Here is a 144179-nt window from a genome sequence, read left to right as displayed (position 1 = left end):
TAAGGCATTCAAAAGAAATGAAAACCATCACCAATGTCTCCTTCAATTGACCTCCATTGTCCTTCTTTCTCCTCCAAATAGCTTGTTTTGTAGGTCTCACCTATGAGTGCAATAAGAAAGAAAGCAAGATTGCAAGATGATTTTGATAGCGCGAAGATAAAAGAAAATGTGGTTGAAAATGATGAATAAAGGAGTCCAATTTATAGAAAAATTGGGGATTGACTGGTGTTGGCATATGTGCAGAGTATGTTGACATGATGATATTGTGTTGTCATTGATGTCAATATGCTGAAGAGTGAATCGGTAATATGCTGAAGAGTGAACCGGTAATATGTTGTAGATGAACCGGTTTATTGAAGTTAAGCAACTAGCAAAGTGAACCGGTATAGGTGCAAAAGGTGAAGTGGTACGTTTGTCCAAGTGAACCGGTATATGGAATGTTTTCTATCAAGGTTTAATATGGTATGACTACTGATTAGTAGTCCCAGCCTCAAGGTTTTCGGTTGAAGTGTTTCGAGCCTGTGTAATTCAACCGATGGCATTGTGTGATGAGTTAGCATTGTAATGGAGATTAGATCGTGTTGCCACGTTAGCCTCATGCGCGTGAAGGATCTTGCATGAAGGGGATTGATCCTATCTACCTCAGGAATGTGTGAAGTCCCAGCAAACGGTGAAGAATGCGTGATGGGTTATCGCCTCCAAGAAGCGGTGAAGAACGAATGATGGAGAATGTCTTGAGATCTGTTCAAGACCGTTGTATTCAAATGCGAAGTGTTCAATGGTTAGGATTGAACCGACTGATTTGCTCAACCTAAATGTCTAGGATTTAGGGTTTATGCTACCGACCTATCTGTTTCCTATAAGATCGATCTTGTTTTTCATGTTGAAGTTGTTGGCAAATGTTGTGTGTGTATCTAAGTGCAGAGATACGTGATTCTTGCCAAACCAAATAAGAGAATTGATACCTGCAAAGTGTGTGTGCAGAAGGAAGGAACTAAAATGGATTTGCATTGGCATTGAGTGTTGTTACCAGATCATTGTAATACCTGTTTATCTCTAATCACTTCAACAGTTGGAAAATCCCTTAACCGAGTATTCTAGCCATCCCTTAACCAGGTGATCCCTAACAGGATCGGTTCCTAACAGAACCTGTTGTATCAGTCTTTAACCGGACTAGGCTCCTAACAAAGCGGACTTCTAAAGAGTTCAAAAATAGCTTGTGGGTATTCATCCCCACCGTGGTTTTTCCCAGTTGGGTTTCCACGTGAAAAACATGTGTGTCATATGTGATGTCCTTTTCATGTGATGTTTTGTTGTTTTTTTTCAAGCAGTGAATCATGTTGATCTAGCAAGTTATTATATTTTTTATGATAGATTACCTGTTCATGCACGATGATAATGTGGAAATGAGGGCGTAGGTTGTGTGGAAAGATAGGTGTTTCTGGTTTATAGCTTTCACAATCTCATTGTGCTCAACCGGTAGTAATCTGGTTCTGACCGGTGTTAGTGATTGGCAGTCAAGTTCACTGTTTGCAATCAAATCGGTTCAAGAAAAGTTTTTGTGCTTGTACTGATTCACCCCCCCCTCTCAGTACCAGTTTGGTACTCACTGTTCATCATTGAGTTATCAATTGGATGGCCAAAGATTGATTCGAGACTGAAAATAATCAACGGACAAGATTGAGTGCACGGTAGAGTTGTCATTCAAGGAAGGATGGTGATAGAAGAAAACAAATGGGAAGATATTATGAGAATAAATAATAAATTCTTTAATTATCTTCTCGTAAATACCAAATTAGCAAGTTAAAAATATCAGGAAGATTTTAATAATTAAAAATTATTAAATATCTTCATTTGAAAAGATAAATAGAAGAAATAAAAATAAATAAATTATCATCTCACAAAAAAGGCATATTTTTGAAGATGCATACCTCATTTTTTAATTTAAAAATTAAGATTAATGAGATATTGCCAAAAAGATTGATTTTTGAAAATCAAGGAAAGATATTAGTTTCCAAATTTGAAAATTAGGAGGATTTATCAAAAGATTTAATAATTAAAAATTATTAAATATCTCTGCATAAGAGGATAAAATGGAAGAATAAAAAATTAAGAAAAGAAGGAAATAAAGATGAATTAATAAATAAAATTTATTATCTTTATTTTGGAGGAAGATAAATATGATAAATTAATTAAAAATGATTTATTAATGTATTGCTCATATTTATGAATTAGTTAATTAAATAAAATGAATTTATTTAATTAATGGACAAAGGGGACAAATAAATAAATTAAACCTAAGAGGCACTATGCGCATGATAAGTTAAAAATAGGAGACACAGGTGTTGACCATTTTTTTTTTTTTTTTTTTTTTTTGTGTGTGTGTGTGTGTGTGTGTGTGTGTCTCTCTCTCTCTCTCTCTCTCTCTCTCTCTCTCTCTCTCTCTCTCTCTCTCTCTCTCTCTCTCTCTCTCTCTCTCTCTCTCTCTCTCTCTCTCTCTCTATATATATATATATATATATAGAGAGAGAGAGAGAGAGAGAGAGAATGTTTCTTGAAATATTTTCAATCGTCCTTTAACTTTCGACCATCATTCTAAAACTCTAGCTTGAGATGTTGGGTATTAAAAACATCATCTAAAGCTTGAGCATCCAAAACAACTCATAAAGGCAAAAGCTCAATGACCAAAGAAGAAAAAATATCATGCCTAATAGGAGGGATCCACCTTTGCCATTGAGAAGACGTAGAAGTTGGCCCACTAATGGTAAAGATGGCCAACCAATGTGATGTCCTACTAGTAGATGAGAGAATTATTGATGCCAACATTAAGAGTGAGATTGTGAGGTATATGAATGGCCACACTTTTGACCTTGATGGAAGGAGCTATTGTGAGGTGGCAAAGATGGAAGAATATAAGCCACTATACATGTGGCATTACCTCGATAATTGACAAGTATTTAAAGTTGATTTACCTCTAGAGACACCTTAGTAGCCTACACTAAGATCTATATAAGCACACAGGATATCACCAAATATTTCTTATAAATAGAGAAGTGTGTGTCAATTAAATTTTGAGCAAAAAAAGTAACATTTATGTCTTTCCCTATGTTAAATAGAAACTCCATTATGAAAGCATGCCAAGGATAATATTTAGATTTGTTAAATATCTAGTCCAGTACCCTAAAGGATTGAAAAAAATATATTAATCTGATGCCAAGCAACTTACATATAGGCAAAAAAATCATATGATCTTCAATAGGGATAAGGCAAATACTCAAAGAACAAAAAACCTTAAAAGGACTTTCCAAGCTCCATTTCCTTTTGTAGTGTCATAAATTGTAACCCTACATAATTTACACCACCTTTTGTGCTCCTACTTTAGTGTGCCATATATTGGCTCTCTCCTAGGTCCATTTTTTGCCTTTTAATCTCAAATCTGATGTTATTTGTCTACACAAAGAATTGAACCTATGTCTCTAGTTGTGCACCTTGATCTCCCATTGGTTTGCCTTATTTTTGTTGGACCATGGCACCTAGGGCATCTTAGTCCCAAGACCATGGCACTTGGGGCATCCTGGTCCTCCTTAAACATGACCTAATTTAAATGGGTTGGTGCACTTTCCCACCCCACTAATTTTGATTCTTGGTGTCTCAATTTGACCGTTGGAGGTCAGCCTCGTCGGTAAATTACCTCGGGAACCCTATATAAGAGAATTATTCCTATTCATTTTCATCTAACAATCTAAGACTCTTAAGAATTTCTACCACAATTTGTCATCAAGCATTCTCAAGCATTCAAGGCAACATTTCATCCCACTATATCCTTCAAGCATCATCGAGTAGTAAATCTACATCAATATTCATCCAAGCATGTGTATTTGATTAGGTCATTTATGTTCATTTTATATCAAGTCATGTTATTGCATCAACACTTGTGATCACGTGTAAATAGCATTGCATCATTATCTGTTATCAATTGCAGCAAATCTAAGGTATATCTTTTAGTTTCAAACCCAAGGTTTGACCTAAGACATATCCTTATCAACAACACCAATTTCCTTCTTTTTGTGTGTAGGCAATAGATCCAATAGCCATGAACAAAGATTTTGATAAAGGAGACGATGATGCTCAATTTTAACTTTTGTAGAGGCAAAAATCAGAGGACCTAGTCGCTAATTACCACACAGTCCTACACTTTCGAGCCAAACTTGTTGTCACGGGTGCTTCTCTATTTCTTCTATTTAGACTTAGTTATGTGTCTGTAACTTGCTGTTCTTGTTATTTTATGTCAATTCTCTATCGTTTACCCTATATCTAGCATTAAAATACAGTTAAATCAATTTCAACTAATTAAAGGAGAAAGAACTTGATTTGCATTTAATCCTTTTGCATTGCAACAATTGAGTTCTCCCTTCCTTTAATGTATTGTTTGGAAAGTTAGGTCATTTCCCAGTTTACAAGACTTAACCTATGAAAGCCTATTTTTCCATCCAATACATTTTGGTGAAACTGACACTTTTACATATATCTGATTTGGTATTTTCAGATTTAATTATTCATAATGTAATTTTCAGATCAATTCATGAAAATGTCTCCATCTTAGGCCCTCAATATATAGACTTATGGAGGCCAAAAATACCACTATAGAACCCACCATGGTAAAAATCCATACAATCTACCATTGAGATTCCCTCTTGCAAGCTAAAAAATAGCAACATTATTGCACTTACATCTTTTTGACAATTGTCATAAGATGCACTTACATGTCATAAACTGTCATAACATGAACAACCTAATACCAACATATTCTCTTACAATTTTAAGACACCAAGAATAATAGATGCTCTTACACCTACCATACACTAATAATAGATCTAGGAACCCCGTATTTACCTATGGTCAACCTCATGGCAAATGTGAGTAGTAACCACTTCCTATAAATAATTAACTATTGCCAGTAAATAAATAACTACTAGTATAGTAAAATATTTTTACCATCATTTGTGAAACTCCAATCCCTTATGAATAATTTACAAATATCATTTGAAGTAATTGATTACATAGGATTTTACAAGGTTGATGCCACCTCAATCCTAATATTTTCCATATATTTATTAGTCCTTCATACATATCCTCTCACTATTGGCCTTTCTTGTTGATTATGCCTCTCGTCTTATTTTATGCATCTCTTCTACCTCACTAGTGCTTGCCTTTACCATGGGGGCAATGTTGTGGGACAATCATGAGGGACACATTCCCCTTTACTCTCATTTTTTATTGTTTATGGTTACATTATTATGCCTTCTTATAACCAAATTTACCTATATTACATATGTCTCTCCTTTTTATTTAAACAATGCACTCATGAAGTTTGAATAAAATATAGTCATATGCCATTAAGTGGGATCATTCAATGTACCTTTTTTTTATATCCTTTTTAATCAAGTATTATACAAATAATTTTATTTATTTCACCATACTTTTTTTTTGTAGCTCACATACATATATGCTTAAGGGGGAAGCAAAATGCAAAGACAAAAAGTGCATACTTAAAACTTTTCCACCTTCTTTTAACAATAAGCATGACTTGAACACAAAATGAATCTTTTCGAGCACAAACCACCCCTAAAACATCTCACTTTAGTCAAAATGAGCTCTCACACTACAAACAACCAATACCACTCCTATTCACATATTTGTATAATCTAGGACACTACCAATGTGCATTATCATCTAGTTGGACACTACCACAAACAATAGTGTCTCATGAGTTCAAACTCATGTTTTCTTACTTAAACACTTGCCTTTCTCTGTAAACTTTAATCTTATTTCAAGCCTAACAATTATATTAAATCCAAGCATGCTTATTTTAAGTAGTTTACTAAAATTGGAAAGCAATCATTATCATTCATCATCACTCAAATAGACACATATTTTGCCTTTATTAGACTAATACTACTTAGGGAACCTCCCATGATGATTGCATATCCACCCACCTCCATTATCAACACTTTCATGTACTAACATCCTAGGGCCAAAAACCTACACCTTTTCCCATTTTTTTATGTTGAAACATACTTCTAGAGGCTTGATTAAAGTAAGCTCCTAAACATGTCATAAACACACACTTTTCCCCACTTTTTAGATTTAACAAACACTACAAGGGTTGAGTCAAGTGCTAATAGTTGTAATTTTCTATGGCAAGTAAAAATGACATTTTAACATAAACGAGACATCATTGCATCTATAAGATACTACCATGATTTTGCGAACACTTATGTGATTATACATACTCTTCTATTATTCTTCAAACAATTCCACGAACACATTTCTAGAACTCGTAACCTCTTCCTATAATCTTACTAACCTTATACTAACTCTATATCACTTGAATCAAACAAGTTTTTTTGAACTTGTCTTCTTTACATTTCAAATCCTTTTGGGACCTCAACCTTGCATGTTATTTACTTAATCAAATTTGAAATAAAGGGGTCAAAACTTTATTGAAAATCAGACACAATAATTACAAAGAGAACCAGGGCCCCAAGGCCCCAAAAATGAACCACAAGCCTAGCCCAAGATCAGCCAGTTTCATACCCATCCATGTCCTTGGCAAAAATCTTTTGCAAGTCCTGACAGTAATCCGAGGAGAGATGCTCCCAACCTTCAACTTTCCAATCACTACCATCTTCCGAGGCCCACTTAGCCAAACAATCTACTGCTCTATTCCACTCATGAGGAATGTGGGTGAAAGACACCTACTCCATTGACGAGCTAATATGAAGAATATGACGAACAATCTCTGCCAACTGCCAATGAATCCCACTCACCTTCTATTCTGTCAACAAGTTCACAAGAATTTATGAATCTGATTCATAGATAACCTTCCTTCAATCCAACTCCCAAGCATGCTCCAAGGCATAGCTAATTGCAAAACCCTCCATAAAATTATTAGAATGTCACCCTTTATGTACTGAAAAGAAGAAGACTGCCTCTCCCATACAATCCCTACCAACACCACCAACCCCACCAGGGCCTGGTTTACCCCTAGAGGAGCCATCGATATTAATCTTGATAAACTCATCTTGAGGAGGCATCCATCTTCCCACCCTTTGAACCTTCTCCATAGTACGTCTACCTCTCTTGACACAAGCTGAGGCAGGAGACAACTCCTGCAATCCCAACCTACTCACAATATCTGCCTCATCTCTATTCAGAGGAAAATGCACCTCACATTTAGCTTCCATCATCTCCCGAATCATAACAATGATTCTATTCCACACTTGCTGAACTACCAGTCTGACCTCATGAAAGATCCTCCTGTTCCTCTTGAGCTAAATCTGCCACAGTACGAAAATGGGCCCAATGTACCAGACAGTTTGGAGGAAGGAGGAGAAGATAGGAGGTTTGCCCAAATTGCTCCAAAACTCCACTAGAGAATCCATGTGAACACAAGAATGCTTCCACACCCCCCACCAATAGTGCCAAATAAGCATAGAGAAGGGGCATATGAAGAACAGGTGTGAGGATTCTTCCTCCCCATTACCACACAAGGCACAAATGGAAGGCCCCAAAAATCCCCGCTTGTGAATATTGTCCCAAGTTAGGCATATGTTCAAAGCCAAAGTCCAAGCGAAGCAGTTACACTTCGACCAAGAAAAATTATTCCACACCCATTTCCACCAAAGCACCTCTCTTCCCTCAAGTCTTTGGTTCAACAGTTCCCAGTATCCACTAGCCACAGTAAAGACGCCCTTAGGATTCAGAAACCAAGCAAGTCCATCCCTACCCTTGAGTGAACTACAGTGTCTATTCGCCAGAATGCCATGCAACTCAGTACACTCTTCCTCCATCCCAGAAACCGGCCACTCATTAGGAGCCTTCCACCACTCCAACTCCAGCCGCCCACACCTATACACAGCCTTGAAGTCACCCACCCTGCCTCCAAAAACCTCTAGCAAAGATTCCCAAGGTTGGGAAACTGGTCTAGGATGGGGGGGTAACCATCCCAAGAGTCGTTCCAAAATAGGACCTCTTCCCCCCTCCTACAAATCCAAAAGAGACCTTCCTTAATTAGAGAAGCCCCCTTCTTAAGAGTACTCCAAATCATTGAGCCTTTTCCCTCAAGCGGATATCTTGGAATTTCCTCCATCGGGATCCTGTGCATATATTTGTAGGCCAAAATCCTAGCCCAGCCACGATCCTGCTCAACACACCACCTCCAGTATAATTTAGCCGCTAGAGCCTCCCCAAATAAAATAGACTACCTTAAACCAAGCCCCCCGACTGCTTCGGGCTACACACCAAATCCCAATTAATGAGACTCCATTTGGAAGAGGAAAGATTACATGCCCATAAGAATTGCCTTGCCAGAGAGTCCAATACCTTCAAGAACCACTTAGGAGCCACTTGAAGCATACATTGATAAATTAGAACAGCCTAAACCACCAACTGAATCAGCTAAACTCTCCTAGCAAAGGATAACCATCTATTTGTTCAGTGATCAACCTTCGTGCAAAATTTATCCAAGATACCCTGCCAAGATTCCCTAGGAGGGTTACAAGGAGAAATAGGAATACCCAAATAAGTCAAGGGCAAAGAGCCAACTTGGAATCTCAAGATAAGAGCAATCCTCCTTTGAATAGTACCAGGAGTGTTGAACAAGAGGATATAAGATTTATCCTCATTGATCAGCTGGCCCGAAGCTGCAAGATAAACATCCAATCCTTTCTCAAATTAGTGGCCTCTATGATCCGAGCAAGTCCCATCAGGGCCATGTCATCAACAAACTGCAAATGAGACTGCGGCTGCAAGTCATTACCCCAACTCCATCCCTGAATAAAACCCAGACCCACATTATGCTTAATCAACCTCCCCAGACCCTCAGCCAGAAGAATGAATAGGTAAGGGGATAGGGGGTCCCCCTGGCGAAGACCCCTAGAAGCACCAAATAGCTCAGTATGATCTTCATTGATTAGCACTGAAAAAGAGGTAGACGTAACACAACTCATAACCCATTGGATCCATTCGTCTGCAAAGCCAAACGCCCTGAGAATCTTCTGGAGGAAGGACCAATGAACTCTGTCGTAAGCCTTAGCCATATCCAGTTTAATAAACATAGCTTTTTCCTTGGAGGTTACCATAGAGTGAATGGTCTCCGTAGCAATGACCACCCTGTCCAAGATTTGGTGCCCTTCCACAAACCTACTCTGCTCATCAGAGATAACATCCCCCAGAAAAATTTTCAACCTATCCGCTATCAGCTTAGAGATGATCTTGTAAATCATATTGCAGAGAGAGATAGGTTGGAATTGGCCTAACCGGTCAGCCCTATCACACTTGGGGATAAGTGCAATGAAAGTCACATTCAAAGCCTGAAGCATCTGCTTATTCCTTTGGTACTCTTGAACTATTTCCCATAAATCCAGTTTGATAATATCCCAGAAATATTGAAAGAATTCAATCGGGAACCCATTCATTCCAGGAGACTTACCCTTTCTCATATGAAAAACAATTCTCTCTAGTTCTTCCACCGAAATGGGACCCATAAGCTGCTCATTCATCTCCCTAGTAACTAGAGAAGGGATGCAATCGAGGACTTGATTCTCCTCCACCGATTCCCCCTGAGAATCCTCCTTGAAGAGGGACCGGAAATAATGTAAAGACTCCCTAGAGATCTCCTACAAGGATAAAAGCTGCTTACCTCTATCATTGACCAGAATAGGAATGGCATTTCCATGTCTTCTCGCTTTCACTAAGTTGAAGAAGGCAATGTTCTTATCCCCCTCTTGAAGCCAATCAATACGGGCTCTCTGTTTCCAATATATTTCCTCCCTAAGCTCCCATTCCTCTAAAGCCTTGACAACCCTGTCTTCCTCCCTAAGTAAGGCTTCAGACAAACCATGCTCTCTGATGTCATCGGTGATGTTATTCAACACTATCTGAGCAGCTTTCTTAGCTTGAAAAATATTCCCGAAACCCTGACGGTTCCACTGTTTAAGCTGAAACTTAACAAATTGCAACTACTTGGCAAAAGTGTACATAGTAGTGCCAAAGGCAGGCCTCCCTTTCCTCCACCACTCTGCTACAAGAGTTTGCAAAGCAGGACCCCGAAGCCACATAAGTTGGAATTTGAATGAAGGAGACCGAGCGACCCGAGCAAAAGAAGAAACCATCTTGATGGGCTAGTGGTTGGACCCTCTCCAGTCAAGAATCTCAGAGCTTGTGGACCACTCCCCACCAATCCAAAAACTAGAAACCAGAAAATGATCCAACCTTTCCGCAATCACATACTCCCCTATCCTCCTATTGTTCCAGGTGAATAGACCATTACCAGGCTTAATGTCAACAAGATGCAATGATGCTATATTATCTCAAAAAAGGAAAGATGAAGGTTCCAACCGCATAACACCCCCCTTATTCTCACTCAACTCAAGGATGGCATTGAAATCGCTCGCCATAATCCAAGGATGAAAAGGGACCAACCTTTGCATACAAGAAATATGGGACCATAAGTTCTACTTACCCTAAAGATCAATGGGGGCATAGATGTTAGTAAATAAGATATATTCCCCAGTCTCAATACTAGAGACAACCCCGGATAATGAAGATCTGGAGGCCACCCACAAGACAGGGCGAATCCTTAAAGGGTTCCAAAGATAGGCCACCTCTCCTGAGGAGCCCACAGCCCCAATATACTGACACTGGCATCTCCCCCATAGCTTTGGCACCAGATCCATCATACTTTCCACAGAAAGTTTTGTCTCATACAAAAATAGGATATCAGGAGAATGACTCCTTATCAACTCCCAAACAACTTTTTGTCTAGGGCCACTATTCAAGCCCCTCACATTCCATGATAAAACAATCATTTAGGGGGATTGGAAAAGTGAGAATCCAGAGTCTTTAGTGACCCTGACTCAACCAAATTTTCCCCCATCAATTTGATCTTCTCCAAATCCTTTTTTCTACCAGCCTTTGAACTCTTCTCCGTTGATCCTTTCTTAACGTCCTTCTGATGGAGACCCAAATGTAAGCCCATCTTGTTACTTTTGGCCCCAACAGATTCTAATTTTTGAGCTGAAGGAGAAACATCCCCCCAGCCAACTCCACTACAGCACTAGGAATGGTCCCCAACTGAGCCACAACTGGCATATCCATCTCCATTTGCTAGCTCCCAGCAATTTGTAGAGCCTGGGTTGAGTCCCAATTCACACTATCATTGACCAACCCTGATGCACCCTGATCCAAAGGAGTCAGCCCAAGGTTCACCTCCTACTAGGTGAGGTCGTCCATGACTTCAAACCTGTTAAAAGTATCCTCCTCTTGTCTCTCCTATAGGGGCCTCTTTTGTCCCCGATTCCTGTTCTTTGTCTTATTTGGGACAAAACCATCAGTACCCACAACTTCCCCAGTCATTGCGGCTTTTCTTTTGTCAACCCCATCTGTGTTACGAGTCGACTGTTGAGGTTGGCGCACTATCGATTTATACATAGGACACTTGCACTACAAATGACCATACTCATTACACAGATGACACTGAAATGGTAAAGGCTCATAATCTAGCTGCTGAACCTAGGAATAAGAACCTGCACACATATCTATAACATCTAGCAGAGGCTTACTAAGATCAATTTCAACACAGATACGGGTGAAGGTCATTACCCTTCTCCCCAGGGTTTGCGCTGAGGCTCCAATTGGCCTCCCAAGCACTGAAGTGAGCATCCGTAGCACATCCTCTCGACAACATTCCACCGGAAAACGCGATAAACAGACACACACTGGGACCCTATTCAGGAGTTCCTCCGAAGGGTTGAACCCTACATGCCAAGGTTTGATGAATAACCCCACCTGGTTGTAAAAATACGACCCTCCTTCAAAAACCCTACTTCGATCCTCCATGCAATTGAAGGTAACCATGAAGTAGTTGTTTGCCAGTAACATAATCTCCATTTCCCCTTCCGATGCCCAAGATCTCTGAGCCCAATTCTACAAAAACTGCAGAGAAACCCTCATCCCCAAAAACTTGAAGTATAACAAATGTTTTGAAAAGTAATCAAAATCTTCCGCTATCATCTTTAGAGGAATACTCAACCTTGGTCTCTTGCTGCACCTCTCCAGGCAGTCATTAATCTTCGAGATCTGAGAGCCCCCAACACTTCTAGCCCCAGACTCTAAGGCAAAAAGGTTATTATCAAAGGTCTTTACATTTTGGGGTGGAGGTTTCAAACCCACTACAACCCGAAAATCCATATCATGAGACACCTTCGAGGCCTCTCCACTAGATCTAGACTTCGCACCACTCGGAGAGCCCACCTCCCGAAAGGAAATGGGCAAGGATGCCACACCCCCTTGCAAGAACACACTCTCTCCCCACCGTGTAGATCAAAACCCCCACTGCCCTTCCTCGCGAACAGGCTGCGAATCCGCAGGAACCCCAAGCCCCTGCCTCCTGCAGCACCTCCCACCACCCACAACCACCGCACCACCTTCCACCCCCGCAAGAACACCCACACCCGCAAACCTACTTAATCAAATTTAAAAAGTAATGTTGCTATTATTTTTTAATATATTTCACATTATTTTTATTTTTATTTTTTTTAATTGGTAATAGTAAATTTTATTAATTTAAAGAAAGTTTAAAAAATAACTACCAAAAAGTATGAAACCATCTTCAAAAACTCCAAAACCATCCTCCAAACCACCCTGCAATACCAAACCACTAACCACTAACCAAACTAACCATGCAGACCCACCCTCCAAAAATACTTCGATCACTCAAAATTGGCTCATTACAGTAGCTGAAATGTACATAGAATAATCATTTTAAAATAGTTTTTCAAAAAGAGCTAAAATGACTAAACAAGGATTAACCCCACAAACCAAAAAATATAGAGAACACCATTGATCACAAAGACTTGGATACTACCCGAAGGAACTAGGGTTCGCTCACTTCCTCTTCCTCGTTCACGAACTTGCCACTTCCCTTGCTCCAGTTTCTTCCAGTGCTCTAGCCTCCTCGATGGCTCGCTACAACTCCACTTCAACCTCCATTAACTCTACAAAAAACTTTCAAAGCTTCCCACCCAATACAAGCCTCCCCATTGAATCTTGCCCTTGTTTGGTTATCCTGCCACCTCAAGAAAAGGATGTAATGCTCCTCTGCATAGCGATGGTAATTCAAAATCCCTTCACACAAATCAAATCCCTCGCCATGAACTGCCTATTCAAAAATTGACTCCATTCCCAAACAATACTCCTCCAGGACGATGGCGTGTATCACCTTCTTCACCGGCTCTACAGAATGCTCCAATTGCAGACCGCATTCCAAGATTAACGAGTACATATCCATGTTCATCCTGTAATGATGCTCCACCACCCCAATGTATTCACCCAACAATCTCTATATGAACTTTACCAACCTTTCATCTTGATATAGAAACATGTCATTCAATCTCCTCTCTAAAATCGGGCCGAGGAATGGAAAAAGTTGTTTCTTTGTCTTTAGCGTAAAATTCGCTTTTATCTTTGGCTGGCTTAGCTCTATGTTCATCTCCACCAACCTTAGACGAGACTTTTAATTACTCCAAATTGAATAAAAATGGAAACCACACAAGATCACTAAAATTATGATCATTTAATCGACATTAATATGATGTCCTTAGTCCATCGCCTTACAACCACAATGAGAGGGCTCACATGCTTCCCAAGGTGGTGAAAATGTCTGCAATGAAGACTCATACTTGCACAGGGAATTGAAAAATTCTAATGGATAACAACTCACTCCAACCATTAATGCAACTTTCCTGAAAAGTCATGATTCACACTTCCATACACACAACATGGTGTCCAATACTCTCAACATCACCTCAAAACATTAAAAGCAACTCCATTGGATGCCAACAAGGTAGTCCAATGTACCTCCTCATCTATATTTCCCCACCACCTGGTTGTAAAGGGGTCCAACTCACACACCACATTAGACAAATCATTCGCCACCCCATTGCCTGCCCTTCTAATGTGTGAAATTATAAATTCTTGGAAAGTTCATAATTTTGAATAAATGATTGAAATAAACTTACTGATATGCCAACTTGGGGAAGAGCCCTGAGAAATTGCATCAACAATAACTTTTGGTTCTTCTTCTAAGTGAACCTTTAGAACTTTTTAGTTGCTCACCAACTCTACCGCAAGCAAATTTGACCAAGCTTTCACTTCATTATTCGTTCCATCCTACAAGAGTTGCGCCCCTTTGAATAAGACTTTGTCATCCTCATCGTGAGCAACACAACCTGCACCTAAAATTATCAAGTTGCCTCTCAAGGATCCATCAAAGTTAACTTTGATCCACCCTTGCTCCAGTCTATCCCAAACACAATTTGAGCCCCCACCACCATTAAGATTAACCTTAGACTACCAATGAACAGACCAAAATTTCTACAAAGGTCAGTTGGCCTGGATTAGCTTATCCACCATATTAAAAGGATACTTGGAAAAATTCTGACAATTTATTGAAGCATCTTGTTGATGACCCTTTCTACTCTATCACATAGCTTCTCAGTTGGCTCTTCCCTTTCCTGAAAATTTCGTTTCTTTCTTTCTTTCCAAACATCCCACGCAACCACTTAGGGAGAAACGAACCAAATACAAGAGTACACTGATTTAATCTGTTCTTCAAACCAACTCTTAAAGAAGTCAATCACCTTAGTCGATAACAGTATTTCCCAGGAAATTTTATGCAATACAAACTTCTGGACACTTTGCGTCATTTTACAGTTCAACAACATATGATCTAAGGATTTGCTCTCTTCTTTACACATTACAGACTGAAATGGGCCATTAACACCTAGTCTACTAACTCTATCTCCAGTTAAAATCCTCTCTTTCATAACCAAACAAGTAAAAACCCCAACTTTTGGGAGACATTTTGGTTCCCAACATAGTCTAGCCGACCAATCCTCAATGGTCACTGCTTCCTCTACCAACTTATAGCATGGCTTAACCGAGTACATCCCTGAATTTGAACCACACCATCTTAAAACATCTTCCTTGGCTGAGAGATATGGTTTGTACTCCTTTAAAATACTTTCAAACAAAGCTAACTAATTAGCAGACAAAGGAAGTGTCCTAACATCCTTGAACCACCTCCATTCCTTCTTGAATTCTCCATATAATCACAGACCTTCAATCCCCAGTGTTGCTCTGCCACTTGTTTAATGGCCTCAACTTCAGCCCGCAAGGAAAGAGTTGACCTTCCATCCCAAGAGTCTTTCCAAAAATCCACTTTCTCCCCATTCCCCAATTGCCATGTCATATGATCTATGATCACTTTCCTACAAGAGACAAGGAAATTCCAAATGGTTGAGCCTTTAGGTGGATCATGAATAGAGAGAATTATCTTCCTGTGTTGAGAATGCAAATACTTATGGGCTAGAATTTGGACCCACTTTTGTTTAGGTTTCAAGTACATCTGCCAAATGAGTTTTGCTCACACTGCTTCATTCAAAAGACTCCAATCTCACAAACCCGCACCCCCAAACTCGTTGGGTTGACATAGTTTATCCTAGGCCACCAGTGGGATTTTATCTTGATAGCTTTTTCCTTTCCAAAATAATTTCCTCATTTTTTGATTTATGACTCTTACAACTCTCTCATGGATTTTCAAACACATCATAGAATAAATTGGAATGGAAAACAAAACCGACTTTAACATCAATAATCTGCCAGCCAACGAAAGCCATTTACTCTCCCATCCCTCCAGCTTGTTTACACAACAATCCACCAATGTATGCCACAAATATATTCTTTTTATACCCCCAAAAAGAGGGGTGCCTAATAATCTTCTTGGTAAACACCTTGCTTTAACCCCAAGGATCCTAACAACTTATCTTTGCCTCTCCAAAGGGGTGTTGAAGAAAAAGCTATCTGACTTGGTCCAATAACCTACTGACCTGAGGTTTCACAAAAAGAAGCAATGGCCTTCTTGATAGCTCGAGCTTCTCTAAGCGAGGCTTCCCCAAAAAGGATGGTATCATCAATAAATTGTTGATGCGTTGAAGGTGTCATGCTAGCTAAAATATTAATGCCCTTCCACTTTCCACTATTTCTCAAGTTGTGGATAAGTCTCCCTATGGCCTCAACTAGGATTATAAAGAGAAAGGGAGATAGAAGATCCCCTTGCTTAAGACCTCTTGAAGACTAAAAAAAACCTTTTGCACTACAATTAACTAAAACTAAAAACCAAGGCCCACCAATACAAGCATTCACCCAATTCAACCAAGGTTCTGCAAACCCAAAGCCTTTCAAAACGTAGAGCAAGAAAGACCGATCCACCATATCATAAGCTTTCCTAATATCCAACTTAATCAACATTTGGTGCACATTTGTTTTCCTCACCATATGGATGGCTTCATGAGCAATGATTATGCCTTCCACAATAGACCTGCCAGGTACAAAACTACTATGTTCTTCTGAGATGATACTCTACAAGATTGGTTTCATTTTGCTCATAATGACCTTAGTAATCACTTTATACAGAGTATTACATAAGGAAATAGGCCGAAAAACACTAAAAGTCTCAACCTTCTCAACTTTAGGTATCAAAGAAATGAAGGTGCAATTTAACTCCTTGGGCACACAAGCACTCTCTCTAGATTCCTCCACCACTAGCCATACCTCATGTCCAACAATCTCCCAAAAGTAATGAAAAAATAAAGCAGGAAACCAGTAAGAACCCAGAGCTTTGTCCCTAGGCATCGAAAACACAGCCTTCTTAACTTCCTCCGAGGTGATAGGCCTACACAGGGCCCAGTTTTGACTATCAGTGATAGTCTTGGGGATATTAGCTAGCAACAAATTCTGCTTCTAATCATTAAGCTCCACATTCTGCTTCAGTAAATCTTGAAAAAACTCCACCACCTTTTATTAATTGCTTTCGCACTATCCAAGTTTGTGTTATCCCTTCCTCTAATCGAGGTAACCTTATTCCAAGATCTTTGAACTTTAACTAAGTTATGGAAAAATTTTGTGTTGTGATCCCCTCCTTTTAACCAGCACTCCTAAGAATTCTACCTCCAAAACATCTCCTTTCTGGCTAAAATTTCACCATATTTACTTTTTAGGATCTTCTCCTTATTAAAAATGTCTCTTGTCATACCTTGATTCATAATGGTCTCATGGATTGCACTTAATTCTGATTCTAGAGTAGCTTTGTCAAAGAAAATATTTCCAAAATTATTCCTATTCCATTCCTTCAACTTCTCTTTTAAAAACTACAATTTGAAAAAAAAAAAGTGTGAGTTCCCACAGTTAATGCACCACTGTTTCACTAAATTTGGAAGGCCACTATCCTATAGCCACACCTTTTCTAACTTAAAAGGGCACTTGATAGGAGCACTGTCAAGCATCATGAGCAACTCAATTGGAAAATGATCGGAGGCAACAATTGGCTTAATGGCTACTTCGAACAATAATGGTTTGTTATCCCATTTACCTCCTAGGAAAAACCTGTCCAATTTCTCTGTTATGTGCCCTGAACCCCACCTCCTATTAGTCCAGTTAAAGGCACCACCACGGGTTTTAATCTCCCTCAAGCTATTAGTAGCAACACAATTATGGAATTCCACCTGTGAACTACTAAAGCCCACTCTCCCCCCTTTCTTATCTGCCATTTCCAAGGTTGCATTTAAAATCTCCACCCAAAATAACCAACTCATCCGCTAAATTTTGCAGTATCAAGGATAATTGTCGCCAAACTTCTACTTGGAGACGGGTCTTAGCAGGTCCATAAATAATTAAACCAATGAAGTCACAATTTAACCTAAAAGAGTGAGCCTTAAAAGTTGCCAAAATTGAGCATTCACGAATTCTTCCATATTTAAGGATGTTAGGTTCCAAAGAATACCAAGACTGCATTGAACCAGTTTCCTCTGAGAAAATCCCTCTCCACGACCTCCAATATCTCATCCAATTGTCTGCATCTTCCAAACTCAACTTTGTTTCTTGTAAACACACTAACTTTGGCTTCATTTGATCAAATCAATGCTTGATCAAATGCCTCTCATTAGGGGCATTGCATCCCCTGACATTCCAGCTTGTGATTTTCATTTTCCTTCAAGAAGGGATGCCCCCTTCCCTACTGATAACTTACATTGCCCCTTAGCACTACCTACCATTGCCAACCAGAATCTATTGGGTTTCTGCCCTCTTGATTTCTTTTCCCCCAAACAGGCTTTCAAGACCCATGAATCCGTTTGGTTAATAGTTCAAACCTCCGCTATGCAATCCTCATCCACCAAACCCCATTCATCCTCTTCTTCCTCCCAGGGCATACCATCAGAATCACTATTTGTATCTGATGTAATGAAAATGGGGATTAGTGGAAAACCAATATGAGATCATTTAAATAACATGCTCAACCATAAAGACAATGAACTAAAACCCTTTCAAAACATATCAAGAAAGATTAGTTAAACAAGAAGCTAGCTAGGAAATGAACAAAACAAAATGAACTTCCCCATGATGCTCCCTATGCCATGACTCTTCCTTGTCCCCCTCCTCTCCAAGATCCTACTGCTATTTGATGTATGCCCTTTGTTCAAGCACTTAGCATAAAAGGGATATCAAATGGAGGATGGGAGATAGTAGATTGTGTCAAGTGTTGAATGAGCATGCAAATTAAGTGTTAGAGATTAAATAGCAATTCCAACGAGTGGAAGAGCTAGAACCTAATACAATGGCTTCCTAAAAAACACTCAAATTCTAAGTAACAATGATAATGCATGGATAACTCCTATGTATGTGTGTATCTCCTCAGTAATGAAGGAGTGAGCTCTATTTATGGAGTAAATAGGCAAATGAAGGGTTGAGATTGAGTTCATTGAGGAAGGGTTGGGATTGCTTGAGGAAGTGGTGATCCTCAATCCATGTGCTCCCCTTCAAGTCAATCACATGTTGAAAAGTGTCAACAAGGGAAGGCTTGAGAGGAGAGGGAAAAAGCATTTATTGCTTGAGAAGACATGAGGGTTACCCCTAGGTGGTTTGGTTAGGGTTAGGTTAGTGGATAAAGCTTTTATCCAAAGGATAAACTCTTAGGCAAGGGTTAAAGGATAACCATGGTCAAAGAAATGAATGCTTGAAGAGACCCACATGAGTTAAAGGAATGGTTTTAAGTTAGAGACTATTGGCAAATGCACACTCCAATGAGAAATTGTAGGTGATTGAAGGTTTTTTCATTGATGGCAACCTTGCAATCATATGATACCGGCAAGATAGGATATCGGCACCAGCAACGACAAACTCTACATCGACAGCAAAAGGAGGAATACCGGCACCCTGGCCGACAGGAATTTTGTTTATAATGTATTTTGTAATTAATTGTAAAATCATTGTAAGCCGACATGGCAAGTTGTAAAATGACTCATATATGTATGAGATCATTGTAGAACATTTTGTAACAAGGAGATAGGCGAAATTATGCAGACCTAATTGTTAGTGTAGGTTTTTTTATTTTCCTTATGTTAGGGGGTACTTATTTTTCCTACACATATATTATTAAGCTTGCTTAGGTTATTAGGTGTGGTTAATATGAGGACACGTGGCGGAATACATTAGCTACATGTGTAACTCTCCACCTCACATGGGTAGTTGAGTTACACACCCTCTTTTGGCTTGTTGTGCCACCTCTCATAACCACTATTTTGTCATTTCCTAAGTGGGTGATGGGGTAGTTGGGTTTCTCACCCTCTTTTGGCCTTATGTGCCACCTCTTATAACTCCTTTTTTGTTTTCATGTAAGGAGGTTATGCCACATGTTTTGGCATTTACCAAGTAGGTAAAAACCTCCCACCTTTTATGGGGTAGTAGGTAAAACCTCCCACTTTTTATGGAGGTGGGAGTTAATGCACCTCTTGGTTGTATATGCTATTATTTTTCTATATAATAAGCAATATACTCTCACCTTCACAAGGAAAGTGATAGCTCGGTGAGAGTCTTCTCTAAATTCTCTTCTTTATCTCTATTTTTCTCTCATATCAGATTTATCTTCATTCAGCTATTTTGATCTTCGATCATCCGTTGCTTGGAGTTGCATGTGATCTATGACCGACATCATATCCTGGCTCAATTCTTGCTTCTCACAGAATTTAACACTAATATGTGAATTATAGGTTAAGGGTTTATGTATGTAGCAGAGATTAAACCGGTACTGGATCTGGCATAGCAGAGGCTAATCTAAAGCAGTACAAGACAATGGATTAATATAATCCATTTTTGTAAGTCGGTGTGACTTATTTTGTAATTGAGCAATGAGCTCTAGGCACTTGGCCTTTCTGCATGTGCAGGCCCCTATTGTAAGAGTAATATTCCCTTATTGGCCAATAAGCGAATATTGTGGGTCACAAATCCCACTGAGGTTTTTCCCACACCGGGTTTCCTCGTTAAAATATTATGTTATGGCGTGCTTCTCATTTGGTTGTTGTTATTCTTGTTTACTGCATTATTTCTTGTTTATCGGTACACGGTTTTAATATGCTTTTCATGTTTTAAGTCAAGTAAATTTAGTAATCGGTTAGATACTGATTCACCCCCCATCTTAGTATCTTTGGGAATCCTAACAATTGGTATCAAAGCCTGGTCCTCTATTTTCAGAAGCCTAACAGCTTGAGGAAGATCTTGTCACCGGTAGAGATGGAAAACTTGAGAAAACAACTAGAAACAACTCTTTCAGACTATGATGTAGAAAAGGTGAAGAATATCAAACTTGAAGATGATCTAAAGGCTGCTCAGGATATCATTCAAGCACTTCAAGAGAATTTTACTATTGCAAGAAATAAGAGAAGAGAACTTTGTGAAAAGATGCAGAATGAGGAAAATGAAAAGGAAACTCTTAATGATCTGGTAAACAAGCTAAGACAAGAGATCAATACAACACAGAATGAGATGCAGGATATGACTATGAGATTTTGTAAAGAAATTGAAGATAGAAAGAAGAACGAAGAAGACTTGGTTAGAAGACTAAATGATGCTGGAAATGAAAACACAAGACTTGGTCATGAAAATGATATGTTGAAGACAGATCTAATGCACACACAAAATGACAGAACTGAACTCATAAGACAGAAAGGAATCTTGGAAAGTGAACTAAATGCTGCAAATCATCACAAGGAGAATTTCAAGAAGAGTTTAGAAGAACTTGGTAACATGCTGAAGAATCAGAAACCTAATGGTGATACAAATGACCTTGGCTTTGAAGCTGGTGAAAGCTCTGGTACTACAAACAATCATGATCATAACAAAACGGTAAGACAACCTACTGCTTACAAGTTTAACGGCAAATGCTTTAACTGTAACAAGTATATTCATAGAGGAAATCAATGTAGATCTAGAAATTATCAGAACACTAATACACCCACCAGTCAATGTTCTAAATGCAACAAAGTTGGTCATAATTCAGAAAATTGCAGGATGAATGTGAGATGTTATGTTTGTGGAAGATTTGGGCATTTATCTAATCAATGCAGAACACATATCGGCATAGGTTATGGGAAAGCTATTCAGAAGAACAATGTGACTTGTTATGCCTGTAACAAAATTGGACATATTGCAAAATTTTGTAGAAGTAAGGCACCACCGGCAAATAACAAAGGTCCTAGTTTGAAAGATAAAGAAAAAGTTGAAGAGGTAAAGCAAGAATTCTAAAAACAATGGATCAGAAAGTCAGATTAGAATGTTGATGTGATTACTCCTCCACTGGCAGAACAGAGTAACACTCCACCGGCAGGAGACTCTTCATCTAACTAAAGAAAATTCTTTTGGGGGTTTAGCAACAAAATGAAAAACATGCTATTATTCCCTCGATTGATGGTGAGAAGTTGAAATTACTTCTATACCGGCAGATAACTTAAGTTGTGACTTAACCGGCAGCATTAAATATGGTAGTTGGTGAAAATAACATTATAAAGCAAGTGTTTTGGCTCCTTTTTCATTCACCGAGAATTCAAATCTTTGAGAGCGCGAAAATTCCCGAGCGAAAGTACTCCAAGCAAAGAAGTGAAGCAATCCATCAAAGCATTCATCCTTAAGGCAGATTGAGGTATTTATAGCTATGTCATCTTCATCCACTCCTGAATTTATTGCAAACCCTACTGTTGTTGAAGTTGTTAAGCAGCCTAGACTCGTTTTTCAGCTAGTTCCCGAAATTGCTAAGAAAGATGATAGCATGTATATACATTGTCATATTGATGAACTAGGTGATGATGAAATTAAAAATATGTATGAGACTATAATTTGTGATGAATCTGGAAATGTCAAACCTGAACATAAGATAGTAGAAACCCTAGGTTTCACTGAAATACTTAGTATCCCAGATTTCCCCAAGGATATCATAAGGATTGTGTTAAGCAGACTTTGTGGTGAATTCTTCTGGTTGGACTCTATTCATAAAATCATAAAAGAAGCAGTAAAAGTTGTAACAAGGTTACCCTCCACCGGCAACAGACCTGACAAAACTAAGAAGGTCTCAAATGACTTAGTGACAAACCTAACCGGTGCAACATTTGATAAGAGATATCTAAGGGTAAATGATGTGAAGGATATAAATATTAGATTTGTCAGTATGATCTTAGGTTATAAGGCTACTCATGCAAATAGGTTAAACTTAGTTTCTAGCCTATGTATTAAGAGTGCCTATGGTATGGTAAATGATAATGCAAGAATAGACATATGTAAATGGCTCAAAGATGAGTTGATAGACAATTTGGGTAAGATCAAAAGAGACAAAAAGGGAACATTCAGATTTGGAAACTTACTTGTTTGTCTGATGCTATACATAACCAAACAAGTACCTGGTATTGGTGCTAGAGATTTTGGATTTGATATACCGATAGGAAAACAACTATCGGAACTATTGAACAATATGGGAGAGAACAGGGAGAAAAACATAAATGAGCATTTTCAAGCATTTAAGGCTCGAATGAAGACCAGAGTAAGACTATCACAAGCTATTGTGAATAAGTATCAAAAGGAAATCTGTTTTGTGATCAGGAAAGATGAAATTTGGATGGAGGCAGTTATCCCTAGAACCATCTGGGTAACTGAAATGGGCTATGAGACCGAAGATAACATCGTAGAAACTTATGCAAAAGCCCTCCTTGAAGCTCCTAATGAACTGGAAGAGAAAGTATTTGGTAGTGCAGAAACAATAGAGAGCACTATACAATCAAGGAAAAGAGTTAAGAAGGCAGAAGCAACCATTAGAAAAGGAACCCGACAGGCTAAGGAAATCAAGGAAGATGTGCTAAAACAAACTGGTATAACTGAAAGTGAGTTGGAAGCACTTTGACCGGAAACTCACCTTTCACCGGTTGGAATTTCTTCAAAAAGTGACATACATGTTGTATTCAAGAGAGTTGAGAGGAAAAGAAAACCTTCACTGGTACCTTCTCCTACACCAAAAAGGACAAGACAGAAGCAACAGGCAGTAAGGCCTCCGGCAAAGAAGATGACTCCTAAGAAGAAGAAGGTGAAACAAAGTATTGCCCCTATTGACAAACTTCTTAGCAAAATTACAGAGGATGATAAGCTAAAGAATATCAATAAAATATACAATACACTGTCAACTGATGATAAGGAAAGCACAGAAAATAGCGTAATTCTACACTTAGATATATACAAGAAATATTTGATGCAAATTGTTGATGAAATTCCAAATGACTTGTATAGGAGATTAGAAGCTAGAAGATTATCTATTGTTGAATTGGATAAAAAGATTAAGATTGAAAAATTACTGGCAGTGCATCTAGTTAACTCACCTAATGAAATAGACAAATTAATCAGTGAGGCTAACCGAACAGTATTCTCTACTGCTCACCGGCATGTAGCACTAATGGTTGATAGATTAACTGAAGTATCCGAGGAAACAACCGATGGATGGGATATTTTCTTTGTGGAGAAAGAAAAAAGGAAGAACTACTCAGACCTAAAACTATCAGAGTATATCAAAAGGACAGAGACAAGGGTAAAGGCAAGGTAGGTGGACCACCAAGTTTAAAAATAACTAACAATATGCCCCCACCTCCTTCAGATACCCCACCGGTAGACACTACTACAAATCAACCAGCCACAGAGAGTATGGAGAGTCCGGTAGAAGATACAAACCCTGAATCAGAAATTATGTATACTATAAATGTGGATACTCAGGAAGTTAATGTCGTGGTTGATAGAGAGACCACTGAGGATAAGGAGAAAGATGTGACCACAGAGTCACCGGCTACAGAGGTTGAGTTAAACACAAAAAAACCTACAAAGGCAGAGCAACCGGTAGAGGATACCACTGAGAAACCGGTAGATATAACAGACAAACCATCTGAAGAATTGGCTAAGCAAAGTTCAGAGGCACAAACTGAGAAACTGGCAACTGAAAACTCAAAGAAATCGTCTGAGACACATTTGGAGAAACCCAAATTGGTACAGGTACAAACAGAGATAGTGCCACCTAGCCAAACTAAAAAGCTTAAAACTTTGTTTGTGGAAATACAAACTCAAATAGACCTACCAGAGGTCGAACAAAGCAAGGAAATAACTACAACCGGTAGCATGGCTATTGTAAAAATTGTTGGACAAACATCTGGTACAGCGATGATAGAATCCAGACCTACTAATGTAATAGAGGTCTTATTAGATTCAATAAAGAAGATCACAAAATGCAATGCACAAGCCTATAAGGCTATTGATGATACAATACCAATTCTTAAATTGATAGCACCAAAGTGCAGTGTTGAGAATAAAGATTCTTTAGGTCAACTAGACACATTGTCTAAGTTTATCACCGGCAACCTAGTAACTGTTGATCAAATAAATGAGGATACATTTAAGGAGAGAATGATAAAAGAAAAAGAGAAATTATTTGAGGATATTGTAAAGAAAAACAAGGAAGAAATGGATACCCTGTTATCGGAACTTGGAGAAATAATCTATGACTTTAAGAAACTGTATAGGGATACTTGCAAAACAAATGTCTTAACAGAGGATCTTGACAAGGAGATCAACAAAGCTCAAGAGAAGATAAATAATATTGCTGACAATTTGATTGAAACATCAGACTCATTTTTGGAATTAGAAAATAAAATTGCAGAGCAGGAAGAGAAAATCAAGAAATTGGAGAACGACAAACAGGGAACAAAGGATAAGGCAAAGGCCTTAAAATGCAGACTTAGTCCAAGACTAGAGTATCTTATTTCTTTGAGAAAAGAAATATCTGAGGCTCTGGTTCCTGGACTGAAGACATTGGAAGAGCAAATGCACATACTCACTGGTACAATGCAGAGAACACAAGAGGCCATAAAAGACTGCAAAACATTCAGCAATGACATAAATGTAGTTTTGACAGATATCTTTCAGATTGTAACCCACCGGTTACAAGAATCCAGGCAGGACTCCACTGACAACGAATGACAACCTTTGTCATTGATGTCAAAGGGGGAGTAGTGGGATGAGAAAAATGGTCAGAAGGAAGGGACTTCATCTGCTCAGGGGGAGCATACATTTTTGGTAAGACAATTTTGGCAGACTATTTTTGGATATCATTTTGAACACTTTTGATTTTTCTCATGAGTGTTGCCATCAATACCAAAGGGGGATATTGTTGGCAAATGCACACTCCAATGAGAAATTGTAGGTGATTGAAGGTTTTGTCATTGATGGCAACCTTGCAATCATATGATATTGGCAAGACAAGATACCGACACCGGCAATGACAAACTCTACACCGGCAGCGAAAGGAGGAATACCGGCACCCTAACCGACAGGAATTTTGTTTATAATGTATTTTGTAATTAATTATAAAATCGTTGTAAGCCGACATGGCAAGTTGTAAAATGACTCATATATGTATGAGATCATTGTAGAACATTTTGTAACAAGGAGATAGGCGAAATTATGCAGACCTAATATGCGAATTATAAGTTAAGGGTTTATGTATGTAGCAGAGCTTAAACCAACATTGGATCTGGCATAGCAGATGATAATCTAAAGGAGTACAAGACATTGGATTAATATAATCCATTTTTGTAAGTCAGTGTGACTTCTTTTGTAATTGAGCAGTGAGCTCTAGGCACTTGGCCTTCCTGCAAGTGCAGGTCGTTATTGTAAGAGTAATATTCCCTTATTGGCTAGTAAGTGAATATTGCAGGTCACAAATCCCACCGAGGTTTTTCCCACAGGTGTATCCTTGTTAAAATACTATGTTATGGTGTGCTTCTCACGTGGTTGTTGTTATTCTCGTTTACTGCATTATTTCTTGTTTATCGGTACACAGTTTTAATATGCTTTTCATGTTTTAAATCAAGTAAATTTAGTAACCCCCCCCACCCCGCCGCCCCCTCTCAGTATCTTTGGGAATCCTAACAGAGACAAAGTCTCTAACCAAGGGTCTAACCAAGGGTCAAGGTTGAGTTAACCATTAATGGTTATGTAAGAGACTTTAATGGTTTGGAAGACTTTCGAGGTTTTTGAGAAGTGGCATTTTTCTTAAGGAATGTGCAAATGTTTAAGGGGTAATTAGGCAAATAGGAAGGGGTTAGAAGACTCTAGAAGAAAGGTTAGTGTGCAACTTGTATTTTCCAGAAAATGCAAGTGGGTGAGGGTTTTAGGGATTTAAATAAATATTTTTTATTTAAATGTGAGAGATAGGATTTTAGGGATTTAAATAAATGTTGATTTATTTAAATGTGGAGAGGGGTTAATTAAACAAATGTGCTTTATCTATTTAATTAATTTTCAGGACATGGTTTAATGATTTAAATCAAATAAATTGAATAATTTATTTAATTAACAAGAGAAGAGGGTTAGGGTAAATTAATTAAATATCAATTTAATTAATTGTCAATTGATGGTTAAATAATCAAATGAATGCTAAGTATTCATCTAATTAAGTGGACAAATTTGAGTGTCTACATTTGCCCCTCTTTGAGACGGTGTGGTTTATCGCATCGTTTCAAAGAAAAACAAGTCAACACAGTACATGCCCCAGCATGCACTAGGTTGGTAGTTAGGTATGCCCCCTCGAGAGATTGGATGAAATTGCACAAATTCGGACGATCTCTCAAAAAATTAAGAAAAAATAGGCATGGTAAAAAGGGGGATTCGGGTATAAATGAGGGGCCATACAGGAGATATGATGTTGTATACACCTAAAAATGATCTGAAGAAAATTAATTAAATAAGTAATTATTTAATTAATTCCCCTTCCCAATTTAATTGAATTCATTAGCAATTTGATTAAATTCTCCCATTCATCTACTTATTAATAAATCTAAGGATTTATTTAATAGGATCATTTCAATAGTCCCCTTTGATTAATTAATCTGAATTAATTTATCCATCCTCCATTTAATTCATTTCTTCTAATCCCCTAATTAATTAAAACAAATCAATTTATGAGTTGTTGAAAGTCAATTAGCCTTTTCCTATTATTTGAATTTTTAAGTTCAAATTACCCAAATGTCTCCTAACTTCTAACCACCTAACCTAACCATCCCCTAACCTAACCCATTCCACCTAATCTTGGGTTTAACTAACCCTATCCTATCTTGCAAATCCTAACCTCCCATGGGTTGGATATTCTCCCCTTTAAGACACATGGCACTTATGCCACATGTCTCCTCCCTTAGACACTTGTCCTCTTATGAGCAAGGCTCCTTGACACTTGTCAGCACAGAGATGACAAGTGTCCCTCCCTCCAACCTCTTCTCCAACCTCCTCCAATTTAACCCTTGATATCTTCAGACTCAATCTTGACCATTGATTCCTGCCACCTCACCCCTGGCATTGGAAATCCTATAAATATCCCCAATTTTAGAGCACAAAGGATCCCATCTCATTTTCATCTTAAGCATTGTTATTACAGGTGTTGCATGTAAAAGAATTCATCTCTAAAGCATCAATTAGAATTCAAAGGGAAATCACAAATCCCTATCTAATCAAAGAATTCAAACAAACATACAATGAAATAACACAATCAAATCAAAATAGGAATTATAAAGTAATTCAATCAAAACTCCCTATTTCGTGACTATGTATAACTTCCATTGTTCTTCTCTTCTCTATGATATGGTGGCTCTCAGATATTGCATTGGCAACCTGCGATTGACACAAAGATTTAAAGTTTGTGATTGTTGAAAATGGAGATTGAATGCTCAATTTATAGATTATTGGAGAAGATTGATTGAAAGGTGGAACAAATTGATCAAGAGGTGGAACTCGGGTGAGCTCACATGAAAATTGATAGTTGAACTGCTGATTTGGAGGTGAAACTGAATAGATTGAATAAATTAATTGAGTCAACTGATTGAGAAAAAGCTAACTGAAGGAAGAAAAAGAACGATTGGAGGAAATTAAGAAGATGACAAAGCTAACTAGAAGATGGAAATAGAGATTGGAGAGATAAATGATTTAATTAATTAATTAATTTAGCATGTGCTTGCAATTTAACTTGGATTTTCATTATAATCTTTGCATGAAATTTAATTCAGTTTAGTATTTGAATATATTTAGAACTTGACTTTGAGTTTCAGTATTTGAATATATTTGGAAGAATTTAGAATAATTTGAAATTGAATGAAATTAGAATTTGGGGATTTGGAATTGGAATTAGAAGAATTAATTATTTAATTAAATAATTTAAAGAAACTATTTAATTATTTTAGAAATGGAATTTAATTAAATAAAAAAGATTATTTAAATTAAAGGAATAAAGCACAATTAATTAAATAAGAAAATGGTTGAATGATTAATTAATTAGAGATATAAATTGAAAATAGAATTTATTTATATAATAAAGATTATTTAAATTGGGGAATTAATCAGAATTAATTAAATAATAAATATTTAATTAACATTAGAAAATTGCTAAAATGATTAAATGATGAAAGAAAAAGAAATAGAATGATTAGTAAGATTACGAGGAAATATGAAATTAGAAGAATAAAATTAATTAACTTAATTAAAGAATTATTTAATCAATTATAGGAATAATTATTACATGATCAATGAGACATTTTTAGGTGTCTACATTTGCCCTCTTTGAAACAATGTCGAAACGACGTTGTTTCAAAGAAAACAAAAAAAATTTGCCCCAGTATGCCCCGGTGACGCTTAGGGTGTAATGCCCCCTCGAGAGATTGTTTTTGCATTAAAGGTATGAATGATCTCTCGAAAAAAGAAGAATGTGAGATGAAAGAATAGAAGAATGGTTAGTTGATTAGAGATAGAGATAGGTGGTGTGAAGATGATATTGAGATAGAATATGAGAGAATGAAATAGAATAATGTTAGATGATAGAAAATGATTTAGAAAGAGATGATGAGAAAAGAATCAACAAACTAGCAAAAATAAAATGAGAGGAAATGAGAATGATTGATTCACGAACCTATGTCATTATTTATTGCACAATATATATTCATCACTGAGCCTTATTATTGAATAATGAAGCTTAGCACATCAGGGTATAAGGAACCAAGATGTAAATATATCTCATTGAAGAAACAAACACATAGCAAACAAGGAGTGAACCCCTCCATTTTGGGAAATACACTAGGGGTCGAGGTATGTGTGGCATTCAATAGCTGAATGCTCCTATCACAAACACCCACTAGAGCAATTTCCCTAGAACTTCATCGGTTCACAGGTCACAAATAAAGAAAAAGACAATGCCCATCATGGCTCCTCTAGTCACTTGTAGACATCCTTGAGTAGCATAGGAACATAATCTGTCACCAAATGATAAAAGATAAAGACTGACCTAGACAAAATTCAGCAGCTATACTGACCTTGTGCCTTCGTTCTCAGTTGCTTGATGTGATGGTTGATAATGTCTGATCTCAGAAAGTTGCGGACCCCGTTTAAGACTGACCTGTCTGATTTCGAGTGTATCCTCTTCTGTTTAAGACAAGATAATGATCACTTGATATGGATATGATATGATTGATAAGACAGTTCGATTAGTTGATTGCAGATGTTTGACTGGATAGTTGTATCCTTTGTTAACTTCATGTGAAGCGCTTGTTGGATATCTGCTAGGGTATTTGATTCTTGCGAGATATTTTATTGCAAGTTCTTTTGATTGATTTTTGATTGTTTAGTTCTTTCCAAGACTGTTTTTCAATGTTTTTAGATTATGTGGATCGATATTTGAATGTTTTTGATATTTTCAAAGGATGTTATATCAAATTTTTTGGTATTTTCACTACTCTTTCCAATGTTTTTGGATTTTTAAGTTTTCACATATTTGAATGTTTTTGGTTGATTTTTTCAAGACATTTTACAGATGTTTTTGGTCTTTTTAATTTTTCCACTGTTTTTGGATTTTTTCAGGACTTTTTCTAAATGTTTTTTATATTTTTGAAGCATGACCTACCATTAATTGATAAAGATAAAACTAACTTGGACAAAATCTAGTAGCCATACTGATCAGTGTCATTGTTTTGATTTATGTGATCATTGATAGGAATGTCTGGTTTGAGAGAGTGAATACCCCGTGTAAGACCGATCTATCTGGTTTTGGGTGTACCCTTCCCTGTATAAGATATGTTGATGTTTGATAGAGTTTGATTGATAAATTGATTAACAAGACATGTGATCAATTTGATTGTAGACTTTGAGAATTTTTCTGTTGTTGATTTGATTTGATGGATGGTCTATGGTTTCTTTGCTTTGATTTTTTAGTTTTTGATTTTTCAAATTTTAAGGCTTTTTTCAAGACATTTTATGACTTTTAATATTTTGTGTTTTTTTAGGATTTTATTTGATTTTTTAGGATTTTTTCAAGACTTTATTTGATTTTTTAGGATTTTTTTAAGGACTTTAAATGATTTTGTTTGTATTTTTTCAGTTATGCCCCCAGTGTGCAGACCTATATGACACGATGATCTGCAAAATGCATGTGGAGACAATGAATTTTCAGCATGACCTATGTTAATGCAATATGCATGATGAAGATGCCTTTCCTATTCGAACAAGGATGACTGTGTTTGTTTGGCATTTTGTAATACACCAATTGAAATGGAGGTACAAAAAATTTAGTAGATAAGCGATCAATCGATCCTTAAGGTCCTTTGGAACATCCAAATTAACACACTTAGTGACTAGGATTTACAAATGGAGACGCGAAAAACTTTCCCATTGATTCTTGAAACTTTGATCTTCTTTTGCCCATGTGTGTGCAGATGAGTTAATTCCGTCTTTTGTATTCACTAAAGATCCTTAGCATCCTATATGATTAGCTACGTGGATTATCCTAACTTCAAAAACATCCCAAATAGAGCCTCGTTGCCAACTAGCTTTTAGAGCTCCGACAAGGTTATAGCCTGTAGTTTCTCAAATATTGCTCCATTGCCAGCAGTCGTTCATAGCCCTGATGGAGTTACTTTCATGTTCCCATAGTCAAGATTTTTGTCGCACTTTGTATGTGTGTTATTTCAGTTATATATCACTGCTCTTTTGCCTTGAGATGAATATTTGGCATAGCTCTTTTTCTTTTATTATTTTCTTGCCTTGACTTGTAAGTAATGAAACCTACTTGGGTGTGATAATTATAGTGACGCTGAAGTAGAATTTTAGATTTTTCACTAGTCATATGATCAATTAGGTGTCTAGAATGAATTAGAGATTTTCGTAATGTGTTTGAGATATAGCAATTGATAGATTTTGGGTTAACAAGTCTCAAATAGTGAAATCACTACCCAACCATAAGTAAAGCGTCATCACAGGGTAATGTTGAAAATGAATGACCTTAGGACCTCAAAGACTTCATGTCAGAATATCTAAGAAAGGAGATGACCCTTGTTTCTCTTAAATGCAAACAAATGACAAACTTGGACAGTTGTCTTGTTTTATTGGTGCTGCTATATGCAAATGCAGAAACTTATGTTATAAAAATTGTGAATATGTTGTGCTTGGAAAAGAAACTATATGTGATGCAATGTGATAAGTAAAAATTAAACTAACCCAGTCCTTAGATATAATATCGTTTAAGGTGCATGTTGTTCATAGGGTCAGGAAGTTCTATGTAGGTAGTTCATTAGTCTTTGTTTGAAGAGTCAGATAAAGATGTCTTTTCCAATAGGATATAAGGACTCAGCTAAGTGTACACGTTTAGTATCTCCAATGTTGATTTCTTTAGTTTTTGGATTTTGTGGATCATCAGATGGAAATCCATCTCTAGAACCCATGAATTCAGCTATAGCATTATCATTTTTAAATAAATCCAATTGTGGTAGGTTCTCTTGCTCCCAGTCTTTCAGTGTGGGTATATGAGGCAAATAGATTCTAGTTTTGAAGTTGTGAAATGAGCAGGTGTTATGCTTGTTTCTATTGATGCACTTGAAGAGGATGATGAAGTCAACCAAGTGTTGATCTCATTAGCTGGTGTTATGCTTGTTTTTGTCACTACATTAGCATTTTATGATGGAACACATACAATTGTTGACAAGTTGCTTTGTGTAGTATGATATGGATTGGTGATTTCATTAATAAGGGGTTCGTGAACAACTTGTGTAGAGGGATTGGGATCACTAGGAGAAATGGTAAGTTTATTTGAGAGGGAATCTTGTGAGGAACATGGAGGATTATGACATGGAGATGAAGGGATGGAGGGACCTTGATCAAGATTTGGAGAAATAATGGGATCTTGTTTAGAACATGAAGGTAAAGGTATGCTTTGATCTTGTCTTGGAAAGGGGTTATTATGAAGGATAGAAGGGATGTCTCGATCTTTCTTAGGAGGTGGATGTTGGATGGGACTTGAAAGGACACTTTGTTCTTGAGATGGAAGGGTTTGATTATGAATGGAATAGAAAAGAGTGAGGGGATCATCATAAGATTCTTGGTCGATGGGATCTTGATCAAAAATTGGGTAGGATGGAAGTGTTTGTTCTTGATCTTTATTTGCTTCAGGACTCATTTCTTTTGATTTTGGATCATCCTCTTGACACAGGGAAGGAGTTTGGAAATGCATGGGAGATTGTTGGAATGCTTCAACATTTTGGCCTGATGAAGAAGGATTTTGAATGAGATCCTCTGAATCAAGACTTGAATTATATTGGATTTGTACGATGGATAGCCATTGGGAGGTTGTGTTATTAGATAGAGATTGCATGGATTGGTCTTGTGTGACTTTAGGGGATGATGGAATGGTGGATAGATATGGTTTATTTCGGATTTGGTTGAGAGGAATTTGATTTGGGTTGAAAGGAGTATGATTTTGGGTGAAAGAGGTTTGATTTTGGTTGAATGAATTTTGATTTGGACTTTGGTTGAAAGGGGTTTGAGTTTGGTTGAAAGAGGTTTGAATGTTGGGTTGGTGTGAATTTTGATTTGGACTTTGGTTGAAAGGGGTTTGATTTTGCTTGAAAGAGGTACTTTGAATGTTGGGTTGATGTGAATTTTGATTTGGACTTTGGTTGAAAGGGATTTGATTTTGGTTGAAAGAGGTACTTTGAATGTTGAGTTGATGTGAATTTTGATTTGGACTTTGGTTGAATGGGGTTTGATTTTGGTTGAAAGAGGTACTTTGAATGTTGAGTTGATGTGAATTTTAATTTGGACTTTGGTTGAATGGGGTTTGATTTTAGTTGAAAGAGGTACTTTGAATGTTGGGTTGATATGATTGGTATGATTGATATATTGGGTTGAAATAAGGAGAAGGTTTACATGACTCTAATGTTGGTTGAACTGAGGTAGGAATGATTTTGTTGAAGAATGAAGCTTGGCATGTTTGAATGGTCTCACCAGAAGAAGAAGGTTGGCCTGATACTGATTCCCTCATGGTCATCACTTCTCTCATCATGTTTTCTAACTAGCCCCTATGGTTGTTAGGACTAGTCATGTTTATCACTTTTTGTTTCAAAGTCTTGATCTGTTGAGCTAAGGTTTCTATGGATGGTGATGGAATAGGAATGGAAGGGATGAATCTTCCACCTTCTCTACAAAATGTATAACACGAATCCATGATGTTTTCTTGATTGGTTTGGACCTGGGATAAAAATATGTAAGATGTTTTCTTCTTTTCTCTTAATGTGACAATGTTTGAGTTGTTGAACTTGACAAACTTGTTTGAGTTGAGGTTGACTTTGATTGATCCTCTGATTGTGATTTGGACGTTTGGGGTATGACTTTCTAGGATAATTATGCAACTGATGATGAACTAAGACAGACGTATATGAGGTCTAATAGGGACTAATTATGAGGACGATAATGAGGATGTAAATGAGAACTATGCAAGGACTAATGACGTAAATGAGGACTATGCAAGGACTAAGGACATAAATGAGGATTATGCAAGGACTACCTATGGTCACAAATGTGTAAACTTTTGAGTTGTGACGTTTCAAAAATGGACTTTGTTTTCAATAATTTTGTGTGTAGGACAAGTTTTGTGGTTTTCCAAGTTTGACAATAATTGTTTGGAGGTAGATATAGCTGATTGAACTAGTTTTCAAACAATCTCAGAGAATTCAGAGATACGCAAGATAGGGCCTGAAATAGCCCAAATAACTAACTCAATACTGGTCTGATACAATGATACATAAAAAGACACAGAAGACAATATTAGGCTGGAAATTGGAAACCATTCAAGTGAGGCCCTTACAATAAAATACCGAAACAAAATGAATAGATAGAGAGTCTAGCAGCACTGGCTCCACTCCATGGCACACACTTCTCGGGCATGCCAGTCTCTCTTACCTCGAAGATCTGAAGATCTTATAACCGAGGGATTTTTGTATCATAATGCAAGGTACGTGAAGGGTATCTATGGGGTACAATCCGCACTCCCAGAATCACTGAATGTAGGGTTTTGGGCTACTAAGTTGGTTCTTATTGTAAAATTTCAAGGGGTCTCGATCCAACGATGGATTCTCAGAGCAAGCCACTTAAGACTTTAGTTGAGATTATCGATGCAGGGAAGGCCCCCACATACATCAAATTCACTCAACACTCTAGCTGCCTAACCAATATATTTATATAGCGGCTCAAAAAACCCGCTCGAGAGTACGCTGGGAGAGATGATATCCCTAACACATCCCAATTCAAACTATCTCTGTGGGGTGATGAAATCCCCAGTCAAAGATACCCCTCTCTACGTGAAATAAAATAAAATTGAGTGTTTTTGTCACCTCCTTCCTTTCTCCCAAGACCCCGAAGGTAGGTGGAAAGTTAGTTAATGCAACAGTAGGTCCACCCCAAACACGATAAAAGTTCTTTCCGTTAAGAAAATCAAATGTTATTTAATCTATGTGCAGTCTGATTCACGTTCATTTTAAAGCCCAAATTGAGGTATTGAATACACATGTGCATGTCAATTTTAAACACCAAACTGAAATGTGAAGGCATGCATGTCAATTTTAACCATTGCTGATTTTAAGCACCAAAAAATGAGGTGTGAGAGCATGAGTGCAATTAATCTAATACTAATCCAATCCTTTATGTAAATTCACCATAGGCTGCAAACAGATGATTAGTAGTAAAATTAAATCAACAAAAAATAGAGAACCCAAAATTAATAGAAACAAATGTGTGATGATACATGTGTGATTGCGTGACCCTGAATAGGCGATTGAGTAATTATATTAGATCAATTGTGTGATCCTGACAAGTCAATTGTGTGATGATAACAAGGCAATTGTGTGACACACAGGTAGATAACACAAAAAAAAATATATATATATATATATTGAAGCTAAATTTGATCAAAAACCTGAAAAACAAATTGTGAGGCTCTAGCTAGATCTCTCATCATCCATTCAATGTTAACCAAATCATATTTCACCCGATATGAGAGAACTAAGTTGTTGTATCTGTCGATGGCTGGTTGGTATTCCCAATTTTGTATCTTCTTTTATGCTTTGAGAATTTTCTGATAGCATTTGGCCTATCTTCTTTTTTCCTTTGTCCTTCTGGCACATGAAATCCTGAATTGTACCTTACGTGTCATAAACTGTTATAACAAAAACATGCAATAAAAATAATTTGCTTCCAAATTTACTCAATTTCATGCAGAATTACACAGATCAGAGAACAGAAAGGAAATAAGAATAAAAATAACAGAACAACAATTTTCCTAACGAATATGTAATAATCTCAGAGCGAATGCGTGATCCTGAGAAGTTGATTGCGTGATCCTGAAAGGTCGATTGCATGACCCTGAAAGCTCGATTGTATGACCCCGAAAGGTCAATTGTGTGACCCCAAAAGGTCGATTGCGTGACCCCGAAAGGTTGATTGCGTAGTTCTGTCTATGCGATTGCGTAATGATGCAACCGCGAATGCATGATGAAGAAATCTTTTTTGAAATCCGTGCAAAACCTGCAAAAAAAGAATAAATCCATACGATCTGCAAAAATAACACAGAAAACAAGGAAGGTTAATTAACTGTTGTTCATGTCGGGTTCACCAAAATGTTGCATGTAAAAGAATTCATCTCTAAAGCATCAATTAGAATTCAAAGGGAAATCATGAATCCCTATCTAATCAAAGAATTCAAACAAATAGATAATGAAATAACACAGTCAAATCAAAATAGGAATTATAAAGTAATTCAATCAAAACTCCCTATTCTGTGATTGCATATAACTTCCATTGTTCTTCTCCTCTCTGTGGTATGGTGGCTCTCAGATATTGCGCTAGCAACCTGTAATTGACACAAAGATTCAAAGTTCGTGATTGTTGAAAATGGAGATTGAATGCTCAATTTATAGATTATTGGAGAAGATTGATTGAAAAGTGGAACAAATTGATCAAGAGGTGGAACTCAGGTGAGCTCGCATGAAAATTGATAGTTGAACTGTTGATTTGGAGGTGAAACTGAATAGATTGAATAAATTAATCGAGTCAACTAATTGAGAAAAAGCTAACCGAAGTAGGAAATTAAGAAGATGACAAAGCTAACTAGAAGATGGAAATAGAGATTGGATAGATAAATGATTTAATTAATTAATTGATTGACTTAATTAATTTAGCACGTGCTTGCAATTTAATTTAGATTTTCAATTTAATCTTTGCATGAAATTTAATTCAAATAATTGAATTTATTTTAAATTCAATTTAGTATTTGAATATATTTAGAACTTGACTTTGATTTTCAACTTGATTTTTGAAATCATGCACATGTAATTGAATTTGGAAGAATTTAGAAGAATTTGAAACTGAATGAAATTAGAATTTGGGGATTTGGAATTGGAATTAGAAGAATTAATTAGTTAATTAAATAATTTAAAGAAACTATTTAATTATTTTAGAAATGGAATTTAATTAAATAATAAAGATTATTTAAATTAAAGGACTAAATCATAATTAATTAAATAATTAATATTTAATTAATATTTAGAAAAGGGTTAAATGATTAATTGATTAGAGATAGAATTTGAAAATAGAATTTATTTAAATAATAAAGATTATTTAAATTGGGGAATTAATCAGAATTAATTAAATGATAAATATTTAATTAACATTAGAAAATGGTTAAAATGATTAAATGATGAAAGAATAAGAAATAGAATGACTAGTAAGATTATGAGGAAATATGAAATTAGAAGAATATGATTAATTAACTTAATTAAATAGTTAAAGAATTATTTAATTAATTAGAAGAATAATTAGTACATGATCAATGAGACATTTTTAGGTGTCTACAATAAGCATATCATTTCTATCATTCTAGTTTAGCATTATTATCATGTCTTGCATCTTAGATCTAACTTAATTTGATCATAGTCTAGCATAATTGTTGAATCATATAGCATGACCAATCTCTATTCTAGCTTAATTGCATCATCATCATCATAGCTTAATCATACATATCATTATCTTAATTAACTTCTTGGATCAATCTAGCATAATCAATCTCATCCAGCTTGCATATCATATCATTTTAAATGCTTCGCAAGTCATTGGGATTGCTTTGTCATGGTTTATCTTTCGTTTGATTTCAATTTAAATCCTTCGTCTAGGTGTAGATCTGAGAGAAAATCCACACTCGCATCTCTTAGGAGGCGATAGGTCGCTTTGTCATGGTTTATCTTTCGTTTGATTTCAATTTGCTAACCAAGCTTGTAATGATCTATTGAGTGTTTGTGTTGCAGCTGTAGGTACCCTACTTCACACACACGACATTTTGGTGCCCTCAGTGGGGCAGGAAATCTAATTTCTTAGCCTCTCTCATCATCAAATCTTCAATCTCACAGGTTTCTAGTCGGGCCTGTTTCAGAATCTCGTACGAATACCTTTACAGTATCATATGAGTTTCTTTGTGCACTCGTACAGGTATGTGAGAATACTCGTATGATCAAGTGAGAATACTCGTATGATTTTTTGCTTCTATGTATTCAAAATAGATTGCATTTTAGGGTTTTTTATGCTTCAATTTGTCTATTACTAATGCTAACCCTTGCCTGTTTGTGAGTTTTCTAGCAACGTAACTGGTTTTTGCAGGATGATTCTCAAAGATTACGCTTGCCAAAGAAATTCAATTCAACAAAACAACATGATTACTAATGTATTTGTTTTGCAAGTTGCCTAAGAGAACTCAACCAAACTTTGTGTCTTCTTAAAGTTTTCTAGGCACACTTAATTTTTTATTGGTTAATGAACATCTTGCTTTATATGCTTGAGAAGTTGTCTAAAAGGTACGAGAGTATGCTCTTGTCCATTTGGACAATCAGAAATCCCAACCCTCAAAGCACTTCTATGTTTGAGATTTGAATACCTTTAGCGGGCCTGTCACAATGGGAAAAAGTAATCACCCTATGAGAACGACCCAAGTGAGTACAACTAGACCCAAGCTTTCCAACTCACTCTCAAAAATAGGCCTCTTGGGATTAAAGTCTCGGAAAATGGGATTATTTGAATTTTCTCTTTTGAGATCTCTCATATCAAACATTTAGTAGGGCCTCGCGGTCTCAACCATGCTTGCGTGACTACTTCTTATTTTGGTACCTTGTTGGGCTATAGGCATCAATCACACTCACGCGACTGCAAGGGGTAATTTCAAACAGAAATCCTTACTACGAACCCTAAGATAGAAGCTACCTGATTCACCTTCAAAAGAGGGATAATCTTTGTGCAAGAGAGATAGTAACTCTCCCAAGACACTTGCCATATCATGCCCCCATTAGTCTTTGGAGTCGGATAATATGACGTTGAAAATCCACTGCGTGAGACTCAGCGGTCGTATTCTGATTAGCTATTGGGTGTGTACCTAAGTTTTCAAGCAAAGGTTTTCTCTCTCAGCCAACTTCCTTAGGATTTAGTGTGTTGTGCTTGAGGTCACTTATCATATCACGTGTTTGTTGTGTTTTCATCCCTGAAATAGAAACTCAGACATCTAGAACTCGAAAACAGAATCAAAACATCAAACATTTTTGGTCAAAAATCTATCAAAGTAAAAATTTTGTCTCTACTCTATCCGCAGTCGTACAAGCTTTCTAGTTTGTTGTGCGAGAAAGCTAATTTATCATCTAGTTTTGTGGGAATTGTCGTACAAGTCAGATTAGTAGAAGAGTTTGTGTTATCAGTTGTCATCTAGTTCTGTGGGAATCGTCGTACGAGATTATGCCTCTGTCGTATGGTTCTGTGGGAAGTGTCATATGAGATTAGGCCTTTGACGTATGGGTCTATATGAATTATCATCTGGGACTGTGTAAATTGTCGTACAAATTTTTGTCTCCATCAGTCCAAAGCTAACTTACTGCATGTCTTTTTCAGATCTGTCATGTTTGCTTGGTCAATTTACAGTGAGCATAAGCACCTGATATCTGTCATTTTGTGCTTAGGGTGTCTTTTTGGTTCGCTTGGTCAAGTTATCTTCTGTCAAATCAGATTCTAGAGCTAGACACCTCAAGATTTCAAGTATTTACCTTCAACAAGTTCAAGATCTAACATCTCAAAGTGTATTATCACCTCTTTGATAAACTAATCACTCAAAACATAGTTTCTCATCAAGATCTATCATCCTCTATCACAAAACTAAAAAGTTTGTTCAAGAGAACCTTGTCCCACATCATAGGATATATCATTCCTATTGGACTTGGTTTTATCAAAATCATCATCATTGCACTCCAAAACCAAAGATCGAAAAACTTGCAAACTTTCAAATACTTGAATTATCTTTTTGTGTCATAACACTTTATCATACCTACATTGACATTTGGTCACTTATTGAAACACCTCTTAGAAAATTGAATCCTTGCACAATATTCAACACTTTTAACTAGAGTGCAGAGACGAAAGATCGGAGAAACAAAAATTGAAACATTTGAAATAACTGAAGATTATAGGAACATGGGACACGAAAAATGAAATACAAGAAGAAGAGGTAACAGATCAACATATAAGAGAAATCAAACAAGATCCTAAATTTGATAAATTTATGGATAAAATATTGGAGGGAGAAAAAGAAAAATATTTCCTAATGTTAGCAAAATTTGGTGCTACACTCCCCCAAGATTTTGATGTGAACAAATTAGGACAAAAGAGAAGTGAACCTTTCCATGATAACAAATGGCATGAGGATATTTTCGGTCACAAAAAGGATGACGTATCAATCCCTGATAACACAAGAGCTAATGAGGAAACTTTCATTCCCAAAAGAGATGATGTAGAAATTCTCAATAAGGCTAAATCCAATGAGGACACAAGAAAGAGTAGAGATGATACAAGAAGAGATCAAGACCATACTAGAACGCAAAATCAGGGTTATACAATAATAAATCATGTTGATAATCCTATCACAACTCTTACACAACAAATGCAAACGTTGCAAACATAGATTCAAGATATGCAAAGAGGAATTGTTTGAAGATATTCGCTTCAAGAAATATGTCCCTACCCATTTGACGGAAATCTAAACATGATACCATTTCCTACAGGTTGTGAAACTCCTAGATATGATAAATATGATAGAAGCATTGATCCACAGGATCATATACGAGAATTCTGTACAATGAGTATGGAGTTTGCACATGAGGATACCTACCTGATGAGATTATTTCCAAAAATCTTAAGTGGACTAGTTATGGAATGGTCCTCCAAACTTCCACCTGGGATTAGATTATTCGCAGAATTGGTGGATAAGTTTGTTTCACATGAATACTCTTACAACATTCAACATGAGGTCACAATGCTCAACCTATGTAATACTAAACAAAAGAGTGGAGAACCTTTTATGACATTTTTATAGAGATGGAGATGGTTAGCTTCACGATATCTTTGTACAATGCCGAAATACGAGAAGATAGACATATTCGTTGACAACCTAAATGGACAAATGAGTTATCATCTAAAAATGCAATGCCATCAAAATTTTGAAAAGATGATTGATATTGGAATCAGAATGGAGGAAGCTATGGTAAAGAAGGGTGAGTTGAAGCTATACAAAGAAGGAGTTCATCCTCGTAACAACAATAACAACAAAAATAATGATAAGCCAAAATTTTGGAATAGAAATCGAAATATCGTCAACAATGGGATATTGGATAAAAACAATGTAAAACCAAAGCAACCAGTTTTCAATTTATCCCATCACTCAACAACGGCTCAATAAAACAATAATCAACAAAAATCAAATTTCAACAAATTTTTTTGAAGGAAATTTACAAACATTGGTGAACCACTTGGGTTAGCATTAAAGACACTTCTCGCAAACAAATTGATTACTTTGCCGGGAAGAAGAAACTATGAACCTCAAGTATAACCCTCTTGGTGGAACGACAACCATTATTGCGATTTTTATCGAAACAAAGGAAACCACACGGAAAATTGTCAACGATTGAAACATGTCATCCAAGATTTGATTGATAATGGAGTAATAACTATGGATGGACATATGACAAACGAGTCTCATACAACTTTCAAAAATCCGCTTCCAAACTATAAGAAGGGTGAATCATCAGGAGCACATAATGGTAAAGGTAAAGCACATGTGAACTATGCTCATGCATATGATAATGTGGTAAATGTGATTGTAGTTAAAGAAAAGAAACATCAAGAACCTGCTCATGTTATCACAAGAAGAAAGGCTAAATTTATTTTACCGGGTCCTACAACTAACATGTCATCCATTACAAAACAATACAATCTAGTGGATCAACTACGGAAAATTCCCGCGCAAATATCCATCTTAGAACTTTTAAAGCTTTCACCTGCACACAAAGAGATTCTTGAAAGAGCACTAGTAGATACAACAATGTCCAAAGATCTTGATATAGATCAATTCCAAACTATGGTGGAACATCTCACAACCCCTCACCGCTTATCATTCACTGAAGAAGATGACATGTCCTTGCAACATCCCCATAATGCTCCCCTGCATGTTGAAGTTCTCATTCATAAGACGTGCGTTAAACGTGTCCTAATAGATGGCAGAGCTAGCTTAAACATTTGCTCATTGAGTCTTGTCTGTGCTCTAGGTTATTCTAAAGAGGAAGTGGATCCTTGGAAAAAGATCACAATCAAAGCATATAACGAAGAAGAGCCTTCTTCTAAAGGAATTGTAATATTACCCATCAGAGTGGGACCTTTACAGAAAGACACAACATGCCAAGTTCTAGACTTGGACTTATCATACAACATACTTTTGGGAAGACCCTGGATACATGACATACAAGTTGTTCCATCAACATATCATAGTGCCTGAAATTTCCCTACAATGGGCAAGAAATCACGATCTCGACAGATTCAAATCCATTCCAGTACTATAGTAATCTAAAACCTGCTCAAGAGGTAATTGTTCCTCATAAAAGGGAGGGATCATCTTCAAACACACAATCCAAAGAAAAATCATTTGCCTCAATTTTGTCAAGTATGAAAAAAAAAATGTAGCTAAGAGATCGAGGGAATGGAGAATATTCACTATCACAATTACCACTTTCTCCTAAATCCCATGGAAAACCATCAAACTCTAAACAACAACCAATTGTGAAACATCTTCCAATATTTGATGGAGCATTTGTTAGTGCTAGGATCTTATCAAAGGAAACATAAGACAAAGATGTGATGCAGTGGCTATACAAGGATGAAGAAGTCTAACAAAAGATCAACAATGTCAGAATACCTATAGAAAATTATGGAAAAGGATTTAACATCCTTCAAAAAATGGGATACACTGAAATAGGTCCTGTAGGAAAACAAAAAGAAGGTATCTCAGAACCTATCCAACCTCATACTCAACAGGCTACAGACAAATCAGGCTTAGGGTATGGACAAGTTACTCTACCAAAGGACACATCTAGCCAACAACAAGATGAATATGAAAACAAACAAGAACAACTTGCTATTGAAAGGGAAGAAACATCTACCAAATAACAAGCACAAACAAACATGAAATGGAAAAAGAAGCAAGCTTTTAATCAATAGGAAAAATAAACTAAATGCACCTCCCAAGTAGAGTTAACTCCCAATCAAAACAAACAAGAAGCTGGTACAAATCAAGGAGAGTTGATAGCAAGGTTGACAAAACTCAATATCAGCCCAGAGGAAGCTGAATATGAAAGAAGAAAAGATATAGCAAGAAAAATAGAAGAAACAAATCAAACGCTATATGAACAAATCTATAGATTGCAAGTTGCAAGTGAGACAGATTCTAATGAATGGGAATGGGATTCCTATCATTCTGAACAATCAGCTGAAGAAACTTGCTTTGAAGAAGATGTAGGAGTCGATGTAGTTCATACGTATGCAGGGCAAATGTTAGGAACTAGCCCACTTGTATTAGAATCACAGTCGGTCGACTTGTGCTTAATCGAGGACAATCAAGAGCTACTTGTAAGAGGTCATTCTGATGAAAGCACCGTTCTAGACATCGAAATACATATCAAAAACTTTGACATCTTTATCATGACCCCTAATACATTTGAAGCATCTCAACCTGAGGACCCCTTACCTCTAATCCATCCTGAACTAATTCATTGGGAAAATGAAAGACATACTGCCATTGATACCTTTCCTAATGACCATGCCATGTCCTTATATCTTAATGCAATTGAACCCACAACAACTTTCACCAGGAATTTCAACAATGCATCTTCTAGTCAAGTGGGTGCCAAATCTCCTAGTCGCAAAAGTGAAAATAAAGAAAACAATATCAGGTCTAAAGTTGAAAACCATCTTTTGGCAACATTAGATCACAAAAAAAGTAAAAAAAGGATGCATCTAACAGTGAAAACCTCCTCGAGGCGTCGGAAGATGGGAGATTTGACACTTTACATGAATACTATCAAGAAAGGTCATCCATATTGATCAAACCAACAGAGGCAGTTAACATTGGCACAATAGAGCAACCAAAGATTCTACATCCAACAACTTCTCTATTAGAGCAAGAAATGCAGCAATATATGGAATTATTCAAACGACGCCAAATCAATTTTGCCTGGTCATATGGAGACATGCTAGGGTTGGATCCAGATCTTATAATGCATCACTTAAATGTTAGTTCAGGAGCCAAATCTATTAAACATAAATTAAGGAAGATGCATCCTCATATCGCTCTTGTCAAATCAGAACTAAAGAAATTACTGGATGTAGTATTCATCAGACCTGTAGCATATCCTCAATGGGTATCAAACATTGTTCCTGTTTCCAAACCAGATAAAAGTATCAAACTATGCACAGATTTCAGAGATCTTAATAATGCATGTCCAAAGGATGACTTTCCTTTGCCTAACATTGACATCATTGTGGGTTTAATTGTCGAACGCACCATGTTTTCTCTAATGGATGGTTCCTATGAATACAATCAGATTAAAATAGCACCTGAAGACCAAGAAAAGACAACTTTCACATGTCCATGGGGTACTTTTTGCTAGAACGCCATGCCTTTTGGATTAAAGAATGCAGGTGCTACATATAAGAGAGATATGACAACGATATTCCATGACATGATGCATACATTCAGGGAAGACTAGGTAGATGACATATTCGCCAAATCATACAATAGAGAAGACCATATAGGAATATTGGACAATATTTTTGATCGGTTAGAACAATATAAGCTACGACTCAACCCAAAGAAATGTGTCTTTGGTGTTACTTCAGGCAAGTTGTTAGGATACATTGTTTCAACTAGGGGTATTGAAGCAGATCCAACCAAGGTCAAAGCAATCATGGAAATGGAATCTCTCCGGAATATCAGTCAACTCAGATCACTCCAAGGAAGACTATAGTCAATCAAAAGATTTGTTGCTAAGCTAGCAGACAAATGCCAACCATTTACTCATCTATTGCACAAAAATGTTAATTTCAAGTGGGACCATCAATGTGAGGATGCATTCAATAATATCAAGGCCTATCTCATGCAACCACCTGTCCTAATGTCACCAATTCCAGGAAAGTTGTTGTTACTTTATGTATCAACCAGCGAAGTCTCATTAGGAGTTCTACTCACACAACAAGATAATGAAGGAAAATAACGAGCCATCTTCTACATCAGCAGAACATTAGTGGGACAAGCTCAACTATTCACCAACAAAAAAAGCATGCTTGGTGGTAGTTTTTGCTTCTGAAAAATTAAGACACTATCTACTATCTCACTCCATCAAGTTGATTGCTAAAATCGATCCATTGAAGTATTTGCTCAGCAAGGTGACATTAACAGGAAGACTAGCAAAATGGATCATGATCCTAAGCGAGTTTGATATTGAGTATGTGGACATAAAAGCTATCAAGGGGCAAAGCAGACCAACTAGCAGAGGCACAACTTCAAGATGATTGTCCTTTACACATTGAATTTCCAGATGCTGACATCCTCACAGTCACCACAAAGACATGGCAATTTTACTTTAATGGTTCATATACACAGCATGGATCAGGAGCAGGCATTCTATACATCACACCACAAAGTCATACAATTCCAAAGGCATACATATTAAGCTTTCCATGTACCAATAACACAACAGAATATGAAGCTTTGGTCACATGAATCAAAATGGCTATGGAATGGAACATTACACAACTTTAGGTCTTTGGACACTCTCACCTCATCATCAATCAAATCAATGACGATTATCAAACAAAGGATGAAAATATAATGCCTTATAAGAAGATGGTTGATGATGTCAATAAATATTTTGTCAATATAACTTTTCAGCAGATTCCTAGGAATGACAACAAAGCAACAAATGCCATGGCAACACTTGCTTCTCTACTTCAAACACAGGAAAATCAAGAGTGTTACGAATTCCTGGTGGAAGAGTTGTTTTACCTTGCTCATAATTGTCCCAATTCCCAAACTATCTGTCACCTTGTTGGGCATGATTCCTCCCACTATGACTAAATTTATACATACCTAAAAGATAATATCCTCCCTCTTGACGTGTTAAAGAAATAAAAGATAAAGTTTATTCGCCAATCTTCCCATTATACTCGTCACAGATACCCTTTACAAATGAGGTCTAAACGGTACTCTCTTAAGATGTCTCGAGCAAGAAGAATCTGAGAAGGCCTTAACTGAAGTCCATAACAACATTTGTGGCACTCATTCAAGTGGTCTTACCTTTTCAAAAAAACTCATACGTTTGGGATATTATTGGCCAACTATGGAACAAGATTCATTTCAAATATCTAAAACATGCAAACAATGTTAGATCCATGGAAATTTAGTTCATGCACCAGCACAAGAACTTCGTGCTTTAGCAACATCTTGGTCTTTCTACCAATGGGGTCTTGATCTCGTAGGAAAGATAAATCATCCTTCATCCAATGGTCACAAATTCATTCTTGTAGCTACAGAATATTTCATAAAATGGATTGAGGCAATACCTCTCATCAATATCACAGGAAAACAAATTGTTGCATTTATTTTGAACTACATCATATGTCGCTATGCCATACCCATGACCATTATCACTGATAATGGGCGACTGTTCAAGAACCAGGACGTACAAGAGCTATGTGAGAAATTCAAATCCAACACAGATTTTCCACACCCTACTATCCACAAGGGAATGGGCAAGCAAAAGCATCAAACAAAATTATTCTTAAAATCCTAAAAAAGACAACGAATGATGTTGGCAGAGATTGGCATGTTCAATTGAACCCTTCTCTATGGGCCTACCGTACCAGTATCTACACACCAGCAGGCACCACACCTTTCTCTCTTGTTTATATATCAGAGGCAATACTGCCAATAGAAGTAGAGATACCTTCTCTACGAGTATCATTAAAAGGTCTTATCCCAGATGAAGAACAACAAGTATCTAGATTGCAAGAGTTAGAATTGATCCATGAACGACGACAAAATGCCTTTGATCATTTGAAGGTGTATCAACAAAGAATGTGTCAAAGTTCTAATAACAAGGTGAAACCACAAGCCTTTCAAGTTGGAGAACTACTACTAAAGGAAAATCCATGCAACCAGGCAGATTGAGAAAAGAAAGGAAAGTTTGAACCAAAATGGGTGGGTCAGTTTGTGGTCACAATAGTCTTTAGGTTAGGAGCATATCAACTATCAACATAGGATGAGGATTAGCTCAAGGAACGCATCAATAGAATACATCTGAAGAAGTTTTATGTCTGAAAAACCAAAAAAATAAAAAACAGTGAAAAAAAATAGAAAAATAAACAGTGAAAAAACAAAAAAATAAAAAACAGTGAAAAAACAGAACATCCAAAAACAGTAAAAAAAGCAGAAAAATAAAAAACAGTGAAAAAGCAGAAAAATCAAAAACAGTGAAAAAGCAGAAAAATACAACAACAACGAAAACAACGAAACAAAGAAAAAAAATCAAATATGAGAAAAAGTGCAATAAAAATAGACGGTGAAAACCTGGCAACAGGCGCTATTTGTCAGCTAGCTCTTCCATCTATTAGTTTATACATCCTTCCGCTTGCATTCATTTTCCAACAACGCTGTCCATATCCATAACAAGCCTTTGTAAATACGCAGGCATCACATTGGATTTCTCACCATGGTTTGGATCATTGGGTATATCATAATGAGTTTGTTTCTAGGCTTCTGCACCTAGTTGGGGGCAAAATTTTTGATTGTTTTGAGCTTAATCAAACAGGTAGAACAATAGTTAGACAACTCTTGTCAAGCAAAACTGAGACACATCCAACGTTGAACATGTGATCAAATTATCAACCATCAACCTATCACATGTCAGTCTAAGCACATCACACACTTTTTAATGGATGATATCTTTTGGGTAATGCTTTTAACACTTTGGTTCGACTTATATATCTTGATTTTTGCTATCATGATTTCTGAGTGACTCCAGCATGTCTTTGACTAGAGGAACAAGGAAGGAACATGATATTTTTTTTGTCTGTTGTCTATAAATTAATCATTAATATGTGCAAATTTGTCTCAGGACATGATCATCGAAGTATCATTGAAGACATTTCTGACTTGCATATAGAAATGGTTAATACTGCATGTTTTACGCAAGCAACACTCTGGTCATCTTGGTTCAATTATACCTCAATGCTTGTGCTAAATTGCAATATCAAAATCCAGATAAGTAGTGCTCAGGTCATCATGGTTCAATTATACCATTGATGTTTGCACTCACTGCCCACATTTTAAAAAGCTCAATGATGACAAAACGCAATAAGCTAGTGAGTAGTCTGATCGTGGCTTTGCATTTCATTCTTGCATAGGATCCCAAAAGTTCATCTTATCCAAGACCAAATCTATCGCAGGAATCATCAATGCATCATCATAAGTGTATACACAATCAGAATGATGACTCATCTCTCTCCAGATATTGTCAACCCAATGTGACTCTTATGCTACTCCCTCGAATATACCAACATCCGCATATCTGAATCTTCCTGCAACTTGATATCAACAAAATGTCAGTTCTTTATCCAATCAATCTTATCAATTCTATCAATTGATCTCATTTGATCCATCCTATCATGTCTTATATAGGATGTATCTTTCCTGGACCCAGATGTTTTGATCACGTCTTATACAGGATGTATCTTTCCTAAAACTAGACGTTTTGATCAAGTCTTATACAGGATATATCGTTCCTAAAACCAGATGTTGTGATCATCTTTGTCTTATACAGGAGGTGTCATTCCTGAAACCAGGATAAATTTTGATCTCATCAATCTAATCAATCTTATCAATTCAATCAATCTCTATCAATCATCACATCCAGAACCACATCCTAGTGATCAAAGAACTCACACTTTCATCAACCACAGTTGCAGAAATCACATCATTTCTAATCGGGAAATCAATTTCGCAAAAAAAAAATTCAAATATTCCAAAGGTCAATTATCTCAATAGATCTCCCGAGGGGGCATCATCGTATCACAATTTATCAATCAATATTTGGGGCATACTATCAAACTGACACCATCATCAAAATGAGAATATTCTTTGAATCAATGCATCATCACACATCACTTCAAAGAGAGGCAAAATGTATACACCTAAAAATGCTCTGAAGATAATTAATTAAATAAGAAATTATTTAATTAATCCCTCTTCCCAATTTAATTGAATTCATTAGCAATTTGATTAAATTCCTCCATTCATCTACTTATTAATAAATCTAAGGATTTATTTAATAGGATCATTTCAATAGTCCCCTTTGATTAATTAATCCTCCCCCCATTTAATTCATTTCTTCTAATCCCCTAATTAATTAAAACAAATCAATTTAGGAGTTATTGAAAGTTAACTAGCCTTTTTCTATTATTTGAATTTTTAAATTCAAATTACCCACATGCCTCCTAACTTCTAACCACCTAACCTAACCATCCCCTAACTTAACCCATTCCACCTAATCTTGGGTTTAACTAACCCTATCTTATCTTGCACATCCTAACCTCCTATGGGTTGGATATTCTCCCCTTGAGACACATGGCACTTATGCCACATGTCTCCTCCCTTTGGCACTTGCACTCTTATGAGCAAGGCTCCTTGACACTTGTCACCACAAAGATGACAAGTGTCCCTCCCTCCAACCTCTTCTCCAACCTCCTCCAATTTCACCCTTGATATCTTCAAACTCAATCTTGACCATTGATTCTTGCCACCTCACCCCTAGCCTTGGAAATCCTATAAATATCCCCCATTTTGGAGCACAAAAGATCCCATCTCATTTTCATCTTAAGAATTGTTATTATAGGCATATCATTTCTAGCATTCTAGTTTAGCATTATTATCATGTATTTCATCTTAGATCTAGCTTAATTTGATCATATTCTAACATAATTTTTGAATCATATAGCATGATCAATCTCCATTATAGCTTAATTGCATCATCGTCATAGCTTATTCATGCATATCATTATCTTAATTAGCTTCTTGGATCAATCTAGCATAATCAATCTCATCTATCTTGCACATCATATCATTTTAAATCCTCTATCTAGGTGTAGTCAAGTCACTGGGATTGCTTATCTAGATCTGAGAGCAAATCCACACTCACATCTCTTAGGAGACAATAGGTTGCTTTGTCATGGTTTATCTTTCGTTTGATTTCAATTTGCTAACCATGCTTGTAATGATCTATTGAGTGTTTGTGTTGCAGCTGCAAGTACCCTACTTCACACACACGACATATGCAAACGCAGTATTGTGGTGCATTTGATTGATGTTGTTCAATTGATCGATATTGTTGTGGACAGTTTGTTGCAATTAGTTTAATTACCCTAGTTTTAGTCAAAGCATGACAATTGATGTCAGTTGTTGCTCAGATAGGATAAAGTTTGAGTAATTGAATCAAAGGGATTGGTTGAGACCTAAACAATTGATTGATTTGCCTGATGAAGTCAAGGTATTCGAGTCAAATTACCCGATGAGACTTGGACAATTGATGTAATTGTCTGGTTTGATTGGTTGACCAATTGATAGTTGGGTTTTAAAGGCAGACACAATAACTGGATTTGCTTACGAGATAACCTACAGACGACCTCGATTTAGAGTGCTTGGCTTGATCGGTTTTTATGGGAAATGATGGAGGGTATGTAATTATGACATGATGACTTGGATAGGGAGGGTGAGGGGGTGGAGCCAATGTTAGATAGAAGGTATGAAGGACCTAGTACCCATTCCTATGGAAGAGGATCAAAATAGATTATCCATTGTTGTGACTATGTATGAATGATATGCAACAATATGAATTTATGGATGAATCAAATGCAACAGTAGGATATGTTCAAATTAAATGAAATGGATGGATATGGTGCTTTTCATAGTACTTTATTTCATCGTTGGTCTTATTTGGTACTAATCTTGACTGATGTATCAGAAACCAAGGTTGAGTGTTCCACCTATAACAAACATCGCAAGTAAGGATAAATTCCCCTCCATTTTGGTTCATATACACATGGTTGAGGTATACTTTGTATTCAATAAGCCATAGTGATCCATGACTTTGTATTTTTGCATAGGATCTCGTAGCTTAGTGAACTTCCCACATAGACACCATTAGTATTTGCCCCAGAACATCATTGGAACAATCCACACACAGAAAACAAAGATAAGAAAATTATACTAGGAACCATCCTAACCACTCTAATCACTTGTGGATATCCTGGAGCAGCATAGGAACTTGATATAAAAAGTGGTAATCTAACCAAATGCTTACCAACCAAACAAAATCTTCTTGTCAAAGAGATATGTCACCATTTCTTGTTTTGAAGGAAGGATGCATCCTTGTTTAAGATGGTTTCATGTATGTGTTGCTCATATGTTTGTTTGTTTGTTTGATAGCGGGCCATCTTGTACATAGCTCAAAATGTTGTTTTGCATTTGACTAGATGTTTATGTGCAAGGACCAATATATTGCAATGTTTTCTAATGTTTTTGGGTGCTTGTTTTGTTTTGAATGTTTTTGCTTTTTCTTTAGGACATTTTCTAAATGTTTTTGGTATTTTTTAGATTTTATATGTTTTTGGATTGTTTCAGGATATTTTTCAAATGTTTTTGGTCTTTTTGAATGTTTTATGAATGTTTTAAAATTATTTAGGACATTTTCTGAATGAGTAACTCGATGAATCACCAGTATTGAGAATCCACTCCCATCATCTAGTAAATTTTTTCCCCCAGTTAGTGTAAAATCATGATATAGGATGTATGAGCCTACAACCTTGATTTCAGATCAATAACAAGCCATGATAGATATGAAGTATGAGTGGATGCAACAAGTTTGAATGACAATGGAGCTACAACCTTTGTGAATGGTGTCTGTTTACCAAGTTTTCACCACCATATTTATCCAAGGCACCACTAAAGTGGTTTTCACCGTTTGGATGAATGATTTTTCTTTACTATTTTCTTGATTTTTTCCTTTTTTCGTACTTTGTTTTTCAAAACTTTTTTCTGAATGTTTTTGGTATTTTCTGATATTTGATGAGCCTGATGCTTTGTATAACTTATGAATGTAACTTTTTGAGATGCATGATGTTGATTGGATCTGCCAGTGGTTCTCCCTCTGAAGTTGCTAACTGATATGCCCCAGACTCGAAGACTACAATGATGACATATTGACCCAGCCAATTGGATTCAAATTTTCCCCAATGTTCTCTATTTGGTTGATTGCAGGATTTTCTCTGAGAGAAAGATCTCCTACCTCGAATGTGTGAGGTTTGACCCTATGATTGTAGCTTATGCTCATGCATTGTTGATATGCTTTTAGGTGATTGTAGACAACTTGTCGCTTTTCATCAAGTAGTTCCAAGTCCCGAAGATGGGAGACTCTATACTCTTCATCAATAATCACATTGTGCAAGGTGTTTATGGTAAAAATGGAAACAACAATATTGAAAGACTAAATGAATCCAACCACAAAACCCTAGCCCTACAACAATAAAGATCCACCATAACATATGAAGATTACCTAAGACAATGTAAATCAACAAAATCACAAAAATGATACAATAACATGTTCGCTAGGGTTTGGATCTCCATTCTTCCTATCTCCATTGATCTTGCTTCATATATTTGCTCTCAGATTTTATGTGTGCACAAGAGCTCAACAAAGAACGAAAATATGGTTGCAAGTAGGCTTGATCGCTTATGAAAGTTCGAATGCTAGTCCAGGAGTTAGGGTTTATAATGAAGGAAGTGTCTCCTTACATAGAAGACACTATAAGAAATGGAGGGATAAAATTGAGAGGTGTAAAATATAGATCGTCGGCTATGATTAGAGGGTAGGTAGAGGAAATAATAAAATAATGAGAGGATAGGTAGTGTAGGAATTAAGAGATGAATGACACGTTCATAGGTAGAAAAGGCTAATGAATTAATTAAATAAATCAAGATTTATTTAATTTAGGAAAATGAATAATTTAAATAAATAAATGTATTTATTTAAATGAGAAATAAGGATAGAAGAGGGTAAATGAATTAATTAAATAAATAAAGATTTGTTCAATTAATAGAAGAATCAGGCTTAAATAATTAAATAAATAAAAATATTTATTTAATTAGACATGACAATTTTAGGTGTCTACAATTTGCCCCTCTTTGAGACAATGCAGCTTGTCGCGTTGTTTCAAAGAATATAAGATGAACTGATACAAAGTTGCCCCAAGATAGGAATGATATGCCCCCTCGAGAGATTGGATGAAAAATGTCTGAAAAGATCGCAGACAATCTCTCGATAAGAAAGAAAGGCTAGAAAGGAATAAGAAGAAAGGATAGAGTGACAAAGTCATGGGATAAAGAAGACTGACTCAGGAGACTAGGGATAGGGTAGTATATAAGATAGACTACGAGGGAAAACATCCTCATTGTCATCCACACACCTAAGAGATCAGAGTGCAGAGAGAGAAGAGATCAGTCAGCAATCAGCAACGATGGCATTGGTGCATAGATTCGATCGCCTTCGTCGATATCAGAGGCTAGCAGATGCAGAAGAGCTAGTGAGTACCACAAAACCTCCTTGTACCATGTTGCATTAATTGTTATCATAAATGCATGCTAGGTAGGTCAATAAATGTGCATTCGGTAGATTATAAAAAATGTCGAGCGGATCAAAAGACGGGAAGGTGCGTTTGCGTTGGTGCCAGGCGCGTCTGGGTAGGCTAGGTGCATCTGTGCAAAACAAAGGCATGTCTATGTGTTTTAGGCGCTTTTGTGAAATGTAGAAATGCCTGTGAAGTATGTATGCGCATTTATGCTTTCAAGGCCGAATCGATAGTTCTGTGATAAACATATGTTGTCGATTGGATAAGCTGCTAAGAGGATAGACTCAAACAGGTCCTCTAGGGAAGACTAGGATAATAGATAGGGCTAGGATTGAAAATTTTGTGATAGAACATATGTTGCCAATCAAGAAACTACCCAAGAGGATACACTCAAGCAGAGAACCTAGGATAGGATAGAGCGAGGCACTTTGTGATGAACATGGAGTACCAACGAAATTGACAATTCTATGATAGAACATATGTGGCCAATTAGATTAGGCTGAAACTGACAATTCTATGATAGAACATATGTTGTCAATTGGATAAGATAATCAAGAGGATACACTCAAGTAGGTGCCCTAAAAGATAGGATAAAAGCAACATTTTGTGATGAACAGGGAGTACCACTAGGATAGAGTGTCATATGATGGATATAAGCACTAGGATAAAAAGCAACACTTTGTGACGAATAGGGAGTCCCACTAGGATTGACATAGTTGATTTGCTTGACTGCAGGAGGACCTATCAATGCTGGAGTCACATGAAAGATTCCCTTCGACTCAGAGTTTATGACCAGAGCTAACATTCGAGGATAGAGCAGCAGTTGAGGGTATGGGCATGCAATACATTATGTATGTGCCTGAGTTTCAGGCGAACATGGGGTTGCTAACTGCTCTAGCTGAGAGATGGCACTCAGAGACATGTACGTTTCATTTGCTGATGGGTGAGATGACAATCACCTTAGAAGATGTATACAGGATACTGAGGATACCGATCGTTGGGGAGTTAGTTCCTTACGATAGAGAGGGAGATCAGGATGCACTGAGATGAGTGTTTCAGGATCCAGGATTAGAGATGAGGGCTGGACATGTGGCTTGGGACACCATGACAATGACAAGATTGGCACTACCGACGGTGCTGGCAGGAGTGATCAGCGGGTTCCTATGTCCAGATAGGGCGACACGAGGGTTGGATGTGGGATGGGGGAGGACACTGGAGACATTGGTAACTGAGCACACCAGGTTTGCATGGGGGTCGTGTCTGTTGGCACACTTGTATTATGAGTTGTATCAGTTTGTATATCATGGATTAACATGATTGGGGTGTGGAGTGACATTGTTGCAGGTATGGGCATACGAGCATCTGTCGATTACATGTCTGATACACTTTAGAGGCAGAGGACATGGGCGCAACTATGTACACCTATATGATATGATTACTTCTCAGCCACAGATTGGGAGGCCAGAGTATGCGTCGGGTTATGGACGAGATAGATAGTGTGATATGGAGGCCTTACTTGGACTGTGAGGAGTGGGAGGATGATGCAGTGGAGCTGCCATATGTATTCAGGAGCAGGTATCTGATAGGGAGGACACCATATATTATTGAGAGGCAGTTGATAGACAGGGTATGCAGGTAGTTTGACAGGATGCAATGGATGCCACAGGGGGTCTGGGATGTATGCACAGACAATGAGGGATTAGGTGCATTTAGGGCCATTACTGTCATATGATAAGGCAGTGACACAACTTCTAGAGATGGTTCCCATGCCTTGGGACATATGGGCAGATGTGGAGGATGCAGGGATGGATGCAAAGTACACTGCATATTGGGCAAAGCATCCATTTCCACAACTGACGGATCCAGGGGAGCCGATAGAGGGAGACGGTAGAGGTGATGGAGATGATAATGGGGATGGTGGAGGCAGAGGCGGGGCACAATGGTAGAGAGGAGGGTGGATCGGAGGAGAGAGGGCAAAGAGGAGAAACATATGCATGTAGTGAGGGGTAGAGGCGGATTGCCATTACAAGTGCCAGCAACACAGGTTCCCAGACAGGTACAAGGACGGGGACATGGACAGGAGCAGCCACAGGGACAGGGTGAGGAGGATGAGCTACTATCCTTGAGGGAGATCTTCCAGGGATAGGTAGATGAGATCCAGGATCTGGAGAGGGATACGACTAGGCTCAGGAGACAGCTGAGGGACACTGAGTGGGAGAGGGATCAGGCTATTTAGCGCTATACAAAGGCTGAGATAGCACTGAAGGCAGGGAGGTAGGCAACAGAGGACACAAGGGTCAGATACGCCTATGTTCTGCGAGCAGGGGAGGAGATAGCTTACTGGCAAGACCTATACTATGGAGTGGTACAACCAGATCAGCGGGCTAGGAGCTTCCAAAGACCATCGCGGACGATGACGACCACCGGAGGGAGAGACAAGAGACAAGCGTCTAGTGGTGGGTCATGGGTCTTCCACCACCACCAAATGGAGGGGGTAGGAGAGATGATCTTGGGGCGGGTCCTTCTAGGGCTCAGACTCTGTCGAGGCCAGCAGGCTCTGAGGGAGTTCATCATAGCCTTAGAGGGCTCCCTATGTATTAGTTTTGTACCATTTTGTATGATGATGTAGACACCTTTGGGTGATTGTAGCCATATGTATTTTGACATCATTGTATCATGACACTTGTGATTTTGATATATATATATATATATATATATATGAGATGATTCATTCTTGCGACATCTATATGCATGTGTACTTATGGGATACATGTTTCTATGTGATGCATGTTTCTATATGATGCTTATGATATGGATGCAAATATGTACATGATGGAATATAATATTTTTGTTTTTTTATGTTTTAAATATTATGCATATGTGAATGTATGAAATGCAAATAACTAATTACATGATGAGAATGTAAAATGTGCTAACATGTGTTGTGTGTAGAATGTGATGTAATTCTAATATCTATATGTATGTATGAAATGCTAAAATGTGGTAATGCAGGTGCAAACTACATGAAATACAAATATTTTTGGCATGTCATTATGCTCAGTCATGTGATAGCAGGCTACACAGACTCAATAAGGACAACGAAGGTCAATCAAGAAAGGGGGATGGAAGAGAGAAGATATGAAAGTGAAAGAGCTTCTTGTGCTATTATCACCATTGAGCTTTATTATGGTGAGTAGGTTATGACAATCGAGGTATATGTTTGACCCAGAAAGTCATTGTACTTGTTTGCATGGAGATCAAACAGTCGCAAACAAGGAATGCCTCAGTTCACACTAGACTCTCAGTGTCCTCATATCCTTGGACAATTCATAGCATTACTAAGAGACAATCCACATACAACAAAGAAAAATAGGTGACGATACCCCATCCTTGCCTTTCTAGTCAAAGACATCCTGGAGATAAAATCTCTAGTCAGAGACATCCTGGAAAAGCTAAAAGACATGTCACCAAAAGATAAAATCAAAAGAAAATCAAGACTCAAAACCAACATCCACTATAGTCCTCAAGTTTAGTGTCTCTTGTCACTTGTATAAGTCTATTTGATTGTGGTCACAATGTTTACTTTCACAAAAGGATAGATAACACTGAACCATAATGTTGTCTGAGTCTATTGAAAGATTTGATTTGTTGAATCGCATTGCCGCTGATGTGTATCATCTGAAACTGACTGAATCCATGAAACTGATACTTTACTGCGGAGAAGACGAAACTTTATTACGGATCTGTGATGCAAGTGTTGCTTTATTGTGGATTGTGCGTGGATAGACTGAAGAAAGCTGAAATAAACTGTACTCCTTGGAACGTGTGATGCTCTCAGTTCCACCCTATCACTAGATGTAGGATTTTCCTTAGCTACAGATAGGAGGGATTTATTATGGATGGAAAGGGGTGAAAAGGAGGGATTATTATGAATGGCTAACCAATCTTAGGTAGATCGATAACAAGCCATGATGGGAATGAGTAAGTTTATTATGGATGGATAGGTTGTGAGTGTGTGCAAAGTGAAAGGATGAGATGGAATCCTGAAGGAGGGAGGAGCAATGTCTCTACACATGGTGACAGTAACCTGGTTTTCACCATGGTACTTGCCCAGGGCGCCACCGAAGTGGTTTTCACCGTTGGACGAATTTATTTCTCTTTACTTTTTTTAATTTTTTAAATTTATTTATTTATTTATTTATTGTGTCACAAGGTGCCTATTTGGCAGGTTTTCACCAAGTAACAATTTTTTTTTTTTATTAATTTTTTATATTTTTGTTGTTTATTTTGTATTTTTGAATTAGGATATGCTGAAGAGCTATGTGTAAGACCTGTGAAGGTGCATGTTGTTGATAGGATCCTCCAAAGGTTTTCCCTCTGGGGTTGAGAGCTGATATGCACTAGATCCATAGACTATTGTAATGATGTAAGGACCAAGCCAATTTGGTTCGAACTTGCCCTTCTTCTCTCTGTCTTGCTAATTTTTTGGATTTTCCTTGAGAACTAAGTCACCCACTTCAAATGTGCGAGCCTTCACCTCGTGGTTGTAAATGTATTGTTCCTTGACTGAATGATGTGTAGCTCGAGTGATTGTCTTCCTTGATAAAGGAACTGAGATAGAATTACTAATGTGTAGACTACATTTTCCCATATGCGTGTCACCTAAAGAAGTTTGGGCATCCCTAATAACAAAGTCCTTTGAGGAAGCTTCATTAAAGGTCCATGATGTATCGCTAGAAGGGAAAGGATGTGCAGAACAAGTTGATGAGGAATGAAGGCTTATGATTGTGAAAATAAGTGAAAGTATCATGACATGATGGAGACTTAGGATCAACAAGTATTCTTTTTGGCTTGAAATTGTAGAACTTTTGCCCCAAGTTATTTTGATATTAGGGGAGATCAACTCTTGTTCTTTTTTCTTCATATGATTTTTATCCTTGACTTTGATTTTTGCAGAGTCCAATAGCTTTTGATTTTGATTTGAACTAAAGGACTTCTCTTTATTTTTGACTTTTAGATTTTTCTTTTCAAAGCTTAATTTTTCATCCCCAATGAGTAAGGGTTTTTCTGATTCTTGTTGATCCAAGTCTAGGAGAGGAGTGAAAATGGGATGAGAGGGTGCTATGGTAAAGCTATGTGAGTTCTCAAAAGGGCTGGTGATATGCTCAATAGATTCTTCGCTGGAACCACTCTTGGGACTATTGATCTCAAGAGATGCTTGCACCACTAGAGGAGATTTGCATTCAAACTTAGTAGCCACAACACTAGGTGGTTCACACCCAATTCCTTGACAATGTAAATTGTTTATAGATTGTTCTTGTCAACTAAATGTCTTGGGAGATAGTGGGAGTTGATCAACATGAAAGATATACTCACCACATCCCATGTCTTTAACCTTGAATTTTTCTTTTAGCTCTCCTTGCTTTGATGTAGAAGCTTTCAAGGATTCTGGATCAACATATGTTGATGAAGGAACAACCTCTCGATTGATTGGAATTGTTATTTCTAATCTAGGTTGCAGATTGTTGCAATATATGAATGGGTTTGGATCCGCTTTGATGGTCACTTCAACTATATTGTGTGGAAACAAGATACATCGATGATATGTTGAAGGAACAACTCTCATTTCATGGATCCATGGACGTCCCAAGAGTATATTGTATGTGAGATCTAAATCAAGGACTTGACAAACCACATCCTTCGTAACTAGCCCAACTCTAAGAGGTAAAGTGATTGTGCCCTTGGATGAGCGTTCTTCGTCATCATATGCCTTAATGGTGATTGCATGTGTAGAATTCACAACTTTTTTCAGAATATCCCAATTGTTTAATTGTATTCAATGTACAAATGTTCAGACATGCTCCTCCATCTATCAGGACTTGTTTTATTCGGTGTTTGTGTAGGAAGGCTTCGATGTGTAAAGGTGCATTATGTGGTTGGCTTACAAAGGCGTTGTCAGCGTCGGTGAATGTTAGAGAATGTGGAACAGAAAGGTATCCCACCATGGCTTGAAACTGGTCCATGTTCAGATCAGTGGGGACATAAGTTTCTCTCAAAGTTTTATCAAGAATGGATTTATGTGTGGGGGATATGCGTAAAAGCTCAAGGATGGAGATAAGCGCAAGTGTCCTCTCTAACTGTTCTACCAGATTGTACTCAGGTTTGGTTGTCGAGGAAGCGATAGTTTTAGCTGGAGAACCTTGCTTGGTGACTTTACCTCGACGAGTTGTGACATTACATTCAGAGGTAGATTCAGAAGAAGGTCCAATGCCTTTTAGGACAACTTTGGGTATTTGGGTAGAATTTTCAAGCATTTTGTCCTTTATGATAATGGTAGAGACATAATTGTCCATCGAAATGTGATTAATAGTTGAATCATAGTTATAGGATGCTCTGGTATAGTTAGTCTGCTCATCTATGGCTTTGGCTTTTCCCTTGTCATGTTTAGGGAATGGTTCCTTAAACATCTCATGTTCTTGATTGGATGAATGTCATTCGATCTCAATGTCACATCTATCAATAAGATCTTGTATAATGTTTTTCAGTCGATGACAATTTCCTGTTTTATATCCCTTGCTCTTGTGATATTTACAGTACTCATCGTCATTCCACAAATTTGGTTTGACCTTTGGCTCATATGGAGGATTGTCTGGAATTTTTATTATCTTGTTTGCCACTAGCTTCTTGAAAGATGACTCAAGTGGTTCTCCCAATGGGGTGTATTTCCTTCGTGGTTTGGAGGTTGTTTCAGTATTCACTTGGTTGTTTGTAGAACTCGATCCAGAAAGAATGATTTTGGGTCTTACTATGTTAGCATCAACAACACCATCATTTACTGTGTTCTTGTTTTTATTCCAAAATCGTGGCTTGTCCTTTCCTTTAAAGTCCTCTTTGTTTTCTTTGAATATCTTAATTACTCCTTGTTCGATTAAGACCTTCTCTGTTGCTAAGCCTTTCTCAATGATGTCCTTGAAAGTGGACAAGCAAGCTTTCCTTAGATCATAACCAATTTCTCTATGGACATTCTATGTGAACATCTCTACCATTTGTTTTTATGGAATTTCACAAGAGCATCTGCTGGCTAAATTCCTCCATCTTTGTAAGAATGATGAAAATGACTCTCCATCCTTTTGCTTGGTGTTGCACAAAGTGGTGACTGATATGTCTATCTCTATGTTGTATGAGAAATGTTGGATAAAAACTTCTGCTAGATCACCCCAAGACTTAATTCCGGGTGGAAGTTGGGAGAACCATTCCATAGCTTGATCACCTAAGCTTTGTGGGAACAGTCTCATCAAGTATGTTTCTTCTAATGCTACCTCAATGCAAGCTGTGAAAAACTAACTTATATGTGCCTTAGGTTCTCCTTTGCCTCTGTACTTATCAAACTCAGGTGTCACGAAATGTGTAGGAAAAGGAGGCATTGGAATGCTTTTGTCAAATGGATAGGGACATGTGTCTCTAATTGTGTAAGCTAGCTTCGGTGTATTTATGTCCTCCATTTTCTTTTGTAAGTCCATTATTTGTTGTTCCAAATTGTTCTTAGGTGGAGATTGACTTCTTGGACCATATCCCATACCTGAGCCACTGGGTGGAGGAGGAGCATACTGCATGTATCGATGGTATTGATCATACACATGTTCATATGGAGGAGGTCTATAATGATGCTGCATATGAGAACCACCTAGTATAGAGTCATAATGCTGAATGGAATATCTGCTTTGTCTATGCATATCATATTCTATAGGCATGTCATGAGTTTATTCTAGTGTGTTGCCCCAAAATTTGACACGGGGTTTCCTTGTGTCCAAATTTTGAGCATGCCTCTGGATATCCAATTGTTTTGGAGGTTGGTCCTTAGCATTGGTATGAAATTGAGTGTATTTATCTGCATAAGACTTCCATAGAGGTCTGCGTAGATGTAGTTGTTCATGAGATGCTCTTTCATGAGTAGCATAAGCTTGACCATGTGTATTTGAGACCTTAGGTTTTTGAAACAAAGATGATGGAGACTCAGGCACGAAACGTGGTCCTCTAGTACCTCCACTATTAGGTCTCCTTTTATCCATGTTGAGTTGAGTTTCTTGCATAGGTAGATTTTCCATTATATGAGACATGTCAAAATCATGAGGTATTTTAGCTCCACTTTGTGCCATCACTTGTAAGAAATATTGTCTATCTCTTCTCATGATTTACTCAACCAATCTATTAAAATGGGGATCAATGATTGAATCTTCCACTTTTGCTGAATGTATGGAAAAGTTGTCTATATTGTCATTGTGCGTATCATTGTTGTTTGTGTTATCCATGTGCTCAATATTTTGAGTGTTTCTATAAGGGTCCATGTCAGGTAATGTTGTATGATCAGAATTGAAGAAGATATCATTGTCATACTCATAGGCACTCATGTTTGCGGACTCTTGAGCCTCTTTAGCTTCTCTCCTAGATTTTTGGGAATGGGTTTCAACCATGAACTAGGTCTTGACCAAGATGTATGAGACTAGATGAAAATGGAAAGAGTACGGAAGACCAAGAATTGGATGGAATGTAAATGAATATGAGGTGTACTTGCAATGTCCAACGTGTAAGACCAAGTATGTATGTAGTAGAGTAGGTGTGGCTTCCAAAGAGATGATAGTTTCTCTTGATTAGGTAAGTCGACCTTGACTCTAAGTAAGACCAAATGAGACCCAAAGGTGATAGACCTTGATGAGGGACCACTTAGCAAAATGTTGTTGTATGTAGTGTGTTGACAAAGTAAGATGAGGACAAGCAAGTGACCTTATGACTCAAGTTTGGACAAACGTGAATGTAATGCAAGGTGTAAAGCAATGATGGACTTTGTGAGACCCAGAAATAGGCTGAATGCTAGATGAAAACTCGGAGAAATGACCTAGGAAGGTCAATGAGTCTGAAACTGACTGCTCTTGTTTGCTGGACTGTAAGTTTTTTTTCAATTCTGAACATAGACGTGCCTGTATGTTTCACAAACTCAGTTTTTTGACATTGACAGTTTTGAACACTACACATACGCGTTTCTGAGATTTTGTAAATGCAGTTTTGCTTGTGATAACACATATGCGTTTCTGTCCTGCACAGACACGGCTAAATGACACAGACGCTATTGAACACTACATAGACGCATTTCAAGAAATTAAGTGCAATTTTTCCAATTTTGTAAAGTTGTTGTTGTGATCAAATCTGAATTTTTGAGTGTTTTTTGTGACAAGAGGACACAATATTAATGAGCAAGTGTTTGGACTCAAAATGAATCAAAGAAAAGTGTGTTGTTTGATGTAAAAATGTTTTGCATACACTTGAAGACACAAAAGACACAATGTTTTGATGTTTGATCTTGAATGTTTGAATGTTCAAAAGAAGACAAGCATAGTTCTTATGGCCAGCGAGGACAATAGTTGTTGATTCCACATGGGGTTTCCCCTGAGGTTACACTATTTAGAGCGGATACTTAGATGCTTGACCCCATTGGCTCCACCCTCGACACTCACTTCTCCAGGGCAACCAAGCATCAGTCCCCATGAAAACTCCCCATGGCAAACTTTGTATCTCGACTAAGAACCGTATGTGTGTGGGCCGCTCCAGAGGTCCGACCTCTTGCCCCAACAACTAGAAGGATTTTGGCTTTCTAAAACAAAAAGGTGCTAGTAAGGGCATCCGCTCATGTAGCCATACATGTGGCACTTTCAGCTCTATAAATACAAAAGGCTCCCAGTGGGTAGGGGTTACGCCCTACAACTAATCAAAAAAATTTGATCAAACGGGTTTATGGGGAGACATAGTGTTGGTATGAACTAATCAACACATGTTACCCATGGCTTTCACCATGGACACAATTATTTATAGTGGTTCGAAAGAAGTGGGTTTTCCTCGCTACCACTTGGGTTGTTCTCTCCTCACTAGTAGTCCTAATGACCACATGGGGAGACAGACCCTCTAGAGATTAAACAAAAAGAGCCTATTGCTCAAGACACAAAAGACACTGGTTCAATTTTAGTGCACCAATTGAAGTGTTTGGTAATCTATGAAAACAAGTCACACAATAAAGATCAAAAACCCTTGCCAAAATTCTGCAACAAAGATTTTTTAGTAGTTTTGCAATAATACCCCTCTTGCAAACACACAAGTTAGGTAAATTTTAGATCTAAAAGACTTTGTGAAAAAGGGGCCTTCGACAAGACGTGTTGCTTCAAGGACAAGTTGCACCAATTTGTTAGCTAGATCACAAGATGTTAGCCCAAAATAAACCAGATTTGAAATCCAAATGATGAAATGAAGCCTTAAAATTGGAACAAAAATCGAAAAATGTGAAATCAGAAACACAGACGCGATTAAACCTAACACAAAAGCGGTTAAAGATCACAAATGCGCCTAAAACCCTCACAAACGCGGTTCTAGAACACAAACACGACTGAAAGATGCACATACGCGATTCAGAAACACCCACGCGACCCTGCAATCTGCAAAACAAGTAAAATAATGTTGAACGCAGACGCAATTATAGAGGTCACAAACGTGGCAGAAAATAAAAAACGCGATTCCGATATGCGCAAACGCGAAAATGTTGAAATGTTGTTGGAAAATGTTAGATCTGCAACTTCAAAAACACAAAATCTATGACAAAAGATGTTAAATGCAAAAGGACAAGAGTCCCACCGGGCATGCCAAAATGTTTATGGTAAAAATAGAAACAACAATATTGAAAGACTAAATGAATCCAACCACAAAACCCTAGCCTAACAACAACAAAGATCCACCATAACATATGAAAATTACCTAAGACAATGTAAATCAACAAAATCACAAAGATGATACCATCACATGTCCACTAGGGTTTGGATCTCCATTCTTCCTATCTCCATTGATCTTGCTTGATATATTTTCTCTCAGATTTTATGTGTGCACAAGAGCTCAACAAAACACGAAAATGTGGTTGCAAGTAGGCTTGATCACATATGAAAGTTTGAATGCTAATCCAGGAGTTAGGGTTGATAATGAAGTATCTCCTTATATATAAGACATTGTAAGAAATGGAGGGATAAGATTGAGAGGTGTAAAAGATAGATGGTCGGCTATGATTAGAGGGTAGGTAGAGGAAATAATAAAATAATGAGAGGGTAGGTAGTGTAGGAATTAAGAGATGAATGACATGTGTCATAGGTAGAAAAGGCTAATGAATTAATTAAATAAATAGAGATTTATTTAATTAATAGAGGAAGTGGGATAATTAAATAAATAAAAATTTAAATGTATTTATTTAAATGAGAAATAAGGCTAGAAGAGGGTAAATGAATTAATTAAATAAATAAAGATTTATTCAATTAATAGAAGAATCGGGCTTAAATAATTAAATAAATAAAAACATTTATTTAATTAGACAAGACAATTTTAGGTGTCTACATAAGGAAACCCATAGTGATGATAATTCAAATTCAATAGGTAGGATTGTCTCTGCTCCATATAGAAGTGAGTATGGGGTTGCGCCTATAGGGTTTCGAATGATAGTTTGATATGCCCATAATGTTGGATTTAGACGAATGTGCCAATCACGACCGACATCATTGACTGTCTTCTTTAGGATCCTCAATATGTTCTTGTTCGAGGCTTCTTATTGACCATTTCCTTGTGGGTAATATGGGGTGGAGAAAAGGTGTTGGATATGAAACTTCTCACAAAGTTCATGAACATCCTATTTTTTGAAGGGAATCTCGTTATCTGTGATGATGGACATGGGTACATCATAACGATAAATGATGTAGTTTAAGATAAATGAAGCGATTTGCTTGCTGGTTACTTGGGTAAGTGGAATGGCTTTGGTCCACTATGAAATATTTTGTGGCAGTAATGATGAATTTGTGACCATTGGATGAAGATGGATGGATTTTACCCACAAGGTCATGTCCCCACTGAAAAAAGGGCCATGGTGTTGCCATAGGTTGCAGTTCTTGCGTAGGTGCATGTATGAGATCTTCATGAACTTGGCACTTTTTGCACTTTCCAACAAAGTAGTAGGAGTCTTTTTCCATGGAGGGCCAATAGTATCTTGCCTGCATGATATTTTTAGCTAATGAAGGGCCACTTGAATGAGCCCCACAGATACCTTCGTGTACTTCTTCTAAAGTTGTGGTCACCTCACCTTGCCCTAAACATCGGAGGAGAGTACCATCGAAACTTCATCGGTATAGGGTTTCGATAATGATGGTGTATCGAGTAGATTGGCGTATGAAGGTTTTATGTTGGTTGTTTGATTGGTTAGGTGGAAGGATTTGATCGATAGGTAAGCATAAAACTCACCATACCATGGGGAATCGAGATTGATGAGTTGACATACCATCTCGGATTATGGGATATCATAAGTGGGGATCCAAAGCTATTCAACTAAGAACTTATAGAGTGTTGAGTTTGAGGAGAGAGGCTATTGTAGCCATTGCATTTGCAGCTCAGTTCTAATCTCGAGGAATCTGCTCAAAAGTGATAGTTGTGAATAATTCTTTGAAGCTATCAACCATTTTCTTGTAAGGCATGAGCTTGTCATCCTTGATTTGATATTCATCATTGACTTGTCGAATTACCAGTTGTGAATCGCCATAGACCTGTAGCTCCTTTAAGTTCCATTATACGACCATTCTTAGTCTTGTGATCAAGGATTCATACTCAACTATGTTGTTCGTGCATGAGAATGTGAACCTATATGATCTTGGAATGCTATCACCTTGAGGTGTGATAAAAATAATGTTGACTCCTGAACCATGTCGAGTGTAAGACCCATCAAATTATAACTTCCATTGCTGTGCTGGAATAATTGTGAATATTTCCTCATCTAGAAAATTTGAGATGAGCAGATGGTCTCCTATGAGTGGTGCTTCAGCGAATTGATCTGCAATGACCCGTCCTTTGATTGCTTTTCGGTCCACATATTCTATGTCAAATTCACTTAGTAGCATAACCCACTTTGCCAAGCGGCCTATTAGTGCTGCTTTATTGAGTAGGTACTTGAGTGGATTTATCTCGACAATGAGTTGTATCTTGTGTGTCAACATGTAATGCCTCAATTTGGTTATTGCTAAAATCATAGCGAGACAAGCTCATTCAACAGGGGTATAACTGAGTTCATACCCTACTAGTGTCTTGGAAATGTAGTATATTGCACATTCTTTGCCTTCTACATTATGTTGTGCGAGTAAGACTCCTAAGGTCGTATTTGTAGCTGATATGTATAAAAATAATGGTGGTGTCAGTAAGGGTGGCATCATTAGGTAGTCCTCTAACTGCTGAAATGCTTGCTGATAGTTCTCTTCCCATTTGAAACAAACATTCTTATGTAGTAGATACGTGAAGGGATGACATTTGTCGGGCAATTATGCAATGAATCGCCAGATCGATTGTAGCCTTCCTTGTAATGTCCTTAACTGATTGATGTTTCTAGGAGGTGGCATTTCCATGATTGCTTTGACCTTTGCAAGATCAATCTTAATTCCTTTGTTTGAGAAAATGTATCCTAGGAGCTTCCCGGAGGTTACTCCAAAGACACACTTCTTTGGATTTAGGCATATACTATATTGCTCCAATCTAGTGAAATTTTTGTCTAGTACGATGAGGTGTCCCTCTCTTGTTAATGATTTAACTAGTAAGTCATCCACACAGTCTTCCATTAGTGTATGCATCATGTCGTGGAAGATGGTAGTCATTTCCCTTTGATATGTGGCACCTACATTCTTGAGACCGAATGACATTACATTCCCACAGTTTGTACCCCATGGGCATGTAAAAGTTGTTTTATGTTGATCTTTTGGGGCAATCTTTATCTGGTTGAATCCTGAAAAGCCATCCATGAGTGATAGCAATGCATGTTTTGTTGTAAGGTCCATGATCATATCAATGTTTGGTAGAGGGAAGTCGTCCTTAGGACATGCTTTGTTTAGGTCTCTAAAATCTGTACAAATATGGACGCCCCTAGTTGGTTTTGCCACTAGTACAATGTTGGAAATCCATTCTGCGTAATCAATGGGTCTTATGAAACCCACATCTAATAGCTTGTGGAGTTTGGCTTTTGTTGAGAGTGCAATCTAAGGATGCATATTTCAGAGCTTTTGTTTTACTGGTTTTTCTCCTTCTGCTATTGTCAAACGATGCATTAATAGTTCTGGATCTAGTCTTGGCATATCTGCATAGGACCATGCAAAATTGATTTGTCGCTTTTGAAAGAATTCTATAAAAGTAGAATCTTCCGCTGAAGTCAATGGTTCTGCTAGATGTAGTATGTGCAGATTTTTTGTGCCCCCAGATTGACTTCCTTTGTTTCTTCTATGAGAATAGACGATCTCTCCTGATTAATGCTGAAGGGGAGAATGTCAAACCTTCCATCCTCTGACGCCTCATAGAGGTTTTCACCTTTGGATACATCCTTTGTTTTAATTCTTTTGGTCTCCACAAGTGCCACAATGTGGTTTTCACTTGAGGATCCGGTTTTGATTGTAATATTTTTGCGACTGAAAGGTTTGGCATTCTCTCCAAAGTAAGTCGCACTGTTAAGTTCAATAGCACACCCGACTTTGTGATCCCTGCTTGGTATGTCATCTTGTAATTCAAGAAAGTCTATGATCGCGTCATCGTTTTGGAAGGTGTCAAGGTGTGGAGGATCTTTTTGGTTCCAATCAATGAGTTCGGGATGAATCATTGACATTGCTTCATTGATCAGGTTAAGTTCATAGAATGCGTCAATTAGGGTAAGTATGGACAAATCAAGGTCCTCGTCAGTACTATCCTCTTTGTAATCAGGCTCGAGAAGTGACCTAGCTATTCGTGAAGTATCTTCAAGATCAAAATCCTAAAATGTTTTAATCCATGCCTCTCCTTCAATGCTTTTGTCTACAAGAGGACCGGGGAAATCTTCTTTAGATTCATGCGAAGCCAAAGAACCCCATTTGTACTTAGGTGAATCCATTTCGGAATCACTTGGTAGAACTCTGTTGATGTATGTTATAGGGATGTCGACAGCTGCTGCAGGGGTTTTATCTGGCGGGGTTGTTGATGTTGCTTGAGTGTTTGAAATGGATAGAGGTGGCCATCTGGAAGTGATTGACCTTTGTGCATCCCTTTGCGCATTTGATTTTCGTGCACTTGGTGAGTGAGAAGTACTGGCATAACTCAGATCATTTGATGTGGTAGATTTTCTATAATGAACATTATGCTGCTTCTGGAAGGGATGAATTTGGAAGTGGTCTGCTTTTGTTTGCTCTGAATTTTGAGCTTAGAAGAGCTCCCCGAACTAGGATGGAATCCGAGTCTAGTTTTATCCTGTGGTTGTAACAAGGGTTGTAATAGTTCTTGTACACCTTGCTTGTGGGATCCCAATGCACTATGACCATCATAGGCCATCTTTTGCATTAGGGTAAAACCTTTACCATACTGCTCTGTAGGGATCTTGATTTGTTGTCTAACTGTATCAGAAGGGTCTCTTTAGATCTTGATTTGTTGTCTAACTGTATCAGAAGGGTCTCTGTAGATCTTGATTTGTTGTTTAACTGTATCAGAGGGGTCTTTGTTCACCAAATGATGCAATGAAAACAGGGATTAGTGAAAAACCAATATGAGATCATTTAAATAACATGCTCAACCACAAACACAATGAACTCAAACCCTTTCAAAACATATCAAGAAAGATTAGTTAAACAAGAAGCTGGCTAGGAAATGAACAAAACAAAACAAACTTCCCCATGATGCTCCCTATGCCATGGCTCTTCCTTGTCTTCCTCCTCTCCAAGATCCTTCTGCTATTTGATGTATGCCCTCAGTTCGAGCACTTAGCACAAAAGGGATGTCAAATGGAGGATGGGAGATGGCTGATTGTGTCAAGTGTTGAACGAGGATGCAAATGAAGTGTTAGAGGCTAAATAACAATTTCCATAAGTGGAAGAGCTATAAATTAATACAATGGCTTCCTAAAAACCACTCAAATTCTAAGTAACAACGATAATGCATGAATAACTCCTATGTGTGTGTGTATGTCCTCAATAATGAAGGAGTGAGCTCTATTTATGGAGTAAATGGGCAAACGAAGGGTTAAGATTGAGTTGATTGAGGAAGGGTTGGGATCACTTGAGGAAGTGGTGATCCTCAATCCATGTGCTCCCCTTCAAGCCAATCATATGTTGACAAGTGTCAACAAGGGGAGGCTTGAGAGGAGAGGGAAAAAACATTTATTGCTTGAGAAGACATGAGGGTTACCTTAGGTGGTTTGGTTAGGGTTAGGTTAGTGGATAAAGCTTTTATCCAAAGGATACACTCTTGTGCAAGGGTTAAAGGATAACCATGGTCAAAACAATGAATGCTTGAAGAGACCCACATGAGTTAAAGGAATGGTTTTAAGTTAGAGACAAAGTCTCTAACCAAAGGTCAAGGTTGAGTTAACCATTAATAGTTATGTAAGAGATTTTAATGGTTTGGAAGACTTTGGAGGTTTTTGAGAAGTGACCTTTTTCTTAAGGAATGTGCAAATGTTTAAGGTGTAATTAGGCAAACAGGAAGGGGTTAGAAAACTTTAGAAGAAGGGTCAGTGTGCAACTTGCATTTTCTAGAAAGTGCAAGTGGGTGAGGGTTTTAGGGATTTAAATAAATATTTTTTATTTAAATGTGAGAGATAGGATTTTAGGGATTTAAATAAATGTTGATTTATTTAAATGTGGAGAGGGGTTAATTAATCAAATATGCTTTATTTATTTAATTTATTGTTAGGACATGGTTTAATGAATTAAATCAAATAAATTGAATAATTTATTTAATTAATAAGAGAAGAGGGTTAGGGTAAATTAATTAAATATTAATTTAATTAATTATCGATTGATGGTTAAATAATTAAATAAATTCTAAGTATTCATTTAATTAAGTGGGCAGATTTGGGTGTCTACAGTATCATTTGACACCCCCCTCCTTTTCTTGCATCCCAAAATCAACATCCTGGGCACCAACATCACCAACTTGATCCTTTTGTTGTTCTTTCTCAGTCGCTTCCAAGGCTTCCATAACTTTTTCTACCCTATCTAGGGCCTCTTCCACTAAATAGGTCGCTTCAGCTTTACTAATAACCAGACCAGATCCTCGTACCAAATGCTCCTCCCCATTTGGGTCTGGCAACTTCCCCCCATTAATCTCATTACCCTAAGCAAAACCTGAAGAAGTTAGGGCCCCATCACTCACATATTTCTCTTGATGAGTGTCTTTGTCCTCTTGCACAGTCTAAACTTGATCAAACCCCTTGTTAGCTTCCATTGCCTTACCCTTTTGGCCAACCAAACACACCTCATCCGAGTGGCCATCTTTTTTGCAGATTTTACAATGTTCCTTCTTTTCCTCAATCTCAATCTGTTGAATCCAACAACCATCATTAGCGTTGATCTCAATAATGGAGGGTAAGGGAAAATGTGGCTCCCACCAAATGCATATCCGTGCATACATACTAAAGTCCTTCTCTTCTATTGCCTCATCTGATTTGATGTAGAAACCCAGTTTGTTGCCAATGGTCCTTAAGGTCTCTTCATTCCAATACTCCCGCAAGAGGTTATAAAGTCTCAACCAGACCAAAACCTCTTCTAAATGGGCTTTCAAAGGGTTAAAGTTTGGCTCCCATTCTTTCACAAACAAACCCTTGCCCCCCATAAAAAAGGGGCGATCCCTAAGAAAAAACCATTCGACATGGATTTAATCTCTACTTTGAAAGGCCACTTCTCTGAACGCCACTTCTTGACTTGACTGATCACAGGCCACTCCCAACCCATTTCATGAAGAAGCTTCTCGCCCTAAAAAAAGAAACATAATCGTTCCAACTGCTATTGTCCAAGAAAAAAGACAATTTTTTGACTTTTGGGCAGGATTGCCCTTCCTTCTCATTTTCCACTCTTGGGATCTTTTTCGGTCACCACTCCTTGTCACAGACCCGTTTCCAGTATGCCTTCGAGCCATTCGGGAAGCCATTAAAGCCCTTAAAAGCCCCCGAGGGATCAATTTTGCGCCAACCAAAACCCTTATTTTGACCGCTAGTTAGTATTATCCAAATGCGGTTGCGAGGGAAACTGCAACCTATTATGATCTTCCCAAACCCATTTTGGTTTTGACCATGACCTGAAAGCCGACTGGACATGGAATCTAGATTGTTCTATCTGCTTGAAATCCCTGAAATCCCTTGGTTGCAGACCAAACCTTCACCTTGATGCCATCAATTCCAAACCCAATATATTTCACATTATTAAACAAATACATACAATTTTAATAATTAAGAATAACATTTTAACTTAAGATATTTACTTTTACGCATAAATTGGGTTCCATCAATTAATTTTGATTTTTATATAAACCTATTTCAAACCTTTAAAACATGATATACAAATTAAATTTAAAAAATATATCCTATAAAATGTTCCATTATCAAAATTATTAATCCTCATATGACCATAAAAGCACACTTTAATGAATCTAAAGAAAATCAACAATTGCTGCACTCAATATCTACTCAATATTATCTATCCTCTAAAAACAAATCTTAAATAAAATTTAATAATAAAATTCAAACTGTTAAAACCCAACCTGGGAGCATTTTTGAAGTCCCATGCACACGCTTGAGACGCTTCTGTACTCGATGCACATTTGACCATAAATATTGTTTGGAAATGCAACAGTATTCTGTATAGACCTTGTCTCACATCTACCCATTTACCTGAACTGTACTGGGTGGGGATTTATAACTAGACTACAATTTTTTCCTTTGCTGGAATTTAGGGTTTTAGCTGAAAATGGCCAGCGGGATGATAAGAAAACTTGCTTCAAGAGCGTTAACACAAAGCAACAATATCAGTTCATGGAAGCAAACTCAACCATGGGAAAGAATCAATACAAATGTAAATTCTCTATGGAAATTTCAGGCCCGGCGCTCACTAAACAGCCCCGCGGCTGCAGCAGTTTTACAAGAAACTCAAACTATAGAGGAAACTCAACTAAAAACGCTAGAAAAAACTCAAACCCTAGAAGAAACTCAAGCTCAAATCTTAGAAAAAGTTCAAACCCTAGATGAACGCTTTCTTCGCTACAATTCACCTGAACCCAGAGTTGTCGACCACACAGAAGTCCTCTCATTTCCTGCAACGCGCATAACGACGCTGCCGAACGGGCTGCGAGTCGCCACAGAGTCGAACCTGAACGCCAGCACGGCTACTGTTGGTGTCTGGATCGACGCTGGCAGCCGCTACGAAACTGCCGAGACCAACGGCACCGCACACTTTCTTGAACACATGATCTTCAAAGGTACTGCAAAGAGACCTGTTTTGGCTCTTGAACAAGAAATTGAAGACATGGGCGGCCATCTGAATGCCTACACTTCGAGGGAGCAGACTACTTATTATGCCAAGGTTATGAAGGAGGATGTTAACACTGCGCTGGATATCTTAGCCGACATTTTGCAGAACTCGTGCTTCCATGAGAAGGCTATTCGCCGCGAGCGTAAAGTTATTCTTAGAGAAATGGAAGAGGTTTCCTTTTGTTCCCTCCCAATTTTTTATTTTTTTTTGCTGCATAGTCAAAACAATTGGTTTCGTATTTGCTTTTAAGAATACTTTGTTAATCAGTAATGAATTCTAGTTGAACGATTTAATAATAGTTAACATAAGATTACTTTCTACAGTCCATAATTTTAGTGTACGAAGCGTCCAAATAAAACTGTGTATTTAGTATCTGTATTAACGTTTCCTATCACACACTGTTATTATCCATTTTTCCCAGCCTGGTGATGGACCAAGGAGTGTTTATGCGAAAACTAAATACGCACTTGTTTCGGAAGCTTTTACATAGCTATTCTTTCTCATCATCCATCACAGAGTGTTAATGCAAAAACTAAACTCACATTTATTTTCAGAAGCTTTTTACGTAATGATTTCTGAGTTGTTTTTAAGACGATTCTGTATTGAATTTGGAATCTTCATCTTGATGCACTCTTACCTCATGTTCCCATGGGGCTGCTTAACTCCATTTTCTGCTTAATTTCAATCAGTTGGAGTGTTCCCATGCAAATTTAAAATTGTCAGAAAAGAATAATTTAGAATCTTTTGCTATTTAAGTGGAGCAGCTATTATTTAGGAATCGAAAATAAGCTATGGGAAAATGGGGGGGCTGGAAATAAGCAGCAACTGCATATTGCTAAAAATGCCACGTGGCTCCACAAATTTGTTTCCCTCTTTTTTTTTAACATTTTATTTCTATTTTTTATTGTGCACAAATTATTACTAATATTATTAATACCAATTTTAACATTTCCCTTAAAAAATAAGCAGAAAAATAAATACTCATGGGGCCACCAGCTCCACAGATATTTGCTAACAAAGTTGAGCAGCGGCTATTAGCAAAAATAAGCTTAGCAGCCGCATGGGAACATGTCGTTAGAGTATGAAAAAAACTAAACACACATTTATTTCCGGAAGCATTTTACATAATGATTTACTTAATTGTTTTGAGATGATTTTGTGCTGCATTTGGAACCTTTAGCTTGTTGCACACTTAGAGTAGGCCTGGCAACTTCTCCTAAATTGGAAGTTTTGAGCTTTCATGTCTTGGTTGACTGTTTGTTCAATATGTTGACACCCAATCTTGCATTTGGCATTTTTCTAACTTTTATTTGTTTATTTTATGTCTCCCTGGAAATAACTGATAAGAGAGATTCAATGGGCCCCATCGAATGCCTTTATTGAGCTTTCATTGTGCCTTTATATCGTGCCCTTGTATTTGTGTTCTGGCCATGTGTATTATTACATGCCTCTGTGCCTTAGCTGAGCTCCTATGTTACAGTCATGGCAGCCCACCAAGTATGCCTCAGTCCTTTGCTATTCCCTTATGTTTTATGTAATATGCACCCCAGGTTTTTCTTTTCTGTTTGTGTTTTTTTAGAGAAATAGACGGAGATGTCAGAAAGGGTTTGTTTGCAACAATCAAACTTTCATCAATATAGAGAAATAAATAACTTATTAAATCACAATATATAGGAAACCCCACAACTTGAGATATTTCAGATTTACTTCCAGAACTGAAATTACTATATATCGTAAAAATAAGAGCTACCCAGATGATAAATTGATATTACCATACCAAACATATTTGAGGAAATCTGGTTGACTTTGATAATTAACTGCACTTGGAACCATCTCCTGCAAGCCTATAATCTGGATGCCACTATCAAAATGAGTCTCCTCTGCCCCCGTTTCAGATGTCCAGCTCTGAGTATGCCCTAGACGCCTCCCTTAGGCCAAAGAAACCTTCCCAAAACCTTCAACTGAGTTAAGATACCCTCACGCTCCCTCCAGGAATGGTATGGCCTGCTATAGAGGAGTTACAGCCAGGAAGAAGAGGTACAAACAGTAAATAAAATCCTTCAATCTCCCTCAAGTTGACCTCCCACATATTTACTCTGAATATACTTTGTGCAATATTGAAGATACAAGCCAACAACGAAGCCCAATTATGATTCCTAAATGAAATCACCAATAAATCTCCCAGATTAGACCTTTCACCAACATAGAAGATGTTTCTTGCAAGGGTTTTTGTCCTCACAAAGCCATAGGATGAACAAGTTCAACCAGCAAATGTATTCTCAAAATCTCTAATCCAAGCACATGCAAAGGAGCTCCAAAAAATGTCTAATATAGGCTCCTAAAAGCCTACGCCCAGCCAAGAGGGTTATTTTTTAATTTAATTAAAACTCCTTATGTCCCCTTTAAGATGGCGCCCACCCCAACTATGTTATCCTGAGTTTTGGAGACGGGGGATGCATTTCCGAGTCCCTGATTTTTTGTGCCATTTTTGGGGATGGCTAGGTCACAGCAAAGGGGATGACTATATAAAAAGTAGGGAAAATTTTAAATGTATAGGGAAATTTTAAATATTCATATGAAAACATGGATAGAGCATGCATATATACATTATAGAACCTCAACATATAATATTTGTGTTAAATTGAGAGTTTTCACATGAGAGTCAAATTCAAACAAATTAACAAAACTCAAACCTTAATTCAAATTGCTTTCAGAATTCATTGTCAATCTCCATATGATATTAAAAAATAGCATACAATTTATAAACTTATAACAAAATGCCCAAAGGCTACACTGCTGCCATATAGTTTCATTTTCAATTACGATATGAAAATACAAAAAAACAAAGAACACTGCTGCCCTTAATCTACATCTCTCTGTTTAGCCCCCTAATTGGGAATGCCCTAATTTAGCCCTAAATCTCAATTTCCAAATAAAGAAGTTGGGTTAGAAATACCTTTCACTTTGATTGAGACCCAAATTGCAAACAAGTTAGGAATCATTTACAATATAATTCATAGAATAGATCTCTTTAATTAGAAATCATCAAGCATATATTAGAAGTATAGATCTAATCACAAGATCGCTTATATCAGTTTGAGAAAGATCAACCGTAGAAGAGCTAAGATAGGGTGCCCTAGAGATCCTCTACCCTAGGTTCAAGGGCAGAACACTATCCCCCTTGGCCTCATGTGGCCCGTGCCATCTATATGAGGTGGAGTACTTAGTGAGGTGTCCTATAACCGTTCCCCTCAATCTTGCCACTCTTATCCTACTTCCCATGATTGAACATTCTTAATGCATTCATTTACCATCATAGAGAGCATGAGGAACATTCACAATAGGGTGCCCCGGAAGTCCATCCTAACCCAAAAGCAATACCTTTGTACACCTTTGGCCCCATGGGACTCCTTGGTCTTATACCATGAGGTGGCGAACCTAGAAGATGAGCCCATCGCCATTCCCCTACTTGTATTCTTCTCTTCCTCTATCATTGATGAAAACACTCAAAACATATTAAGATATACTTTTTACATGAAATAAATTAACTATAGAGTATCACTAATCAGATTTTTTTTTGGTTGGTAATATTGAGTTTTGTATTAATATTTTCAAAAAAATACATCTGCCATTTCAAAAATGCCATCTAAGGCCAAGTTTACACATAACAAAAGCAAAATTCATACCCAAAATTTTGAGTAAACTACTACCCACCCGCTGCCATAGTGCCATATAATCCTGGCCATCGAAATCTATCATGCAACTACAACTATACAAAAACCCTTTACATCAACCCAGGGCCATTGCATACTGTAATAGAGGTTTTTTAAAACAGAACTAAACAAAAAACATTCAAAATAAATTGATTTTTTAACGCTTCCTCACGACTTTCAGCGGCCCGTTGTTCCAGTAATCCTTGAGCTTGAACCTTGGCTCTATGTTCTTCTCTGTCTCCACACTTGTCTTCCCCTTCTTGCACTCAAGATCCTTTTCTCAGATGAAGAATTTGAGGGATTCCCACCTGATATATGCTTCTGCCCTGCGCTTGTCCCAGTTCATTCCTTTTGGCCACCGAATAAATGGCATTAATTGTTGTGGTGTCTCCTCCTTTACACCATGCTCCTCCTTCGTAGGAAGAAAACCAGCGCCTGCCATAGCCTGTCCAAGCACTGATTGCAGTCCATAAGGCCACTCCTTCTCTACACAGCCTTTCACCACCCACTCCACTTCTTCCTTATTCCCCACTTCGAGTCCCCACGCCACCAACATTGAAACAATGTCGATGTTAGTTTTGTACCTGTGCTCCGTATGCAGGAACTCCTCGCTGAAAAGGACCTCCAAAATCTGCAGGAAGTTTTCTTCACCATATTTAAATATTCCCTGCAACCTTTTCTTAGAAATTCGCCCCATAAAGGCGAGCTACTGTCTCGGGGTGATGAGAGAGAAGGTTGCCTTCATGAAATACGTAGTTCGCCACCCTTTGCTTCAATAGTTCTCCACCACCCATAGCTTTAACTGGATGTTACCTTGCAAACAATGAGAATTTAATCCTTCACATTTAACCCCTGTCAAATCCAATTGCCACCTTGCCTTCTCACAAATGCATTCTGCACCCAGAGGTGTACAACCATAAAGGGAATTAATTCATACACTTGTGTGAGAGTACCCAATCCAGGGTGATATTGTTGAAGGCCTCAATAGTACTCCATCCTTCATCATTAAAAGATATCGCCCAATTAGACAGCATGTCCGTCAGCTCATTCCTTGCGCGGACCACATGACTTACCTCATAGTCATCAAAAGTTTCCAATATGGATTTGGCGATGGTGATAAATTTATTGAGTTTCCACGCATGAATATCTCGTTTATTAATAGCATTTATAATTATTTGAGAATCCCCTGTTAGTGTTTTATAGCTGCGGGAAGTATTTCCATAGGCAAGTCGGCCAGATTATTTCCAAGGCAAGTCGGCCTATGTATCATCTCAATAAGAATAACTAATTAAGGCAGGTCGGCCTAATCATGTTTTTATATTCAGGTCAGCCCTAGAAGAAAGGTCACCTTGCTTGTATATATAGGAGAAGGTGTCTCCTCATTTGATAATCAATTCAATTCATTCCAATTCGCATCTTCTAGCAGCAGCAGCAGGTTTGCCCTTCAAGTGCAGCAGATTTGACTCAAGGAGAAGAGTTATATATTTTGTAGTCAAGAAATTGCACCATATATAAGTGCAGATCCATTGTATTCGGCCTTTCTAGGGCTTGCTATTATTCTGATTTATAAGAGAATATCTTGCTGGGTTTTTCTCCCTCGAGTAGGAGGGTTTTCCCAGGGTAAAATACTGTGTTCATTGTTCTATGTGTTATGTTTTTCTGCTTATTGCATTTCTGATCTGAAAAGCTAACATCCCCCTCAAGATGAATTTTATGCAACCCTACTGTTTTGGTCATTTTTAAAGCTTCGATTGTGGCTTGAGCTTCGGTATCATTATTTGTTCGTTCTGCTAGCTTGGTTGCCCTAAGCGTGATGATATTTCCATCCCAGTCCCGTGCGACAAACCCAGCCCCCGAAGGACCCAGATTGCCCTTGGATGCCCCATCAAAATTGATCTTAAATCATCCAGGCTTCGGCTTTGCCCACTCCACCTCGACAGGATGATTCGAAATCGGATTAGCCCGATTAGGCCCAATCACTAATCAGATTTATATTATTATGACATATATGAGCAATCACATCAGCAGTATATGGTTAATCATGAATATGCAGAAATAGATATATAAATATTGTTACAACACTTATAATGTTTGCACCAGAAATTCATACCAAACTGCAGACGGACTGCCTGAGTATTAATATCTTAAGGAATATTAGATCCGAACCCTTCGATGGTTGAATGATTGATGAATAATTGATTAATTAAATGAATTCCTTTGATTGTATGATTTGAGGTATTGGTGAGTGATAATGTAATGAAGATTGATTTGATATATTGGTGAATGATGATTGAATGTATGCTGATTTGATAGAATGATTTCTTTATTGATTGTTGGTTGATTTGAATGATGATTGATAAGTGATAATTGAATAATTGGAATGATCTCTTAATACTTCATTGGTGAAAGGGTCACCGCCCTTCATTGCTACCTTTTAAAATAATATATTCTTTCCCAATTGTTCTCTCTTCCTCCCCTTCTCAAATGAGACCTTCTTTCCTTTATATCTTCCATTGTGAGGGAGAAGTCACACCCCTTCAACATCCATGCCCCTTGAAAGAGTCACAACCTTTCACAATCACCATCCTTTGAAAGTGCCACAACCTTTCATAATTTCTGCCGTCCTTTGAAAGAGTCACTTCCTTATTTACTTCCCATTCCTTCTTCCATTGACTCCTCCTTGATTTGCATGCTCCCTTTTTTCTTTTCTCCCCCATCTCTCCTCTCAAATGAGGTTCTCTTCTCCCGTTTATATGTCATGTTTGAGGGAGTCACAATGTTTCATTTCATGCCTTTTGACCATTCATTAACTTAGTTAAATTTTAATTATATTTAATTTTATATTTTAATTTAAATGTTATTTTTAATCTTTGTATTTTAATTTTATTATTAAATCCTATTTCAAATTGGGGACATTACACTCTCAACAATTCATCAAAATCAGAGTCCTCTAACTCTAATTCATTGCCAATATGATGGTCCATCCCATCTAACAAAACCTCAATCAATCCCTTTGGTGCCTCCTCATCAACCTGGGCAATGTCTTTGGGATCAACATCCTACCATAAAGCTAGAGTCCGCCGATACTTTGTAGTTTGATGATCTTGAAGTCGAAGAGCGCTATGCACGGCCACTAGCTTCTTCTCTTGTCTAGAGGTAAGTTTATTTCTCTCGATGGAGTGGATAAAGCCATATGTGGACGAATTTCTCCTTGCAGTAGAGGAATTGGCAACCTATGAAAGGAGGCAAGTGACACGCATCTTCAATTGTGTTGTATCCTTCTTGTGCCATGTCCACCATCCAATAGGGTCAGTTTGAGCTAATGTAGCTGTATCCAACCTTGCTTGTGGTCAATAGAACGTTGGAACATGAAGATTTGTGAAGTTAAGGAATTGTGTGCATAGTATTGAGTACTCCTCTGAATACATCTTATCAAAGCCCCTCATTAGCCCATCTAAAACCTCTTCATTGACACATGGAGGCAACCTTCCATCCCTTGGTGCATGCAAATTGGGATTTAGAGCAAAGTCTGCCTTATGAAGTGGGGTGTTCATTGTGTTCCACATCCACATCACGGCTTAATGTGTTGCTCATATAATCCAAAAGTAGGATCCTTAGCCAAAATTGTTTGCTTTATCTTTCCAAGAATGTTGTCAAATGTCTCAGATATCTCTCCAAGACTAAGAGAGCCTATATCAGCATATCTAATGAAATGTACAATAGATAAGATGAAAGAGCAAATATATCTGCAAAATGTAAACAAAAAGTTCAAAAGAATTAATGAACAAGTTAAATAACATGTTAGAAATTTCAAAAGTTGAAACATTGAACAAGAAAATTTCAGAAATTTAATGTGAAAATCAGCAATACACTTAATATTTAATAAAATCAGCAATGTCTTATCTCATAGTGGACCACCAATTGTCGTCAAGGATCTTTTGTTTCATGGCCTTTCCTTTAGTACAACTTGAATTAGGCCATTTATTCCACCATCATCAATTGTAGAGGCATATGCAACTCAAACATCTTCTCTAACAAAATGAAATAACTAGTATATCTTGTCTCAATAGGTTTGAGGAACTCCCTCTTTGAAAATATCTTGAAGAGAGCGAGGTGTGGTGGTTGCGAATGAACATTTGACTGTTTCTAGCTTCTGCCACCACTTGCTTCACTCAATCTGTATTCCTTATGTCTTTCAATGCATGAACACAACATGGAGTCCAAAAGATGTGCTTGTAGGTACCCTCCTCCATCAAACCAGCCAATTTACACACGTGCTGAATTAGTCACCAGTTGTACAACATTGAGGGCCCAACCTCTATGGCATCTCTCAATATGTTAAATTGGAAGTTTGCATCCTTATGCTTCCCTGAACAATCCATGGCTTTGAGAAAATAAGAGCTAGCAGGGCATGTGACTATGATATCGATGAGTGGCTTGGTGCTGTAGAAGTTGAGAAAGCCAACTTCATAGACCCCGAAGATCACCTGCATGCAAATAACCTGTCACAGAAAGAAGAGATGGAGACAAACAAGCAAGGGTGCTCTGAAAGCTGAAAAATGTATTCATCCAAGAGAGAGATAAATTACAATGATGAATCCTTATAAAAGGATATTGTGCAACCCTAAAAGAAACCCTAATAGGTAGACATTTAATAATTAATATAATTATTAAATGTCACAAATGCAAACTAAAGTGAAATCTTAAGAGAGGAATAAAGGTAATTTAATCAACATGATTAAATTAAAACCTTTACTCTAACACCCCCCCTTAAGATGAGCAAAAGTGCAGTTACAAACATGTGCAAGAAAGCAAAGGTAACTACAATGCAAGAAAGTAAACTTGGGTCCCGGCAACAAGGCCTGATCAGGTACCCAATTACAACCAAATCTCTGTAAAGTGGAGAAATAGAGAAAACCTCGTGGGAAAAACTCTACTCCAAAAAGAGATGAAAGAAATAAATGCACTAATAACAGAAGGATAGGAGGTGGATAACATGATACCCCCCATAGACAACTTCTATCATATAAGTACATATACAATGGTCTCCATAGGAGAAAAAGAAAGAGACTAGAAGCCCCCCCCACAATGAAGAAACTCCTGTCGCACATATGGATGCCTGAGGTAGAATCCAAAAAGAGATCCTGAAGCAGCATATAATATTCCTCCCCTTGGGAAGAAATGGATCCAAAGGACGAAGATGAAGAAACCCTGTGAAGAGAGAAGAATCAATCTGTCTCAAGATGTGTGCCATAATAGGATGCTGAAGAATCCCTCTGTCTGAACTGAAACAAAAGATGTCAAATCCAAACTGAACTGAAGACTCAAAAACTGCAACCTCTGAATGCACAGATGATGGTGGGCTAACAGCTGGAATATGGCTGTCAACAAAGAGGAGCTGAAAATCCTCAAAGTAATCCTCCAAGTCTACAATATAGGACTCTACAAACAAAGACGAAATGCCTACAAGATAAGAATCCCAAGTAGCCATGTCTGAAAGATGTATGATGTCCTGCTTAGCTGAATCAATAGGAGCCAAAGAAGAAACAATATCAAACTGATCAGGAACAAAAAGAGATGATGTTGATACATGTATAATCTCAGTCTGAAGAGTAGGAACTGTGAGACAATCCTCTGATTCATCGGAATATGTAAGGGTGTCTAAATATTGAAGTTCCTTTAAAGTATCATGATCAAAAGGTGTGTTATCTCTCCAACCAATGGGTACAAGACAATCTGAAGCAGGATCCTTTGGGAATGGAGAAAGACTGGGGTCTCCATAGATCTCCCAAAGACGTGTCCACAGTGAGTGAGGACAATCAATGCCCGATATAGCCCACACAGTGTCAGAATCAACACTAGACAAAATAACTCCTACTATGTGATTTCTAATGATATCCCAAGCTAGTGTTCCCTCTAAAGTTGCTGGTTCAGGTATGAGATCATACAAATAAGGCAAAATATTAAGCCACCTACAGTGTGTAAGTATGCCCGTTGCCCATGACTCATAATTACCCCGTTCTAGAAATACAACTGAAGGGTGAGTAGAAAAACCCATGATAACTCTTCAAATTAACAAATCTGAGACTAAATGACTTTAATACTGATAAAGCAGATCAAATAAAGCCATCCCATGCAAACAAATCATTTCCAAGTCTGAAACGTCCAAGTAAGTGACAGATGTGTGAAAACACAAAGTACTGAATAAAATGTACCTGGTATAGATTCTGGAAAAATAAATGATAGATCTGGAAAGAGCACAGAAACCCCTTTCCAACGCCTATTCGTTTGCGAAAAACGGAGTCCGTATGCAAAAGATATGGCTCCTGGAGTGCAAAAAACTTGTTCTGACTTTGATTGGCAAAAAACACTGTAAAATGGCAAAATCAGAGAAAAAGACCTGCATTAATTAGATCGGGCTCGGAACCAGCTTTCCAACGCCTATTTCCATTCGAAAATCCGAGCTAAAATGCCTGAGTTATGCCCGATTTTGTAAAAACAGCTCCAAAAAAAAACAAATGGCCCTGCAAGCCCTCAGGGGCTTAAAAAAAATGGCCCCTGGTTCGGTGGGCGACCAGGGGCTGGCGCAGGGGTGAGGTGGCGCTGTGGCGGCACGGTGGCGGCAGCGGCGGACTGGCGGCGCACGGGCGGAGCGCGGGCGGAGCGCGAGCGGCTGGCGGCGCGCAGGCGGCGGGTGGTCGCAGGGCCGCGTGGCGGTGGCCGCCGGGCTGCGCACCGGCTGCGCCTGCCGTTAAATTGGCTGCGCCCGGCGGTGCTTTAAAAAACGCGATTTTGAATTGTTTTTTTTTTTTTGAACTTTCGCCTCGGTCTGCGTGCCCTAGGGCCGTACGGCCTTGGGGCAAATTTTTTTTGCCTTCTGGAGCAACTGTGTCCAAATCGGACGAATTTTATATGGAAATAGGGGTTTTTGGGCGCTACGAGCTCAACGGTGAGGTCCGTTTGGGCTCAAAGTGCATCGAAAAAAAAAATACCCCCCTATTCCAAAATAAAAAACATAAGACAAACACAGATCTGATGCAACCAAAACCTGGATCTCAAAATCTTTCAAAAGTCTGAACAAGCTGCAACAGATCTGGCTCTGATACCATGTAGAAGTTGAGAAAGCCAACTTCACAGACCCCGAAGATCACCTGCATGCAAATACCCTGTCACAGAAAGAAGAGATGGAGACAAACAAGCAAGGGTGCTCTGAAAGCTGAAAAATGTATTCATCCAAGAGAGAGATAAATTACAATGATGAATCCTTATAAAAGGATATTGTGCAACCCTAAAAGAAACCCTAATAGGTAGACATTTAATAATTAATATAATTATTAAATGTCACAAATGCAAACTAAAGTGAAATCTTAAGAGAGGAATAAAGGTAATTTAATCAACATGATTAAATTAAAACCTTTACTCTAACAGGTGCAGGGCTCCTAACACTCCAAGCATGCAATTTTGTTTTCTTCTAAGTTTTGTGTGTTGTCTTTTATGATGTAATATTGGACCAACCATTTGGGACTCAGTAGAGCCATGGTTGAGTTGTCCAAGTTTTGATTGTGTGATTTGTGTTCAGGATGCTATCAGCCTAAGAAGTTGAAATGCTAATGTAGATCACAAGAGTAGTACTTTAGATCAGTGTTATCATGTAATAGGGGTCTATTGCATTGTGTTTAGGTCTTCTAGGATGCTTGAGGGCCTTCAGGAGCCTTGAAATGCACTTGAATGCAAAGTTGCATCTTACGTGTGAAAAAGATGTAAAAATTGCTGAGCAACATTTTGCAACTTTTTGCAAAAGTTGCATTTTTGATGATTGGAGTTGCAAAGTTGGTTCAACCAACTAAATCATCAGCACATAAGCCAAAATCTACTTCATTGTACGCGTTGGAGAATCTGGAATGCAAGAACAAGTTTGTGTTTTCAAGTAATCTTGGTTTTTCACCGTTTTTGACAATTTTTTCCTTATTTTTCATTGCTTTGTACGGTCCAGTACGGACTTGTCAGAGAAATCTCATTGCAGGGCATGAGTGATTGTTGAGTGTACTTTCTAGCAAGGTAGATTAGTAGGTTTGTTTGTGTTTGGTTGCAGAGATCTCATTCATTCTCTGAAACTAGTTGTAAAACCCTTGCATAGTAGGGTTTAGGAGCAAAATGGCTCTAACCTGAGCATCCATTGATGACACCTATTGAAATCAAGTGGAATGCTAGGTTAGGGTCTGTACATATGATTAGAGTAGGTTTTGTTGTCTTGTAGGTCTTTGTGGAGGAGCAACAATGAAACCCTAGGCTCACCGCTAGGAGTTGGTGAGTTAGGACAGCAGAAGATTTGCAAATCCTGAGCACATATGGATTGTTGGAAGACAAATCGATACATGGTTGGAAAGCCCTCTGAGTGCCCTTAAAGAATCCTCAATTTGTTTGAGCAGGTGTTTTGACGGGTGAAGGGTTTTAAAGCCATCTTTCCAAGTCACCCGAGAAGGCCAAAACCCTTGAAATTAGGACAAATTTGGTTTTCATATGTGTATGGAAAACCCATATGCAAATTTGCAATATTGTTTGTAGCCTTGAAAAGGGTATCCAAAACTGTAATTTATTTGTGGCCTTGTTTGGGAAGTTTACAAACTAAGTCCTTAAAACCGCCAAGGGAGGGTTAATTGTATTAGGCCTGTTTGTAACCGGTAGAGTCAAAGTGAGGTTGGAAAAGCTTGGCGATGGGACCAAAGGTGCTAAGACCCCCTAAAATACTTCAAAGGCACTATCTAAATGCATATTGAACCCATTGAAGGAGTTGGTGTGTTGTGATCCTTGCTGGAGTTGTTGGAGCCCTAGGAGTGGTGTGTAGAGATTGAGGTGGCAACCTCAATAGGAGGAGTTGATTGTCCAAGATCAGTGGCTATACCTTAGAGGCAAGCCAAAATGGATCAGACCTTGGAGGTCTAGATAGCAAAACCCCAATCAAGTGCCATTGGATGGGCTTGAGGAGTTAGAGGGTTGAGTAAGCCAAGCAACCAAGAAGGTAAATAGAACAAGCTCCAAGACTCTTTGCATCATGGCTGATGTCTAATATTAGTCCACCCATTACATCACAATAGAATAACCTGTCTTGATCCAAGTTTGCTTCATTTCCTCCAATAGCAAATTAACCTTGGAATACTTTTTGTCTAGGAGGGTAGTGCGTAGCTTATTATCTCCAAGGGGTATGAATGAGAGATCCAGAGAGGCTACATCTTTGATAATTTGTTTGAAATAAGAGGAACAAGTCACATGAAATGGGATGCCATGAGCAAAAAAGAAATTGGGAATGGAAGACTTTGTTGCATCCTATGCTTACACATTAAACATAGCTTTTATTGTCCCTGGCTACTCACCACAGCTAATCTTTCTCTTTCCTCTTGTGGCAATTTCACTACTACCAACTGTGGATGGCATAGGCATAGATGATTGTGCACTTGCAAAAGAATGTGCCGGCATCGTCACACCTTGAGACCTCATTTCTGCTTCCATGTGGAATCTATGAGCCTCTATCTTCTCATTCTTTTTTACTTTTGGACAAAGTTTAACTCCATGGCCTATAACACCCAATAAATGAGACTGTACTCTTGTTTAGTTGCTTCTAAATCCTTGCAAATGTGACAAAATCAAACCCTACTAGAATTTTTATCTTTGTTATCTACAATTGTAACAAGTTGGAGAAGAGGTTTTTTTTCTTAAAAGGGCTCTTTGCATATTTTTCCAAAACCTTTGAAGGGCACCAAAACGGATATGTTTGTTGTCCACTTCCACCCTCTTGCATTTGTATTTGTTTCAATTTCTTCCACTTCATTGTCACCACTACTACCTGTTGATGTGTTTTTGAGGCACATGCAAACACAAAATAAAATACCATAGGTATCTTATCCTCTCTTGAACAAAATCTCTTGGATGCTGAAGATTAGCTTAAGGATCACCCAAAAAGACTCCAAGGTTCATATATGTAGGATCACTACGTGTAGATAAAGCTTAGTTGGTCGTTGTGATTGCTGTTTCATCAAGGGGCATTTATGGTTCGAAAAGATTTCATGAAGTGATTGGCAGATGGCATGCGATGGGATTTCTTCCTAAGACTACTAAATGATTATCAAAAAATGGCAAAAGATGAAGGTTTAGAGAAATTCTAAGCTATTCTAAAATGAATGGATGAAGAAATTGTTGGCATTATGTTGTCATTGATGTCAACCGGTATGGAATGGTCACCAGTGAGTAAGTAGTGGTGACCGGTATGGGTGAAGTAAATAGGGATGTTATCCGGTATGAAGAATGGAGTGTGTAAGTAGACAGAAAAGGTATGTTACCGGTACACATGAAGTGTAGCATCTACTGGTAAAGCAGGACCACCGGCAAGCAAGCAAAGAAGCAAAGAAGAACAGAGGGATGTGATCACCGGTATACAAAGAGAAGTTTAATGCAACCGGTAAATGGACTTAGTGGATGGACCAACATGTTTGATGGAAGGCCAAGTTGATCCACCAACAGAGAAGAGGTCAGTAGGTATGAAGGTCCACCAGTGAAGTTAGGTTATACCAGTAAGATGAGTTGAACCGTTAGTAAGTCTTGGTCGGGGAAGGATGTCAAACTGACTTTGCAGTTTGAGCATAGGTGGATGTCGACAAGGATGACAGGTGGACACCAAGTGGCGAGCACGCAGAGGTCAGTGAAGTGTTCATCGACGTGATAGTTGACAACCAAGTTGGTATTAATGAAGAACCCGCAAACCATGGGACGATGGCAGGATTTTGCAGCTTGAGGGAGACAGAGTGGCAAGGTGATTGAACTGACCTTGCAGGACGATTTGATCCTTGTACTCGTTGGCTGAAGGAAACAACTGAGCCATTAAAGGTGATTGATAGAGCAACACCGAAAAGCATGTTGCAGACATCTAAAAATAGAAAACGTGCATTGGAAGGCAAGGATATGGCGGTGCTGATTGATATGATGCAAATCATCATTCCAAAAAAGCAGATCCGATCAGATTTGATACGGATTGAGTTGGTAGAGGAAAACCCTAGCGCGCCACCGTTTGAATGTTGCTTTTGGTGGGAACCCTCAAATATAAATATTTGAACTTGAGACTGAAGATGTTGATGTTGGATGTGAGTTGTGAGAGAGAAGAGAGCTTGAGCAAGAAGAGAGACTATCTGTTTGAGAGTTCCTTCACAGAAGAGTCAGAGTGTGGAGTTAGCAAGCTGAACTAGTGAGAGGCTTTAACCGGCAGAGACAGAGTAACCGGTAAACTGTTATAGTCTTAATAGTCAAGCGTACCAGTAAGGATTGAATGGTTAGGAAGGCATCCAAGTGTGGTACTGTGCAGTGTGAGGTTCAGAGAAAGAGAAGAAAGGCAGAGAGTAACTGGTATGTGATCAGAGAGAGAAATTTGATAACTGACAGTGGAAGAACCAGTGAAGAAGAGGAGGTTGATAACCGACAGACATCAGTTGATCAGGTGTTGCAGAACTCATTTGCAACTAGGTGCTATCATTGCATTAAAATTATATTTCATTATATTACATCGAGTTGGTGCTTGGTGCAGGGGTTGGTGCTCCTTGGGTTGGTGCCCTAAATCATTGTAACCTGTTGTTTCATTGTGAGGTTGGATTTCTCACCGAGGTTTTTCCCATAGTGGGTTTTCCTCGTACATTTGGTGTTGTGGGTTATGCATTTGTGTGTTTGCCCCTTTTGATATCCTCTCATATCTTACCGGTTTGATTGTTTAGTGTTTAGGTTGATAACCGGTACTCAAGGCTTGGTTTAAAAGGAAAAGATTTTAGGAATCACTGATTCACCCCCCCCTCTCAGTGGTACATTGTGTTCAACAGAAATGACACAAGTGAAACTCAAACAGTTATAGCTTTGCCATACACAAACAACTCCACTAAAACTAGTGCAATCTTCTAAGGATGTTTGGAGATTTTCAAATTACTACTAATCATAGACACCATCAATTGAATGCATATCAATGATTCAGCAATAATCGAATTTCAACACTTTCAAATGTTCTAGTTGACCACACAAGGCTCGCTTACAATCAGCAAGAAGCTAGTGGTATGAATAACGAGTTTCACAATATATTAAATGCAACATTCCATCATTTAACCTAAACACTAAAACTAACATCGGAGATTGACTTGAGATGACAAAAGAACCATGCAATAAGCTTCATGGATTGAGCAAAAACACCATAAGTTCAATGTTTTATTGATCCAATAGTCAAACAACAACAATTCCTCAATTCTTTCTCTTGTCAATATTCTAGCACTATTACTCTCTCTTCTACTCTATTGCTATTACTAACATCATTAACATTGCTACTATCTATTACAAATGAAATGAGTGGAGCCTATATAAGACTCCCAAATACAATGAAAGGCTGAGATCGAATGGAGATCAAGGGCTGAGATCTTGTTACCTAAACCCTAATTAGGGTTTGATACAAATGAAAACCCTATCTAGATAATCATCATCATGAATCAGCCAATAGGAAAATAGCATGTGCCAGCATAGAAACCGAAGAAGCATCCTCCAATAGGAATGCGAAATGCCACATGGGATCATAACAAACTATCTTCTAGAATATGGTTCCCTTTCTCACGTTCCTTTCTAGCATATTTGATGAATCTAGTCACTATCTCCTCTATCTCAGTCATCGGGATCTCAGGTAGAGATTTCGGCTGCTCTTCCATGTGCATGACTTCGTCGAAAGCTTTGACGATGGCATCTTCCCATTCAGGTTCGAGCTCTTGAATTTTACTTTCCAAGACTAAGAACTCTAGCATATCATTCATTTGCTCTTTGGTTGTCATACCATCAGTATCGTGGAAGATAACCTTAATTCTTTCTTGTAACTCCTTGGCCTCTATAACTGTCCCTGGATCAATCTTCCTTCCTAAGACAATCTGTGCTACTACCACTATCTTATCATGGATTCGGTGCATATCATCCTGAACTTGACTACATCCATTTCCAATCTCCTCAAAAATAATCTTCTTTGTGCGAAGTAGGCTACTCCACTGTTGAAGATTAGGGGTAGTTCCTTCTCTTCTTACTTTCTCCCTTGATAGGACCTCTCTTGGTGTCTTCCTTATTACTTGAAGCACTGGGAGGATAACATCTCTAGCATGAGTAAATGCTTCAGAGGCCTCTATGAGGACGTGAGTTCTCCCAAGGACCCTTATGACTGTATCGAGTGTTTGCATGATGCTCTTCATGAACTTGCTCACTCTAGTGTATGAATCCTCTATCCATGTATCCATCAATTGTGCTGAATTCCTCATTTCTCCATATGATCAACTGACTCTGCGGGAAGCAAGGGAGGTGGTGTAGCTGCTAGACTTTGATGTGTCAATGGTTGCTAAAATTGCTGGACTTAGTTCCTCCATGCACTTATCTCCTTTTCCAATCTTCTATTCTTCTCTATTTCAGCTCTCAACATGTCATGGACGACCTTCACTGAATCAGTCGCATCACCTATGGCATGCTCGGAGGTGAGTGGACCCAAGTCAATGGTCTCCATATCGTACTCATTGGCTGCAATCTCCCCTTCATATTTCTTAACTCTTGGAGTGGCTATTTGCATCTTTCTTGATCCCGAGTCGTCTCTGATCACTTTTGACATCTTTGTAGCTTTCCTCTTCTCAGTGGTTTCTTGAGTTTGGCTTAGAAGACTCGCTATGTCATATGTTTGTTCTTCTTCTTCAGCCACTATCACCTCTTGAGCTAGCCTTTCTTTTAACCACTTTGGAATAGAAGATCTCCCTTCTTGAATTTGTGCTCCTTCGTGCACTTGCTCATCTCTAGGTGGTGAAGTAGTTTCATCATTATCTTCTTCGCCTTCTTCAATCTCCTGAATGAGGTGGGTGAAATCTTCTTGTTCTTGAGATGTCTTTTCTCTGTCTTTAGCATTGTGGACTGTAGACTTAGCTGATTCATTGGCTCCTTGACTCAACTCTTTTTCCATCCTTAGTTCTTCTGGTTTGGAAGGAGGATGATTCGCACTTGATTTATGCTTCTTCTTTGCGGGTTCCTTTTCACCATGATCTTCCTTCCTCTTTGATCTTCTTGAATGAGATGGTTGGGGTGCTCTGCCACTAGCACTAGCTTCATCTTCTTCTCCCTTTTCTTCCAAGTGGAATGTTGGTGTTATATTTTGCTCCTTCAACTTTTGGTGTTGCACATCTACCCATATGCGAGTATACTCCAAGGCTGGCTTCATTAACACCTTCAAATCATCAATCTCCAAATCTGCCCATTTGAATTTGACCTCCTTGTCTTCTTTGGCGTAGGCTCCTTGAAGATATCTACCACTATCTTGAACTTGATCGGCTACATGAAACAACTTGCCTTCCCTCATGAAATCGAGGGGTAGCCTAGAATACATCTTCTTTTTCACCTCTATATCATTTTGAATATTCATCCAATAATCTTCAAGATGCCATCGATGCCTGTTTTTCCTTCCCAAAACTTCCTTCACCTTGCCATATGGATCAAAGCACTCTCTCATTGTGAATAGCTTGAGTGAATGAAGTGCTAACTCTCGCTCGACATCTTCGGCTGCATGAATGGATGGGCATGACTCAATGGAATCTCCAAGTGTAATGGGAAAAAAAACACCGGCTCCATGCTTATGTCTATATGCTTTGATGTATGCCAATAACTGTCTCACCACCTTGAGTAGCACCACCCTATTCGTTTGGTATCGCGGCAACATGTAGGGAGGAACGAGAGATTCTTGAACTCTAATGTAGGTGAACTTCGGGAACTAGATGAACCATGCACCATGTTGCTCTACCAACGCCTGCGCTCCTGGAGAGTCTCTTTGTTGGGATCCACCTCGGAACTGTCTTGTGATATGCATAGTGAATGCATCATTCACCCTCCTGTAGTGTTGTTTTGGTGGATGTTTGAGCTGCAGATAACAATCAGACACCTTGACCTCTCTAGGTCTCCTTCCAACTATGCCTGTATACATGAGTCATGGAGACTCAAAATTTCTTGCAATGGAGTATATGACGTAAGAGCTCATATAGGACATCCTGGTGCGCATCAGCCTCCTTAATTGCTTATCAATGCTGTTGCTAATGAGTCTTGCCCAATTGATCGCCTTCTTGTCGCGGGTGATAGTCTCATGTAGTAGAACATCCATTCCTCAAAGTACGAAGCCTCAGGTGCACCTACCAATCAATGGAGCAAGGTGATGAAGTCTCTATATTCATCATTGAAGTATATCCTGTGCAGTCTATCAGGCCATCTGCTTCTTCCTCCTCTACTCTTCTTCAACCAAAATTTGTCGATGATCTTCACGCAAGCATCAGGGTCATCGTCGTAGGCTGATTTAGCTCCTTCCAAGGTTTATGTAGATCATTTCCTTGGGCTCGGGTAGATGGAATGTCTCGCTGATTGCTGTCTCCGAGAAATATGCGAGCACCTTCCCATCCTTCGCCATAATTCTCCTTGATTCAGAGTCATAGTGCTGAGCACACTCTACGATGAGCTCATAGCATTGCACCACGGGAGGAAAGACAGCGGCGTTTATGAGTCCACTTTCAATCATCTTCTTGGCTGTCACTGTAGGTTCGTTGATGTATGATGGGTGGCGAAACTTCTTGGTATCGAACTTGCCAAGATTAGTGTGTCCAACTTTGCTCCAATTTGACGTGATCCTGCTCTCGAATGCGCTCCCCTTCATATCTTCCTTGATGAGCGCTTGGTGCGAGAGAGTCTTGTTTTGTTTGGGAGCCGCCATCTTTCACCTATAAGAGATGTGTAAGTTAGACTCGTGGTGAAAGGTAGGTGAAATGAAAATTCAAATCATTTTTCTTAATGAATATGAGTTTAATGACTGAACAAGATTGATTTTGTGGTTAATGTAGATCTGATTCAATGAAATTCAATCAAAATTAACTATAATCAGACCTAAGATGACTTTTCTATCAAGCAAAATGCTATACTTCACCTCAGATTTTACTGATTTCACCTTGCGTGAAGACTAATGATGATAAAAAAATCTGCAAGAGCTGGGTGAAGATGAACAAATTCGCCCTCCAAAAGATGAACTTGCTGATCTTTGGGGTCAGTCTGCTGTAGGTATTTGCTCTCTCAGATAAAATTCACTGATTATTACCCTTGAACCTGCAACTTGAATGGTTGAATTCACTTTGATAATGATTGAATTCTCCTTCCCTAATGAACTTCGCTATCTTGAACTTAGAATTCGCTAATTGCTGATGATGATTAAAATTTGCTGTTCTGCTCTTGATTCTGCTAATCAGAGATGTTTTAATTTGAAGTGCTGTTGAAATGAGGATTTCAAACTTACCTTTATAGGTGCCTAAGGTGAATGGATGTGTCTTTTACCCTAAGGTTGACTTGTCTAATAAGAATAAAATTAAATTTGGTTTCATTCTTGCTTGTCGACTTGAATGTTTTGAATTTTCGAATTATATCAAGGGCGCCAAAGTGTTATTGTTAATCTTCTTTCAACGTGCAACACTTAAGGTTATTTACCAACATAAGAAAAAGTTCGCTCCAAATCACTTATACATGAAGCTCGCTCAGAATCCTTCAAACCTGAAGTTCGCTCCATCACTCCAACTCATGAAGTTGTCTTAAATGTGAAATCCGCTCCAAAAGTCTCCAACCTGAAGTTCGCTCCAAACTGTGAGATCATGAAGTAAGGATTTCGCTTGAAAAGTTGGATGCATGAAGGTGATATTCTTGAATTTGCTTCATTCCTTTGATTCTCATCTTTACCTACGAAGGCTTGAGGATGTAATTTGCTCCAATCTCTCTATTCATGAATTTCGCTCCTAATCATCAACTCATGAAGTTCAAGTTCGCTCCAAGGGGTGAAATCGTGAAGTTCACTTCAAAATGACAACTCATGAAGTTCGCTCCAAAACACAAAGTCATGAAGTTCGTTTGGCATTGCATCTAATCAAGGCGATTATCCTTCATTTCTTATTCAACTTCGCTCATGTAGGATTGCTTGTGCATGCTCATTGATGAAATTCGCTCCAAGAAGTGAAGTCATGAAGTTCGCTCCAAAAAGGCAACTCTTGAAGTAGGAATTTCGCTCCAAAAGCTCAAGTCATGAAGTAAGAAATTTCGCTCTTATAGGCAAAGGCATGAAGTTGTAATTTTGCTCCACTTGCCACTCATGAAGTTGTGAATTTCGCTCCTAACCATCAACTCATGAAGTTCAAGTTCGCTCCAAGGGGTGAAATCATGAAGTTCGCTCCAAGATGACAACTCATGAAGTTCGCTCTAAGATGCTAACTCATGAAGTTTGCTACAAGATGCTAACTCCTGAAGTTCGCTTGTGAATGCTTGAACATGAAGCGAGTGATTCTAAATTTCTTTCACATCCATATCTTCCATTTTGCTTGTGAAGCCTTGAAGGTGAAATTCGCTCCAATACCTAAACTCATGAAGTTCGCTTGAGATCATCTACTCATGAAGTTAGGAATTTGCTCCAAAAGGTGAAGTCATGAAGTAGGAATTTCGCTCCACTTGCTCAAATCATGAAGTATGAATTGCGCTCCTCTACATGAAGTCATGAAGTAAGGATTCTGCTCCAAGGAGGCAAGTCATGAAGTAGGAATTTTGATTCAAATGCTGAACTCATGAAACTTGCTCTTGAGTGTTCGATCATGAAGTAGGCAATTTCTCTCATTCTTCCATTTCCAACATGAAGAAGCTCGCTCCAAATCTCCCAAGCATGAAATTTGCTCCAAAGTAGCAACTCTTGAAGTATGAATTTCGCTCCAAAGTAGCAACTCCTGAAGTTCATTCATGAACACTTGAACATGAAGTAAGTGTTTGTAAATTTCTTTCATCTCCTTATCTTCCATTTCGCTTGTGAAGCCTTGAAGGTGAAATTCACTCGAGTCTCCTCCTTCATGAAGTTCGCTCCAAACCTCTCACACCTGAAGTTCACTCCAAATCCTTGAAACCTGAAGTTCGCTTCAAACTGTGAAGTCATGAATTTAAAACCTAACGAGGACTTATAGATGAGGCAGATTACAAATGAGCTCTACTTCATTGCACAAGATTTCAATCCTTGGAATAATTCATTCAATTGCTCACACTCAAACTTACACCAATTCTCAAGCAAAAGACTCAAGGAAAATTCACTCATCTATCACTCAACATGAAATGGGCAACTTCAATGAACTCCTCAACTAGGCTTTTAATCAACTGACATGATATGCAAACCTTATAAACTCACTCATTTCATCCTTAAGAGGAGAGAGGGGCTAGACTAAGCAACTAGAACTCAAAAAAAAGGGGGGTCCCCATTTTGATGGGGCGATGTGTGAAATGGTCACAACACTACCATCATTCTCACTACTACTCATGTTGTTTTTTTGATATTTAACGCAACTTTAAACTGAAAAATGAATAAAAAAAATCAGACATTTCATGCTTCAAACTTTGAAAAAAATAAAGTAAAAGGATAAGTGACTTACCTCTTTGAAGAAATCGCAGTCCCACTACCAATGATTCTATAGATACTCTCTCTTTTGCATCTGCTCCTTCAATCTCTGCAATTTTTTTTCTTCCTTCAAACCCTACTGTACCTCTTTTAGTTTTCACAAACAAAAGTTGTAATGAAACAAAATGAAGCCCTTTCCCTCTATTAGGGTGAGCCGGGACTTGGGAGCCCACATTGCAAATAAAAAAATGTTTTTTTAAAGTTTTTTTTTCTTTTTTCTTTTTGTTTTAAATTTGGGCTTTACACCGGGGATGGTTGAGCGTCCCCACAGACATCCCTGACCATCCCAGGGATAGCCAACCACCCCTGACGTAAAAGCCCAAATGTCTCCAGTCAAAGAATACATTTCCCTGATTTTTTGGGCAGAAAGGGGATAGTGTGGGGATGCCCTGGAAATGGGTATGGGTAAAAAAAACCTGGAGATGCGTCCCCGAGTTTCTTAATTTGAAAAACATGGTATAGAGGTCCTTGGAGATGACTATTTTTTCAATTGATTGATAAAATTTCAATGCATGCATGCATCTTAAGCTTGAAAATTATTTCTCTTCATTCTCTTATGTCTTAGGGATTTAATAAGAAAATTTTATACTATCAAAATATCATGTAAACTTCTATATAAAAAAATAGAAATTTACAAGCTTATCAGTGTATTTGTTTAGTTCTTTTAGCTTTGTCAACCACATATTAGCACTCTAAGAAAATTGAGTGTAATTTATATCATATATCTTAGAAACCTCTATATGAAGTTTCCCAATTTTCAAGGGATGCTTGTAGATGTATAGAGACACAAAGGAACTTCATCTGAAGTCTTTTAATGTATGGAGATATCTCCATACGAGTTTCCAAGACGGGGATGCATTTCCAGTATGGGAAATGAGTACTAAGGGTTAGGGTACAAGTCCCATGGCAACTATGGTTCAAGCCTTCAAGGCAACCTTTTTAGTGATTAAATCAAAAAAAGATATTCTAGGAAAATAATATTCATCTTTGATTTGGAGAGTTGGACATATCATATAGAAACCCAATTTGGGAAGGATTATTATCTTATGATTATCCCCTCAACCATCCTGTGCCAACAAGGACTGTGTGTAGACTGATGTTTTTAACCAATCCAGACTGGTTTATCTTGTCGTCATCCAATACTAATACTATCTATGCTGTTCCAGGAAAATCATGCTGTATGCAATTTCAAAGCTAAGACTCCAAGCTGTGCCAATCTAGGTAGAGCCCAATGTACGAATTCTTTGAGAACATTCAGAAAATTTCAATGCAGTGTGCTGGATATACAATGCCCAATGCAATCTGAATTTTGAGAACATTCCTAAAATTTCAAATATGGAAAGGCCAAACATTAGTTAGATTCCCAAGGAGTAGATCAAAGGTTTAACAATCTGAAATTTGAAAACATAGAGAAAATTCAAAATTTCAGTTATAGGAAGGCTTGATTGTTAGGTGCTAATACCAATTAATATGATGATATTGCTGATTGTGTTTCTCTGTGCTTTAATTACATTGGAGAAGACTATATATAGATAAAAACATTATGACATCATTCAGTGTTCCTAGCTATCTAGCTAGTTTTTATTTATTTTCATCCACCCTTTACTGCTGTTCCAACTGTCTATCTACTTTTTAATTTGTTGCTATCTACTCATAGCTGTACTGGCTGCCCACCTACCTTTTCATTTATCTCAAGTCATCTTTTAGAGATGTTCCAACTGTCAACTACTCTACTTCTAGGCTACATATTCAGCTGGGCTACTTTTACTCGTTTCTATCAGTTCACTTGCATATGGACTATAGTTAGCTTTCTAACTACATGGGATGTCCTCATCACCATTCTTGAACACAACCCCATCCAGCTGGCCATGAAGAGCAACTAATTGAATTTCCAAACCTTGACCTTGATGGTCCTTGGTAGCAACGATCCCAAACAAGTTGTTAATGTGACAATACATGAAAGTAAAGGAGAAGATCAATGAGATACATATTTTCTCCCATTAAGAAAAACAAAGGTTTTAAGGCCTTAAGGACAATTTTGGCTATGTATCTCCCACACTTCAGCAGAATCTTAGCTTTCATGTTTTGGAGCAGGTTATTGAATTTATTTTTGTTAGCGAATTTGACAATGTAAAGGTTTGACTTTGAACACCCAGTGCTCTCACCACAAATGCCAACAAGATTCCTAATGAAGGCATATATAGGACCAAGGTTCAAATGTTAAAATAGAACCACTACAAGCCTTAAAGATAAAATACAAACTTCATTACTTTGGAGAACATGTAAAGTTTGTGACTTTATCATCATAGCTGTGGTAAGGAATAGTGGAGGAAGATCCCAACATAACTTGGCCTGTGCATTTCAATGAAGGCATTGACTGATTTAACATGTCAATCAAGCTTATGCAGATTGACGTTACTGATTTGGCCCAGTATTGCCATGGGATATAAAATTGTACTATGCCAGAGTGATGCTTCCATCTTAATGAATTAAGCAGCTATATCATTCTTGTTTACAGGGAAACATGTAAGGACAAAGTGCATAAGCGTGCTCTGATATCTTTGACCAAGTTAGAGTATAATTCATTGGAAGATTATGAGCAGACCTCTAAAAGAAAGTCTGGGAGTTTGAGAATCTGTTTCCAGAATGAGGTTATCAAGCCTAGTGTTATCTTTATTCTTGGACCTTGCGTTCTGCCTCATGCTTCAGCAATATTATTAGGTTTCACAATGGACCAGCGGGGGTTTGAACCTAGCCGTCACACTATGGGATGAACCCCAAATATATATAAATTCCTAAAATACAGAAAAGTATATAATTTGTTAAATAGTATATTTAAATATTATATAATTTTAAATTTATTTATATGATTGAATTAAAATAGTAAAACTAAATATGATATATTATGTTATTAAATATATAGTCTATATAGAATATTTATTTGTAATCTAATAATATTAAATATATTGAATCATTGATATTCTATTGAATAGATAGTGCACAATACTTCAATTTTTATTGTGTTTTTTCAGCATCTCTCTCTCTCTCTCTTTATATATATAATATAATATGTTTGTTTAGTAATTTTCTCCTATATCTGATTTTCTTATTTAGATGGATCTTGAACAACACTAAAATAACATTTATCCATGAAATCTAATGTAACACAGATCACATACTAACATAACAACATTTACCATATTGCTAAATTGCAGGGTATTTTGCAATGTGAAATACTCTTCTTGATAGAATACTCTCCTATGTGGACAAAGTTTTGGTTCTTGTGTAGAGTATGATATTTCTCAAGGCATAGCTTGAAAGTATTACTTATGTGGATTTTTATGATTCAATTTTTCTGCAAATTGTTTGATGTATATTGTGTTCTGTGTTGCCAGAGAAGATGTTATTTCTAGCTTCACTGCCTCTACTTTTACTTTTTATGTTAATTCCTTATTCCTTTCATGGTATACTTGTACAAGAAGTTCAAATTGTTTTACACGTATGAAAAAAAGGTGCATTTATGGATGCCTGACATTTTTATTATGCCACTTGAACAGGTAGAGAGTCAAAAAGAGGAGGTGATTTTTGATCTTTTGCATTCGGCAGCATTCTTTCAATCTCCACTAGGGAGAACTATTTTGGGACCTGCAGAAAACATTAGGACTATATCCAGAAAAGACTTGCACCAGTATATCTCTACCCATTACTCTGGTCCTAGAATGGTATACTCTTTGTCCTTGTAGCCTTATTTGCACATAACTACTGCCATTTTATACTGTGCTAGAATGGGATGACTGGTTATATTTGCTAATGTCTTCTCTTTATGAAATAGTGTTTTTTTGCTAATATTTAAAGGGTGTTTGTTTTCTCTTTCTGAAATATAGATATTTTTTTGATTGGCAAGTCTGGGGAACCTGTTGTGACCATTTCACACATCGCCCCATTAGAATGGGGACCCTCTTTTTTTGCCTTAGGTTTTGCTTTCTCTTTGCTTGTTTTTTCTCTTTGCTTTTAGGGTTTTGAGTGAGTGAGTGGTTTGCTTGGGTTGGCTAGATTAGGGCTAAACCTTGGGAGCTCGTTTTAGGGTTTCTTTCAAGCTAAGTCTAGTCTTGTTTAGGGAGGTTGTTAGCCGTCTGCCTGAAGCCTCAAGATTGTCAGAATGAACGATGCCTTTCAAGAGAGTTAAGTTGGTTAGATCAAGGAACAGGGAGAATAGGTCTCAGGTCAGGTCTAGATTGAAAGAGGGTTTTTCTTGTCAGGGTCCTATTTGTTTCCCTGTCTAAGTCAATTGAGCAGAGCCAGTGAAGAAAAGGAGGTGGTTTGATTAAGTTTGATGGAGGATGAAGCGAATCAAGGTAACATCTAGCCTGGAAATGTCAAAATCGCTCCTGACCCTTCCAGAGGGTCCAGGGCGAAAATCATTGTAAACCTCTTTTTCTCCTCATTTTTGACTAAGTGATGCTTTCTAGGGTATGTTTGGGGGTGAATTGATATGTTCTTGCCTGGAGGGGGATTTGATTGATTTTTGAAGAGCAAGATGATGCCTGAAAGAGGAATTTCGCTCCTGACCCTTCCAAAGGGTCCAGAGCGAATTTCATCCTAAACACTATTTTTTTGCCTTGGATAGACTTGCAATCCTGTTCCTAGCCTAGAAAATGATCTAACTTTGCCTTGTGAGGTGGTTTGAAACTTGAAGACTGAGCAATTTGGCTTGGAATGGAGATTTCGCTCCTAACCCTTCCAGAAGGTCCAGAGTGAAAATCTTATTAGAGCTTATTTTTCACTAACTTTGGCTAAGTTTTGATGTGCAGGGTATCTTGGAGGGAGGATTGGACGTTCCTGTCACATTTGAAGATTTGGAAGCTTGCAAAATGAAAGATTTTGGACAAGAAGGGAAATTTCGCTCCTGACCCTTCCAGGGGGTCCAGAGCGAAATTCCCAAAAACTCTTATTATGCAGTGTAGAAGGTCAAGTTTTGGGCATGAATGAAACGAGAATAACTTTCTTTTGCTTCCTGAAGATGTTTTAACTTGGAAAGTGAAGGATTTTGCCCAAAAGAAGAATTTTCACTCCTGACCCTTCCAGAGGGTCCAGGGCGAAAATTCCTCAATCACCTATTTTTCTTGCAAAATCAAGTCACTCTTTGGTTTTTATGGTTTGGATGAGAGAGGAGTAGTGTTTTCTTCCTTTGAGAGGTGAATTCAACTTGAACTGATGATGGAATAGGCCTAAAACCTAAAATCGCTCCTCACCCTTCCAAAGGGTCCAGGGTGAAAATCTCTATAGGAGACATTTCTTGCTCAGTTTGGTCGAATTGAAGTGTCAAAGGCATGATGAAAGGAAGAATGAGCATGTTGAAAACCTTGGACATGTTTAGAAATGAAGAAAATGAAGGATTTTGGCTAGGAAAGGCAATTTCGCTCCTGACCCTTCCAAAGGGTCCAGAGCGAAATTCCTTATAAACACATTTTTTAGCCTTTCTTGGATATGAAACCTTAATCCTAGCATGATGAAACATGAAATCCCACTTGGCAAAGAAGTTTTAAGGTGAAAAATGAAGATTTTTGGTCAAGGTTGTAATTTTCGGTCCCTGACCCTTCCAGAGGGTCCAGAGCGAATTTCCTCAAAATCACCTTTTGATATCAAATTTTGCTAAGCCAAGTATGGGATAAGGTGAAACACAGAAAGAATTGACCCTGGGAGTAAATTGAGATTGCAAGAAATCATCAAAAAATGAAGGAATTGAGCCAAATGGTGAATTTCGCTCTTGACCCTTCCAAAGGGTCCAGAGCGAAATTCCTAAAAACATCTATTTTCTTGCAAGGTCAAGGCAACTTTTTAGTTTTTATGGCTTGAATGGGTGTGAGGAAGTGTGTTTTGCCTTTTGAAGATGATTGAGATTGTCAAGAGGAAGCAATTAAGCCTAGAACTTGATTTTCGCTTCTGACCCTTCCAAAGGGTCTAGAGCGAAAATCCTCAAAACTATCCTTTCGTCCAAAGTTTGGGCAAAGTTAAGCTTAGACAGGCGTGTGAGAAGACATTTGAATTGCCTTGAAGTGGAATTGGAATGCTAAGAATGCAAATTTTGAAGCCAAGAGGGAAATTCGCTCCTGACCCTTCCAGAGGGTCCAAGGCGAAATTTCCAAATCCTCCTATTTTCCTTGCAGTTCAAGATTAGATTGTGGTTTTCAGGACTTAGAGGAGTAAGGCGTGATGTTCTATGCCTTGGAAATGATTTGAAGTTGAAAGGATGAAGGAATTGCCCTAAAACCTAAAAATCACTCCTGACCCTTCCAGAGGGTCCAGGGCGAAAATCCTAAAACCAACATGTTCCTTTCAAGAAGGCAAGACTAGACCAAGGTAGAAAAGGCCTTTGAGACCACTTGTGAGTAGATGTTTGTTTCAAAATTTGATGATTCTAGGTCAGAGAAGGAAAATCGCTCCTGACCGTTCCAGAGGGTCCAGGGCAAAAATCTCAAAATCCCCTATTTTGCCTTGTAAGAACAAACCAAGCTTGGGTGGAGTGAATGAAGAAGACCATTGCCTAGCTTTGAGTGAAGGATTCAAGACAAAATGATGAAGGAGTAAGCCTGCAAGAAAAATCGCTCCTGACCCTTCCAGAGGGTCCAGGGCGAAAAACCCTAAAAGTCACCTTTTCCTCCAAAATTCAAGTAAAACTAAGCCTGGACTTCAGTGAAAGAACCCATTTGAAATGCATTGGAGAGGTTTTGGACCTTCAAAAATAAGAATTTTGAGCTCAAGAGAGAATTTCGCTCCTGACCCTTCTAGAGGGTCTAGAGTGAAATTCCCAAAAATGCAATATTTCCTTCAAAGTTTTGATGAGCTAACCCAGTGATGGAGAGAAATGAACCCTGGAGATTGCCTTGGAGGAGTTTAATGATCAAACTAAGGTGAATTTTGGCGTAAAATGTAAAAATTGCTCCTGACTCTTCCAGAGGGTCCAGGGCGAAATTCACATTTTCACCTAATTTCCTCATGAAAAATAATAAAAATTCGAAATGCAAGACTTTGATTAGGTCAAAGCAAACATGAGCTCACCTTCCAGGAGATTTTGGAATCAAGAAATGAGATATTCAGGACCTAATTGGAAAAATCGCTCCTGACCCTTCCGGAGGGTCCAGGGCGAAATCATCAAAAACCTATCATTCAACCTTGATTGATTAAGTTTAGGGATTGTAAAGGCAAAGACATGGAAATTTGCAAATATAGGTTGAGAAAATTTCAATTTCATCAAGAGAACAAGCATGGATAAGGGGTTCAAACAAGTCTTGAAGTGAATCTAGACCTTCATCACTTTAAATATTTCAAAGCCTAAAGAGAAAGGAAGCTTCATTAAGCCTCAATCAAACCTCCATATTCCCAAATTTTCACCAAATTTGCCAAAATTAAGACATTTGGGGAGGTTAGATCAAATTTGCATGAATTAAGGCCTTTACCATTTAATTAATTAATTTTTAAAGCCTTAAAGCAAATATAAAATCCACCTTGGAGGCCTTGAAATCAATTTTAAAATTTTAAAAAATAAAAGGTGAGCGCTCAAGTTCATTTCTTTGCTTTTACAAGCAAGTCGGCCTCCTTTTAAGTGAGATTTTATCTTATTTTATTGCTAAATACCTAAGTCGGCCTCATGAGGATTAGGTTGAGCGCCCTATTTAAGGGAGATGCTTTATGGTGAATTCAAATCATTCATTCATTCCTTCTTATGCGAATTTGAGGAGCAGATTGGAGGAGCGAATTCTAGCAGATTGGAGGCAAATTTTTGCTAAGTGTTGGAGGTTAGTGGAAGCCGAACTTCTTTTGAAGGTTAATCAAGACATAATTCATCTAAAGGGAGACCAAAATCCAATCCTTATCCAGCAAAATCTGATCTTCTTTCTTCCATTTTCCAAGGTTCATAGTTAAGCATTCAAGAGGAAGGTATGAAGAATCCCTTTTGAAGTTCTTATTCAAGACTTGTTTTGATTTTCATAGCAATTTTTTAAAGTCTAAGTCTTGAAAATCTAATTTTCATTCATAATTAATTTGAGGAATCATGTCATTTTCAAATTAATGTTTTGAATTATTCCCTTGGAAGGTCTTAAATTCTATGCTTTAAGGTATGATGCTTAAAGACTAATTTTAAATTTTTGTGTAGGCATCAAATGACGACCCCCAAAGCCGGAGGATCTACTAGTCGGCAGGCTCTCATCAAGGAAGATCAGAGGAGCGACGAATTGGAGACCAGGATCGTGTCCAAGTGGAATAATATCGGAGACACCAATTTAGGAAACTTCAATGTGAAGAAGTTTCGAGAGGTTCCCTACATTGGCAAGCCATCACCTGTTGCAAGGAGGATAATTGAGAGTGGCATCATCAAGGCTGCAGGTTTCCCTCCCGCAGTCAAGTGTCATGAGTTGACGATCGAGTGGGCCCGCCACTATGACTCACAATCAAGGACGATCGTAACCAAAGATAGGAACATCTTAGCCTACCTTTCAGAGGAAGCTATAGGCGAAGCTCTACATCTTCCGGACCATAAAGATATGATCTACAAGAGCTTGGAAGGAGCAAGGTCGATCTACGAAGATGACCCTGAGTCTTGTTTGAACTTCATCAATAAGAATTGGTTGCTCAAAAGTCGGCCTCGCCTGAACAAGATTCCCAATACACCACATAGGATTGACTTCCAGGAGGAATACAGGGACTTGATAACTTTGCTCAATCGAGTTACAAGTGCTTCTCAAGCCGCCTTCTTCGACAAGTGGATGTTCTTCTTCATACAAGCAATAGTCCAAGGAAAAGGAATGCTCTATTGGGCCAGAATCATTAGCAATTGTCTGGACGTACAGTTGAGAAGGCTAAGACCCACCAAATCATTCCACATGAGCTCATATGTTATATATGCCTTGATCAGGAGTTTCGAGTATGCAGGGCTACCTCACAGAGGAGTGATTGGAAGAGGACCCGAAGAAATAAGAGTTTGTGATTCTTATGTTCATCTGCATCATCCGCCTAGAAGTGACTACAAGTTAGTCAATGACACCTTCACGATGAACATTACCAGGATATTGCAAGGTGGGATTCACAATTGACTGTCTGTGGATGCACAAGAGCTTGTGAAGAAGTATAGTGCATGGTTCATTCAGTTTCAAAAAATTCACATACATCAGAGTTCATGGGTGTCCTTCACCTCCCTACATTTTGCCAAGGTATCCAACAGACAGGATAGTACTACTTGAGGTGACTAGACAGTTGGTAGCTTATGCGAAGGCATCCAGACACAAGCATGGAAATGGAATTCCTGTGCCCATCATACTAGGGAATTCAGTTGAAGTGTGTCCTAATACTCAAGCCGCGAAAGATGTAGAAAAGGAATTATCTTTATACTCATTCACATCCTTTGCCTCGCGAGAGAATTTTGATCCTCATGGTTATATGGAGGAGACAATCGGCAGGAAGTACAAGCATGAGTTTCAGGTGGAGGACTTTTGGATGAATCTCCCAGGTGATTTACAGGTCAAAAGAAAGATGCATTCCAGGCTACCCTTAGATCTCATCAGGAAATGCAAAGTTTATAGAGTAGCCGATCAAGCCCAGGATAATGGTAGATACCTCCAGTCGTGCTATGAGAAAGAAGACAAAGAAGTGAAGATAGATTGGAATGAGCCCGAGGTTTTAGACTTGAGAGCTTTGATGGCTCCCGTTTTATCTTGCACTCGCAGATGGGTGGATGTACAACATCAAAAGTTGAAGGAGCAGAATGTACCAATGACATTCACTTTGGAGGCAAGACTAGAAGAAGGAGAAGCAAGTGTGAGTGAGAATACTTCTCATTCCAAAGGCTCAAAGAGGAAAGGAGGACCTGAGAAGAGAGAACCTTCCAAGAAGCAGAAAACAAATCCTGATCACCCACCAAGCACATCTTCTAGGCATGAAAAGGAGGCGAGTCAAGGGGAAGATCAGAGGCAGATAGTATATGAAGTTGATGAGTCTATGGAATCCATGGTACAAAATGATAAACAAGAGAAAGGACAGACACCTCAACATTCATCAAGTCAATCTCCCCAAGTCGGTGCTAATGAGCAACACGAAGAAAAGAATGATGATGAAGCAACATCTCCTTTCCGGGAAGATAGACCACTACCTAAAGAAATACAAGTGAGGGAAACAAGATCTGCCATTCCTGATTGGCTAAAAGAGAGACTGACAAAGGTAGTTGTGGTTGAAGAGGAAGAAGATGTGTTTGACTTGGAAAGCCTTATAGGAAATTCTCATGAGGTAATGGAGAAGAAGGCCACAAAGATGTCTAAGGTAATTAGAGATGAGACTGGATCCAGGAAAGTGCAGGTAGCTACACCAGTGGTGGACAAATATGAGGATGAGATTCTTGTAGAAGAGTATGACTTAGAAACATTTGAGCTTGGTCCACTTACCTCCGAGCAAGCGATGGAAGAGGCAACTAATTCATTTGAAGCACTTAAAGACAAACTTAAAGAAGAAATGGAAAAGAATAAGAAGCTTGAGAGGGAGGTCAGTGCTTGGAGGAACTATTTTAGTCATCTTAATCAGCCCTTGAGACGTCAGGATCCAGCAGTATCTCCTTTACAAGCACTCCCTCTTGAATCAGTAGGTGAGGCAGAAAGGGTGAAGAGCTTGGTTCAACTTATGAGTTCTTGGATTGATAAATCCCATAAGGTAGCCGTTGAATTTGCAACAAGAATGATGAAGACAGTTCATCGAGCTATCCAGGTCCTTGAGATTATCCATAATCTAATGATAACTGTAGCTGCATTCACTCACACTAGAGATGTAATCATTCCAGTCTTACAAGTGATAAGAGAAACACCAAGATGGATTCTGGCACAAGAAAAGATAATGGATGGAGGAACCCATAACCTCCTACAGTGGTCAGCTCTGCTCCAGATGAAGGAGGTCCTTTTTGAAGACGTCAACACCAGATGCAGCCGAGTTGAAGGCATCATTCATCCAATTCAAGATAAGGTGTTTGAGGTGTTGTGTACCATTCTTGACAGGCGGATCGAGATCGAGACAGATGTGGACATCCAAGAGTTGGAGGATAGAATCAAGGTCATCTTTTGCAAAGAGGAGAACATCATCACAGATAAGCAACGAGATCAAATGTACACTACTATGTTCCTGATTGAGAAGACCAAAGAACTTGAACCTGGATGAGAGACAACTCTTCTCACTGCTTTTGATCAAGTCCTTCACTTGGAAGAACGAATGAAGAATCTTCCTGAGATTCCCATTGCTGAGATTGAGGGAATTGTGTCCAGATTCATTGAATATGCTAAGAAAGAGCATAGGAAAGGGAACAAAATTCTAGATGAAAAGTTGTTATAGGATGATGTGGCAACTTAATTCCTATTGGTCTATGTCTCCTCGGTATTTGTGCCAATTCTTTATTGGCTATGGATTAGCGATGTTTATCTAAATGGGGACTTTTTTGTAACAAACCCTAATTAGGGTTTAGGTGTCAAAATCTCAGCCGTTGATCTTCTTTTGATCCGGGCCATTCATTGTATTTGAGGATGCTATATATATACCCTCACTCATTTCATTTTAGAGAGTTAGAGAAGTTAGAAAAAAGGAGAGAGAGCTTAGAGAGAAGAAAGTTAGAAAGTTATTGTTGTAGAAAGATTTTGTAGTGAAGAAAGAATTTTGAACAATTGTTGTCCATTTGGCTATGAGATCAATAAAATATTGAAGTTATGGTGTTTTATTGCAATACTTGTGGCTATCTTCATGATTGTTTATCTTCTTGAATCACTCTCAGTTGAAATAGCATTTAAATTTTAAGTTTGAAGGACGAAGTGTTGTGCTTGATCTTTGATAAGATTCATATTCCAAACCACTAGCTTCTTACTGATTGTAAGGACGCCTTGTGTGGTCAACTGGAAACATTGAGATTGATTAAGAATTCAATCATTCTTGGAAGTATTGATATGTATCTCTATGATAGTATCCATATCCTTGATGATTTGAAAGTTATTGAATCCCCTTAGAAGATCGCATCAATTCCAGTAGAGTTGTAATTTCTTGGCGAAACTGAAATTGGTAGAATCTTATCAAGTCTAGTCTTCATTGAGTCATTCTTAGGATTAGTTCAAGTATTCTTTCTTTAAAACCATTATCTTTTGATATTTCTTGAAAATTCGTTAGTGTTAGGAAAATCCTGTTCCTGCATTTGGAAGGAAAGTAACGTGGACAAGCTTTCTCTGAAAGTACGTAAGACCCCTTGAAGAAAACAACATATACAACGACCACTGGTGCTTATCCACACGTAGAGATCCTACAACAAAGAACCTTGAAGTCATCCCGATTGATCCTTTTCGCGACATCTTCAGCATTCGGAGACTTTAATCAAGAGAGGATAAGGTACCTTTAGGTATTTTATTCTGTGTTTGGTCGTGTACAAAATACACATCAACAGAACCATAAACAGGGGACCTCATCTCTGTACTCTGAAAACAACATTTACTAGAGAACCAAAGACCAACTTGAAACACACTTAAGCAACAATGTCCACCAAGGGATTCAAACTTGGTAACTATCACCAAACAATCAACAGGCATACCAATGCACAGTGCGCCCATGTACCTCTTTATAAAATATTTGTAATATCTCTAAATAGAAATATGAGGAAATCTCACAATAATTCTTTTAATTTCCACACTTGACAACACTCAATTCAGATTATTCCTAAACTTCTTACCACTTCCATATATCTTTCAGATTGTAAGACATGGTTTTACCAATAATCACTAATGCATAAAAATGAACAGAGAATACCATATAGTGGAAGTCAAAGCAATGCCAATGCACAGAGGAATACACCGGACAGTATATGATCTGACCAGGTTACATTTGATAAGGGGATTATTAATGTCCAGCGTTGAAAATCGCTGACACTAATATAGTAATATACAGAATCTGCTGCTTATTACATTTCCAATTGGGGCCACAAACCAACTCTAGCAGTGTGGATCGATGCATCAGACAAACATACAATATGCAGTAATATTCCTGCTAACCATGCTATACAAATGAGTGGATTTCTTCCAGTGTAGACTCCTCTGTAATCCTGTCGCAAACTGGAATTTACATCCATATCGAAGTCTTGCGAATATATGGATAAATGCCTCCAACAATCAAGCAAATGAAATAATGATATCCTGGGCTGAAAAGGTCTTTATTTCAATATATTAAATCTCCCATTTGATATTTTGGGTGCCACGACACTAGAAGGAAACCCAGACTTTATGCCAAAATTATAATAACAAACAAGCTCCAAACTTTAGGATGCTTAGCTCAATATCCTTCGATAAATTCTAGCTCCTATGTGCTGTGTCTCATAAGCCACATTGGTGACGGAAGTAACAAATAATAACAACCTTCAGCCGCCTTACAATGTTAATCTCTAATATCTTTAATTTATTCTTTGGCACATTATATAATCGCTAATCTCTTAATATCGCTTATCTCCAATAGAGATTCACAGCAATACCAAACTTCAGGAAGGCAGATATAAAATTTCAAGCATCGCCAATATTGGGTCCACTGATACTAGTCACTCTTATTATAAATCCCACAATCTGAAATAATATCGAACACCTCCAAAATCTGCAATACTGTTTTTCTGAGAAATATATATAATATCAGGATTCAGAACTGTCAAAGGAACTTATCTGCAAATTTGTCACTAACAGAGACTTCACAAATTTGGTTCAGCTGTGAACTCCCTCGTGAATCCACTCTTGAGAAGAGTTAGGTTTCCGTCCAACCCTTCTGTTGAACTCCTGAAGGTTTTCGTCTCTAGAAATCATAAATGTTTCTCGAATCATAAGCATGCCTTTGCTACAACCCCGAGACTTCCTTATAAAGCCCCTCAGAAACATCTAGAAGGTCAGGCCGACTGGAGAACTTTAATTAAAAAAAGTGCCCTTATAATAATATATAATTATTTTATTGTTTCTTCTAATTAAATTAATTAATATTAAGTCATCATATGAATATTTTATTTATATTTTGATAACTTAATAAAAATCAATTTGATTAAATGTCACCTTAAAAATTGGGGACATTACAATATTTTAGCGTGTCTTCAAATAATGAGATATTTTAGTTGAAACTTATATTGCCATTTTTAAATGCCATACCAATTCTGTGGAATCATCCCGTTCTTTACTATTCTGGAAGTTAATGTGTTTTCATGAAGGCCTGACAAAGTTCTTTTTCTTGAATTGCAATCTTATATAATGCAGCAATTTTTGTACACATAACTGAAGTACCTGCCTCTTATGAAACAGTATTTAACATCCATCAGTGATGCAGGTTGTATCTGCAGCTGGTGCTGTTAAACATGAAGAAATTGTAGATCAAGTAAAAAGATTGTTTACAAACCTCTCTACTGATCCTACAACTGTCCGACAGTTAGTGGAGAGAGAACCCTCAGTCTTCACTGGATATGAGGTTAAGCCTAGTGATGTTCAATTTTGGCTGTTGATGACCAGTTTATAAACATGTTTCTAGTGATTTGTTAAACACTTCAATCTTGTGTGCTGGCTAATACACCCTATTATTTTTTTCAGAATCGCATTGTAGATGATGATCTGCCTTTGGCACATGTTGCAGTAGCTTTTAAGGGAGCTTCATCGACCAATCCAGATTCACTTGCATTGATGGTGATCCAAGCTTTACTGGGGGGCTGGAGAAAGAGTGCTGGTGCCGGTGCAAACATAGGGTATAGGATTGACACTTATAACTTTATGATGAACATTGAATACTTACAGTAGAAAAATTGAACTGCTAACTACACTTTAAATTAATAATTTAGTCAGAATCCAAGCTTACAAATGAAATTTTAATACTTTAACAATAGGTCAGAACTTGCACGAAAGGTTGCTGAAAATGACCTAGCGGATAGTATAACAGCATTCAACACAAATTTTATAGATACAGGTCTTTTTGGTGTCTATGCTGTAGCAAAGGTGAGATTTGTATCTTGTATTTTCTTTCTGTTCTTATATGAGTACTTGTTTTGACTAATTATTTTGAATTAATGTGGTTAATATTATTTGAAGGTGTACCTTCAGCTATGTTTAACTTAATAGGTTCCTAGTTATGGGGATTTTTATTACATGTATAACTTTGTTATGCCTGAAATGACTTGCAAAACAAGAGTTAAATTGGCCCCCCTCCCAAAAAATGAACAACAGCTCAAATTATAATCCACAATATTGCTGGCATGAATTAATCCGATTTTTTGACCTATAAACGACCACTAATTGGAAAAATACTAATTATAGGAATAACATGCCCTAGACAACTCCAATAGATGCAGGAAGGACAGCATGGGCCAATTCCCATTCAAGTAATGCAAATCTTTTTGTTAGGTATGCAAAGATGACTGCATGAGCCTCACTACTTGCATCCAAGAATGGCATTTGCATTGGTAGACACCCTCATTCTTGCCTGCATTCGCAGGATTTCCAGTTTAGTGCTATTACATGCAGACCAGATGCATCTGGCATGTACGCACGTGCTAAGGGTAATGAACTTTGGTGTGAGTTCTGGGAATTCTACTTTTGGTTGAGGCTGTAACTGAAACAAATGTAAGAAGCATGATGCAAGCATTGGGCCCCAAGTGTTAATCGGTTCAAAATAAAAAAACCTGCAATAAAATTACAGTATAGCATCATTAAAAAAAAAAGGACACATTCTACAGCTACACCTCACAAGCCTATTTTCTAATGCATATCTCACAAATTACTCATTCCTGGAATTGCGGGATTTAATTGTATCCAAAAACGTGAGACCATCAATCCTGGCTACACAACACACATCCTGCTTCTAATCTCATAAACCTTTTGCAGCTCCTTGGACTCTACATCCCATCATGTTGCAGGTATGTATCTGTACTCAGGTTCTTGTTATCAATGAGAGACAAGGTACTGTTAAAGCACTGAACTTTTTTGCACTACTAGATATAATTTTGTTCATCTTAAGTGAGTGGATAAAGTTATATCTGGGTTTGTTCCTTTCAGTAGCCAAGGAACTAGAAACCTGTGTGACAAGGCGTATGGCAAGTTTGTGCCTCTAGAGGTCCATATAGTTACCACCCACTGGCATGTGATGTGCCAAAATGTGTCTGTCAATCTTTCCTGAACTCTTGTAGTATTGAGTTTAGTGAATCTTATCCTCTCAACTCTGACCAATCCATGAGGTCATTCCTCACCTCATGTTCCTCAAGGAGAAAAATTCTGCCAGGTCTATCCACATACCGCTCTAATTTCAATGCATGTGCAGCCATGTGTAAAGGCTTGTTTGGCTTCTCCCACCTTTGCTGGATTATGGGCTGAATGTACTCATGGTAGAACTGTAGACTGGGGTCTCTCTCACAAATGGTGGCCTTCATTTGGCCACACTTAATAGAATGTGCAAATGTGATGACATTGAAAATGGGGGATACAAAAGATGTGTATCTCGTGTCTGGCCAATAACCATCATTAAGCACAATCATCTTGCCCGTCTTCCTGTGCTCTATCTTGAACTCCATCCACTTATGATTGTGACACATGATTGGATTAGGTGGCGAAGTCCAGCCCGTGCTAACCTCCCATATATTGCAGTTTGAAGCTTCATCAAAATTTAATTTCATCATCTTGGGAGGTGGGGACTTCTGCTCAGCCATGCTCCTAATCTTCTTCTTTGATCCCTTAATTGAATCCATTGCTGGCCATGTTTAGCAAAATGGACTTCTCATATGTGTTCAGATTGCCGAAGTCCCATTTAATGTGATCACTTACCAGCACTCTCAAACTGGCTTTAATTTAGCTTGTGCACCTCTGCCAAGACTGCATTTTGTAATGAAATAGCCTTTTTTTTTTTCTCTCAAGTCATATTCACTATATTACTTAGAGTGGAAGTAGTATCCCAAAAGGACTTTAGAATGTTATTCAGGCAAGGCCATGAAAGAAGATCCCCTAGAGATTGTGGAACAACTCAGCATCAGTTGAGTTTATCAACCAGCCAATCCTAGTTGTACGTTGCTGTAATGGATGGAAATGGAGTAGTGTTGATGTGTATTTTGTACACGACCAAACACAGAATAAAATACCTAAAGGTACCTTATCCTCTCTTGAATAAAGTCTCCGAATGCTAAAGATGTCGCGAAAAGGATCAATCGGGATGACTTCAAGGTTCTTTACTGTAGGATCTCTATGTGTGGATAAGCTCTCTGTGGTATGATGTGATTTTGCTGGAATCACAAGGGGGCTTACACTTGACGACCTAAACGTCTGATTTGCTTTGAATATTGCTGGAACACAGGATTTTACTAGCCTAGACTTTTTGAAAAAAAGAAAAAAGGATGAGGGCGAGGAAAGGATCTAATTTTGATACTAAGAATGTAGGAGCAATGAATGATCTTTGATGAAATTCTAACTAAATCTTGTTTTGACATCCCAGGACCATCTCCACAAGGTTAGTGCGATCTTCGGAGGAAAGCTTTATGATGTTCAGATCATCACTACAAGCATAGACACCATCAGGCTGATGCATATCAATGAAGAAGCAACAATTGAAGTTAAGCTTAAGCTGAATGATTCCAGTTGACTACAATAGATTCCTTTGAAATATGATAGGGTTTGTCCAACATCATGAAACCATCTTGAACACAACTCAAAATGAACTTAATTGAATTCTCATTAGAAAAACATGAAAACTCACTCCAAATATCCAAACCTTTATGCCCATATATCAACAAACTGCTAATAGTATGGATATACGAATTTCACCATCAATCAAACACATTTCTTCCACTCATCTAATAACATGAAATCAAAACTGAGAAGTATAGAGACCATGCAAATTATTGAATCGACCCATAGATTTCACCATTTCTTCAATGAAGTTTTACAAGTCTTTTACAACATCTTGGCAACAATCTTTGCCTTCTCTCTCTACTCTACTTTAATTTCTATACTATTAACTGACTATTCACTAACTATTTACCCACTATTTTTCCACTATTCACTAACTACTTTCTATTAGCCTTTACAAATGAAGAGCCGAGGCTTATATAGTGCCCTTAATACAATTCAATGGCTAAGATCAATTTGAGATCAATGGCCAAGATTCTACAATGAAAACCCTAATTAGGGTTTGTTACAACAAACTCCATTTTGACCAATGAAATAATTGTATTAATTGGACACATGTCTTCTTTGGAATATTCGACCAATGGATAGCTGGGGTAGGTACATCAAAGTTTGTGCCACCTTTAATGAGTCAGGTACATTGAATCTGGACATGCTGAGGTGGACCAACCCGACTGGAGGAGTGATGACTAGGATGCCACCTTGTCTGATACTTGCAACTTGGTAGATATCCAATTCGATGATGTTGAGAAGCTAGCTTTAATTAATTCATCTGAAACTATCTGCTTCTTCAACGAACCCTTGCTCTGACTTCTTTTGTCTTTGATGTGCAGGATGATGATGTACCTCGCCTTGGAATGCTGGATTGGAAGAGGTTATTCCTGATGATGCTTGACCGAAGAAGGCCGTCCTTGTCGATGCTAGATGGGATGAGGTCGCTCTTGTCCTTGCCCGATCTTCTTTGTTGAGAGTCTGCTAAGTAATAGATCCTCCGGCTTTGGGTGGTTATTTGAAACCTACACAAAAACTTAAAATTAGTCTTTGAGCATCATACCTTAAAGCATGAAATTTAAGACCCTTCAAGGGTATAACTTAAGATATTAATTTGAAAAAGACATGATAAGTCAAGAATTATACATTTTCAAATTAATTATGAATGGAAATTGGATTTTCAAGACTTAGACTTTACAAAATTGCTATGAAATCACAATAAGTCTTGAATAAGAACTTAAAAAAAAAAGATTCTTCATACCTCCTCCTTGAATGCTTAACTGCGAACCTTGAAAAAATGGAAAAAGAAGCTCAAAATTTGCTGGATGAGGATTGAATTGCTTGGCCTTCTTGGATGAATTATGTCTTGATCAACCTTCAAAAGAACGTCACCTTCACTAGCCTCCAACACTTAGTAAATTCTGGAAATTTAGCCTCCAACACTTAGAAAATTCTGGAAATTTAGCCTCCAACCTGTTGGATTTCGCTCCTCCAATCTGCTTCTCTAAATTCGCATAAGAAGGAATGAAAGAATGATTTGCATTTGCTACAACATCCCTCTCTTATATAGGGCCCTCACCCTAATTAACCATGAGGCCGAACTAGGTTTTTAGTAATAAAATAAGATAAAATCCCACCTAAAAGGAGGCCGACTTGCTTGTAAAAGCAAATAAATGCTCTTGAGCGCTCACCTTTTATTTTTTTTAAATTTTAAAATTAATTTCAAGGCCCATAGGTGGATTTTTCATTTATTTTAAGGCTTAGAATTTAATTAATCAAATTATGAATGCCTTAATTTATGCGAACTTGCTTTAGTCTTCCAAATGTCTTGAAATAGGCAAATTTAATGAAAGGCTATAGGCTAGCTTAGGAATGTTAAAGTTTGATCAAGACTCCTTAAGCATCAAGATATCGAAAGTGATGGTTTGAACCCCTTGTCTAGACTTGCTCACTTGATAAAATTGAAATTTTCTCAACCAATATTTGCAAATTTCCATGTCTTTGTATTCTCAATCTTGCAATTTGCCTTAGACTCAATCAAACAAGGTTGAATAATAGATTTTTTTGATATTTTCGCCCTGGACCCTCTGGAAGGGTCAGGAGCGATTTTTCCAATTAGGTCTAGAATATCTCATTTCTTTCACTCCAAAATCTCCTGGAAGGCGAGCTTATTCTTGGTTTCACCTAATCAAGTCTTGCATTTCAATTTTTTATCAGGAAATTAGGTGAAAATGTGAATTTCGCCCTGGACCCTCTGGAAGGGTCAGGAGCGATTTTCCTTGCTTGGGCTTACTCTTTCATCATCTCAACTTCAGTCCACTTTACAAAGCTAGGAAATAGTCCTCTTCATTCACCCAATCCAAGTTTGATTTGTTTTGTAAGGCAAAATAGGGGATTTTGAGATTTTCGCCCTGGACCCTCTGGAAGGGTCAGGAGCGATTTTTAGGTTTTAGGCCTATTTTCCAATCCTTTCATCTTCAAATCACTTCCATGGCATAAAACATCTTGCCTTACTCTCCTTCAAGTCATGAAAACCAAAATCTCATCTTGAAATGCAAGGAAAATAGGAGGATTTGGAAATTTCGCCCTGGACCCTCTGGAAGGGTTAGGAGCGAAATTCCTCTTCCAGGCTAGGATCCATCATTTTTTTAAGGTTTTCAAACATTTCCAATTTTCCCTTCAAAATGCCTTGCAAATCAAAATTTGGTCAAATAAGGCAAGAAATGAGTCCTAGGTTGATTTTCGCTCTGGTCCCTCTGGGAGGGTTAGGAGCGAAATTCGCTTTGGACCCTCTGGAAGGGTCAAGAGCGAAATTTGACATTTTTAGACTCTCCGTTAGGATAATTTTATGGAATATAACATTTAAGTATAAGTTTCTTATACTTTAAGTTATATTCCATATATACTTTCAGGATGTTTGAGAGTGGTTTCAGACCTCCAGGAGCTATATTGCAAAATCTAGTTTTTGGAGGATTTTCAGTTTTCCAGACTTAGTCAAATTTCAGGATCAGGACATTCCAGACTTAGCCAAATTTCAGGATCAAGACATTCCAGCCTTCATCACTCACCAACTTGACCTAACTCAAGCAGAACCTTCTGTCCAGGTGATCCCCTTGGCGACACTCGAAAGTTAAAGGCTACAGACAAAACCCTAAAAGACCTAGAAAAACAAACCCTAGAAAGCAAAAAGCAGGGGTCCCCATTTGCAATGGGGCGATGTGTGAATACATCACAACAAGTAGGGGCATCTGCAAGCTAAGCAATGTAAACTAGGAAGTCCATATATTTTCTTACAAAACATTAAAAGGAGATTGAATTCAATAGATCCAACCTCAATTTTATTGAAAGAGGGCTGAATGCTGATTGAATTTTGTTCTTTTTGTTTAGTAGACATAAGACAGTAGTAACAACAAGTTACAGCCATAGAATGCAGACACAGAGCTAAGGCTGAGTAGAAGAAATAGAGGAGTGCTTGTGACAACAAGTTTGGCCTGAAAGTGCGGGATCGTGTGGCATTGGGTTGCCTGGTCTCTGATGTCAGATGCGAACAAACATGAATCTTTCGGAATTAGGATGTTGCGCAGAATCTGTTCCCAGATGTTCGTCAACAGGGTCCTACACAGGTACAAAGGATGCTGAATTTAGGTGGGTGTGGGTAGAATCAAAATAGAATTAGAGCATGGGAGGCTGGAACACAAAAGTGAGGCCTAGGTGCGGATGAAATTGTGTAGGGATACAATTTACAATGCTATAGTTACAAAGGGATTTATCTGAATCGGAATTGGAGAAGTTCTATTTACCTTTCTTTTTCTTCTCACACTCTTTGTGGAAATGACCGATTTTGCCACAGTTCTAACATTTTGCCTTGGACGTTCTAGGAGACTAAGATCTCCTCGTGGATTTGGATTTAGACTTCTCGTCCTCCTTGCCTTTCTCTTTCGATCTACCACAAATAACAAGGGCCTCCTTAGCCGATTCATAAGTTTTTCTCTGCATCTCTTTAGAAAGTAACTATGCAACCACCTCATCCATCTTGAACTTGGTGGTGGTACTTAATGATGTATTTTTCATGCACATGCGAACACAGAATAAAATACCAAGGTATCTTATCCTCTCTTGAACAAAGTTTCCCCGACTGTTGAAGATTTCGCCTAAGGATCAATCGAGGCAACTCCAAGGTTCTGGTATGTAGGTTCTATACGTGTGGATAAGCTCAATTTGGTCTGATGTGATTATGCTGGAATCACAAAGGGGACTTACATTCGAATGCCCGAGCATATGATTTGCTGGAACTCAAGTCCTATCTACTCATCGAGATAATAAAGAAATATCAAAAGATGAAAGGCTCTGAAAGTCTACTCTAAGACCTAGAATGCAAGAAGATGGATGAACGACTAGGTGGAGTCCTACTGGGCTGGGTCTCACCATCAGGTTGAACAATCCGACACCAACTCAGTGCGATCTTCTAAGGGATGCTTCGAATATATTCAAATCATCACTGTCAAACACTGATCACCATTCAAGCTAATGCATGACCAATAGACATGTAACGACTCGAGATTAAACTCATTCAATGCTAGTTGACCACACAGGGCGCGCTTACAATCAACAAGAGGCTAGTGGTTTGGACTAAGCGGATTCCACGGGAGTGCATTCAATAACTTCCTTCATTCAATCTAATTATCTATCATCTAAAATGAAGATTCAACAAGAAACCATGCATATTGCAAGAAAGAACACATTTCACCTTAACTTCAATGAAAATGGAGTTCATTTACAATTTAGGCAACAATTTCTTGCCTTCTCCTCCTAATCTACTATAATTGCTATTTTATTTGCTATTAATCATTAGCTATTCTAACCTCTATGAACTAACTATTAACCTTTACAAATGAAGAGCCAGAGCTTTATATAGAGAGCTCCTTAGATTTCAATGGCTCTGATTGATTTACAATCAATGGCTAGGATTACAAGATAAAAACCCTAATTAGGGTTTGTTATAACAAACTCCTTTAGCCAATGATAAAATTACATTTCATGAGAATGGACCAATAGATGTCAGGGGTAGGTGCCTTGAGGTTTGTGCCATCACTGGTGAGTCAGGTACATTGAATTTGGACATGCTGAGGTGGGGCTATCTGACTGGAGGAATAGTGACTGGGATGCCACCTTATCTTGCGTTTGCCCTTGCATTGACCTTCCTTCATCCTAGATGTACTTAGTGAATGATGTAACCCCTTGACTCCCATGTGTTTGATGAGGCCTCTTCACGGTCAAATCACTCCTCCTTTGGTAGCATACTTCACCTTGAAGTGCTTGTAAGATCCTTCTCTATCATCCTGTGATTTTTCCATGTGGTAAAATGAAGATCTTGAGGATAGCTTGCAACTCCTTGAACACTTGAAGTCTTCCAATGCTTTAGAAGCACCTTGAGTCCTCCTCCATGCATTTGAAGTGTCCTTGATGATGATGGAACTTGAATAGGTCTTCCTTGTCCTAGCCTGATCCTCCTCCATCTTGATTTTATTAATCTGCAAAACAAACAAAGGATGATTAAGTATACATGATATATTTGTTCTAACATGATATTTCTCACCTTAAATCATCAACAAGAGGGCATTAGAATGAAATTCGCTCAAGATCCCCTCTAGGGATAGGCCCTATAGTGAAATTTGCTCTGGACCCTTTAGAAGGGTCAGGAGTGAAATTGGACAAAGTTGCTCAATTAGACTTCATTTTCAACCTTACCTTACCAAGATCAAAGCATTTGCCTCCAAAATTGTTTAGGAATGGGTTTTGCTCAAGGACTTAGTCAAAACTTTAGATCTCCTAGGAATTTCGCTCTGGACCCTTTGGAAGGGTCAGGAGCGAAATTTGCATTTTAGCTCAATTTTCACAATTTCTTTGCCTCAAATCTCCTTTCAAGGTAAGAATACATCAATCTTACGCCATAGGGACAAAATCTATGCTTCAAACAAGGGGCAAAATAGTGCTTTAGGAAATTTCGCTTTGGACCTTGGCCAAGGACAGGACCTATAAGGAATTTCGCTCTAGACCCTTTGGAAGGGTCAGGAGCGAAATTGGTGATTTAGCTTCAATTCTATCACTTCATTGCCTTAAATCACCTTTCAAGGGCAAGTACATATCAATTCTTTCCAAACCATGCCTTAGAAATCAAGATCTTGGTCTCAACAAGGAGCAAAAAGAGGTTATAGGAAATTTCGCTCTGGACCCTTTGGAAGGGTTAGGAGCGAAATTTGCAATTTAGTCTTAATTCCATCATTTCCTTTGCTTCCATTCAGTTCCCAAGGCAAGTATATATCCATCCTCTCTCCACCATGTCCTAGGAACAAAGATCTTGGCTTGAATAAGGAGGAAAATAGTGTTTTAAGAAATTTCGCTCTAGACCCTTTGGAAGGGTCAGGAGCGAAATTTGTCTTTAAGCTCATTTCACACTTCTTTTCTCCTTTCTTTGCCTTGAACTTGACTTCTCAAACTTCCTTCTATCACCATCAAGTCAACTTGCTCTCAAAGTAGTGCCTACTCATTGCTTTTGGTGAGGAAGTAAGCTATCCTAAGGATTTCGCTCTAGACCCTTTGGAAGGGTCAGGAGCGAAATTCATGTTTTACTTGATTTTTCTTCACAAAACTCCATTTCTCATCCTTTAATCATCAACAAGAAGTCTTTTGCCTTAAAGAAATGCTTGAGAATGAGTTAGTTTGTTGGTTGGAGCAAGGTATAATGCTTCATGGAGAAATTCACTTTGGACCCTTTGGAAGGGTCAGGAGCAAAATTCTTTTTTGGCTCAATTCACACCCTTTTTCACTCATCTTTGCTTTAGATTTGATCCTTGATCCTTTTCTTTGCCATGCATGACCACCATTCAATGTCCTTAGTGAAGAAATAAGTCTTTTGGGGAATTTCTCTCTGGAGCCTTTGGAAGGGTCAAGAGCTTGAAAATTTTTCGCTCTGGAGCCTTTGGAAGGGTCAGGAGCGAAATTTTGCTTTTTGCACAAATTCCTCACTTCACTCTGTTTCACGCATCAATTCTCTATTCATACGTCATAAGGACAAGATTTTTGAGGCAAATTAAGACCAGGAAGGGAGATATTAGGAAATTCGCTCTGGACCCTTTGGAAGGGTCAGGAGCGAAATTGAGGAATTTGCCTTAGATATCACTCAAACATTCAAACTTCTCCCTCAATCACATTGCTCTTACCTCAATACATGCTAGCAAACCACCTTAAAGGAGTTCCTGTCTCAAAAGTTGGATGAAAAGTGCATTTTAACCATTTCGCCTAGGTACCCCTGGAAGGATAGGATCTATCCAGGAATTTCGCTCTGGACCCTTTGGAAGGGTTAGGAACGAATTTCATGTTTTAGGCTAAATTTCTTCATTTTTCCCTCAACTTTGTTCTTAGACTTGGTTTTTAGATCCTTCCTTCATCTTAATCAAGTCCATTTGCCTTCAAGGTGATGTCAATTCAATGCTTTTGATGACAAATTAGGTCTCTCTAAGGATTTTGCTTTGGACCCTTTGGAAGGGTCAGGAGCGAAATCTGTCTTTTAGGCTCAAATCTTGACCTTTTCATCAAATTTCCATATCCAAGCTTATCCAAGGCATCTCCAAAGGTGAACTCAAGCTTATTTCCCCCAAATCCATGCCTTAAAGTGAAAATTTTGTCTAGAATAGGAGTCAAAAGGGGGCTAAGGAAGATTTCGCTCTAGACCCTTTGGAAGGGCTAGGAGCAAAATTTGCAAAAATGCTCAAATTCTTGACCTTTCTCCAAATTTCCAAGTCTAGACTTGATCATTAGGCATTTCTCAAGGATAAATAGGTCAGCTTCACATCAATCAATGCCTAGAACTTCATCATTCATCAACTGGACCAATCTCAAACCCTCAAAGATGATATTCACTCATAAAGCTTCATTGACTTCCTCAAACTCAAACAAGACATAACCTAGCAACAAGAGCAAAGCCTGACCTACGAAAGGCTTTCAAAGAGACCCTCACCTGGACCATCTATTGACCAATTTGAACTCAAGCAAAACCTGCTATCCTAATGATCTTTCTGACAACTCTCCAATGCAAAGGCTAATAGCCAAGACCAGACAACCAAGCAAAGAAAACTAACTCTAGAAAGCAAAAAGTAGGGGTCCCCATTTGCAATGGGGCGATGTGTGAATACGTCACAACAATACTCTTGATGGCCATTACAAGGTGGTCCCATGAGTTTGACAAAGTACATAATAGAAGCATGCGACAATCCTCCTCCTCTATCTTGTCACCAATAGAACCCAACCATGCAACAATCATGTGAAAGGCGTTCAGATATTCTGCTATGGATCTTCCATATTTTGCCTTTAGAGAATACATTTTTTTTCTCTTAGGAATAACTTGTTTACTAGGGATTTAGCCTAATAAACATCTCCAAGTTTTTTCGAAAGCTCTTTCACAATCTTCTCTTCATGGACATTCAATAATATAGAGTCTACCAAACAAAGTCTTATGAGTCATGTTGGCTGGTTTTGATGCAGATATTTCAGCCCATAGATCGCATTCTACAAGCATATCTTCCATTTGTAACTTCCACAATTCAAAGTTGCCACCGTTAAACTTCTCCATCTCAAATTTATTGGATGTGCTTGCTATCTTCTTCTTGCAACAAGATTTTGGAAAAACCCTTTGCGAAAATTCCCACTCAAATTGAGATCGATACAAAAAACCTGCTACCCAACAATTGAACCAAAATTGGTTAGGCTCCGATAACAATTGAAAGAAAGCAAAGGTGCAGAAAACACTCTAAACACTAATCTAGTGGGGGAGATGTTGCAAATTTTTATTTCAAATCTTTACAGTTATAGTGAAAGAACACACAATATACGTGGGGAAAACCCTTTCAAGTAAAAACCCCACACTCCAAAAGCATAGTATAGCATCATAAACTATAATAGAATCTCCAACTTGGGCACCCTCCTTACATGCAAAATATTTCCCCAACATGAAATCACCCTCATGTAATGTAACACCCTTGCATGCATGGGTGCCGACCTCCAGGAATAGCTAGTTGTCATAAAATGTGTCACAGTTGTCATAGATTCTGTCATAAGCTATCATACGTGTGTCATAAATCTTGTTATAAATTGTCATAAATATTTCATAACCCAATACTTGGCACCTACATATTATTAATCTAAGGTCCTCTAAGTGGGAGGCCTACTCCACATGGGTTGCATGTGTCACAGTCACTGCCAAGTAGGAAGCCACCTTTCAGGTAAAAAAACCCACACTCCAAAAGCACAGTGCAGCATCATAAACCGTCGTAGAATTTCCAACTTGGGCTACCTCCTTACATACAAAATATTTCCCCAACATGCAAATGCCCTCATGTTATGCAACACCCTTGTATGCACTGGCGCCCACCTCCAGGAATAGTCAGTTGTCATGAAATGTGTCATAGCTGTCATAAGCTATCATATTTAAGTGTCATAAATCTTGTCATAAATGTCATGCCTTGTCATAGAGAGCAAACCCCAAAGACCTATTAGTACAAAACGAGTGAAGGAATTGATAGGGGTTGACCGAAATTTTTAGAAAAAATATAGTAATAATAATAACTACCAGCAAAGGGCTGACCCAATTTAAAATTAAATTAAATCTGTTCTAGTTCATCAAGCTGACCCCATCTTGGTGTTAAATATGGTTTTAAATAAAAGAAGATTATATTTTGTAAGGGCCAACCTCCCTAATGGAGTGCCCAATTTTGAATATGAAAGGATGCCTATAAATTGGAAGTTGCTACCCCTTGCAAAGGGATATATCCATTCATGAAGTTGCCTTCCTTGGAGCAATTTTAAATAAAGATTGTTGAATGTTTGAGGGAGGGCATAGATTAGCCACGGTGAATTAGATCATTATATTGGGTAATAGAATAAGAAGATCAGCAGAATCATCAACCAGCAAATGGGGTTAAATTCTCAGCCATAGGGTGATTGAATCATCAATGAAGATGTCTATATTGAATGATCAATGGAATGAAAAACAAGATATCAGATCAGACATGCAGATCTGCAATTAGTAATCAGTAGACTGATAATGAAAGAAGGGAAACAATTTAATTAGCATCACTGCTCATAAAGAGCAGATCAGTCATAAGATATAAAGCAGATCAGGCAATCATTCAAGATCAAGCATTGAAAGAGACAAGCAAGTCAATCAATCCAAACAGAATATCTGATTTCAGAAATAACCAAGGGAAAGTCAGCGGACTTTGATAGGTGCTTGGGAAAGATTTAGGTCAATCCCAAAAGGGGACATTACTTGTCATAAATTCTGTCATAAACATGTCATAACCCAATACTTGGCACCTACATATCATTGTTCCAAGGTTCTCTAAGTGGGAGGCATACCTCCACATGGGTTGGATGTGTCACACAGTCACCGCCAAGTAGGAAGCCACCTGTCCGATGGGTCCGACTAGATGACTTGACATCAGTAGGCAATAAACAAATGCAATTATCAATGTTAGGACTTGCAAAGGTTGAGACAACTTAATCCCAACATTCCAATCTACAAAATCTTGCCTCATGCTTGTCCATCTCTCTATCCATATCTCTGGTCATGTCTATTGACATTGTCCTTGCTCTTCTGTTCCAGTTTTATGTATCAATCTCTGGCACAAATGGTGCTAAACATCCACTTCCACTTGCTCTAGTCATGGGTATTTGTTGATGGTGTTTTTACACACTATGCAATACAAAATAAAATACTAAGTATTCTATCCTCTCTTGAACAAAGATTCCCAAATACTAAGCTGCATGATCAAGTGGGACGATTCCAAGGTTCTCAAATGTCAGGTCTTGATGTGCTCTTGGATAGACTTAGTCATTTGATGTGATATTGCTGGAATCACAAGGTGGACTTACGTTGAATGCTTGAATGCTTGGAATATTGCTGGAACGTGGAAATTAACTTGATTTGGAAAAAAAAGGAAAAAAAGGAAAAGGTTTAGGAAGCTAATCTAATCCTATGAATACAAGAGCAATGGACAATCTTTGATGAAATTCAACTAAGCTTTACTTCGACATGCAACAAACATCTCCACAAGGCTAGTCCAATCATCTAAGGATAGCTTTATGATTTTCAAATCATCACCACAAGCATAGACACAATCAAGTTGATGCATATCAATGAAGAAGCAATAATTGAAGTTAAGCTTGGCTAAGATGGATCTAGTTGACTACGCAAGGCACTTTACCACTGGCAAGGTGTTTGTAGTATGGATGTATGAATTTCACCATTGATCATGCACAGTCTTTCATTCATCTAAACAACATAAAACCAAATGAGAACTAGAGACCATGCAAATCGTTGAATCAACATAGGAATTTCATCTTATCTTCAATGAAGTTTACATGCTTCTTACAACAATGTCTTGGCAACAATCTTTGCCTCCTCTTCCTACTCTACTCTATTGATTATTCTCTACTCTTGAACTATTAATCTCCTACTATTAACCTTTACAAATGAAGAAGTGGAGCCTTATATAGTGCTCTTATTACAATTGAATGGCTTGGATTGATTCACAATCAATGGCCAAGATTGAAAGATAGAAACCCTAGTTAGGGTTTGTTATACCCATTGCAAAGCATTTAATGCTTGACCAATGACAAAATTACAATTTATGGGACACATGTCCTTTGAAAATTTGACCAATAGATGACAACGGTAGGTGCATCGAACTTTGTGCCCCCAAGTGGTAGTTATCTCTTTGATGGATGAGTCAGGTTCGTTGAATCTGGACGCCTTATCTTGAAATGATGTGATTGGATACATGATGATTGGGTGCCACCTCAGTTTGCTTGATCTTTGTAACTCATCATGAGTTGTGTGAATGAATGAGGCATATCTTTTCTTGATCATTTCACCCTTCATCCTCTTGTTTGGGAATTTCTCCTCAGTGCTGCATTTGATGTAGACCTTGTGATGCTTATGCTTGAACCTTCCTTCTTACCTTGAATGCATTGACCTTACTCCTTGTGTGATCTTGTATAATATTATCTTCTTCATGTGGTGGAAATATCTCATTTCTAGCCTGGGGCCTTCTTGTTCTTCCCTTGATGTGGATGACTCCTACTCTTGCCTTATAGTCTGTGATGATGATCCCATCAGGTGCCTTGTATGAGCTTGATACTTGAAGTGTTGTAATGTCCACCTTGGGCCCTGGTCTTTGCTCATGTGGTGAAATCTTGAGGTTGTATGTGAGCTGGTAAACCTTCATCTTGGAGCTGATCTTCATTTCTTGCTTTGCATGTTCATCCTCCTTGCATCAAAACTGGAAACAAACATAATTTGAATCAAAACATTGCACAGAGTACTTAATCACGCTTCCTACTAGCTTCTCTAAATCTGGAAATGAATTTTCTGATCATAGAAACATCTGATTTTGTGTCCTAGGCCTGATTTGTGTCTGATTTCTAACTTTTATATGCCTGATTTTATAAGTTTCAGGTCTGAGATAGTTCTGATCTGCATTGATTTTATGTGGCAAGGGAAGTTCATTCTCAAAGGAAGTAGCTTTCTTCCTTGCTTTCTCCTTTGCATCCTCTTCATCATTTGAGTGGGGCATTGATACTGATCGGGCCTCTAGGAGGGCAAAGGCAATGGTTTGATGCCTGGTCGTGGATCTGATTAGAATCGCTGAAAGCTGATGAATTTGTGTTTGATCAAATGAAATGATCAAACACAATATATAGTTGTTGAAGAAGAATCGCACCTTCTCATATTAGCCGACTTTGCAACCATCATTAAATGTTTTGCAACTGATCCTATAAGGCCGACTTGGATTTCCATTCAAAATTTTTAAAAAATGTTCATCATCAATTGTGGTGGGGCCTATGGGAAACATATTGATTCAAATCACACCTCTTTAGCATAAAAGTGTTGTCTTTTCATTGCCAAGAGGGGTGTCAAATCCTTATGTCGCACTTTTCCATGTGCTAGGGACGGGTTGTTGCCTTAAGTCACACTTTTCACTTGTATAAGGACGCCTTGAAACCTTAAGTCGCACATTTGCCCAGGGTAAGGACATCTTCTCATCCTTAAGTCGCTGATTTCACTAAGGTAAGGATGGATCAAAATCCTTAAGTTGCTCTTTTGCCTTGAGTAGGGACAAGTCGAATTCCTTAAGTCGCTGATCTAGCTGGGTGAGGGACATCTTCACATCCTAAAGTTGCTGATCTGACTTGGGTAGGGACAGATCAAAAACCTTAAGTCGCTGATCTGACTTGGGTAGGGACAGATCAAAAAACCTTAAGTCGCACTTTTGTGAGGACAAGGGACGGGCTGAGATGTAATCGGTCCTGGCCAAGGAAAGTTTGCCTTTCAAAAACTCTCGAGGAGATGAAATCAAAATGAACACAAAAGCCTCTTGTTTGCTAATTTCCTTGGTCATGGGACAGATTGTCCAAAAGATGCGTCCAAGCAAAGGGTGGAGTAATGAAATGCCCTAGTCATCCTTTTAAATCAAACTAAAGGTAATCGGTCTAAAGGAAAATACCCTGTGCAAACAAAATCTGCACTTGATTCATGTCAGAGAGATGCAAATAGACAACTCTCAAGTCTCTAGATGAGCTCTGAACTTCAAACTCAATCACTCAAAGGATCGGACTCAACAAACTAACCTAGCAAAACCTAAGACTACGAGCAAAAAGAGGGGTGCCCATTTGCAATGGGGCGATGTGTGAAAACGTCACAACATTATTACTTCACTTTTTTATACCTTCTAAATCTCCACAAAACTGTTTTCAACCTTCTAAACCTCCACAAAACTGTTTTCAATGAATTTGAACCCTGCTTTGATGCTATTTGATTTGTGTGCTGATGAGGATAGTCATCTGATAGTTCTTCACTTATAGATTTCTCATACTCGCACATTGAACTCTGCAAAACAAAATGCAAACTCTATGTGGGAGCATTATACATGTAGTTCATTGGAACATACATAACAACATACAAAAATACTGGAAATGACTAAAAACAATATGGAACAAGGATGAGTGAACTACCTGAGCTCCCTGATCACTCTATTTCAGTCAATTACATATGAAAGAATAAGTTTAGGAAAAGAAATGAGCTCATGGTACTTAACAACTAAGCTCTATGTCCATACCCTGCTGACAACTCCTTGAATACCCCTTTCCTTAGTTCACTGTTTCAAAAATATGAACATAACAAAAGAATCATACAAGTATCAACTTTTGTACAATGTTTTGTACTTGTTTAAATACTCTACTGAATGCTTTGAAATGGATGTTTTCCTTTGAATAGTTGTGGAGGAGTGGAAGAGATGATGTTGTCCCACAAGACAAAATGACAAAATTGTTGGTTCTTGCACACCAGAGGTTGCATAGTTGTCGGTTGCAGCCATAGTTTTAAAACTCGTGGACTCGCCACGGACTTGTGAGTCCATTGGTGGGCCGAGTCGAATCGCCAAGGACTCGTGAGCCGAGTCCAAATGAAAGTCTTGTGAGTTTTTACATGGACTCGCGTTGCCCAGCCACGATTTAAAGTGCTTTCTTTTTTCTTTTTTCACTCATTTGGCATTGTTGCTTGCTGGAAACAGGTTTGTAGGGTTTGAAGGAGGAGAGGAAACAAGATTAAACAGCCTCATTCTCTTCATCAGAATATATACATGAAATATAACATTTAAGTATCTTCTACTTCAAGCTATATTTCATGTATATATTGGTAGGATGTTTGAGATTGGTTTCAGATCTCTAGGAGTTATAATGCAAATTCTAGGTTTTATAAGATCTTTTAAATTTTCAGACCTATTCAAATTTTAGTAATCAGTAGGCTCCTATTAGCATTCTCTCGCTCTCTCTATCTCACCCACTTTATCTGCCCTGAATTTTAGACCTATCTATCTCCCTGTCACTCTTCCTCTATCACCTCTCTCTACTACTCTCTATCTCACTCTCTCCTCTCCCCCCCAAGATCTAGACCTATCTCTCTACCCCTCTCTCTCTCTCACCCTCAGACCCCAGTAAGTGGTGCTACTCTCAACCTAATTTTGGCGAGCTGGAGAAGCCACATCGGACTCCTAGAACTAGAGGATCTAGTTCTATCTCTCCCTTGGTTTTCACTAGAGCTGGGAAGAGGAAGATGTAGTCTTCTCTTTAGTTTGTTCATTGTTGTTTTTCACATTTGGACGTATCATTATATGTAATTTTGTAAACTTTTATAAACTTATGCTGCTATTATACCATTTAAAGTTTGAAACTATGAGAATGAATGATGAAATTTCAAATATTGAGTGTTTGTAGATCATATGCCATGTGTAATGTTTCAATTATGGCTCTTATGTTCTCTAAATGCATTAATTTTATGTTTTTTGTAAAGCTACGGTTTTATTTTTGCCGAGTCTTTCGTGAGTCTGAGGCCGAGTCCAATTTTTTGGTTTGCCGAGTCGGTGGCGAGTCCAAGTATTCAAACTTTGGTTGCAGCAGATTGAGGATAACATAACTGCCGGTTCCTACAGCCTGATGGTTATGTGATATCCTAAGAAGTGCACATCATATTTTGTAAAAGACAAAAAAGTCATCAAATATCTAAATTTGTTTAAACAAGGCATTTCTTACTGTATTTGTTTTCCACCAACAAGAAGAGTCCTAGGTTGTTCTATTACTAGATTTAGAAGGACGTGCTTCCAGCATTTATCAATTACATAACCATCATATTTTTTTACAAGATCCTCCACAAAAGAGTGTTTACCTAACAAAGGCACATCGTATTTTGTTGAAGACACAAAATACTTAAATGTCTAAATTTGTTTAAATATGGCATTACAGACATCAGCTGTTTTCCGACAAGAAGAAGAGCAATCGGTTGTTTTATTACTAGATTTACAAGGATTTGCTTTCCAATATTGATCAATATCACAACCTTCTCTAATACAATGTTCAAAATTTCTAACTTTGTGTTTATAAAATGAGTTTCACATTGGTTTGTAGTTCTAAAAGCACAAAGGTGCAACGTTCTATGATAGCGAGGACAATAGGATTTGTAAGATTTTTCTGCAGTAATGCAATTTTCATCCATTTATAATTGAGTTATGTGCATATAAGTAATGTGACATCCTAGTTGTAGGTATATTTAATATTTATTATTCATTCTTATTTTATCATTCAAATAACAAATGAAATGGTGTACAACCACTTTCATCTTACATTCTCTTTCTCATTTGCAGCCAGATTGCTTGGAGGATTTATCTTACACAATAATGAATGAGATGAATAGGTTGACACAAGAAGTTTCTGATGTTGATGTGATTCGAGCTCAGAATCAGGTAACTGCTAATTGAACTTTACCACCGATAGTCATTGTTCATTATGATCACAGATGAATGCAAGACCTTCTTTACAACTAGCTTTAATGGGGAAACAATTTCTTGTATGTCTTGTAATCTGTGGCTTTATAATGTATATTCAATATGAATTGTTCTCTATGCTACTTTGTAGTTTGAAGTTTGAACTTTTGAAGTTTTGGGAATTGCTGGCATATAGGATTTCATATAACGCCATAAGAAATTTTCAGCCTTGACTTCATTTTGCATACAAGTAACAAAACTGATAATCTGTTCATAACATCATGATTTTTGAATAAAGAGTGGAGTGCACAACTTGAAATTTAGTGGGTTTGGTTTCGTCTGTGGTTTTGTTGTGCTTGCCTGTATTAAATCAAGGTGAAACTTTGTTATTATGGTGGTTTTATTTTCTTTATAATTTGAAAACGATTGCCTGTCTTGAGAATGCTCTGCATGCTATTTAATAGTGAACAACAAACTGCTATTTTGACACCAAACACTTGAATATATTGTATCTGTTTTATGCAGTTGAAATCATGTATGGTACTTCACATGGATGGCACTAGTTCTGCTGCTGAAGATATTGGCCGTCAGGTAATCTCTTAATCCAATGCGTTTGATTTTGTCTCTGACTAAATTGAATCATATCTAGTCATTTCTGTGAATGGGAATTATGATTGATATTTTACCTCCAAGTATTTCGATAAATTTGTTTTAATCAGTCTTCAGACTCCTCACACATTTTACTTGTTAAGAATTTGTAGTTTGTAAGGTGGCTTCTTCATACTGATAATGTTTCTTCTTTCTTTGGCAGCTGCTTACATATGGCCGAAGAATCCCCCTTGCAGAGCTTTTTGCTCGAATAGATGCTATTGATGTTGATACTGTCAAGAGAGTAGCAAATCAGTTCATGTCTGATAGGGTAGGGATTCTCTCAAATTCTTTTACACTATCGGATTATTTGGAGCCCTTTAAACAAAGTGTGACCCTAACTTAGGGTGACTGTTGTAGAGGACACACTGAGTATTCTAGTATGTATTTGGTTTATTTTTATGGTTTATGGTACTTTCAGGGGGTTGTCAATATCTGGCTGGTAGACTATCATGCAGTGAGCTGCAAGATATGTTCTGCATTGATCTATACCAGATGCCCATATGCTTTTCCAGTTTGAAATTAGTTTTCGGCATAACTTAAATTTTGTGCAACTCTGCATTAAATGTTACATTAAGGTATTCTTGGTCTGATTGTTAGCCTGACTGTTGGCATTGTTCTGTGCATTGTGCAGGATGTTGCCATTTCAGGGATTGGTCCCATTCAACGGCTTCCTGATCTTTCTTGGTTCCGTAGTCGCACATCACTTGGCTACCAGAATTAAACCTTTCTTTAACATGGAAAATATTTGCTATTCTATTTATAAAATTCATCGGTCCAGATTTTTCCATTCTGGGCAAACAGCATTGAAGAAGTCCACAGAAATCCCAGATCTGTTTTTTCCTATGTTTCACCAAATTTCTGGGACAGGGACAACAGAGGGCAGGGGGATGGCTTTTCCAGGAGGCCATTTTTCAGGAAACAGCAATTAAGAAAATAAGGGATTTTTAAAAATATAGTAAATTTCAAATATTCATAGGATAAGACATTCATCATATACGTTGTAGAACCTTAAACATTTAAACCTCTAACATATTTCATTGCTTTCATCATCATTGTGCGTATGTATATATATACTAGTTTCAATAGTTAAATAAGTGCTAGATCTACTCAGATAACAAAGTTATTAAAACAATTTGTATATTATTCTAGAACGGATAATAAATAATAATGGAATTCAACCCACAATTGCAGATACACACGTGCTTCTAGCCTTTTGCAGATGGCTTATTCAGTCTGTATTTATTGATCTTGAATAATTACAGACAATGTAGCAAGCTACAACATATAAAACAACCATGCAATTGTCTTCAAAGTGTAAATAACAGTAAATAAGAATCATTTGACATTATGTCGAAAACTGCTATACAACTGCCCTCACAGCATCAACGACAAATCTATCGAAATAATTCACAAAGGTTGAAGCTTATTTTCTATCTTAATCAGAAATGTTTGCTTTCCAATAATTGAAGAAACGTTCCATGTTCCATCCTTCTATTTTCTACATATGTATGAATATCTTCCTATCTTCATAAGATGTAAATGCGTTATAAATTTGCAATTGAAAAGGTTAAAAGCTTAATAATTAAACAGCTCCGCATGTGCTCTTTGTTAGTCATTCACAGACTCGAGCTCCCAACATTATCTGCCACGATACAATTGATACATAATGTACATATGGAGCTTTGTCTATATAGGCAAAGGATGAAAGGTAGGATTGACAAGATCATGGTAATTGTCTTAATCCTATGACATGAAACAACTAGTGATAAGATCGCATGACTGGTATTTTGTAGAAAGAATTTTAGTTTCGTAAGTAAACCTAATATGTGAATAAGTGTGAATAGGAGTCAAACAGTTAGATAATGTTCTTTGTTTACAAAGGAGGAATTGGATAAGTAATACCTCTGTTCACACTAGCACCACCCTTTAAGTGCAACATAGGAAACAGTTAGATAATGTCCTTTGTTTACACTACAAAGGAGGAATTGGATAAGTAATACCTCTGTTCACACTAGCACTACCCTTTAAGTGCAACATAGGAAGATGTAAAGAAATACAAATGTTACAATGATGTAAAGATGGGTCTTGACTATTAGGGTAGGTTAGATTTTTCACAAATAGGGTAAAGAACCTTGTGGTAAAGGACCTCTCCAAAAGAGAGAATACAAGAAAACAATCATGTACAAGTGATGGAGTAATGATGAATAGAGGATCTAATATGACCCCACGTAAAGACTACATCCTTGACAAATATACAATTGATATCCCCCATGGGAGGGAAAGAGACTATATATCCTCCCATAATGAGGTATTACCTATGCTAATGGTGAATGTTTGAAGATGAAAAAGAATCCAATGTTTCCACACAACATACCTTCCCTTGCAAGTCTGACGGTTGATATAAAAAATACTCCAACTACAAGAAGAGAGACATGGGAAGAAGTCTCACGATGGTTCTTTTTTGAAAACTGATCAAGTGTCTCCAAGTCTGCAATATGAGATGCAAAACAAAATGTGGTATACCTGATAACTCCTCGAGTGTGTCCACGTGTTATGCGACACAACAAATCTGGTATACTCATCCCATGAAGCTAAATTTAAAAAATCTGGTATACTCATCCCATGAAGCTAAATTTAAAAGACAACTATCATCTTGTTGAACTGAAGTATTGGAAGCCATGCCGACACTGAAATATGAATTAGTAGGAGGTGGAGGAGATGGAAGCTCAACACAATTCTTAAGAATAGGAAGGTTCAAGTGACTAAATTTCTCCTTGGAAATATGATTCACATTTGATGCATGTGTGAATACTAGTCAAAGGAATTGCATCATCATTTAGAGCAAAATGTGAAAATGTATACGATCAAGATGAATGATCCACCATTCCAACAACAATGATATCTTAAATCTCCAAGACTAATGAACACAAAATTAGATGTGAACTCAATTGTTTTACTTGCTCCACTATGTGTAATCTGATAGATAGAAAGGAGATTGATTGACAAGGATGGAACACAAAGTATATAATTGAATTTGTCATCTCCTATGTCAATAGATCCTTTCCCACAAACACACAAGTTGTTAACCATCAAAATATGTGGTAAAGTGTAGGGCTCAAATGAAGAGAACATACCTTTTGATAAAGCTATATGATATGAGACTCTTGAATCAAGAAACCATCTACCTAACTCAGGACTTGTAGATACAAGAAGTGCTTTACCTCCATTAACTAAACTTGTCTCCAAATGATAATAATAGTGTAGAAGAAGATGGTGAATTGGAAGACTTTGAAGGCAATGAAATATCGTGCTCTTGAAAGAATTGCCTTATCTCTTCTAACTATTTTAAATAACAATTATGTTCACCATGCCCTTGTTTTTTTCAATATACACGTGGGATTTTCCTTAGGTTTAGTCTCTTTGATAGAGGTGGGAAGAAAATTAGATTCTATCTTAGTTTTGGATTTCTTCTTGCCTTTGCTTTTGGGTGCTTGTGCTAACAATGCTCGACTTTTGGGAAGTGCATCTAATTGGATAAGCTTTGCTTGCTCTCTAGTCAAATAGTCACAAAATGTCTCAAAAGAAGACATGCTAAATGATTCACCTAAGGCATCTATGGTGGAATAAAAAGGTGAAATAAAGATTAGAAATGGTTCTACTAGCATTTCATGCCCTCCTTGTGGTCCATCAATTATAATCGATCTAAGAGATCTTGCATGGACCACCTTACATGAGTTATGCCTCTGTTCTTTGCATTTGCTCTCTTCATTCTTGCCTTAGTCAATTACCTCAATTGAAAAAACCCAAAAATTAACTAATTGTTGAAATTTTATAATTTTGAGGTTTTGTTTATCTTCATACATGCATGCCCTCACTATTGCTATTGGCCTTAACTCCCCACCCATAACCTTAAAAAAATGTTTAAGTGTTTATTAGTGGCCTGTCTGCCATTGAGGTTCCCCCTTCTTCCATATCGTTTTTTGATCCCCTTCATCAAGCATCCTTGACGTTCAAAGTCCACCTCACAAAAATGCCAAAGTGCTCCCCTTGGTGGGCTTCAAGCCATCAACATTCTCTATACTCACGTCCATGTTCAATCATGCTTCCCTTCATCTTCTCCACCCTCAAAACCCTACCTAGCCTAAAATGCCTAAGTGTTTAATTCATCAGGCTTTGAACCATTGAGCTTCCTCCATCCCCCATCCCTTCTAGGCATGCTTCCTTTCACCTTGTCAACCATTGATTCCGAAATTCAAATCCAAGTCCTCCATCTAATAGTGTCCAAATGTTTCAATCAATTCCTAGTTCCTCTTCTTCCTCCGACCTTCAAGTTGCATGCTTTAATTGCTTTCAAAGAAACTATTGATAGTCCCAATAGTTCCCAAAACCATTAGAACCTCTGACGAAATTCTTGGCTCCTAAAGAACCCTCGACAGGAATTGAAGAAGCAACAACAAAAAGTAGTGTTCTTGAAAGTTCCCAGAACCATGGGAACCTCTAACAAGTTTCAAGTTTCCTAGTTTTGGGCCAACCTCTTAAAAAAAAAAAAATTGTCAAGAATTCCGTTGGTCCTAAACCACTACCTTAGATAGTTTCATGCTACCCTTCCGAGCCCCAACAACTAAGTGAAGAACATAGAGAGAACAAAAGAACGAAGACAGGGATGATGATTTCTGATGGAGCCATAACCTTTAATGAGGAAGAAACATCTATGAAGTGAAAGAAAGGCAATGCAAAAGTGTTTATCAGGAATTTCGATGGTTCTTAGAATCTTGGGAATCCTCAATTAGTTCCCATTCCCATCCTTCCCCAGACGAAGGTGCGGCCAAGGTGAAAAGAGAAAGATAAAGGGATGCACAACTGAGAAAGACAAGGAAAATAAGACAAAGTTTTGAGGGGATTTCATGGCGAAATGGTTTTATGGGAGTTTGGGTGATTCAGATATGTCCACATGGAGACCAAAGTTCCACAATGTTCAGATGCGGGTTGGATTCCTGCATGAGCTTGATGGAGTCCAATTCCTCGTAAGTAGTTTTGTGGTGATTCAAAGGTCTAAAGGATTTTGCAAGGAAAATAATGATGCCCGAATTTTTGCAATATCTAGACGTGGCTCGTTGCACGCCAATTTTCAATGGCGGTCGATTTCCTCCATGTTGTAATGGAGGCCAATGTTCTACAAATGTCATGATGGAGCTTGAATTTTCGACAGATCTACATAAGGGTCAGATTTCTACATAAGACCAAAAAGGATTAGAAAAGGACCAAAAAATGTTGTGGAAATTTCATGGACAATGAGATTTATCCATATTTCGACTTATTTTCCACTTTTTGATAGAAACGATAACAAAGTCACATATTTGGATGTAGGTCAAATTTCTGCAAAGGGTGGAAACGAAAGGTAAGACTCGTAGGAAACGCCATGAATGTTGCAATGACCATCCCAAATGGCCGATCTCTAAGGAGTAAGTCTAAATGCACTTCCATGAATTCTCAAAAGGAACCATACTACGTTTATGATATGCAGGTCCTTTTTTAAGGTGGAGATACTTGACCACAATATTCAACAAATTTTGAGGGGATTTTTTTTGCACTTTTGCCCTCTTTTTCATAAATGTAGGTATGTTAGGGGAGAGGACTCAGTAGTTGCGCACCCTAACTTCACACTTCTCAAAATCTTACGTGGAAATTTCAAATCACTGAATTTTTACCAGCAGCTTACTTGGCAAGTTCCCTGCTTATAACTAAGGTTTCATGGGCACATCATCAGATATGATGCCACATCAGCATGCTTTTTGCCAAGGTGTCCAAAACAGCTCCCCCAAAAAGTGAGACCAATAGGTGTGCAAAAGGGCCCCAATACTCGTGCAGCTGATGTAGCATCACATGATTGGTTACTTTTCACAATAAATGGTATATTTCATTCAATTATTGGTACTTATCACACAACTATTGGTGCAATGTTGTACAAAAGTTGGACATTAAATCAACAAGTATGGGGGTATTAAATCAACAACTTCTATCACAAGAATTGGAATGCACTCAACTACTGGGTCCTTTCCCCTAGTTATGTTTGGAGAGGATTTCCGCATCTACAAATTAGATTTGTAGGTGCAGACAAGTTGGACTTTCCAAAGGGCCATGACTAGGGTTTCTTCCTTAACATGTGCCTTATTTCTCTCCTATGATTAGTAGATAGATAAAATATTTTTTCGTGTTCATTATAAAAGGTTCTTCTTTTCTTTATCTAGTAGATACATGCATTTTTGGCATCTCTGCAACTATAAAATGGTTTGATGAGTAGGAAGAAACATTTCTAATATTTGTGCATCACTATCCTTTCATCTTCATATTTTTCTCTTTCCTTTTCCCTTTGCAAGTTGATATAATAGGGTTAGGGGTAATCCCAGAATAATGGGTTACAAACTTGGGACATCACATTTTGAACTCGGATGAAGGTCATAAGTTAAAGACCTTTGCTCAAGGGTTTTTCTTCAAATGAAGGCACCTCTCATAAAGTACCTCCATTCAAAGATAATTTCCAAAAATGGAAAAAAGGGGCCTTCGCTCGAAGGTTCCGTTTCATTTTTATTCCTTTTGTGGAAACTGTCAAAAAAAGAATAAAAAGGGATCTTCAAACGAAGATCTCTTTTTCTCCTTTTTTTGTAAATTACCTTCGTTCAAAGGTTGTTTTAAAATGTTTTTGTGAGCATGCAATACCTTCAAATGAAGTCCTTGGCTATGCCTCCTTTCCATCCCTCTTCAAATTTTCTTAGAAATTTGACAGTCAAAGATTGGGTTGGACGTACCAATGGAATGATCTTGACAAACCAATTTGCATGATTGTCGCCCTCGAAATGAGCTTTCCAACAAGTATAATATTAATGTATTATAAATTTATTTTTCATATTTTATTGAAAATAGGGTTTTCACTGAACAACTTTTCTAAACATGTGGAAAATAGTATAGTAGTGAAAAAATTTCTGAAAAATATCCATGCACTAGATATTGATGTCGTTGTTTCAACAAAAAATAATGAATTTTGATACATGCAAAAGAAGTTATGCATGTTGTCATACACCTGTATCTAAATTATAATTGGTTTATCTTCATTTAAAAAATATGCAACAAAACATTATGAAAAATAATGCAAGCATTAAATATTGGTATTATAAATCTATATTTAAAAAAATTAGATTTTTATCTTTTGTATAAAATAAGTTATACAAGATGTTAAAAATGTCACTATTTAAACATGTCATTTACTATAGAAAAACAAGCTATTAAGAAAAATGTAAAAAAAAATTATAATCTAATTCAGTTTAAAAAAAATACATTTAGAATCTACAAACAAAATTTCACAAATCACTAGTTCACATCACCTTGAAATTCCTAATGGTGTAATTGTTATTTTTGAAGTAAATATCCAAGATCTTCAATATCAACACCAAATAACCTCCACATTACAAGATAGAAGCAACAAAAAAAGATGCCATTCCACCAAATTAAGAATAAAATATTATATGATGACGACATGATTGATACATGAGATAATGTTACAATTTACAAACACCTTGATTATATAGGTAAGGTGTGATAAGGTATGACAACAACCCTTGATACAAACATTAAATGCATGATGCAAATATTAAATGCTTAGGTAACTAAAAGTAAATGAGTTGAACATGGCCCTATTATAACTAACTTCTAAAATGCCATCGAGGATTAAGTAAACTTAAGTCATATGAATAGGTTCTCACTAATGCCTAGTTAGAAAATAAGCTCATTCACACTAACACCCCCTTAAGTGCAACTTAGGGAGATGAAATTATTATGCAAATGATGCAAAAAGATGCAAGATGCAATTTCTCATAAATAGAGAAAGAGTAAAAACACTATAGTAGAAAAATCCTCTCCAAAAGAGAGAAATTAAAGGAACAAGAAGCCTCCAAAACAATGTCCCCAAAACAAGAGGAGAATGAAGAACATAACTAAAGCATGAAGAAGTTGTAGACAACTATCAAACGATGACAGATATAGTGCTATATCTAAAGAACCTCCTCTGAAAACAAGATGATGATCATGATAAAAGAAGACAACAATCTGCATGAGTGCCCCTAATCACACTACTTGAACAATGATCAGATGGCAACAACGACAATATCTGTCAATCAGAAATACAAATGGCACATGAATCTACATTAGTGATTTCATCATCATTACTCAACCAATGCAAGTTGAAAATACATGTGTAATAATTTAAAGAACCAAGATCAATTGTTTATAGAAGGTTGCCTCTGCAAAATAGGAATGTAAGAGTGTATCATAACTCACTGCAAGTGAAACCAAGGAAGCATTCACATGAATAGTATAATTACCCCATAATGTTGACTAGGGAGAGGCATGACAAGTCCATTAAACCTATGTGACACCAAGTAATGCATTAAAGAGAAGATACAACATTTGAAGTGACCAAGAAAGCACTTGCAACTAAAAAAAGGGTGTGCAGAAATAGGGCACACACACATGAGGCAAGAATTACTGAGATCCTTGTTGTCATGGATGGATGATCACTTGACAACTTAGCTATGATTGACAAATAACAAAGACACCACACAAAACCCCATGACACTTTATAATACAGTGCAAGTACAATAATATGGCACAAAAAATTATGCATAATCCTCCAAAATACATGTACAAGTGTGGCACGCTATATTAAGTATGCTTCTCTGTGATTTAGATAACCATTTTAATTTGAATGATAAAAAAAATTAAAATCAAAATTATTATGTAATTATCAATTGCATTCAAATATATATTGAATGCTAACGAATTGAGAATATAGACAATTGGATTCAACTTTCTTGAAAAAATGAGCTTTTTGTAAGATCAAAATCTTATAAAGATATTTTTGTGGTTTAGTGAGAGATTTTTTTAGTATAATTTTGTAATTAATATATAAGTAGTACTAAAATATATTAATGCAATATTTGTAAATTTATTTATTTGTGATTATTAATTTACACTAAATATATTTTAATTAATTTTTAATTATATTTAAAAATTATAAATAATTTAAATATTTTATTTTGTGTATAAAGATTAGGGTTCTAGATAATTGAATAAGTTTTCTAAATTTTTTAAATTTGGGATAGTTAATAACTTATTTTGTAATTTAATTGTCTAAAGAATGGTCTATAATATGTAAGATGACGACTATAGAAATGTTCAATCAAATTATTGTGAAATATTTTTTTTTAAAATAAACTAAAAAGTTTACATTATATGTTCTAATTTTATATGCAAGTTACAATGTATATAAGTAGAAAATACTCACACAAAATTCTGTACATTTTAGATGACTTAGTACCTATTATCTCTTTGTGAGGGACAAGTTCACTCTTCATGATGAAGTATATAAAGCTTAACAAGATTTTCTTAAAGCACCATAATGCTATTCTCTCCCAAATTAGATCCAAAGAAGAAGAAGAAGAAGCAGTTTTGATGTATAATAAACTTTCCCTTTTTTACTTTATAAAGATTTGAAATCATTGGTAGTGTGCTGGATTTGTAAAAGATTTGTAATGTTATCGATATTTTTATTAAAATATTTAGACTAAGTTAAGCTAGTAATTTTAGCATTTTTTAATTTCATATTATGATGTCAACTTTCTTGCATAGAAATTGTAATATTTGGCTAAAGCATCTGGAAAGCCTTATAAATGAATACATGTCACTTTTGGTTTGAATTAAATGAATGTGTTACACACCAACTACTAACTCCATTAGTTTAAGGATATAATTTTGTGAGTAAATAACATAGTCTATCATGTATTGGTCATTGTAGGTTGTGTAGTAATGTTGTGAGACCATTGCATATAACCATGTTATACAAATAAATAGCCTTAATAATCGTATCTTGTAGTGTGGAATATCCCCATTACAATCTTGTAAAAACCTTTTGCAAAGATAATCTTTCTCTTCATCTAACCATGATGGATTACTTTGATCTTTTACTCACTTTTCAATTATGGCCTTTGATGATTTGCTATCCTTAAATTAAAGTTTCCTATTATTAAAATTTTCCTCATTGTTCTAATATTTGAAATGCCATTTTTGAGTATTGCATAAGGGTCTTCACTGTTTCCATGTCTGAAAAATGTGTTGAATATTGATTAGAGAAAAAGACGATCACAAACCTATCTAATGAAAACATACAAACATGTGCAATGAAAATAATAAATCTTAATGGAAATGGAAGAAATTAAACTAAATTAAGAAACTCCCTATTCCAGATTTTGCTTCCATTGTTCTTCTCCAAGTCAGTTTTTGATGGCTCTCAGGTATTACACTGGGATTTCCTGCATAGATTAGCAACTATTTTGAAGACTGTGATCTAGCTTGAAAATGAGAAAAGAGATTGAATTTATAGATTTTCAACACAGAAGGGGTGAGAATTTGAACTCAAGTGTTGATTGATAGATAACTAAAATTGATTGACATGTTAATAGAGTTGATTGATTTGTTAACTCATTTGATTCGGGAGTCAACTAAATAGATTGGTTAGTGGACTGAATAGATTAGCCAGTTGACTAAATTGATTGAGAGATGACTGATTAGATGGATTAGAAGACTAAATTGATTGATTAGTCAAAAAAGCTGATTTTGAGTGAAAATGGGCGATTGAAGAGTTAACTGAGTTGACTAATTTGATCAATTAGTTTGATTTCAACATGTGCTGTAGGATTTTGAAATTGAATTTGATTTTCATTTTCAATTTGGATTTGAATTTGGACTTTCGAATGCTGAAATGCACATGAAATTAACTGAAATTCACATTTGGTGAAATGTTAATTTGGAAGAAAAGAAATTAATTGAAATGATATGAAATTCGAATTTGGGGAAAATATGAAATGAAATTAGATGAAATTAATTAGAATTAGAACTTGGGGAATTGGAAGAATAATTTAAATAATTCAAAAGAAATTATTTAAACATTACAAATGGAATTTAATTAAATAATAAAGATTATTTAATTGAGGAAAATGTCACAATTAATTAAATAATTAATATGTAGAAGAGGATTAACTGATTAAATTGATTTGATAATAAAAAATGAATAATTAGAAATGTTGAATGCGATGATTAGAAGAAATAATTAGTTTAATCAAATAATTAAAGAATTACTTAATTAATTAGACGAATAATTAGTGTGTGATTGATGAGACATTTTTAGGTCTCTACATTTGCCCCTCTTTGACACAATGTCGAAATGACGTTGTTTCAAAGAATATGAAAAATTTCTTCCCCAATATGCCCCGACAACACTTAGGGTGTAAATATGCCCCTCGGAAAAAGTGGTCGAAAAATTGTGAAATGAAGACCATTTTTTTGAAAATATGCTATTAATTGATCATGTGAAGTTTGGCGAGGTTTCGATCTCGTTTGATATAGCTACAACTGCGTTGAAGTTGGAGGGGACCACGACCATTAGGGTGGCAAACACCCTAAGTTTGAGCTATAAATTGGAAATTGGTTTTGATTTGAGCTCATTTGTACTCATTTGCTTTGTAGGAGTTCCTTTGAGATTTTAGTGCATTCGACGTCCTTGGAGAGAGATGGCCGGTCACAGAGCGATGTTGCACTTGTTTGAGCGAGTGCAATCATATTAGAGATCTCTTGGCACTGGTGCCATGGTGAGTGTTTAAAAAAATTTGTACATTTTTGTCTGTTTTTTCTAAATTTTTCATCGATGTTTGTAAGTGGAAAAATTTTGTGATTCACAATTGCCATTCGATTTATTCACAATTGATAATATAAATGTGCAATTGACTTTACTTGTTCAAACTTGCATTTATTACTCGCATTTGAATTGTTTAATTTGCAATTGATATAAGTAGTGCACAATTGAGAATTTTAATTCGCAATTGATATAATTAGTTCACAATTGCTATAAATGATCCACATTTGATTTAATTGATCCACATTTGCTATAAATCAGTTCGCATTTGATATTCCATTAATTTTTTTTTTCTTTTTTTTTTTTTTGTGTTTTCTCTTGATGACATATCTAATTCATTTTTTTTTCACATGTCTCAAATGCAGGAGAATTATCCATTCTTGATAGCAAGACAGATGAGACTAGATGGTGTTGATCGACACCATGAGTTAGATGTTGAGGATACAACTTTGCTTTGATAGGTTGTCTTATATCATATAGTGCACTTGCCTGAGGTTATGGCCAACAAGGCCATGATTACTACATTGAATGAGCAGTGGCATTCAAAGACTTGCTCATTTCATCTTCCAACAGGTGAGGCATCCATCACACTTGAGGATGTGTGGCATATTCTACACATTCCCATATATGGTGCACGAGTTAGATTTGATTGTAGTGATGGAGTATCTGCCTTATGTGCCTTGTTTGAGTGTTCTGAGGATGATCTTCGTATTCGGGGTCGTTATGAGATTCATTGGGATGATTTAGATTATGATGATCTCACCGTTGTTCTTTGTTACACTGTTGTTGGATTGTTGATCCCCAATAGATGTACCCATGGTTTCCCTGTTGGATGGGGATGAGTGATTCATGATATGGTTATTGATAGACGAGTGTTTGCTTGGGGTCCCTGTCTTCTTGCCACTATATATAATCAGATGCATGGGATTGTATATTTAAAGTAGAAATCCATTGGATGTGGTGTTACTTTGCTCCAGATATGGGCTTGGGAGCACATAGCTATATTTCGTCCTATTATACATGTTGTTTTACAGCTAGAGCAACCATGTGCCTATAGATATACTATTGAAATGAGGCATAGGGCTTCAGGTAACACTTTGTACTACCATCATAAGATTGATACCTTACAGTACTTCTCATGGAGACCTTATCTTACTTGCCCCGGTAGGGCTGATGATGCCCAACACCTTTCTTTTTGTCGACATTCAAGATACCTTATTGGGCAAGATGTTGGTGGTCACGGAGTTATTGATATGCATCTTCCTGGCCGTGTACTCCAACAGTTTGGGGAGATTTAGGGTGTTCCAGATGTTTCAACCTATTTTGCTTGTACTACTCATGAGATTGGTGATTAGGGTGCATGTGTTCAACCTCATGTTGCCATTGCAGAGTTTGATGCTCTTGCTCCTATTTAGTGGGGTTGGTTAGTTGGTGTTGTAGATCCAAATACCACACCACAGTATGATACATGGTGGTTACAACATAGGCCCATAGTTTTGACAGATCCAACAGTACCAATTGTAGCTCAACAGATTAGGCATAACAGGGGTCCCAGGGGGAGAGGATGAGGGAGAGATGGATGTTGAGGAGGACGGGATAGAGGTCAGATAGATCTAATAGCAGTAGTTGCAGAGCAGGTTGAGAGTGGAGAGGAGGATGTGGATATCGGTGGAGACACCACATCTACGAGCAGTTTTGATGGGAGCGATAGTGATAGCGGTGAGTCAATTTCAGGATCATCGAGAAGTGATGGAGATGAGGGTGGAGATGATATTGATATGCCCCAATCCATGGAGACAAGAGGTGCAAAGGGAGGTAATGATGAGGAGATATTGAGGGCTCAAGTTAGGAGTTTGGAGGACTTGGTCGCTACTTTGCGGCAACGACGGAAGGAGGATAGAGATGTGTATCGACGGGCGATGGAGGATCTTACTGTAGAGAGGGATCTTCTCTAGAGGGAGATAGATGATGCGGTGAGGCGGATGCAATTGGTTCAGGCCACTTATGACCATCATTTTTCTTTGGGTACTGATGCACATAGAGATTTTGACAGACTTTACTATGCTACACATGAGGCCTTGTATTATAGACAACTCTACCATGGTATTGTACCTGAGGCACATAGAACTCCTATTTTTAGTGAGTTTAGAGGCCATTATGGTTCTAGTAGGTCTTCTACGTGGAGGACCAACAGTGGTGGTGTTATGGGTCCACCTTAGACATC

At 37.6% G+C, this 144179-nt stretch overlaps 1 protein-coding gene across 1 annotated transcript; it reads left to right on the top strand.

Moving 5' to 3' along the window:
- The first annotated feature begins 72512 nt into the window (after positions 1–72512).
- LOC131026839 (probable mitochondrial-processing peptidase subunit beta, mitochondrial) lies at positions 72513–131264 on the top strand. Its single transcript, XM_057956829.2, has 9 exons — positions 72513–73448; positions 99077–99241; positions 109875–110012; positions 110132–110283; positions 110422–110530; positions 129445–129543; positions 130090–130155; positions 130376–130483; positions 130847–131264. Exons 1-9 carry the CDS (start codon positions 72717–72719, stop codon positions 130934–130936), a joined length of 1659 nt encoding a protein of 552 aa, XP_057812812.1. The 5' UTR covers positions 72513–72716; the 3' UTR covers positions 130937–131264.
- The last annotated feature ends 12915 nt before the right edge of the window (positions 131265–144179 follow it).

The sequence above is a fragment of the Cryptomeria japonica genome, chromosome 1 (genome assembly GCF_030272615.1).
Source record: "Cryptomeria japonica chromosome 1, Sugi_1.0, whole genome shotgun sequence".
In the NCBI taxonomy this organism is placed as follows: Eukaryota; Viridiplantae; Streptophyta; class Pinopsida; order Cupressales; family Cupressaceae; genus Cryptomeria; species Cryptomeria japonica.
The sequence above is the reverse complement of the archived record's forward strand: the minus strand, read 5'-3'. Positions and strand labels throughout refer to the sequence as shown.

Coding starts and splice junctions, on each gene's coding strand:
- LOC131026839 (XM_057956829.2), top strand. CDS start 72,717: ATGGCCAGCGGGATGATAAGAAAACTTGCTTCAAGAGCGTTAACACAA. Junction 110,013..110,131: donor CAGTCTTCACTGGATATGAG/GTTAAGCCTAGT, acceptor TATTTTTTTCAG/AATCGCATTGTAGATGATGA. Junction 110,284..110,421: donor GGTGCCGGTGCAAACATAGG/GTATAGGATTGA, acceptor CTTTAACAATAG/GTCAGAACTTGCACGAAAGG.